Source organism: Muntiacus reevesi, chromosome 3 (assembly GCF_963930625.1).
Source record: "Muntiacus reevesi chromosome 3, mMunRee1.1, whole genome shotgun sequence".
In the NCBI taxonomy this organism is placed as follows: Eukaryota; Metazoa; Chordata; class Mammalia; order Artiodactyla; family Cervidae; genus Muntiacus; species Muntiacus reevesi.
Genome location: NC_089251.1, coordinates 94,614,484 through 94,758,662, shown reverse-complemented (window position 1 = coordinate 94,758,662; position 144,179 = coordinate 94,614,484). Strand labels below are relative to the sequence as shown.

The 144,179-nt window shown below is 42.8% G+C and overlaps 1 protein-coding gene and 1 non-coding gene across 4 annotated transcripts; one reads left to right on the top strand and one right to left on the bottom strand.

Moving 5' to 3' along the window:
• Positions 1-32,198: 32,198 nt before the first annotated feature.
• IL1R1 (interleukin 1 receptor type 1) lies at positions 32,199-114,703 on the top strand. Of its 3 annotated transcripts, none has more exons than XM_065929663.1 (13): positions 32,199-32,599; positions 79,218-79,369; positions 83,037-83,140; positions 87,323-87,389; positions 94,538-94,772; positions 94,876-95,065; positions 95,948-96,116; positions 99,146-99,211; positions 102,057-102,174; positions 103,186-103,337; positions 110,555-110,698; positions 111,635-111,802; positions 112,554-114,703. In XM_065929663.1, the coding sequence occupies exons 4-13, from the start codon at positions 87,329-87,331 to the stop codon at positions 112,970-112,972; spliced, it is 1,722 nt and encodes a 573-aa protein (XP_065785735.1). In that variant the 5' UTR covers positions 32,199-32,599; positions 79,218-79,369; positions 83,037-83,140; positions 87,323-87,328; the 3' UTR covers positions 112,973-114,703. The 3 variants fall into 3 exon arrangements, with proteins under 3 accessions (XP_065785735.1, XP_065785736.1, XP_065785734.1); XM_065929664.1 differs by lacking the exon at positions 32,199-32,599 and adding an exon at positions 67,137-67,285; XM_065929662.1 differs by lacking the exon at positions 32,199-32,599 and adding an exon at positions 67,646-67,784.
• LOC136165860 (small nucleolar RNA SNORD86) lies at positions 33,882-33,963 on the bottom strand. The gene has a single exon (XR_010662825.1). It is a non-coding gene; the product is annotated as a small nucleolar RNA SNORD86 (small nucleolar RNA).
• Positions 114,704-144,179: the final 29,476 nt, after the last annotated feature.

Here is a 144,179-nt window from a genome sequence, read left to right as displayed (position 1 = left end):
ACTATGGGGACTGCAATCACAGGTGTATTTGGTGCTTTAAGTTGTTCCACAATTCATCAATGCTCTGTTCATTTTGTGAAATTTATTTTTAATTGGAGGATAATCACTTTACAATATTGTGTTGGCTTCTGCTATACACCAATGAGAATCAGCTGTAAGTATACATATGTCACCTCCGTCTTGAACCTCCCACCTCCCCCCACCCCCATCCCACCTCTAGGTCGGCACAGAGCCCCAGGTTGAGCTCCCTGTTATACTGTAACTTCCCGCTAGCTATCTATTTTACACATGGTAATGTACAAGTTTCAGTGCTACTCTCTCTTTTTTAAAAAATTTATTTATTTTAATTGGAGGCTAATTACTTTACAGTATTGTAGTGGTTTTGGTCATACATTGACATGAATCCTCCATGGGTGTACATGTGTTCCCCATCCTGAACCCCCCTCCCCATCCCATCCCTCAGGGTCATCCCACTGCACCAGCCCCAAGCACCCTGTCTCATGCATTGAACCTGGACTGGCGATCTGTTTCACATATGATAATATACATGTTTCAGTGCGATTCTCTCAAATCATCCCACCCTCGCCTTCTCCCACAGAGTCCAATAGACTGTTATTTACATCTGTGTCTCTTTTGGTGTCTCGCATATAGGATCATCATTACCATCTTTCTAAATTCCATATATATGTGTTAGTATCCTGTATTGGTGTTTTTCTTTATGACTTACTTCACTCTGTATAATAGTGCTACTCTCTCAATTCATCCTACCCTCTCCTTCCAAAAAGAAAAGATTAGTAAACTTTAAGACACAGCAATAAAGCTATCCAAAATGAAACAGGGACAAGAAGATGGATCCTAATGATGGATTGGATGATAAAATGGATGCTCTCATTTTAATCCATCTTTTCTTCCCTGTTTCATTTTGAATGGTTTCTATTGCTGTGCCTCACAGTTTGCTAGTCTTTTTTTTGTAATGTTGAATCTGCCCTTAATCACATCCATTAGAAAAAAATCTCAACAAACAGTAGTTTTAAATCTCATTAAGTGTGATTTGAATCTTTTAAAAATTGTATTGGAAGGACTGATGTTGAATCTGAAACTCCAATACTTTGGCCACCTGATGCAAAGAGCTGACTCATTAGAAAAGACCCTGATGCTGGGAAAGATTGAGGGCAGGAGGAAAAGGGGACGACAGAGGATGAGATGGTTGGATAGCATCATCAACTCGATGGACATGGGTTTGGGTGGACTCTGGGAGTTGGTGATGGACAGGGAGGCCTGGCGTGCTGCGGTTCATGGGGTCACAAAGAGTCAGACGTGACTGAGCGACTGAACTGAACTGAACTGAACTGAAAAAATGTATTTTATGTCTCTGCTCAAGGTGTCTGATTTCTATCATCTTAAACATATTCAGTACTACAGTCATATTAACTTTTAATGTTCTTAGTTTTTAATTCTATAATCTGTGTTGTTTTGTGGTCGGTTTTGATTGTTTTTTTTTTTTTTTTTTTCTTATCATAAGTTATATTCTCTGCTTCTTTGCTTGTCTGGTTATTTTTGATTGGATGGTAGACATTGTGAATTTTACATTGGCAATTAGGCCTGACAGACACATACAGAATACTGTACCAAACAACAGCAAAATATATATTCTTCTCAATAGCACATGAAACTTCTTCCAGAATAGACCACATGTTTTCCTTGGTTTCTCACCAGGGTCTGACTCTTTGAGACCTCATGGACTGTAACCCACCAGGCTCCTCTGTCCATGGGGTTTCCCAGGCAAGAATACTAGAGTGGGTTGCCATTTCCTTCTCCAGGGGATCTTCCCAACCAAGGGGTCAAACCCAAATCTCCTGCACTGGCAGGTGTATTCTTTACTGCTAGTGCCACCTGGAAAGAAAAATAGTTAATATACCAATCACTTAATGAACTTTTCTTTTCTTTTTTTTTCATTTATTTTTATTAGTTGGAGACTAATTACTTTACAATATTGTAGTGGTTTTTGTCATACATTGACATGAATCAGCCATGGATTTACAAGTATTCCCCATCCCGATCCCCCCTCCCACCTCCCTCTCCACCCAGTTCCTCTGGGTCTTTTCATAAAAGGAACACTTGACAATTCATTCTATGAAGTCAATATTACCCTGATAATAAAACTAGAAAAAGGCTTGATAAGAAAATTAAAATAAAAGCCAATATCCCTTATAAGAAGTACCAGAAAATACCAGAAAGACATAGAAATGGCCAATAAGCCCATAAAAATATACTCAACATTATTAGTCATTAGGGAATGTAAATCAAAATATAGTAAGATATCACCTCACATCCTCTGGGATCACTAAAATAAAAAACACAGGTAATAATAAATGCTGATGAGGATGTGGAGAAATTGGAAAACCCATTCATTGTTAGAAGAAATATAAAATGGTGCAGCCACTTTGCAAAATAGTTTGGCCATTCTTCAAAATGTTCAGCCTACAGTTACCATCTTACTCAGCAATTCCACTTTCAGATATATACCCAGTAAAATGAACAACACAAAAACCTGTACACCAGTGTTCGAGCAACATTATTCGTGATAGCTAAGAAGTGGAAACAGCCCAGTATCTATGAACTGATGCATGGATAGACAAGGTGTGGTGTATCCACACAATGGAGCACTGTTTGACCCCGAACAGGGATGGACTGCTATCAACACACACTGTGGCATGGATGGACTTTGAAATCCTTGGCTAAGTAGAAGAAGTTGGCCACAAAAGGCTGACTATTGCATGGAATTTCTGCATAAGCAAATTCCATAGAAACAGAAAGTAGTTTAGTATTTGCCGGGGCTAGGGGAAGGAGAGAAGCAGTGTGATGATTAATGCACATGAGGTTTCTTTTTGGGGTGATGAAAATGATCTGAAATTAGCAATGATGGATAGCCAACTCTATGCATACATTAAAACTCACCAAATTGTACATTTTTAAAAGCAAAAATTTGATGATGCGTGAGTTATATCTCATGGCAGCTGTGCAGCACTGGAGTGACTGTGAGGAGATACTCCACGTCCAAGGGCAAAGAAGAAGCCCCAGCAAGATGGTAGGAGGGGCAAAATCATGTTTAGAATCAAAACCCAAACCCACAAGAGATGGTCAGAGGGCTTAAACAAACCTTGTGTGCACCGGACCCAGAGGCCCCACAGAGACTGAGATGGAACTGTGTTTGAGTGTTTCATGTGGAGGTACGGGTCAGCAGTGGCCTGCCACAGGGGTGGGGACCCTGGGTGCAGTGGACTTGGGTGTGGCATAAGCCCTCTCGGAGGAGGTCGCCATTAACCCCACCATAGAGCCGCCAGAACTTACACAGGACTGGGAAACAGAATCTGGGAGGCACAGACAGGACCTGTGCACCAGGACCCAGGAGAAAGGAGCAGTCATCCCACAGGAGACTGACCCAGACTCGCCCATGAGTGTCCAGGAGTCTCTGGTGGAGGCGTGGGTCAGCGGTGGCCTGCTGCAGGGTGGGGGGCACTGAGTGTAGCAGTGCATGATGGGCCTTCTGAAGGAGGTTGCCATTAACTTCATTACCTCCACCATAGTTTGGTCCTAGGTAAACAACAGGGAGGGAATACATCTCCACCCATCAACAGAAAATTGGATTAAAGATTTACTGAGCATGGCCCTGCCCAGCAGAACAAGACCCCATTTCCCCCTCAGTCAGTCTCTCCCACAAGGAAGCCTCCATAAGCCTCTGAGCCTTCTCCATCAGAGGGTAAGCCTGATCAGACTGAAAGCCACAATCACAGACAACTAAGCAATCTGATCATATGGACCACAGACTTGTCTAACTCAGTGAAACTATGAACCATGCTGTGTAGGGCCACCCAAGATGGACGGGTCATGGTGGAGAGGTCTGACAAAACCACTGGAGAAGTGAATGACAAACCACTTCAGTATTCTTGCCTTGAGAACCCCATGAACAATGTGAAAAGGCAAAAAGATAAGATCCTGAAAGTTGAACTCCCCAGGTCGGTAGGTGCCCAATATGCTCCTGGAGATCAGTGGAGAAATAACTCCAGAAAGAATGAAGAGATGGAGTCAAAGCAAAAACAACACTCAGTTGTGGATGGGACTAGTGATAGAAGCAAGGTCTGATGCTGTAAAGAGCAATATTGCATAGGAACCTGGAGTGTTAGGTCCAAGAATCAAGGCAAATTGGCAGGTCAAACAGGAGATGGCAAGAGTGAACATCGGCACTCTAGGAATTGGTGAACTAAAATGGACTGGAATGGTTGAATTTAACTCAGATGACCATTATATCTACTACTGTGGACAGGAATCCCTTAGAAGAAGTGAAGTAGCCATCATAGTTAACAAAAGAGTCCGAAATGCAGTACTTGGATGCAATCGCAAAAACAGCAGAATGATCTCTGTTTCCAAGGCAAACCATTCAATATTATGGTAATCCAAGTCTATGCCCTGACCAGTAACACTGAAGAAGCTGAAGTTGAACAGTTCTATGGGGACCCACAAGACCTTCTACAGCTAACACCCAAAAAAGATGTCCTTTTCATTATAGGGGACTGGAATGCAAAAGTAGGAAGTCAAGAAACACCTGGAGTAATGGGCAAATTTGGCCTTGGAGTACAGAATGAAGCAGGGCAAAGGCTAATAGAGTTCTGCCAAGAGAATGCACCGGTCATAGCAAACACCCTCTTCCAACAACACAAGAAAATACTCTACACATGGACATCACCAGATGGTCAACAATGAAATCAGATTGATTATATTCTTTGCAGCCAAAGATGGAGAAGCTCTATATAGTCAGCAAAAACAAAACCAGGAGCTGACTGTGGCTCAGATCATGAACTCCTTATTGCCAAATTCAGACTTAAATTGAAGATAGTGGAGAAAACCACTACACCATTCATGTATGACCTAAATCAAATCCCTTATGACTATACAGTGGAAGTGAAAAATAGATTTAAGGGACTACATCTGACAGACAGAGTGCTTGATGAACTATGGACGGAGGTTCGTGACATTGTACAGGAGACAGGAATCATGACCATCCCCAAGAAAAAGAAATGCAAAAAAGCAAAAATGGCTGTCTGAGGAGGCCTTACAAATAGCTGAGGAAAGAAGAGAAGGTAAAGGCAAAGGAGAAAAGGAAAGATATTACCATTTGAATGCAGAGTTCCAAAGAATAGCAAGGAGAGATAATAAAGCCTTCCTCAGTGATCAATGCAAAGAAATAGAGGAATAGAGGAAAACAATAGGATGGGAGAGACTAGAGATCTCTTCAAGAAAATTAGAGATACCAAGGGAACATTTCATGCAAAGATAGGCACAATAAATGACAGAAATTGTATGGACCTAACAGAAGCAGATGATATTAAGAAGAGGTGGCAAGGATACACAGAAGAACTATACAAAAAGGATCTTCATGACCCAGATAATCATGATGGTGTGATCACTCACCTAGAGCCAGATCCTGGAGTGTGAAGTTGAGTGAGCCTTAGGAAGCATCACTATGAACAAAGCTAGTGGAGGTGATGGAATTCCAGTTGAGCTATTTCAAACCCTGAAAGATGATGCTGTGAAAGTGCTGCACTCAATATGCCAGCAAATTTGGAAGACTCAGCAGTGGCCACAGGACTGGAAAAGGTCAGTTTTCATTGCAATCCCAAAGAAAGGCAATGCCAAAGGATGCTCAAACTACCACACAATTGCACTCATCTCACACGCTAGTAAAGTAAAGCTCAAAATTCTCCAAGCCAGGCTTCAGTAACATGTGAACTGTGAACTTCCAAATGTTCAAGCTGGATTTAGAAAAGGCAGAGGAACCAGAGATCATATTGCCAACATCCATTGGATCATCACAAAAAGCAAGAGAGTTCCAGAAAAACATCTATTTCTGCTTTATTGATTATGCCAAAGCCTTTGACTATGTGGATCACAACAAATTGTGGAAAATTCTGAAGGAGATGGGAATACCAGACCACCTGGCCTGCCTCCTGAGAAACCTGTATGCAGGTCAGGAAGCAACAGTTAGAACTGGACATGGAACAACAGACTGGTTCCAAATAGAGAAAGGAGTATGTCAAGGCTATATATTGTCACCCTGCTTTTTAAACTTATATGCAGAGTACATCATGAGAAACGCTGGGCTGGAGGAAGCACAAGGGGAATCAAGATTGCTGGGAGAAATATCAATAACCTCAGATATGCAGATGACACCACCCTTATGGCAGAAAGTGAAGAAGAACTAAAGAGTGTCTTGATGAAAGTGAAAGAGGAGAGTGAAAAAGTTGGCTTAAAGCTTAACATTCAGAAAACTAAGATCATGGCATCTGGTCCCATCACTTCATGGCAAATAGATGGGCAAACAGTGACAGACTTTAATTTTGGGGGCTCCAAAATCACTGCAGATGGTGACTGATCCATGATTCATGTCAATGTATGGCATAAGCACTACAATATTGTAAAGTAATTAGCCTCCAACTAATAAAAATAAATGAAAAACAAATGAAAACAACTACCAAAAAAAAAAAAAAAAAGAAATTAAAAGACACTTGCTCCTTGAAAGAAAAGTTAGTACCAACCTAGACAGCATATTAAAAAGCAGAGACATTAATTTGCTGACAAAGGTCCATCTAGTCAAAGCTTTGGTTTTTCCAGTAGTCATGTATGGATGTGAGAGTTAGACTATAAAGAAAATTGAGCACTGAAGAATTGATGCTTTTGAACTGTGGTGTTGGAGAGACTCTTGAGAGTCCCTTGGACTGCAAGAAGATCCAACCAGTCCATCCTAAAGGAGATCAGTCCTGGGTGTTCATTGGAAGGACTGATGCTGAAGCTGAAACTCCAATACTTTGACCACCTGATGTGAAGAACTGACTCATTTGAAAAGACTCTGATGCTGGGAAAGATTGAAGGTGGGACAAGAAGGGGATGACAGAGGATGAGATGGCTGGATGGCATCACTGACTCAATGGACATGAGTTTGAGTAAACTCTGGGAGTTGGTGATGGACAGGGAGACCTGCATGTTGCAGTCCATGGGGTTGCAAAGAGTTGGACATGACTGAGCAACTGAATTGAACTGAATTATATCTCAAAGCTTTCTTTTAAAGAAAAAATGTTTTTATTGGAATATAGCTGATTTAGAATGCTGTGATAGTTTCAGGTAAACAGCAAAGGGACTCAGCCATACATACACATGTATCCATTCTTACCCAGGGCTTCCCTGGTTGGCTCAGTGGTCAAGAATCCGCCTGCCAATGCAGGAGATGTGGGTTTGATCCCTGGTTCAGGAAGATTCCTTGGAGAAGGAAATAGCCACTCATCCAAGTATACTTGCCTGGAGAGTCCCATTGACAGAGGAGCCTAGCAAACTGCAGTCCATGGAGTCACAAAAGAGCTGGACACGACTTAGGGACTAAACAAGTTCTTCCCCAAATTCCAGTCCCATCCAAGTTGCCATGTAACCCTGAGCAGAGTTCTATGTGCTATACAGTAGGTCCTTTTTGGTTACCCATTTTAAATATAGCAATGCATACAGGCAACTATAATTTCCTTCTCTAAATCTGTGAGTCTCTTTCTGATTTTGTAAGTTCATTTGTATAATTTCTTTTTAGATTCTACTTTGCAGGGATGTCATACCATATTTCCCCTTCTCTGACTTACTTCACTCAGTATGACAATCTGTAGGTCCATCCATTTGACTTTCTTAAGAATACATGAGAGTACCTATTTCTAAAAGCAGAGGTTTGGAACAGTCATATAGAAAGATGCTGAATTAGCTGAAACTGGCTGAGGCTGGGAAAATTGGAACCACACCCAGTGGGCTATCTGGCACTCTGTCAAGAACTGAAGATAACACCTTTGAACCTGCAACACACCAGAGCATTTATCCGTCTGATTCCACAATGGCTTCAGCCATTTCCCTGCAGATGATCAAGAGATAATAGAATAAAGATGAGGACTAAGTTAGACTAATTGTACCCAGAGACAGGAAATAACAGCTCCTGCCCATTCTTGGGTCAGGGGTTTGGGAAGCACCTCAGCTGCCAGTGAGTAACCCAGTTTCCTGCCCAGGAAGAAAGCCAGAGATCCTGTTGCTGCTGATTAGAAGCCAGGGGATAACTAGATGTATGTGGTAACGCCGAGGTTGCAGTGGCCTCAAGTGCTCATGGAACTGGGCTCACTGGTCAGGGTGGCCCAGAGGCTCCTTCCTCTCTTGGTGATCTCAGTGGCAGTAACATGTCTGCCCATTATTAACTATTCATTATAAAGCAGAGACATCACTTTGCTGACAAAGGTCCATATAGTTAGAGCTATGGTTTTTCCAGTAGAGATGTACAGTGTGAGAATTGGACCATAAAAAAGGCTGAGCACTGAAAAATTGTTGCTTTTGAATTGTGGTGCTGGAAAAGACTTTTGAGAGTCCCTTGAACTGCAAGATCAAACCACCCAATTCAAAAGGAAATCAACCCTGAATATTCACTGGAAGGACTGAAGCTGAAGCTCTGATAGTTTGGTCACCTGATGGGAGTCACTGGTAAAGACCCGGATGTTGGGAATGATTGAGGGCGGAAGGAGAAGTGGGTGGCAGAGGATGAGATGGTTAGATGGCATTGCTGACTCAGTGAACATGAATTTGAGCAACTTCTGGGAGATGGTGAAGGGCAAAGGAGCCTGGCGTGCTGCAGTTCATGGGGTCGCAGAGTTGGACACAGCTTAGCGCCTGAACAACAACAAAGCTGACTCTTCATTATTAATGGCCCACTTTCCTGTGACACTGGGGTGTCTTCCAAACAGAGAAAATGCTGTACCACCTTTCCAGAGGCTGAGATCAGGGTCACAGGGTGCTCCAATTCCGTGTTTCTCAGACTCAGCCTCAGAGTGACTGATGGGCAGATCGCTAGGGTCCCACCTCCGGAGTCTGTGAATCAGTAGATTTGGGCCAGACACCCCACTGCCTTGCCAGCCGCTCACACACTTTCTTCTTTCACCTCTCCTTCCTTTTCTTCTTTAAATTTTCTTCCATTTTTTCTTTGGATTTATGATGGCCTATGTGTCTGTTTCCCCATCCTGCACATTGCCTTCATGACATTTTAAATCTAACCCTTCTATTTAAATGTGTAAATTGAATCCTTTCATTTGAATGTCTTCATGACATTTAAAATCTAATCTTCTCATTTAAACATTCTGGAAAATGTTCTTTTATGTGGTACACTTTGCCCACAAGAGAGGAAGATATTAATCGTGTCTTCTCAAAAATGATGGTCTTGTTTGTCCCGAAGCTAAGGATGCGTCATGCAGCTCACACGTTTTGGATCAAAGAATGTTCTTTCTCCAGATATCATGTATTTACTTTATATAAAAACTTTGGAACCAGAGTAAAGTCAAAGCCATTTCTTGGAAATGACGCCCTGAGTATTCTGCTTACTCAGCTAAAGTTAGGTGATAACAGAGGTGTTGGTTTCCTGCTTTTTCCTGTTGGAACTGCTCTGACAAAAAGAGGCTCCGGGGACTGAGTCCTAGCTTTCCTTGTAAAGTTCTACTGTGCTTTTCCTTTTTAAAATTTTTTATTTATCGATTTAAAAAATTGGACTGTAATTGCTTTACAGTGTTGTATTCAATTCCACTGTGCTACAGCATGAATCAGCTGTAGGTATACACGCATCTGCTCCCCCCTGAGCCTCCCTCCCAGCCCTCTAGATCAGCCCAGAGCGCTGAGCTGAGCTCCCGTGCCATGGCACAGCTTTCCACTAGCTAGTGTATGCACGTGAGTGTGCGTGTCAGTGTTACTCTCCCAGTTCAGCCCACCCTATTTGCAACAGCAGCATCATGGAAGCAAACTAAACGTCCAGCAACAGATGAATGAATGGAGATGTGGGACGTATATTTGTTTCATTGCTGTTGTTGTTCAGTTTCTCGTTCATGTCTGACTCTCGGCGGACCCCATGGACTGCAGCGGGCCAGGCTCCTCTGTCCTCCACTGCCTCCCGGAGTTTGCTCAAATTCATGTTCAGGTACACATATGCATATATAATGGAATGTTATTCAGCCATAAAAAGAAACAAAATCGAGTCATTTGTAGTGGTGTGGATGAACCTAGAATTTATAATACAGAGTGTAGTAAGTTAGAAAGTAAAAACAAATATGGTATGTTAACGTGTATATATGGAATCTAGTTAATGGTACTGATGAGCCTGTGTGCAGGGCAGGACTAGAGATGCAGATGCAGAGAATGGACCTGTGCAACGCCTCCTCTCTTTCTCTCGCTTTAATTCCTTCACGTGAGTGTGCCATCCACGGGGCTGTCTTTGCAGCAACACTTAGTGCTGGGGGATGTGGGGAATAGCTGCCTGGTCAGTGCAAGTGAGAGCTAAGAGTTCAGGCTGTCAGATCGCCTGGGTACCTCCGAGATGGTGAGAGCTTGTCAGTGTTTTCTGAAAACTCGCCCCGTGCTGAAATTGGGGCTTTGCCTGTGAAGACTGACTTCCTCCCAGGAACTGAGGTTGAGGTTGGGGTTTGGACCAGGGCCAGTTTTGTGACGGCACAGGACTGCTGGCAGAGCAGCAGGAGGCTGGTGGGGGCCCTCTCCCGGGACTGTGGGCTTCTGCAGGCCTGGCATATGACAGCCTGGATGACAATCGCCAGCTGGCTTCTGGGGACAGCTCACCCTGCTCTAGACTCCACGAAGTTTGGCTGCCACATCAGGAGAGTGAGGTTCATACGCTGAGTTGTTTCCACACTCTCAAAAACACTTTCTTTGAGTGGGTGTTCAGAAAGAAAATGCACATAGATGTAAGCTTGCTACCCATCAGATGCTGTTGACTTGTACTGACTATACCTAGCAGAGAATCTTTATTAATGTTTTGGGGAGCCACCTTCCCCTCAGATGGACGCTGTGTTCCCCAAAGTGCTGGGGAGCACCTGGATGGTGTGACATCATCACCTTATGTGTCACCCTTCTAGCTCCTTTTTTTTCTTTATAAAATAGCTGGAAGGTCTGAGTGGTCAAGATTAACCCCTGACAGAATCTTGACATCTGTAGACATTGGCTTACCCATCCCAGCCTGCTCTGGTCTGGTGTTTGATGCAAGTATGAGAACAGCTTAGTAGGTCTCAGCACTGCTGAAGATTCGTGTAAGGCTTTCCTCAAGCACCAAAAACGATGCGTGTTAGTCGCTCAGTCATGTCCGACTCTGTGACCCCATGGGCTGTAACTTGCCTAGGCTCCTCTGTCCATGGGATTTCCCAGCCAAGAATAGGGGAGCGGGTAGTCATTCCCTTCTCCAGGGGATCTTTCTAACCCTAACTATAGGTACCAGTTATCTAAAGACAGATACAATGTAGGCCGATGATTTGTAAAAATGAGATTATGAACCTATATTTTAGCTAAACATTAGTATATTAAATTAATGTAATTAATCTTAATTACATACAATTTTATATATATGGTGGTGGTGGTGGTTTAATCACTATGTCGTGTCCAACTCTTGCGACCCCATGGACTGTAGCCTGCCAGGCTCCTCTGTCCATGGGATTCTCCAGGCAAGAATACTGGAGTGGGTTGCCACTTCCTTCTGATATGTGTATGTATATTATATTCCCTTGTAGCTCAGTCGGTAAAGAGTCTGCCTGCAATGCAGGAGATCCAGGTTCAATCCCTGGGTCAGGAAGATCCCTTGGAGAAGGAAATGGCAACCCACTCCAGTATTCTTGCCTGGAGAATCCCATGGACAGAGGAGCCTGGCATGGGGTCACAAAGAGTTGGACATGACTGAACTTCTGTGGCCTTGGTCAAGGTCTCCTTGAGACTCTAATCTGTTTCCTTGTTGGCAAAACTAAGATTTAGCTGTTGTACCATGAGGCTCAAATGAGAAAGGCCATGTAAAAATTTGAGCTGAAAAGGCCATTTAAGTGAAGCCCAATTGAATTAAATACAGCCCTTTGATGTTACAGAAAAATGAGCTTACCACTGACAACTCAATGAGTCTTAACAAAATCAAGTTTTGGAAATAGGCTATAATTTATTTATCCTGTATACTGCAGGTGGACACAGGTAGTTTCTAGTTTTTGGCTGTTACATATAGAACTGCTATGAATATTTTGTCTTTTGATGGACTTTTCTGTTGGTTGTAAGCCCGGGAACAAAATTCCTGGGTTGGAGGATATGTATATGTTTCTGGGTGATTTTTGCTGTTGTTCAGTTGCTAAGTCATGTCCAACTCTTTGTGATCCCAAGGACTGCAGCAAGCCAGGCCTCCCTGTCCCTCACTATCTCCTGGTGTTTGCCCAGGTTCATGTCCATTGAATCAGTGATGCTAGATAATAGTAAATATTGCCCCACAACTTCTTAAATCTATTTTACTCATATGTACTCCCTGCAGGAATGTTGGAGAACCCCATTTATTGAGATTTTTACAGTAATTTTCTCTGTTTTCCTCCATTCTGGTATTTTCTTTCTTTTTCATCATTTCGGTAGGTGTGTCCTGGTATCTCATTCTGACTTAAACTGAGTTTCCCTGATGGCTAATAAAGTTGAGCATTAAAAAAAATATCTATTTGAATATTCTCTTTTGGTAAATATCTCTTCAGACTTTTGTTCATGTTTCTATTTTTAAAAAATTATTTATTTTTGTCTGTGCCCATATTTGGTGCTGTGTGAGCTTTTCTCTAGTTGCAAGAGGGGGCCCCACTCTCTGGTTGCGGCGTGCGGGTGTCTCATTGCAGTGGCTTCTCTTGCTGCGGAGCACGAACTCTAGGGCGTGCGGGCTTCTCATTGTGGTGGCTTCTCTTGTTGCCCAGCATGGACTCTAGGGCATGTGGGCTTCAGCAGTTGTGGTGCACAGGCTCCGCAGCACCTGGGATCTTCCCAGACCAGGGGTGGAACATGTGTCTACTACATTGACAGGTGGATTCTTTACCACTGAGCCACCAAGGAAGCCCTCATATTTCTATTGAGTCATTTGTATTTTTCCTATTGACCGGCAGGTGTTTTTAAATATGTTTTAGATAAGAATACTTTGTCAGATATGTCAATTGCAAATTTCTTCTTCAACTCTGTGGATTGAATTTTTACTCTCCTAATGGTGTCTTTGGATGAACAGTCTTGATTTATCAATATTGCTTCACTTTTCGTTGGAATTATTTTCTGCTTTGTCTACTCCCAAGTCATGAGGTCTTCCTTCTATGTTTTCTTTCAAATTCTTTGTTGTTTTACCTTTCACATTTAGATCAGCAGTTCACCTATTATTGATATTTGCATATGATGTCTGGTGGTGGTTCGAGGTCTGATTTTAATTTTTCCATTTGATTGTTGAAGTGATTCTTTTGTAGAAAAGAACACTGCTTTTCCCCCCTTGACTATTGTTCCTCTTGCCTCCTCAGTAAGTTTTTACTTTTTTTGGCTGTACTGGGTCTTCACTGCAGTGTGTAGGCTTTCTCTGGGTATGGTGCTCAGGGAGGTTCCTCTAGGTGCAGTGCAAGGATTTCTCTAATTGTGGCACATGCATTTAGCTGCCCCGTGGCACATGAGAGCTTCCTGGACCACAGATAGAACCCATGTCCCCTGAATTGACAGGCAGATTCTTAACCACTGGATAACCAGGGAAATCCCAGTAAGTTTTTACTTTGCCAGATAAAGTACAAAAGAGGCTTAGATGATGTTATTACATGTCAAACGTGTCCCATTATTCTTTAGGCACATGAGATGTTTAAACTCAATCTCATCAGATTGGCAGTTTTGAAGGCTAGCTGGACCCTAGGTGTGCCCCTGTGTCATCACTGAGGCTTTTCTCGGCTTTTTGTAGACATCCTTGTTAATCTCTTGTTTCTCTTGTTCTGAAAAATTGTGAGAGATCCAGGCATGCCCCCCAGAGACTCACAACCCTGCTCTCCAGTGTCCAGTCCCCAGAGAAGAAAAATCTGATCTTGAGGGGAAGAAAAGGTTATGGGCATGAGACAAGCCCCATCTGCCGGGGATGTTTTGACTTGTGATTGCTTCAAGACTTCAGGAGATCTGTTTCTGCATTTGAAAAGCTTTTCAGCCTTCTTCACCAGCTACCCACCCTACCCAGGCCTCAGCAAATGTCTTATTTTGCAACCTGTCATATGTATAGGCTTCCCTGGTGGCTCAGCTGGTAAAGAATCCGCCTGCAATATGGGAGACCTGGGTTCGATCCCTGAGTTGGGAAGATCCTCTGGAGAAGGGAATGGCTACCCACTCCAGTATTCTGGCCTGGAGAATTCCATGGTCTGTACAGTTATGGGGTCGCAAAGAGTCGGACACGACTGAGGGGACTTTCACTTTCATGCATTTGAGAGCCCTTGAGTTCCTAAGCTGTCAGAGTTGTCCCACGTGACTATGAAAAACTTTACTGGTTTCTTTGTTTTCAGCCACATCCTACATTTGAGCCAAGCTCTGTTCTCTGTTCTCGGCTTCTTAGGATTGGTTAATATCAGAGAAAAAAATAGCTGATGATTATAAGTTCATGATGTAATTGTTCTCTCTTCTCTAAAAAATATCTTCCTGCTCCTTATTGCTTTCATAGGTCTCTGATGTTTTTTAAAAGTAAGCTTCTTACATTTATTCCTATTTATCCAGTAGTCACGGCGAGACCTAGCTTGTGTTTTGTCTTGTATATCTTCCCCAGAAGAAGCAGTTCTTGTTAGTCTTATCTTGATCTCCATTTCCCAGCTGGTTATATAAACCCATGTTTCTCAGGGTTCCTCAAACCAGTTTTTGTGTTTTTTTTTTGGTCTTCCTTATTCATTTCCTCATTCATGAGATAAATAACACTGTGGCCCATGCCAAAAATAACACTGGAAATTCTACTTTGGACACAACATATGAACTCAGAGAACAGAGTGCAGGGAAGCATGTTTGTAATGCTAGTTCCTCTAGAAGCAGAGCTCTTGTTCATCAGATGTGGGGCTTATCTGTGTATCAGGGTGGATGAGAGGGGAGAAGACCAAATTGAAGTCCAAGTAAAGGATGGAAGTGTCGGGTGCTGAGAGTGGAGGGTCCAAGGCAAGATGGTTTTCACCTCCCCAGTTCCAAGACTATGATTTTTTGCAGGCAAACAGTATCTTGTCAAAAGGGTAAACTTTTGCTAAGACGTGCTTAGAAAAGGAAACCGAGTTCAGAAAAGAAGAAAACTAGATCCTTAAACCAAAGCTCCAAATAGATGTTGCCTAGAAGGAGAGCATTTTAGATGGAGAGAGGTTTTGAAATAAGAGACTGGGTATTAATTGGTTTCCACCTATTTTTACTAAGTGGTTGATGAGAAAGTAATATTTGGTGTGATGGACTTCTTTGTAATTATAATTCGAGATAGAAACTTTGTCTGGATTTAGGGTCCTGTGATTCAAACTGCCCAGCGTGGGTGGTGGTTAAAGGTGGCATAGGAGCCTAGCTCAGTGCTCTGCGGTGACCTAGATGGTTGGATGAAGGGTGGGGGTGGAGGGAGGTCCAAGAGGGAGGGGATATATGTATAAATACAGCTGATTTACTTCGTTGTACAGCAGAAACTAACATAGTATTGTAAAGCAACTATATCCTATTATAAAAAAAGATGCTGAAGGAGGGGAAGCGGTGAGAGGACCAAGTAGAAATGAAAAAGAGCCATCATTTCAAGACAGAAAAGAAAATACCAGCAATCTAACTTCCTTTGTTGAGGAAGCACAAAACTCTGTAAAGGTCTTGTGCAACAAAATGAAAACTGAACAAAATTAACGAACCAGACACCTAATACATGGTCTTGTACGAGATTCATGTGTGTTCTGTGTAGAGCAATTGATAAACTCTAAGTTTGCCACTCAGTTACTTCGAAAAAGCTATTAACTGATTGCTACCAAAATTTTAGAAAATTCTGATGACCAACAAGGACCTAGTGTATAGCACAGAAAACTACTTGTATTTTGTGATGACCTATACTGGAAAAGAATCTGAAAAAGAATACATTAGGGAGCGACAGAGGATGAGAAGCTTCCCTGGTGGCTCAGATGGTAAAGAATCTGCCTGCAATGCAGGAGATGTGAGTTCAATCCCTGGGTTGGGAAGATCCCCTGGAGAAGCGAATGGCAGCCCACTCCAGTATTCTTGCCTGGAGAATCCCATGGACAGAGGAGCCTGGCGGGCGACAGTCCATGGAGTCGCGAAGAGTCAGACACAATTGAGTACCTGAGAACAGCACATAGAGGATGAGATGGTTAGGTAGCATCACCGACTCAGTGGACATGAATCTGAACAAACTCCAGGACATAATGAAAAGACAGGGAAGCATGATGTGCTGCGATCCAAGGGGTCACAAAGAGTCAGACACAACTCAGTGGCTGAACAACAGCAAAACTATATATGTATATATTAATAATTGAACACTTTGCTATACACCTGAAACCAATACAACACTGTACATCAACCTTCCTTTAAAACAAAAAATAAAATAACTTTTCAAAAAGTGAAAAAGAGAAAGCTCTGTGTTGCCAGATATTGAATTCAGGAAATGGTAGTGTGCATTACTATTTCAGTGTGTGTGCATGTGTGTGTGCAGGCACTCAATCGTGTCTGATTCTTTGCAACCCCATGGACTGTAGCCCACCAAGTTCCTCTGTCCATGGGATTCTCCAGACCAGAATACTGGAGTGAGTTGCTATTTCCATGTCAGAGCTGAGAATATATGACTTGGCCCATGAGTATGGGTCGTTGTGTCTCTGTGTGAGGGGATGCTACATTTATGCTTAGAATGGTAAAGATGACATTTTTATACTTGATTGATTTCCTAAAAAATTAACCTACAAGCCCAGCAGCGGAGCTATGTAGAAGTCTATTTCCTAGGATAAATATTTTATCTTGTGAAGTGACAACAGACAGTTCTCTGATTCACACACAGTAGCATACACACTGACACATATACTTTTCTTTCTTTTTTTTTTTTAATTTTTGTTTATTTTTCAGTGGGTTTTGTCATACACTGATATGAATCAGCCATAGAGTTACACGTATTCCCCATCCCGATCCCCCCTCCCACCTCCCTCTCCACCCGATTCCTCTGGATCTTCCCAGCCCACCAGGCCCGAGCACTTGACTCATGCATCCAACCTGGGCTGGTGATCTGTTTCACCATAGATAATATACATGCTGTTCATTCGAAACATCCCACCCTCGCCTTCTCCCACAGAGTTCATAAGTCTGTTCTGTACATCTGTGTCTCTTTTTCTGTTTTGCATATAGGGCCATCGTTACCATCTTTCTAAAATCCATATATATGTGTCAGTATACTGTAATGTTCTTTATCTTTCTGGCTTACTTCACTCTGTATAATGGGCTCCAGTTTCATCCATCTCATTAGAACTGATTCAAATGAATTCTTTTTAACGGCTGAGTAATATTCCATGGTGTATATGTACCACAGCTTCCTTATCCATTCGTCTGCTGATGGGCATCTAGGTTGCTTCCATGTCCTGGCTATTATAAACAGTGCTGCGATGAACACTGGGGTGCACGTGTCTCTTTCAGATCTGGTTTCCTCGGTGTGTATGCCCAGCAGTGGGATTACTGGGTCATATGGCAGTTCTATTTCCAGTTTTTTAAGAAATCCCCACACTGTTTTCCATAGTGGCTGTACTAGTTTGCATTCCCACCAACAGTGTAAGAGGGTTCCCTTTTCTCCACACCCTGTCCAGCATTTATTGCTTGTAGACTTTTGGATAGCAGCCATCCTGACTGGCGTGACACATATACTTTCATCAGGAGGCTCTTTAGTTCTTCTTCGGTTTCTGCCATGAGATGGTGTCATCTGCATATCTGAGGTTATTGATATTTCTCCCAGCAATCTTGATTCCAGCTTGTGCTTCATTCAGTCCAGCATTTCTCATGATGTACTCTGCATATAAGTTAAATAAGCAGGGTAATGATATACAGCCTTATTTCAGAAAACTAAGATCATGGCATCTGGTCCCATCACTTCATGGAAAATAGATGGGGAAACAATGGAAACAGTGAGAGACTTTATTTTTGGGGGGCTCCAAAATCACTGCAGATGGTGACTGCAGCCATGAAATTGAAAGACTCTTGTTCCTTGGAAGAAAAGTTATGACCAACCTAGACAGCATATTAAAAAGAAGAGACATTACTTTGCCAACAAAAGTCCTTCTAGTCAAAGCTGTGGTTTCTCCAGGAGTCATGTATGAATGTGGGAGTTGGACCATAAAGAAAGCTGAGCACCGAAAAATTGATGCTTTTGAACTGTGGTGTTGGAGAAGACTCTTGAGAGTCCCTTGGGCTGCAAGGAGATCCAACCAGTCCATCCTAAAGGAAATCAGTCCTGAATATTCATTGGAAGGACTGATGCTGAAGCTGAAACTCCAGTACTTTGGCCACCTGATGTGAAGAACTGACTTATTTGAAAAGACCCTGATGCTGGGAAAGACTGAGGGCAGGAGGAGAAGGGGATGACAGAGGATGAGATGGCTGGATGGCATCAATGGACATGAGTTTGAGTAAACTCCAGGAGTTGGTGATGGACAGGGAGGCCTGGTGTGCTACAGTCCATGGGGTCACAGAGAGTCAGACACGACTGAGCAACTGAACTGAACACATACACAAATAGGTTAGTGGAATAGAATAGAATGTTAAAAATAAAGGTCCATATGCATGAACAATGGGGGGATAAATTACAAAAGGGTGTGGAAAAATCTTAGAGGTGATGTATATATTTATTTTCTTGATTGTGGTGATGGTCTTACAGGCTTATATATATATGTCAAAACTTAAAGAATTTTCTGCTCCAAATTTTCTCAAGAGTTTAACCTTTGAACTTTACACTCTCCCTCCACTGCAGTACCTCTATGTATTGTTGCCTCATGAACTAAGCACTTTTTCTGATAGTCACCTACATACGATTCTTGCACAGTGGTAGTGATGATGTCATTTTTTATAGTGATCATGGGGGAAAAACACCCAACCTGACCTCTGTTATAAAAAGAGGTTACAGTGATGATAATGGAAGAGGGAATTTCCTTGTGGTCCCTTGGTTAAGAATCCACCTTGCAATGGATGGGATGGGGTTTGATCCCTGGTCAGGAAAATAAGATCCTTCATGCCTTGGAGAAACTGAACCCAGGAGCCACAGCTAGAGAGTCCTTGGGCCAAAACAAAGATCCTACATGAAGTAACTAAGACCTGACACAGCCAAATAAATAAATATTAAAAAAAAAAACAAGATTAAAGGAAAGGAAGCCAACTTCTCCATTAGGGGGAAAAATTCCACTTTTTTTTTTTTTATAAATCCTGTTTTATCTGATGATGTTTCACTACAACATAGTTTTCTTTTTCTTTGAAAGCAAGAAAATCCTATGGACAGAGGAGCCTGGAAGGCTACAGTCCATGGGGCTGCAAAGAGTCAGACATGACTTAGCGACTGAGCACAAAAGCAAGAAGACAAGAGAGGGACACTGATTAGTTTCCATTTTTAAATTACAAAATACTTGAAGTTTATAATGGAATAAAGATAATTGTATAAAGGACTTAAGCTAAAAAGCCTGCACTCTTCAACAGGTCAGTTGTGCTCATAGCTACTTGTCCAGAGCTAGTTAGTTGGCCCCGCCATACCATAAGGGAGGTCGTGAAACTGGGGAGCGTGTGCGTATTTAATGAGCATGAACTGTCTCTGCCTTGTCCTTCCAGTGTGGGCCTCCTTTTGGGCCCTTTATTCTGTTTCTGGTTTGTGTACCCTCATACCAACTCTTTAATTACAGGGGCTTTAGAATAAGTTTAGGTGTCTTCTTTATTCAAGTGCCCTGATCTGATTTTCTTTTTCAATATTCTTTAAAAGATATTTTGGGGCTTCCTTGGTGGCTCAGATGGGAAAGAATCTGGCTGCAATGCAGGAGACCCAGGTTTGATCTCTGGGTCAAGAAGATCCCCTGAAGAGGGGAATGGCTACACATTCCAGTATTTTTGCCTGGAGAATTCCATGCACAAAGAAGCCTGGCAGCTTGAGTTTACTAATTTTAACCTTTTTTTCAAATATATAATCTTAAAGTTAAAAATTGATGCTTTATACTGTTAGTTTTGATGCAAAACTGTTAGTTTTGATATGTAGTTTTTTAAAAGTGTGATTTAATTTTAAGTATATTATAATTTCTGCTATTACCATAAGTTAGGTAGAAGTGTGTGTTTACATTTCCAACTATGTGTGTCTTTGTTATTCTAACTTAATTGCATTGTAGTAAGAAAATAGGGTCTGTGTCTGATACCAATAATTTGAAATTTGTTCAAAACTTATAGCATCATTTCAGAGTCAATTCTGTTAAATAGTACATGTATGTGTCTTTTAGTCTGCCTACTTTTTATATTCTTTTGCCCCTTACTATGTTTTGATTCTCTTTCAATTTTTAAACACACACACATATACACACATACATATATATGAAAGTGAAAGTGTTAGTTGCTTAGTCATGTCTGACTCTTTGTGACCCCATGGACTGTAGCCCACCAGGCTCCTCTGTTCATGGGATTCTCCAGGCAAGAATACTGGAATGGGTTGCCATTTCCTCCTCCAGAGGATCTTTTCAACCCAGAGACTGAACCTGCATCTTCTGCATTGCAGGCAGATTCCTTACCATCTGAAACACCAGGGAAGGCCACATATAAATATATTTGTTTTCTATTCCATGTCTGATCATTCAATAGTTAAAGGTTTTTTTTTTTTTTTTTTTCCTTTTGTCAGTCTGGTTCTTCTTCTTCTTTTTTTTCTGTCTGTGCTTAATAGCTTATGCACTTGTATGTTTAGATTTTCAGTTAAAGTCATGTTTGTTTGACATCCATCAGTGAAAGTTTTTTGAGGCTTGTTTCTAGTCTCTTCCTCCAGGGGTTATTTCATTTCCTCAGCCAAGAGACTTAGGGCTACTAAAATTGCCTTGTGCCTTTTCAGAGCATATAAAAGTGTGTAAAACCAGGCTCTAACCCACTACAAAGTTGTGTCAGAGGGCATATATTTTCATGGGAGATGCCAATTCTTTGTTAGCCATCACCTAGAGGCAAGACTGAGACAACAGTTTTCTCTGCTCTTTGCCTCTAGGGTTATCTTTCATGAGTCCATACTTTTAGAAAGTTTTAATCCTTTGTGAGTTCTACCTTTTTGTGTGAGATGCTATGCTTTTCATCTTACTCTTCATCCCGTGTGGTTGAAATCTTTCTCCTCAGTCTTTTGGCAGAAAGGGTCCTAAGTCAATTTGGTGGGAATCTCTGGTCATTGGCTTTTCATATAAGCCATTCAACACATCAACATTTGGATGTGTGCTAAGTCACTTCAGTTGTGTTTGACTTTATATGTGTGTATAATTTATATGATGATTATATATAGATATATATGTCTACCTTCTGTCATATAAAATGTTAATGATGACTGAACATATAGTCTCTTTTCCCCCCACCTCCGACTTTTAAGGTAAAATCAAGCCAATATTTGGGCTTCCCAGGTGTCATTAGTGGTAAAGAACCCACTTGTCAATGCAGGAGACATAATGAGATGCAGGCTCCATCCCTGGGTTGGGAAGATCCCCTGGAGAAGGAAATGGCAACCCGCTCCAGTGTTCTTGCCTGGAGAATCCCATGGCCAGAGGAGCCTGGTGGGCTGCAGTCCATCGGGTCACTAAAGAGCCGGATTTGACTGAAGAAACTTAGCAGCAAGTCAACATTCACTGGTCATTTAAAGAATAAAATGTGAAGGAACAATGACAGTAGAAGAATTATGATGCCTGTATGGATGGGCTGAGGCCTCGTGGTGAGAGTTAGGGGGACACATGGGTGTGGGGTGAGCCTGTGGGGTCCCGGAAGCCTGTGGGGTTGGAGAGCCAAGCTGACTTTGTGCTGATTGCCCCCCGCCCCGCTCACATTGGACTTACCCCTCCCACATCCTCAGGACAGCCCTCTGGCCCACAACCTACGGTCTTTGACCGTAGGGTTCCTGAAAGTGCAGTTTTCAGATCTGTATTCTCAGGCCAGTTCAGCACATGACACACGTTTGCAATAGGGAAGTGTTGAACAACCACAGGGGGAGTGCCCGGTGGGTGGGTGAACTCGTCCGAGCTAGGACAGAGCTCAGCTGGTCACCCAGTCACACTGATCCTCCCAGAGCGGGAGGCAAAGAGGAAGACGAAGAGCCTGACTCGGCTTGGCAGCTGTGATTCCTGGGAGTCTTGGTAGCTAGAAGCTAGAAAGAGACTGAGGATTCAGAATCCAGAAGGGCTCAGAGAGACAGAAAGAAAACCAGAGTAGATGGAGATGGTTCACTGAGTCAGATGCTCCCAAAGGAAAATTTTGCTTTCATTTTATTTCTGTGGCATATTGTTTTGTAAAGTAAAAGAACAAAGAAAATTACAGATAACTAAATAATTGCATATACCAGGTACTATTCTAAGTGCTTTACATGTATTATCTCACATTTTTGGGATATTTTATTTTTAACACCAAAAATACTTTGTATTGGGGTATAGCCGTAACAATGTTGTGGTAGTTTCAGGTGCCAGGAAAGGGACTCAGCCATACACATACATTCATGAAAGTAAAAGACGCTTGCTCCTTGGAAGAAAAGCTATGACCAACCTAGACAGGGTATTAAAAAGCAGAGACATCACTTTGCCAACAAAAGTCCATCTACTCAAGGCTATGGTTTTTCCAGTAGTCGTGTATGGATATGAGAGTTGGACCATAAGGAAGGCTGATAATAAGGAAGGATTGATCCTTTTGAACTGTGGTGTTGGAGAAGACTCTTGAGATTTCCTTGGACAGCAAGGAGATCAAACCAGTCCATCCTAAAGGAGATCAATCCTGAGTATTCATTGGAAGGACTGATGCTGAAACTGAAACTAAAATACTATGGCAACCTGATGTGAAGGACTGACTCATTGGGAAAGACCCTGATGCTGGGAAAGATTGAAGGCAGAAGGAGAAGGGGACAACAGAGGAGGAGATGGTTGGATGGCATCACCGACTTGATGGACATGAGTTTGAGCAGGCTCTGGGGATTGGTGACAGACACGGAAGCCTGGTGTGCTGCAGTCCATGGGGTTGCAAAGAGTCGGACACGACTGAGCAACTGAACTAAACTGATCCTCCCCTAAACCCCCCTCCCATCCAGACTGGTGCATAATATTGAGCAGAGTTCCATGTCCATATTATATAGTAGGTCCTTGTTGGCTATCTATCCTAAATATAGCAGTGTGTACATGACTCTGCTTTAAATGCTCTATAGTCCAATGAAGAACATACAAATACTGTTGCTGTTTTATAAATAAAACAAGAAACAGAGAGGTTAGAAAACTTGCTCAGGGCCACACAGCTGGTCAAAGATAGAGCTAAGCCTCAGCAGTGAGCTCACATCCTAAGCGTAGAATGAGAAGAAAATGAATCATAGTCTCTGGATTTCACAGAACCTCTTATGGGTCATTTCACCCCGTACTTGCCTTAAAACAGGGCAGTAGCTGTGGGGAGAAGAGGCCTGTGGGCAGCACATGGCTATTGGTGTCAGACTCAGATCCCAGATTCTTCTCTCCAGGTAACGGCCTTTCCTGTCCTCTCTTGGTGATAGAAAGGGGAGAATATGGTGAGTGGTTGTGCAGAACCATCCCTTAGACAACAAGTGCTTGGATTTCCTAGAGAAGCTGATGCAAGGGTGTCCGAAAGAAAAACTGGAAAGGAAGCATCGCTTTCGGGAACATGATTATTAATAGTAAGGATTCCTTAACAGTGAGGGGGCTGGGGATAGTTAGGAGATTGAACTGACTTTGTTTTTCCCAAAAACCAAATTTGAATTTGCTGCATACTGGAAACTATTTACATAGCATTTATATTGTTTACAGCTGTTCTCATGTCATTTACATTGTTTAAGGTATTTTTTTTAGTTGTCTTTTTTTAAAATGGAGGGTAATTGCTTTACAATGTTGTGTTAATTTCCGCTGTACAATAGCAATTATGAATTGATGTAGTGTAGCAATATATAACCTTGTTCTATATTTCCTAAGTCTCCTGTAAATGTTATCATACTTTCATAACTTAAAAAAGAAAAAAAGATAATTATGAGCTGACTTCTAAGGAGAACTGCTTCTAGAAGAACAGGGTTTGGCACTGAGTTAAAAGCTGAGCAGACTCACAAGCTTTTTTGTTTGCTTGCAGCGATGTTTAGAACTTTTTCCTTTTATGATTTCTGTAATTGAAACCATATGTGCAGTAAGTGGGAAAACTAATGTTTCCTGCTCATGAAATCTTCTCCTAGGAGGATATAGGTCTAATAAGCTTGGAAAGGGCTTCCCTAGTGGCTCAGCGGTAAAGGATCTGCCCTCAGTGCAGGAGGCCTGGGTTCCAGCCCTGAGTTGGGAAGATCCCTTGGGGTAGGAAATAGCAACCCACTCCAGGACTCTTGCCTGGTCAATTCCATGGACAGAGGAGCCTGGCAGGCTACAGTCCATGGGTTGCCAAGAGTCAGACACGACTAAACAGGCACAGGCAAGCAAGCTCGGAAAATGATGCTTTCTGGCCTCACACACGCACGCACACCTCCTCATGCGTTTGATGATGATGGCTGTTAATGTTTCAAGCAGTCAACGTGTTCTGTTGATTTCCGTGCACTGTATGCATGCTGCTCGTGGACATTGTGAGTGGCAGCTACAGAAGGGTTAGGAATGCGCAAGTGTTCCATTTGCAGTCACTGGGTCTGTAACGTCATAGTCTATAGATTTTTAAAGTTTCTACAAGGAAATATGCAGACTTCTAGTAAAATATCTATAGCACACAGGAAAAACATAAATATAAAATCAACCCTGTGCTTCCTTTCCAAATAGTCACTGTGAGTGCCATGGAGATGCTACCTGGACTTTTATTTTTTAATTTTCTCTCTTTTTATTGAAGTATAGTTAATTTACAATGTTATGTTTGTTTCAAATGTATAGCTAAATGATTCAATTAATATGTGTATGTGTATACATATATACATGTGTGTATATATATTCTTTTTCAGATTCTTTTCCCTTACAGATTATTACAAGATATCAAGTTCCATGTGCTTATATAGTAGGTCCTTTTTAAATCTATTTTTCAAATGATTTTTTTTACTAAAGTATAATTGATTTACAAAGTTGTGTTAATTTCAAGTGTACAGCAAAATGATGCATTTATACATATATATTCCTTTTCAGAGTCTTTTTCTCTTATAGGTTATCACAAAATATTGAATAGAACTCCCTTTGCTATATAGTAGGTCCTTTTGATGATCTATTTTACATATGAGTGTGTGTATGTTAATCCCAAATTCCTAATTTATCCCTCCCCTCTTACCCCCTCATCCAGACTTTTAAAACAATGTGTGGATAAAATCTTCTTTCTTCTTAAATGTAAAGTGAAAACCATAGAGACCATCAAGATTGTGGAAAAGGGGTAAAGTATCAGAATAAGAGGTGACATGTAGTATGTGGCACTAAAAATGATAGTTATGAAAGTCAGGTAATAACATAAAAAACCACTTGTGATGTAATATTAAAAGAGATTACAAAGATATATGTGCCTAGGAAAAAAAAAGGAGTAGATGGAAATATTCCAAAATGCTAACTAATAGTGAAGAGAGTTTGGTAGCAAGATCAGGAAGAATGTTCAAGTCTTCACTTTTTTCCTTCCTATCCTCTGCATCATGGTTATATTTTTCTATAACAAAATATTTGTTCTATAACAAAAAATCTGTACTAACTGGAATGACTGAACCTTCCTACAAACTTATGACACTAGTTAACTTGTGTCAAAGAACAACTGAAGCCAGTGTTTTCTCATAAAATTTAATGGTACGATTAGTTGGGCACATTTGCTGGGCTGTGACTCATATTTAGAACTTGACACATGGTAAATATTTCATCTTACCTTATTAAAAGCAGCGACATCCTCATTCACTGGAAGAACTGAAAACTGCGCCCCAAAAAGCACAGAAATTACATCCAGGCACTGGGAGAGAGAAACCAGGCAAGGTTTTAAGGTCTCCAGATCTGAATTCTAGTTTGAGATTTGTCTCTACTGGCCCTGGTTTCCTATTTCAACATGTGAATGATAAGAAAATGCCCGGCTCAGCACATCGATTTGCCACAAAAGCAAAACAAAACCACAGAGAACAACCCACAAGATGAATGTAAAATCAGACGGCCAAGTAGAGATGGCAGAGTGGCTCCTGTGAGATGCTCCTGACCACGCAGCTGGCCTCAGCTTGAGCACTTCTGGGATGCGGCAGCACACCCTCTGTGAATTGACTCATTTCATTGCAGAGAGTTCTATCGTTACAAAGTAGATGGTCCACTGCAGCAGGTCTTAGATGGGCCTCCAGAAAGTTCTGTTCCATTGTCTTAGTTCCATCTCTGAGTTAGGGTCTGGGGTACAAAGAGTGACCACCCTCCCTTGTATTAGAAGTTAAGCTTTCACCAAGGCAGCTGAGCTTGTTTCTCCCATCACACGAAGGGTTCAAAGAGGTTCTAAAGGTTCAGTCAACCAAGGGTTAACTGAACTTAAAAAAAATAAGGTCCACTGAACTAAGGGTTCAGTCAACCAAGACCCCAACATTTGTCTGGTTTTGTCTGCCACCCATGCTTTTGCTTTTTGTGTGTCTTGTACTTACAAAATTAGGTTTGGGAAGTGAGAACAGGACATTAGATTTGTCTCTATTACCTTTTATATTGTTAGATTTGGACTCTGGTTCCATCTTCATGGGGTCTTTGGGGTCCTGATTCACTCACTCCATGAATTCAGATTTTAAGTCTGCATCTCCCATCACGTGGTGAGAGTGCGTTTATGTTGTGAGAAGTTGCTCTGCACCTCCCAGTTCCCTTCCCAAACTCTGGCTCGGGTCTGTGGCTCCCTCTCTCTCTAATTTTGTTTTAATATTTATTTATTTGGCTGCATTGGATCTTAGTTGTGGCATGCGAGATCTTCGTTGTAGAGCACAGACTCTCTGGTTGTGGTACATGGGCTCAGCATGTGGGCTCTAAAGCACATGGGCTTCCGTAGTTACAACTTGCAGGTTTAGATGCTGGCAGTCTGTGGCTTCTTAGTTCCCTGACCAGGAATCAAACCCATGTTCCCTGCATTGCAAGGCAGGTTCTTAACCACTGAACCACCGGGGAGGTCCCTGTAGCCCTCTCTTCTCTGCATTCGTGCCCCCCAGGAACGTTTTCAGCATCCACTTCCACACGCTCTGATTCTTTTGGCCAGTGCTCACTTGGTAATTTTTTTTTTTTCTGTTTTGATTTCAGATTTCAGCTTTGCTTTTTAATCTTGAATTTGCTATTTGTGTGTGTGTGGGGGGGGGGAAATGTATTCCTTCCAACCACCCCTGCCTCCTCTATTCTTGACTTTTTGCATCTGGAGAGTGACCACACCCAGCTTGGCAGCCGCTTTCATGGGAAGAACCAAATGCAGTGCCCGAGGTTTTCCATTGGTGACCCCTCTTCAAATTAATCCATGTGTCATGGAGTGTGGGTGTTGAGGAAAGAATTCAACTCTGCTAACGGCATTCTTCATCTTGCTCAAAAGAAAAAGGTTTGAAATATTTTCATGAAGTCCTGCTACATTAAATTTGCAGTATTCTGCCTAATGGAACTTCCCTGGTAGCTCAGACATAAAGAATCTGCTTGCAATGCAGGAGACCCAGGTTGGATCCCTGATTGGGGAAGATCGCCTGGACCAGGAAATGGCTACCCACTCCAGTATCCTTGCCTGGAGAAACCCATGGACAGAGGGGCCTGGCGGACTGCAGTTCATGGGATCTCAAAGAGGTGGACAAGATTGAGCAACTAACACACACATTCACACTTTGCCTAATCGCCTCATCATAGCCCCATGAAACATCAAATAGGAGGTGAGCTTCTTCAAACTTGGCTCATTTTTCATCTTAGTGATCATGGCTCCATTAAGTGCTGAAGACAATTGCTGTAATAATCCATCTGGCATTTTTTCTGTTCACTAATCTTTGCTTGCACACCCCCTGAGACCCAATGATGGCTGTTGGAGCCGTCTTGAGGTGGGAAGTACTAAGGGGTGGCCTTCTCCTAAGAGGCTTGGAGGAAGCTGGAGGACAGAGTGTGACTTAGTGGTCTGGGACAGTCCTGGAGACGATCTGACTTTTTGTGTGTCATTGCCTGGAATGGGAGTGACGTCAGCCCACAGGGTTCTGACCAGATCCTCCCAGGGCCTGACCACAAAGGTCATGGGCAGCCTTTGGCCATGGCATGTCAGTGCTCTAGCTGAAAGGGACAAAGTTTAAACTAACAAAATGTGGCCCTGGAAGGCACTTCAGCGAACGTTTGGACCAGTGCTGCTCAAACTTTACCATGCACCCAAGTCACGTGGGAATCTTATTAAAATGCTAATTCTGAGTCAGTTGTTCTGGGGCAAATGCGAATCTGCATTTCTAGCATATTTCCTGATGATGCCCCCGCTGGCCGGTGGCCACACTTTGTGTAGCATGGATTTAGATTACTCTGTATTTTTTTTCCAGAGGTAGAAACTGAAGTCCAGGGAAGTGAAATTGACTCCTCAAAGCCACCTTCATGAAATTAAAAGTGTCAGTCACTCAGTTGTGTCTGACTCTTTACGACCCCATGGACTGTAGCCCGCCAGACTCCTCTGTCTGTGGAATTCGCAAGAATCCTGGAGTAGGTTGCCATTTTCTTCTCCAGGGGATCTTCCCTATCCAGGGACTGAACCTAGGTCTCCTGCACTGTGGGGAGATTCTTTACCATCTGAGCCATCTTAAGCTCCCCATGAAGTTAAAGCAGGCCCTTTTATCCAGGTCTGCTGGGGCCCAGGGAGGTGTCTGTTTAATTACCAAATTAACTACAAAATTGCTGAACCTAGTGAAACAGGGTTCCCACCCTTTTTTAAGGACCTGTAGTACGTGGCAGGAGGGGCGAGGTCAGATTCTAGGAATGGACATGCTTGCACAGGCACACACACGTGTGCAGGCATGCACACGCACATTCCCATGCTTTTTTGCATTCTCCGTTCTCATCAGTTTTGATGTGTAGGGAACATGTGGATGACACATGGATTAAGGAAACATGTGAAGCACATGGATTGTAGCCACATTCAAGGTATTCTTAAATGCAGATTCATTCTGAATGTGTCAGCTTTTCCATAAAACTATTATGGGGAAAGATATGAGTTATTTCTGACCTATTAAGTATAAATATGGGTGTTCCAGAGTTCTGCAAAGGCCATGTTGCTGATAAAATTGTGTCCTAGTGACAGCTTCTGAGAGTGTTCGTGGTAAAACTCCAGGTTTTGCTCAGTGAGTTCTGAGCTCCAGTGTTTATAAAGGACCCTGGAGTTTGGGGATTTTCCATAAACTTCTGGTATTGGATTGTTATTGCCTGGTATGACTATTTTCTCCCCCTGAACTCTGTCGGGGGGCGGGGGACTAAGCAACTTACCAAACCCAGTCGGGAGTGTGTATGCATATGTCTGTGTATGTGTGTGTGTGTGTGTCTCCTTGCTGAGAAGTGTGCAGGAGGAAGGGAGATGTTGTCTGGTTGGAAAAGAGGATCAGAAGCATCCTGGAAACAAAAATCTTTCCTCTCCACTAAGTGCTGAATAAAGAAAAACTGATTAGGGAAAAATTGGGAAAACAAACTCCTATTTTGGGAGGCAAATATCAATACCTCCAGTGGGTTAAGCCTGTTAGTGTCTCGTCCATGGCCTCCCCATCAGCTGGATAGTAAGTTTCTTAGGGACAAGAGCTGGGTCTTCCTGATTTTGTTGCTGTTGTTCTACCAAAGAGCATAGGGAGGGTCTTGCCCCTAGTGGGAGCCAGAAACATCTCTTCAGTAAAATATCATTCACCTCCAGCGTTTATAGGGCCTGGCCAGCAGTCTAGAAGGTACTAGAGTATTTCTGAAGGTCTAATGGCTCAGATCAGTGGGGCTACCTCTGGAGCTGGGGGTGGATTAGGTCCCTGAAACCTCAGCTACTCCACATTGGAGGAAGGGTGGGGACTTCTCCCTGCCCCTCATCACCCTGGACCTTTGAGAGTTATTGCTGTTCAGTCGTTCAGTTGTGTCCGACTCTTTGCCACCCCATAGACTGCAGCACACCAGGCTTGCCTTTCCTCTGCTGTCTCTCAGAATTTGCTCAGATTCATGTCCATTGAGTCAAAGATGCCATCCACCCATCTCATCCTCTGTTGTCCCCTTCCCCTCCTGCCCTCAATCTTTCCCAGCATCAGGGTCTTTTCCAATGAGTCAGCTCTTCTCATCAGGGCATCTCAGCTCTTTCAGTGAGGTTATGTCTTTAGCAGTCTGTTGATACACCAGATATCCAGGGCCTGGACACACTGATTAAGATAGGTTAAAAATGTCAGTGAAACTTCTACAGGAGTGGTCCCCAACCTTTTGGGCATCAGGGTAGGGACTGGTTTTGCGGAAGACAATTTTTCCACCAACTGTGGGCTGTAGGGGATGGTTTCAGGATGATTCAAGCATATTATATTTCTTGTGCATTCTATATCTATTATTCTTACATCAGCTCCACCTCAGATCATCAGGCATTAGATTCCAGAGGTTAGGGACCCCTGGACTACAAGAATGTTGCCTTAACTTCAAGACTATTCTGTTTATTTCCTAATGTTGAAAGCCCAGTCCACTGCAGTTCAGGTGGACCATTTGGTCTCTCAATTAAAGCTCATTAGACTACCAATTAATCACAGCTACTTGTAATTACCTAGCCTGGGAAAGCATTCTGGGAAGCCCTTCTGGAACAGCTACCGAGAAGGGTGAGGAAATTGCACCCTCCCTGAGTACATACTCCCTGTTCCCAAATAAACAGCACAGGTGCCTGGAAAGAAAGAGCGAGGCCAGATTGGACTCCACCCAGGTTCCACCCTACCTGGCTGAGGGATCTCAGGGAAGGTATTTGCCTTTTCTGTGCCTCAGTTTCCTGATCTGTAAAATGGGCTGAAAGAATCGAAAGTTCCTAGAAATGAGTCTGATGCATAATAAGTGCCCACTCTTGCTGTCTCTGTTCTTTTTAGGGAGTGAAAACAAGGGTCATCACCCCAAGGTGGGGAATGGGGTACTGCTGCATGAACCTTGGTGAAGACTGGAAATGTGGGGAGAGGGGGTCAAGGAGGAGGGGCAGTGTTGTGCCGGGCAGGGCATCACGTTCAAGAGAAGGGGAGTCGGGTCAGGAGGGTGGCCTGCACAACCCCGGCCGTTTGAATGTTGCCTTTTTTTAAGTTTTGTTTATATTGTGGACCATTTTTACAGTCTTTATTGAATTTGTTACAATATTGCTTCTGTTGCTTGTGTGTTGGTTTTTTGGCTGCAGGCATATAGGGTCTTATTTCCCTGACCAGGGATCAAACCCACACTCCTGCTTTGCGAGGCAGAGCCTTTAACCCCTGGACCACCAGGGAGGTCCCTAAACATTGTCTTCTAGAGTCAGTGGTGGCCCATTCAAGCGGGCACAGAGAATTCTTTTGAAGGGCAGTGGGGGCAAGGTGGAGAGGTGTGTAGAGCCTGCCGGGGGTAGGCCTTGGGTACCAGGATATAAGCTCTGGCCAGTTTGGTCCTTGTGTTTCAGATCTGAGTAGGGCTCTGATAGGTGGGACCTGGGTTGTGTTGAGAACATGAAACTGGGTGTGGGGTGCAGGGGGGGGCCCCTGAGAGACAGTCAGAGGAGGGGTTCGACAGCCCTCTCTCTCATGCATGGGATCAGGCTGCTGTGAGTGGGATCCAGAGGCTCGGGTTGGGACCCCATCTGCCCGAATCCTTCTGAGGCCAGGGATGACCAGTGGGTCTCCTCACCTCCTGGATGCTGCAAGAGATCCCTGCAGGGTCCCCAGCGCACGTGGCAGGGGCAGTGGGTGCATTAGGAAGAGACCCTGCATCTGAAACATACAAACACTTGAAGGAAGGGTCCTTCGGTATCGCTGGGAGCTCACACCTGTGGATGTCATTAGAAGGGTCTGGAGGTGGGAGAAGAGGGAGGAGGTGGGAGACTCCAGGCCTGGCTTTGACTGGTCCAGACTCTGATGACGGGAACTGTGACAGACTGGATGTTGGCGGGCCAGCCCGGCCCGGGTCTGTGGCTCCGTCATTAGAAGAGAGACACAGCCTGTGAACTGTTGCAGTGAGTGTTCAGCGGAGAGTGTGGTATTTCGAAAGGGCTTGGCACGTTTTCTGAATGTTTCTGGCTGCCTGCCCAGCTCTGAGTTTCCTGCTCATAGCTCCCTACATGTGTCACAGCTGAGGATTAAAGCCCTAACAGGCGTCACTGGAGCCCACTTTCTCCTTTCGCCCGGCCTCTGCACAGCTGGGGCTTCTGACAAGCTGTGGGGCCTCGCCCTCCTGTGTGCTGAGCAGCCCTGGAGCTCTCGAGAAAAAGAAAACCACCATCGGCAACGCCATTCAGGGCTGATTTTCAAGATGCACTTTTGTTTTTAATAACCACCGTCAGTTCAGCGGGCTTCACACGTGGGAAAAGAAACGCCGCAGGCTGAGCCTGAGTTACCACCTCTGGTGGGGCCAGCCGTTCCCGCAGCCTCCAGTAACGAGGAAAGGAGTGGGTAAGATGATGGATTTGCACTTTAGCTTTTGTTTCTGCATTTTTCCCCCCTCCTTTTTCCTTTGTTTACTTATGCGCTGAAGTATTTAGGAAGGAGGAACGTAGTCTGATAAAACTGACAATGTTGTGCTGTTTTTTAAAACAAGATTTGAAGGATTTCTTAGTGTTATGTGGCTTTGTAGGCACATTTAAAACGCTGCGTGTGCCTGTGAGCCCTACTAATAGATCACCTGTGATTGTTGCTGCTGTTACAGTTGCTCAGATATGTTTAACTGTTTGCAACCCCGCAGGTTGTAGCCTGCCGGGCTCCTCTGTCCATGGGATTTCCCAGGCAAGAATACTGGAGTGGGTTCCTATTTCCTTCTCCAGGGGATCTTCCTTACCTGGGGATCAAGCGTGCATCTCCTGCATTAGCAGGCAGGTTCTTGACCCCTGAGCCACCTGGGAAGCCCCATCTATGATTACATATGTTTTATTCTATGAAGATTAGCTAAGAAATATGTGGGAGATATATGGCTATATACTTCCTCTTAGCCATCAAAGGCTTCTCTGGTGGCTCAGAGGGTAAAGAGGCTGCTTGTAATGCAGCAGACCTGGGTTCGATCCCTGGGTGGGGAATATCTCCTGGAGAAGGAGATGGCAACCCACTCCAGTATTTTTGCCTGGGGAATTCCATGGACAGAGGAGCCTGGCGGGCTACAGTCCGTGGGGTTGCAAAGAGTTGGACATAACTAAGCAACTAACACACACAGCCATATACATCATGAGGTTTAAGTGAAGGATGCTGTAATGTCCTTTTAAAAAAAAAGTCCTTTTAAAATTTGTTACAATATTGTTTCTGTTTAATACTTTGGTTTTTCACCTGGAAAGCATGCAGGATCCTAGCTCCCTGACCAGGGATCAAACACACACCTCCTGTATGGGAAGGTGAAATCTTAACCACTCAACCACAAGAGAAGTTCCTGTAAAGTCCTTTTAAAAATGCTGTAGCTGATGGCAGAATTAAGACTTACTTTATGACTTTCCTTTATGCTTCTACAGTTCTAGAGTGGCATCATCTCAGCCTGTGTTTGGTTGAAGGCATTGCATTATTATAAACTGACATCACTGATTGCATTTAAGATTATAATATATTGTTTTATCAAGACTTGTGCATGCTTCCTTCCATAAAGACTTACAATGGAATCTTGAAAACTTGAGCGTGGTTTTTTGTTGTTGTTGCTGTTTATTGGTTTTTATTTTTATTGGGCTCTGGAAACTGGGTCCATTTGCTGGGCCCAGGGAATCACTCAGAGACCAGGACTGGCTGTTACCCCCTGATCAGAGGCCTGTGTAGGTCATCGAGTCCTAGGGCATCACTGTATTGAGCATGCTTTTCCAGAGGCATTGCAAATGTTGCACTTGAAGTTGTAAGGAGACTGTAGGCTCTGAGGGGATGGTCCGTATTGTCTTATTGAGTCAGTGAGTGGAAGTCACTCAGTCATGTCCGACTGTTTGCGACCCCATGGACTATGAATCCATGGAATTCTCTAGGCCAGAATACTGGAGTGGGTAACCTTTCCCTTCTCCAGATCTTCCCAACCCAGGGATTGAACCCAGATCTCATGCATTACAAGTGGGTTCTTTACCAGACGAGTCACAAGGGAAGCCCGAGAATACTGGAGTGGGTAGCCTATCCCTTCTCCAGGGAATCTTCCCAACTCAGGAGTTGAAATGGGGTCTTCTGCATTGCAGGCAAATTCTTTACCAACTGAGCGATCAGGGAAGCCTTACTGGACACCCTTGATCTCCATATACCCTATAATAGTGTTACTGTGTGAAAGAATAAGGAAATGGGTCACTCAGAATTCGAGATGTTTAAGGAAAGAAGAAAACAAGATGAGGTCAACCATTCAATTCAATTTAAATCTCCCTCTTGCTCTTTTGCCAAATGTGACTTTGCATGTGGCTGTGAGCAGATAAAGGGCTAGATGGTGGAAAGGACACTTCACGAGGTTCAGTGAGTGACTGGATGGCCTGGTGAATCACTGTGTCCACCTCCAGGAGCCTGGGGGCCACCGTGTGTGTGCTGGGGGCGGGGGAAGTCTGTGTTCCACTGGAGGTGGGCGGATTGCTGGGGAAAGTGGAATGTGCTGTCTGGAAGGACTGGGGACATTTCTCGACATTTCTGAATTTGATCTTCCTGATCGCAGTGATGAATTTTCTTTATCTGTAAATGCATTTGTTTTAGAGTTTCTTCAGTATTTGTTCTAATTTACTTTATATTATTATACTTTTAATACTTTCCACATTTTTAAAACCGAAAAGTTAACTTAGATATTAGTACATTTTATTTTTATTTAAAACTTTTTTTTAGTGTATAGCTGATTGACAATGTTGTGTTAATTTCAGCTGTACAGTAAAGTGAATCAATTATATATAGAGCTGCTCTTTTTCAGATTTTTTTCCCCTTAGAGGTCATTACAGAATGTTGAGTAGAGTTCTCTGCGCTATACGGCCGGCCCTTGGCGGTTATTTTATATATAGCAGTATGTATATGTTAATCCCAGATTCCCAATTCATCCTTTGCCTCTTCTCCCTTTGGTAATCATGTTTGTTTTCTGTGTAAGTGACTCTGTTTTGTTCCATAAATAAGTTCACTTGTATAATTTTTATATTCCACATCAGTAATATCAAACGGTATTTGTCTTTCTCTGACTTCACTTAGTATGATCTCTAGATCCATCCACATTGCTACAAATGGCATCATTTCATTCTTTTTATGGCTAAGTAGAATTCTATTCTGTGTGTGTGTGTACTCATATATATGCCACAGCTTCTTTATCTGTTCATCTGTTGACAAGCTGTGAGGAATTTTAAAGTAAGCCTATGGACTGTCTCTACTCAACAGTTTTTATTTTTTATTATTCTTTATTATTCAGCTTTTACTCTTTAACACACAAACTTTGGGGGCACTGTTAAGTTGCTGGGGAATGAAACTCTCAGGCAAGCTCACGGAGTGGCTAAGATCCACTTCTTAAGTATTGTCTTTAAAAACGTATACAGACTACAGACACCCACGAACAAAAGTACATTTGAAAAAGAATATGTAGAGATAAATTAAAAAGGTAAAACATAAAAACCTAACATTGTGAGATGAATACTATCAGTGTTTGGCTGGGTGTGGTTTTCTCAAAACACACATTTTGGAAAAAGCATGCTTGGACATACATGCTGTTTTATCACCTGCTTTTGGCTTTCAGGGGAGAAGGCAATGGCACCCCACTCCAGTACTCTTGCCTGGAAAATCCCATGGATGGAGGAGCCTGGTAGGCTGCAGTCCATGGGCTCTTGAAAAGTCAGACATGACTGAGCGACTTCACGTTCACTTTTCACTTTTATGCATTGGAGAAGGAAATGGCAACCCACTCCAGTGTTCTTGCCTGGAGAATCCCAGGGATGGGGTCGCACAGAGTCGGACACGACTGAAGTGACTTAGCAGTTTGCCTTTCAGGAGTATGTTGTGAGGGTCTTGTCCTGCTAATGAACTTCTTCCTACAAAAGCTTTTTAGTCACATGACACAGATGACTTATTAAATCATGTCAGTATATTTGATTTTTTTCTTTTCTGTTATTAACATCCCCCCAACTAACATGCTTGTAGGGGATCCTATGCATCTCTTCCTTATTCTTTCCTTGGAATAATTCCTGGAGGTCAAAGGGCATCAGCATATTTGAAGTTTTTGATTCTGTTACTCAATTAATCTAGGAAAGTGCTAGTCATGTACGCTCTCTCCAGCACTGTATGAACACCTGCTTCTCACACTTTCACCAGCATTGGGTTTTTTACTTTTTTTTTTTTTTTTAAGTATTCTAATCTGATAACTGGAAAGGAGTTTTCTCTTGTCTTAATTTGCTTTAAGGACACTTCTTGTGAAACCTCTGGCTTCCTATTCTGCCCCTTTGGGTTCAGCTTCTTGTCTTTTTTCGGTTAGTCATCATCAAACCAATCCTTCCTCACAGTAACTTTTGCCAACCTAATTTCTGTGGTCTTTGACCTCATTTGATGTCTCTCAGCAAGCCTGCTGAGTGTGTGGGGGAGTTGAATGCTTTTGCCGACTTTTTACCATGTCAACAACCCAGAGCAAAGTCAATCTTTAGATTTTATCTCTTTTTTATCTATTAAATTTAGAGATAAGGACTGGCTGTCCACCCCACCACATGATTGAACTGGGGACATAAAGGGAAGGGCTAGAGGAATGTTCTTTAAATAGAAAAAAAGTAAAAACACTGAATGGTACTATTACTGTTGTTATTAATATGAAGTTTATATATAGCCTCACCTTATAAAGCATCTAGTTTTCAGATTGCTGCCTGTTGAAATTTTGACGATGTCGTCGAAATAATTCTAAACTTGAAAATATGTATGCATTTCAACATATTTCTTTGTTCTTAGATTCAGTAGCACAGGGATACAGTTTAAAGATGGATTTATTTTATTGCTTGCTTATCTGCGTGTGGGGTCACATGCCAGTCTTCTCACATCGCATGGTCGCATGCCCTTGCTGCTCTGATGCCGAGTCAGAACTTCTCAAAAGCAGAGGCTGGTTTCACGTGTTCCTCTCTTTCCAGGACCTGGTTTGGGGTCTGACACCCTTGGGGTGGGGGGCGTAAACGTTTCTTGAATGAGTCAGCGGAAGTGAGCTAGAACATTTTAACCCACCTCCCCAGGGAAATTAATATTTCCGCCCCCCCCAAAAGAGGAATGATGGAAGATTCAAAAACGGAGCTTTTTTCCTGGGGCACATTGACTGTTTTCTTTGTTTAGTTTAGTGTGGGTTGGTTTCTGTTTCTACTGAGGACAACTTTAAAGCTCCGAATGTGTGTGAAGCAGATGAATACCCACCAGGGGTAGAAGCAGGAAAATGGAGCTGGCACCTGTAGTGAGTGCAAGTCCCCTGACTTGCCACAGGTGTGGAAGGCTTTACAAGGGGTACCAGGTTTCACTCTGACCTCAGTGGTCAGCTGTTAAAATCAGGGTCAAGTACACGTCCAGCAACGGTGTGACACTCATAGTGGATAAGCAATAATGATGCCAAATAAGCAGTAGAGCACTCCCTCAATGTGGGACCCCCGGTTCTGAGTGCCCGTGGATGAGGGAGTCTTTATTAGCGTCTTACTTTGCAGATTCAGAAATGGGAGCACAGAGATGTGATTTGCCTGAAGTCACATCAGCAGTTAATGCACATCTGGGGTTCATGACACAGCCTCGCTCTAGAGTTCACGGGTTGCTGGACTTGAGGGATGATGAATAAAAACACACAGTTCCTGTGCTTTTGAACAAATAGCACACAATTCAAAAGGCTTTAAAAAGGTTCTTCAACCAAGTCTTTCCCTCTTTCTCATCAATAGGTGACTGTTACTAGTGCCTTCCACCTCATTCTCACTGTATCTGACAGAGTTCTCTCTTTGGAGAACCAATGGGGGATTGATTTGTATGTAGATGTATTAATATATAGATATTGATATAGCTGTTTCAGTCTCCTTTTGGTTATATATGTGTCTGTCTATATCTGTCTATCTAGGAAGAGTCTTGTTTTTTTAACTTTTTATTTTATATTTGAATATACGTGATTCATGGGCTTCCCCACTGGCTCAGTGGTAAGGAATCCTCCTGCCAATGCAGGAGATGTGGGTTCCTTCTCTGGTTTGGGACGATCCCCTGGAGAAGGAAATGGCAACCCACTCCAGTATCTTTGCCTAGGAAAACCTATGGAGCTTGGTGGGGTACTGTCCATGGCGTCGCAAAAGAGTTGGACATGACGAAACAACAAATAGCCAGTAGCTACTTTGTGATAGTTTCAAGTGAACAGCTAAGGGACTCAGCCATACATATATATGGATCCATTCTCCCCCAAACTTTCCTCCCATCCAGGCTGCCACGTAACACTAAGCAAAGTTCCCTGTGCTATACAGTAGGTCCTTGTTGGTTATCCATTTTAAATACAGCAGTGTGTGCACATCCATCTCAAGCTCCCTAACTATCCCTTTCCCCCAGCTAGGAAGAGTCTTATAATAAGGTATGGATTGGCTCATGCCATTAAGGAGGCTTGAGGAGTCCCAGGAGCTACCATCTATAAGCTGTAGACCCAGGAGGGCAGACAGTATAGTTAGAAGGCCAGAGAGCCAGAGAGCAATGGTGTACACTCCTGTCCAGTCTGAAGGCTTAAGAATCAGAATTGCCAAGTGCAGGAGAAGATGGACGTCCTTGATCAAGTTTCCAGGCAGAGTTAATTCAATTAATTAAATTCCTCTGCCTCTTTGCTCTATTTAGGTCCCCAAGGGATTGGAGGAAGCCCACCCACACTGGAAAGGGGGCTATTTGCTTTACTCAGGTCACCAATTCAGGTGCTAATCTCTTTCAGAAACACTCTTACAGATATACCAGCTATCTGGGCATCCCATGGCCCGCCCGTTTCAGTCGACACAGAAAACTAGCCATCACACACTAAGGACATACACTCTGTGCGTGGGTGCATGCTAAGTTGCTTTAGTCATGTCTGACTCTTTTCGATCCTATGAGCCCACCAGGTTCATTTGTCTATGAGATTCTCCAGGAAAGAATACCGGAGTGGGTTGCCATGCCCTCCTCCAGGGGATCATCCTGACCCAGGTCTCCATCATTGGCAGGCGGATTCTTTACCACTGAGCCATCAGGAAAACCCACGCTTTTCTGTACTTGGTTCTAAATCTGCATCAAAAAAAGCTTCCTTTTAACCTTTTGCTGATTCAAGTTGTTTGCAGTCTTTTGCTATTACAACCAATGTTGCAATGAGTAACAAATAGCTGTGCCTGGGACCTTTTGCAGAAGTACTAGCAAGGGTATTTGTTGGCTGAATTCCTAGAAGTGACAGTGACAGGTCAAAGGCTGTGTGCCTTTGTGATCTGATGTATATTTCAAGATTTCCCACCTGTTACAACAGGTTGTAACAATTAACACCCCTGCCAGGAATGTTTGAGAGAGTATTTCCCCATGTGCCTACCAAAATAGGTATACTAGCAAACTGTTGGGCGTTTTTGTTGTTCTTTGTTTTTTTTTTTAGCTTTGGTGATCTTAGGGGGGAAGCAGTTAACTCAGTGTTTTTAAATTTTTCATATCTTATATAACTGAGGGGTTTTAGACTTTATTTCTTTTTAAGATTTTTTTTTTTTTGATGTGATCCGTTTTTAAAGTCTTTATTGAATTTGTTACAATGTTGCTTCTGTTTTATGTTTTGGGTTTTTGGCCACAAGGCTTATGGGATCTTAACTCCCTGGCCAGGGATCAAACCCATACACCCCGCATTGGAAGGTGAAGTCTTAACCGCTAGACTGCCAGGGAAATCCCTAGACTTTACTTTTTGAGAACACTTTTAAGTTCACAGAAAAATTGAGGGGAAGGTAAAGAGATTTCCCATATAAACCCTTCCCCACATGTGTATAACCTTCTCCATTGTCCATATGCCCGCTTCCCAGAGTGGTGCATTCCTTACAACTGGTGAACCTACCCTAACACATCGTTATCACCCAAAGGCCAGTCTGCCTTAAGATTCACTCTTGGTGTTGTATATTCTATGTGTTTAGACAAACATAGAATGACATGTACCCATCATTATAGCATCACACAGGGCATTTCACTGTGCTTTACCTGTTCATCTCTCCTTCCAACCCCTGGCAGCCACTTAAGTTTTTACTGCCTCCATAGTTCTGGGCTTCCATGGTGGCTCAGAAGGTTGAGAACCTGCCTGCAATGCAGGAGACCCGGGTTTGATTCCTGGGTCGGAAAGATCTCCTGGAGAAGGCCATGGCAACCCACTCCAGTTTTCTTGTCTGGTGAATTTCATGGAGAGAGGAGACTGTTGAGTCAAAGCCCATGGGGTCGCAGAGAGTCAGACACGATTGAGTGACCCACACTGCTTCTATGCTTTTACCTCTTCAGAAGGTAAAGGTTATGCAGCCTTTTCAGACTGACTTCTTTCACTTAGGATTTTGCATTGAAGATTTCTTCATGTCTCTTCATAGCTTGAGAGCTCATTTCTCTTCAGCACTGGATAACATTCCATCGTCTAAACGGGCCACACGTAGTTTATCCACTCACCCCCTGAAGGGTATCTTGGCTGCTAGCAAGTTTTGGCAGTTATTAATAAAGCATTGAACACCCACCTGCAGGTGTTTGTGTGGATGTAAGTTTTCAGCTCCTTTGAGAGACTGCAGGATCCTGCAGTAAGAGTTTGTTTAGTTTTTAAGAATCTGTCAGACTGTCTTCCGAAGTGGTGGCACCTTTTTGCCTTCTCCCCAGCTGTGATTGAGAATTTCTGTTGCTTCACATCCCTGATGACACCTGCTGCCAGTGTTGTGGATTTTGGTGGCTCTGTTGTTGTTTAGCTGATAGGTCATGTCTGACCCTTTTGTGACCCCATGGACTGTAGCCCACCAGGCTCCTCTGTCCACGGGATTTCCCAGGCAAGAATGCTGGAGCAAGTTGCCACTGGTCATTCTAGTGTGTGTGTAGTGGCATTGAGATTGCTTTAAAACCAGCTGTGATCACAGCAGTTGTTTTTTATGCCTTGGGGGGTGTCCAGCCATGGGACAGTGCGGTAGGGCAGAGCAATCTGGTTGCAGCCTTCGAGGATCACGCCAAGGGGCCGGGCAGTAGCCTGAGTTGAGGGTGTGATAAACATCGTGAAGGACACAGACGGCTGCTGAGACAGTGGCGAAGGGATGGGTGTGGGTCACCTGCTGATGGGGAGTCCTTGTGAGCAGGTGAGGTCCGAGGCAGAAGGGCAGTGGGATTTGAGCCCCTTGGAGGGGAGAAGAAGCTCAGTCTGTGGGGGCTGAGTGGGTGGGAAGGAGCTTAGAGACGGAGGCAGGGGCCAGATCACGGTGGTGCAGCCAGTGCTGGGGCCATGATGAGGAGTCTGGATTTCATTCTGAACTTGCCAGTCACAGGCTGGGGAGATGGTGCCCGCGTGTGCCCAGCCTTACCTCCCAGGCCACAGGTGGCCACCTGTGTGACATCAGGGAGATCCAGTCCCCCTGTGCGAGCGCTGGGGGACGTTGTTGTATTCACGAGAGAGTGGCAGGCTGGCACCCAGGACATGGCACTCTCTCGCCCAGCCCTGAATTCCTGGGTGTGTGACAAGCGACAGTTGCTCTGCCTGAACCTGGCGGCACAGACATTCCACAGAAGCACCCTCTACCCTCCAGAAACGAAACTCGTGCACACGGGACTTGCGTGGCATCTCAGCTTTTACTAAACTAACCAAGGGTTTTAAGAAGGGGTTCTTGAGTGTTCAGTCCAGGCTGAGCCTTGTGCTCAGTGCTTCTAGGGATGAGAGGAGGAGGAAGGGAAAACCCAGAGAGGAAGATGGTGAGCAGTGCCTTCCAGTGCAGTTTCAAGACAGAGTCGAGTGTCAACGTCAGGAGGAAGGCAGGAGGGGGAGGTGAAGAGGCCCAGCCGCTTCTGGCTCCAGATGAGATCGGAGGCCTTGCAGAGCACGTGGGAGCTGCTTGAAGGGCTTGGCTTCTCTTCCGTCCTGCTATGGAGGAGCAGGTAATGTGTTCCTTCTGTCTTTACAGGTGAAGAAAGGCCTCTTTCCTCAAGGCCACGGGGTAGGCCAAGGATGGAGCTGGGACTGGCCCCTGACTCTGAGCTCCCTGGGTGCCCAAACAGATCAAAATCCCTCAGCCTCATCACTGGAGAAGGGCTCTCTCTCTGTAGCTCGCATCGTCTTTCAGTCTGGCCTCTTTGGTTCCATTGTTATGGGGCTGCTCCGTTTCTGAACCTGGAGTGTTGACAGGACCCTGCAGAAGGGCTGGACCACACACTCAAATGCCTGATGGTAGGGCTCGAAGCTCAGAGATGCTTCCATCTTGTGGAGAAACACAAGGAACTGAGGCCAGGTGTTTTTGGGTGAGCTCTCGGGGTCCTCCCTAGGGCACACTGGTTCTTTGTGGCCAGAGCAGAGTGGGAATTAGTATATGTACACGATGTGTCTGGAATGAAGGCTTTAGGAACTGCTGATCAAGAAGATGTGTTCAGGGGTGCAGGTTTCCATGGAGATAGGACTACCTGGGCGGGAAGTCAGACAGCTGAGAGATCAGTTAACAGCTCAGAGAGCTTTGCCTCCTGGTCCAGAGAGGGGAGGACAGGGTTTGTTCCTGAGGAGAAGGGACTTTGCAGGTGAATTCCAGGTGCTCGACCCAGACAGTATGGCCCAAACAAACACAACACAGGGCAGAGGTTGGGACTGTCTAGTAATAAAGTGTTAAATAGTCATTCAATCGTATCTGACTCTTTACAACCCATGGACTGTAGCCTGTCAGGCTCCTCTGTCCATAGAATTCTTCAGGCAGGAATACTGGAGTGGGTTGCCATTTCCTTCTCCAGGAGATCTTTCTGACCCAGGGATAGAACTCAAGTCTCCCACATTGCAGGCAGATTCTTTACCATCTGAGCCACCAGGTAAAAGATGGTGGCAGTCAAAGCAATGTGTACAAAGGACAAGTCCAGAAGCATATTTATAAAGCTGGAACTGCATCTGTACTAACTGTAACTGAAATCACTATTTTAGGATTCATAGACTTTTAAGCTTTTTCTGATATGTGTTCAATCTGTCTATGACAATGATATGACCAGCTTTAAAGACTAAAATTTCAGTGAGAATATTAGCAAGTTGGATGTCTGAAGGCTTCAGACATTTTCCAGAATCAAAGAAAAAATGAATGGTGATACTGCTGTTGAACTAGGTGATTGTGTGATTATGTCTTTTGTGAAAGTTTGCCTTTTTTTTTATCCTTTGAGGGAAAATGATTGGAAATGGATAGACACACTTGTACATTATCCTCTTTTTTTTTTTAAAGATGCTGAGTCTCCTGACAATGGTTGAGGTTGGCAGCGTTGCTTTTCTGACTGTATCCACTCTGTTATGCCAGCAACATATTCCAGTGTGGTCACAGAGCCAACACATTCCACAGCCATGAATCTGACCCCAGAGGTTGTTGTGGTTTCCCTCGTTTCATTCCTGGAGTTAGTGAGAGGGCAGACTTGACCGGAAATCTGGGACAACTTTTCTCAGGCCTTTTATTACCTGGCTTTCACTCGCTGGCCCTTTGATCTCTTTGCTGATTTTTCATCATCCTGTCCTGGAGGGGCCAACAGAGCCTCCAACTCCTGAATGAACCAGGATCAGCCATCATCCTGCTCCTCCTGGCAATATCTGGGTGCTTTATGGACATCTCCTGTGCTCTGTACATGGGCTTTACTATTTTCAATGTGTCCAAAGGGAGACGGGGCTCGGAGCTGGCAGGGACAGGCAGCTGCTACCTCCCAACGATGGAGGATGAAAGGCAGAGTCATCACTTGGGCTCCCAGGTGAGCCTCATGCGTCACTGTGCTGACATGATAATGAGACTCCAAGAGGCAAAGTGCTAGTCAGCGAGTGGCTCTTTTTGCGAAGTATTTGAACTCTTATTTGTAGAAGTGCTGAAGCTTTCAGAATTTGTTCACATGAGAAATATAATTAAGGCTCCTGTCTACCATTTCTGGTGAGAATTTATCATCTAAGTTGGCACATGTTATCTGTAAACTAGTTTTTTAAAAAGGCATTATGTGCAGGGTTATTTTCTAGCCTCTGAAATGACCCGTTGATAATTTTTAAGCTGAAATCAATACAACACATGCAATAAAGTAAAAATTCAACTATAGTAGGAATTCAATAGATATTTCTCTGGAAGGTTTAAACATCCCCTGCCTGAAATAGGTGAGAGAAACCTGGTTTCACAGATTGTACCATCTCTCTGTTAATGAATAATCTGTACACCAATAAGATAATAGAGGACAAATGTTAATGAGTATGTGGAGAAAAGGGAACATTTGTACACTGTTGGTTGGAAGGTAAATGGGTGCAGCCACTTTGGAAAACAGTATGGAGGTTCCTCAAAAAGTTAAAAAGTTAAAAGTTAAAAATGGAATATGATCCAGCAATTCCACTTCTGGGTACATATCCAAAGGAATTGAAATTGGTGTCTCAAAGAGATACCTATATTCCCATGTTCATTGCCACATTATTCATAATAGCCACGATATGGAAACTATCTAAGTGTTGTCAGTAGATGAATGGATAAAGAAGGTGTGGTATATACTGGACATACAATATTATTCAGCCATGAGAAAGGAAATCCTGTCTTTTGTAAGAACATAGCTTGAGGACATTAAGCTAAATGAGATAAGCCAGACAGAAAGACAAATACTGTGTGATATCACTTACATGTGGAATCCAAAAACCCTGAACTCAGAGAAATGGAGTAGAGCCCAGTAGGGGCTGGGCAGTAAGGGAATTGCGGAGGTGTTGGTCAAAAGGTACAGACTTCCAGTTATAGGATGAATAAGTCTGGGGAATGTCCCTGGTGGCCCAGTGGTGAAGATTTTGCCTTCCAATGCAGGAGCTGTGGGTTTGACTCCAGTTGGGAAGCTAAGATCCCACATGCCTTGGGGCCACAATACCAAAACTTGAAACAGAAGTAACATTGTAACAAATTCAGTAAAGACTCTTAAAAAGTGCTCTCCATCAAAAAAAAAAAAAAAAAAAAAATCTTTAAAAAAGAAACACATTTGGGGATCCAACATGCGGCATTGGAAAAGACCCTGATGCTGGGAAAGATTGCAGGCAGGAGGAGGAGATGAGCAAACTCTGGAAAACAGTGAAGGACATGGAAACATGGCATGCTGCAGTCCGTGGGGTCTCAGAGAGTTAGAAATGACTTGGCCACTGACCAACAGCAAATGGACAGCATGATGATTGTAGCTAATGTATTGCATACTTAAAAATTGCTAAGAGAGGAAACTTTGAAGGTTCCCACTGCAAAAAAAGAAGTGGTAATTATGTGATGAGGTGGAGGTATTAGCTGACAGTATGGTGGTCATATTTGTCAGTATTAAAATGTATCAGCACATTGTACAGTCTTAAATTTATACAATGTTTTTGTAAATTGTATTTTGATTAAGCTGGAAAACAAGCAACATAATAAACTGTAAAATTATGTACAAAAAATTACAGCATTTCTTTCCTGGAGAGAAAATATATGATTCTTGTCAGAGGTGACGGAATGGGTATCTATTTGACTTGTTGATTTAAAAAAATTATGTGATACTTGCCATGACAACCTCTTTTGAAAACATTTCTCTCAAGGTTTAAGCACTTCTCTAGATGAACACAGTGGGTTACTGAGCTGACTCATAGGGAGGAGAGGTTACATTTTTGCTATTGTAATTATGTGGGAAATCGCACCCCACACCACTCACCAGGCTTACATATTTCTCATCAACCTCAAATTCTGAGATTTACTTAACTGCGAGATCAGAGTTCTAAGATTTTTCCCCCCAGTTATGCTACTGAAGAAATTTAGGTAATGGGGACATGGTGGATAGAAACCAGGTTCATAGGAAAGTGAAAAATGCTGGGGTGGGGTGGAGGAGGGGTGATGGAGACAGACACTTCCTTTAGTCTGGAACTGATGTCTGGATCATGAACTGTTGTTCTAGGGAAGCTTCTGGGTGTGAATAAGCCCCTGGAGCGGGACTCTCTTCCTCTGCGTGGCCCCTGTCTGCCCAGTCAGTGTAGAAAATGGTGTGACTGCATTAGGGGACCCACTCAGCTACATATAGACAGAACAAACATCACCCTCTATGATACAGGTCAGTGTTTGTCCCTCGTGATTGCCTGTTGGAATCTCCTGGGAGGCGTAAGAACTATCGGTGCCTAAGCCCCACTCCAAGAGGTTCTGATGGAATAACACTGAGACAGCCTGGGAAGAGTGATTTAAAAAAAATCAAAAAAACTCTCTGGGGGTAGATGTTCTAATGCAGACTGAGAACCACTGACCCGGGAAATAGACAGCTGTAATTTCTGTAAATTGCCCGAGTCAACAAGAAGCTGGCTAGCATAAGAGTTGTCCTGAGTGATTGCTAAATCTCTCTGCTGGGGGAATTTAGTTCCATTTCCCAGAAAGCTTATCCCTGGGCATGATCACGGGCTCTCTGTCCTGTCCATGTGGTTTGAGTTTTCTAAGGGACTGTGGGTATCAGCAGTGTGAATGGACTGCTTTCATCCATCAGGCAAAATGTAGACGTCTGCTCTGCTCCAGCGATGGCCAGGCAGGGGAAGCGCTTACCTTTACGCATCTGATGAGCGGCAGGGAGAGGAGAGCTCAGCCACACAGAATCTGGGGTGCTGGTGCTCCACGGGAGGCCGAGGTGAAGCCAAGGGCTCGGAGGAGGTGGAGGTGGTCACCCTGGCATCCCCTGGCTGGAGGGGTGGGAACTACCGTAGAATGCCCTCTGAAAGGGGCATACCGTATAGCTGATGGGCCTGGAAGGAGGAGGAAGGGGAGGAGAAAAAGGAGGAGGAGAAGGAGGGAGTCTTGAGCTGGAGGAGGAAGAAGGATGACATTCTGGGTAGAAGGAATGAGGGAGAAACGGGGAAACTGCCAAGGAAACTGGTATGCGATTTGACCTCAGCCTGGAAGCATCCAGTCAACAGGAGACTTTGCCAGAAAGATGGAGTCGAGGGAGGCATGGCAGGTCTGGAACAAGAGCAAGGGTTCTGGGCTTTATCCAGAGGAGTGGGGTGCCCTGCGGGGGTGGGGTTTGACTGCCAAGACCGAAGCAACAGGCAAGTCGGGGCTTGCCTAGCATTGTTTATCCAGCTAATCTGGATGCTCTAGAAGAGAAGTCTGTCTCGGTATAAACATCTCATTTGACAAAGTGAGGAAAAAGCCTGTTTAGGTCCCGCACGTCTGTTCTGCAGCCACAAGGTGGGTGGGTTTTGCATCAGGTTGGGTCAGACTTCTTGTCACTACCTTGTCCACCTCTCCTTCTCTCTACTTTTTCCTTCCCCCGTCCTCCTCCTGAGGGAGAAATTGAAGAGCTTTCCACACACTTAATCTTGCCTCAAATAGTAACAGTGAAACTCTGAAAATAAAAAGATTTTCTGGTCATTAAGAGGTTTGATGGTTTGCACAGTATTTATTTCATTTTTGGTCACGTTGACTCTTACGTAAATATGGTAACTGCCTGTTTAAAGTTTCTTTTCATAATACAATAATCACATTGAAAGGTCACTCAGGTTTTCGCACAAATGGTCAACATGCTTCTGCCAGTGATGGTTCTGGATTAAATGTATTGCCTCTAAAAGTTCATCAATGTATTTTGAGAAGATTTTTCATAAGAAAGTGTTGGTAGTGATTCTGTCTAAAAGGGGAGGAAAGAGAGGGAGTGATTTCCCTATAATTTAAATAACTTTGTCTAAGTCTGATTTTAAATTATCTCATAGGTAGAACAGATTGATTGTTACCAGAGGCAGGGGGTGGGGAGGAGAAAAATGGGTGAAGGGGTCAAAATGTACAGAGTTCCAGTTATAAAATAAACAAGTTCTGGGATGTCACGTACAGCATAATGACCATAGTTAAGAATATTACATGCTTGAAAATTGCTAAGAGATTAGATCTTTTCACAGGAAAAGAAATTTGTAGCTGTGGGTAGCAATGGTTATTCACTAGACTTGTGATCATGTAATATATACAAATATTCAGTCATTTTGTTGTAGACCTGAAACTAACATAGGATGTCAATCATATTTCAATTTAAGAATATTTATTTGCATTATATTCGAGACATTGGAGAATTCCTCCCTCCCCCCCCCAACCCCCCCACACAATCACTCTGAAAACTCTTGGGTCCACTTTTTCTCTTAGCAGAAGAAAGGGGTAAAATCACATTAACCGACTTTCTATGCTTGTTCCTACTGTTTTCTCTATTACGAGGCTGACATTTTTCTAGATAAATTTGCATATCTATAGTTGATCAGTTTTGCTTCTACTGTTCTCATGTATAATCTATATACATATATGTATATAGTATAATTCATAATCCCATGGCAATAGGTGTTTGACCTAGTTTGAAAGAATCTGATCACAAAGGAGGGAGGAAAAAAATTACTTTTTAAGGTAAGGCTTATTTGCATATGAATCATAGGTATGTAACAAAGTCAGGAGGTAAAATATTGAAAGGTCTTAGTTTTAAATATTTGGGCAATGTTTTCCATATCTCCCTGTTTTCTCATCAAACCACATGTCCAGTTGAGGACTGGAAAGGCATCTATTCTATGCTTGAAATCATAACACCTGTCCCACTTGTCTTTTGGGACCAAAAATAACTGCACAAAGCACCTACTGTGTGAAAGCTGCAGCAGTAAGCACTTTACTTCATGTCCATCATCCTGGCCAGGTGGGCGCTGTTATCCCCCTGTGACTGACGGACAACTGAGGCTGACATAGCCCTGCTGGAGAGAGGAGAGCTGGAGGCACCTTGAGCCTCCCCTGTTTATGACTTCACACTGCTCATGGCATCCCCACCACGCACATTTGTGGCTTCGTTCTCCTGTTGACATGGCAACAGGATGCTTGCACATGTTACTGTTGGTTACCTCCGACATCTCACATCTTTAAACAGTTGCCACTGTCTTACTTCAGTCACTTCCGCACTTACAGAGCTGTCTTCCAGTCTCCATCCTGATATTCTTCTCGTGTGTTCCCTGCTTCTTTATTTCTTTAGGTGAATCTTGCTGTGTTCCACAAAGGACTTGAAGCAGCTTGTTGCTTGTTGAGATGTTTGTCCAAGTCTGTATGGCCCCTTGGGGATGTGTGATGTGGGTTTCTCAGAAACACCACTGTGTGCTGGGGCAGGTGGGCACAGCTGAGCAGAAAGCACCCTGAGCACTTGAGTTTCCAGAGTTACTCTCATTTATTAAGACCTTGAAAAGGCGCTAAAACTGTTTCCTCCTGGGAGTTTTTCATGACAGTCATGGTAAAGAATGTGTTTGGGAAATATTAATATCATGAAAAGAAATACAGACACAATTCTTTTAAATTGTTCCCAGGAAGTATACAGCTCAGTACCAAGGAAATGTTTATAAGAAGGTAATGGTAAAAGCTGTAATTTGGTGCTGCAGTTAGATTAGAACTTTCTTTCGGTAATTTAAGCATACCTAGCTAAAACAGAAGCTCTTTATGGCACTTCAAAGCTATGCCTTTAACCACAGAGGCCTCTCAACCACTTCGTGTTGTCATGCCAAGCTGGGATATTCACTATGGAAACCAAGTTGCACTTTCTTTTTTTGTGTGGTACTTCTTTTTTTTTTTTTTTTTAAATGGGTTATAGTTGCCTTACAATGTTGTGTTGGTTTCTGCCGCACAACGAAGTGAATCAGTTATATATATATGCCTTCCCTCTTGGACCTCCCTCCCAGTCCTCGAGGTCATCCCAGAGCACCAGGCTAAGCTCCCTGTGCAAGCTTCCCACTGGCTGACTATTTTATACATGGTAGTGTGCACATGTCAAGGCTCCTCTCCCAGTTCATCCCCCAGCTGTGTCCATGTGTCTGTTCTCTACATCTCCATTTCTATTTCCATCCTGCAGATGGGTTCATCTGTATCGTTTTTCTAGATTCCATGTATATGCATTGATATATGTCATCAAGGTTTCTTCCCAGAAGCTAGTCTGATGTAGAGAAATTTAAAACAATAACCTCACAATAGCAAAAAAAAATTTTTTTTTCTAATTCTCAACAGATTAAAGAATAGGCAACATAAGAGAAAAAGGAATATTGCACTTCCTCTGATCTGCTGAAAATTGGAAAATAAATTTCATGTAGTCAGCGGATTAATGTTTTACATCACTGCATCAGACTAACTTCTGAAAAGGAGACCCAATGACACAGTTGCACGATGTGATTGTGACTTACTGAAGTGCCAGGTGTTGAGAGACACGGGTGCACCTCGTACCAGGTGGCCCTCTCGGCCTTGGCATGGACAGAATCTGGAACATCTTAGCAGAAATTACATAATGAGAGCAGACCCAGAAATCTTGGCGGTAAACCACCCTCATGGTCGTGAACCATGCATAAGCCCCCTGTGGGGGCTCCTGTGGGAATGCGGGACCCAAAGCGTAGTCCCGAGGTGGCTCGATTGGGACACCCCTGCCCCAGGTCGCCGGGTTCTCATTTCATTCACCTTCACCTGCTTGGTTGGCCTCGTTCGCATGCATCTCTGTCCGCAGGATTTAACGTGAAGACAGTTTAGCATGGAGACTTGGACGTGTGTGTTGTGTGAGTGTGTATGTTGTGTGTGTGTGTGGGGAGGGGTAGTGTTTGCTGTATGTTTTGTGTGTGTTGTGTGAGTGTGTGACTGTTATGTGTGTATTGTATGTTGTGACTATTTTGTATATGTTGTGTAAATGTGTGTTTTATGCGTATGTGGTATGTTGTGTGGCTGTTTTCTGTGTGTTTTGTCTGAGGGTGTATTGTTTGTCTGTTGTGTTGTATATTTTGTGTGTGTTGTCCTTGTGGATATTGTGAGTATGTAGGTATTTGTTGCATGATGTTTGGTGTATGTGTGTGTGTGCGTTGTGTATATTGTGTGAGTATGTCGGTATTTGTTGCATGATGTTTGGTGTATGTGTGTGTTGTGTATATTGTGTGAGTATGTAGGTATTTGTTGCATGATGTTTGGGGAGTGTGTGTGTGTGTTGTGTATATTGCATGAGTATGTAGGTATTGTTGCATGATGTTTGGTGTATGTTATGAAAGTGTGTGTATATTCTGTGTGTAATTGCATGTTGTGTGACTGTGTGCCGTGTGACTGCTCTGTATGTTGTGCACGTGTGTATATTTTCTGTGGCTTGTGGGGCCTTTGCGAGTGTTTTCCATGTTGTGGGTGTGAGCGTGCTGTGTGCACGCCCTGAGCCCGGCGCCCCTTCCCTGAGCGCTAGGTGCACAACAACACCGCTAGGTGCGGTGGGGGAAAAGCCCAGCTCCCGCCCTGCGAGGCCGGGGGCCCAGCTCCCGGCTGACCCATCAGCCGCTGAGGACGTGACCTGCGCTGTGCTGCCCTTTCTGTCCTCGCGTTCTTCCCAGGGAGGCAGCGCAGCGGTGAGCCGGTGCAGGGGCGCAGCGGGGTGAGCGCTGCAGAGCTGGACACGCTTCGCTCTCAGGCCGACTCCTCGAGGCAGACACTAGTTCCAATTTCACACCTCCCAGTCTGTGTGAGCCCCTTCCTTCGCACGCTCACAGTTTACCGTCTGTCCACGCCCTGCAGGATGTGGGCTCCACGGTGGGGGGTTTTCTGATTTGTTCTCGGATACTCCCTAGATCCCGAGCACACGGCGGGTGGCATGAGCCCCAGGAACATTTACTGAATGAGTACGGGTCAGGATCGATAATTTCCAGCATGTGAGTCCAGGTTTTCAGTCCGGTGCGGGAGGCGTTGCCATGGCTGCCACCGAGCCTGTTTGTATTCTCAGTAACTGCTGGGAAATGGCCTTTCAGAGCACCCCCGCAGGTTCCCTCTGGTCCTCTCAGGTGGGTGCACATCTGCAGGGGTTGTGGAGGGGGACCCCCGCTCACACACCCTGCAGGGATATCCCATTCTTCTGGGTCCGGTGGCAGCCTGTCCTGGGGTCCTTGTGGTCTCCGGTGCCCGGGTGCCTGCCGTGGTGTGACAGGTCTCATCAGGTGCGGGGCAAGAAGCCACTTGGTGCCAACAGCGGTGGGCCTTCCTGTTGCCCCCCAGAGGTGAGGCCCCTGGACCCCAGCCTCCTGTCCCAGAAATCTTTGGTGGCTTCTTCCACTCTGCTGGTGGGGGCTCCCTGGCTCTGTGACTGCCCTCCACACCCAAGTGCCCAGCTAGAAGCCAGGCCTCACTCTGAGCCCACCTCTCTGGGGGAACATCCATCTCCCAGACCACCCCAGGGGCAGAGATCACCAGCCCAGTGACCACAGCTTTGCAACCCCACTTCCAGATTTAACCGTCAGAGCTGGGCTCTCGCTTCCTCCCCTTCCCCTTTCTGCAGGCTCTTCCCACAACCACTGGCTGTGTCCACTCCACCCTCGTCCAGCCCTGCTCACTCTCTGGTGTGTGGGTCCCACTCTTCCCTGATTCTTGAGAAGTGAAGACCAGTTTGAAGAGTTGCAAATAATTCCTTTTTGCCTCTTGAGAAAGTCTGGAGTATTTCCCACCACATTTGAAGATACATCTTGCAATAGATGATGTCATAGTTACTTGTCAGCATTTTTTTTCCCCCTTTCCTATTGAACATATCACAATTAGGGACATTTTAGCCTAGGCTATAGCCTGGCCATGGCCTTAAACTCTACTGCGGAGTTCAAAGACAAGCAATACCTTCTTTGTTCCAGCCTTTGTCTTCCTTTCCTTAAGGTAATGGGTGCCTCTCATTCAAAGGTAGGAAGCTGCCAGGCCACCAGAAACAATGAAAGAGTGACCTAGAAAGAATATAGTTGTTTAATACAACCCTACCTCAGGTATAGCCCCACTATTGAGGCAGGGGAAGGTTAGCTGAGGATGCAGAGGAACACGGCAGAGTGGCCATCCTCATAGCTTTGGAGGATGACGACTAGGAGCATCCCCTGGAGGATCTTTCTTAGCTACTCCCCGGCTATCTGGAAGGATCAATGCATGTTATTTAGCAGGTGCTGTCTTCTGTCTGCCAAACAACTTGGTAGGAAAACCATACTAGAGCATTTTCTCTCACAACTTCCTGTATCATATCTTCATGAAGGATAATTTTTTTTTTAATGTGTACCATTTTTAAAATCTTTAAAAAATTATTTTTATCTTTTTTTAAACACTAAAAGCATTTTGTATTAGGATATAGCCTATTAACAATATTGTGATAGTTTCAGGTGAGCAGTGAAGGGACTCAGCCATGCACTCAGCCATGTATCCGTTCTCCCCCAAACCCTCCTCCCATCCAGGCTGGAGCATAACATTGAGCAGAGTTCCATGCGCTATACAATAGGTTTTTGTTGGTTATCCATTTTAAATATAGCAGTGTGTACATGACCTTCCCAAAGTCCTTAACTATCCTGGCAACCATGAGCTCATTTTCTATCTGTGAGTCTCTTTATTTTGTAAGTAAGTTCATTTATATCATTTCTTTTTAGATTCTGCATATAAGGGATGTCATATATTTCTCCTTCTCTGGCTTACTTCACTCAGTATGACTCTCTCTAGCTCCATCCATGTGGCTGCAAATGGCCTTACTTCATTGCTTTAAAGGGCTGAGTAATATTCCATTGTATACATGTACCATGATGTGGACCATTTTAAAAAAGTGCCTCTGTTTTATGTTTTGGCTTTTTGGCCTCGAGGCATGTGGGATCTTAGCGTCCCAACCAGGGATCTTTGCCTGCCTTGGAAGGCAAAGTCTCAACGCCTTGACCACCAGGGAGGTCCCCACTGAAGAATAATTCTTAAGTGGGGTTTTGTCTGGCACAAACAGTGTCTCCATCCTCCTTGGTCATAGGGCTTGGTAACCTTATTTTTGTTTCTTGGAGTGAGAACTTCCCCAGGAAGTAAAGGGAAGGATTATCTGATGTGCGTTAAGAGCAGTCACAAAAATGGGCTCAGAATTAAGTCACATTTTGCCGCCAGAGTGTACACTGGTATACCGGTGAGGGGCGGGAGTCAGGAAGATGTTTACAGAGGAGAACTGAATATGAAGTGCTTCCAGCCCCACTGTGGAACTTATTGCTCAGCCAAGTCAGCCAGTGTGGTTGTGTCAAGCCCTTTTTGTGGTCTTGACTGTAAAATATCAAGGCAGAATTCACACGCATAAAAACAAGTTCTAAAAAGAATGCTCACTTTCTCTGTGCTTTAAAAGGAAAGCTGAGCAAAGCTGAGAGGGTCTCCTGGGGGCCCGGCCATGAAAGAAAAAAAGAGAAAAACCTGTGATGCTTGAGATGCTCTAAGACTTGGCATTTGAAGTAGTTCTGCTGGAAGATTTATTACTGGATAAGTCACAAATTTTGAATGAGAAATGGAATCAAGTCAAGGGTTGAACAAGCAGACAAGGACAAGCCAAAGAAAACAGTGCTTTCTTCTCCAACTAACAGGTTTGTTCTAAGGGACGAGTTAAAAGTTTTATAACCATTTTTAAAATTGAAGTATAGTTAATTTACCATGTGTGAGTTTCTGCTGGACAGCACAATGATTCAGTGGTGCATTTTGTTGTTCAGTCGCTAAGTCCTGCCTGACTCTTTGCAACCCATGGACTGCAGCACACCAGGCTTCCCTGGCCCTCAGCATCTCCAGGTGTCTGCCCAAGTTCATGTCCGCTGAGTAGGTGATGCCACGTTAGAAGAAAAAAGAAAAAGATCCTGCAGGATGCAATGAAGTTCCGCTGCGCTGCGACAAAGACCCAACACAGCCACATAAACAACAACAAAAACAACCCCCCCCAAAAACCCTTATAAAAAAGCATCCAGATTCCCAGGCACTCCCTGTAGAGTCTGCTCAGGAGACAGGACTATGGGAGGTCCAGGAGACTCTGGCGCACAGCCAGGCATGGGGCCCTCTGGGTCTACGCTGGGTTTGAAGGCGCTGCCTTCAGTAAATAGCGTCAACAGTGTCAGTTCTCTTTTCAGCCCACTTGTGAGCCCAGGAGGCAAAGCCAGTGTTGGGAGAGCTGGTCTGAGCTCCTGCACACACCCTTCCTCTGGGCCTTTGCCTGCAGCAGCCCTGGAAATGGCTGACTGCTGATTCAAACATCAAGTTTCTGTCCTCTTCTCACTTCCCCACTGGGTCAAGGCCGAGACACACTGTGCTCCATCCTGTGAGTCCCATTGGCCGAGTCAGGTCTCCATCTGCCTTCAGAAGGATCGAGTGTAGGAAAGTGTTAGTCGCTCAGTCATGTCTGACTCTTTGCAACCCCATGGACTGTAGTGTCCATGGAATTCTCCAGACAATAATACTGAAGTGCCATTTCCTTCCCTAGGGGGTCTTCCCAACCCAGGGATGGAACCCAGTTCTCTCACATTGCAGGCAGATCCTTTACCCTCTGAGACATCAGGGAAGCCCTCCCAGTATAGGAAAGTTATTCTCAAACTTTTTTCATCTTGAGATGAAACCAAGACAGCTGACGATTCCTCTCAAGGGCTGTGACAAAGAGTTGGGTAAGAAGTAAAAGTATTATCCAACAAGGACCCACTGCACAGCACGGGAACCTGCTGAGTGTCATGTGGCAGCCTGGCTGGGAGGGGAGTTGGGGGAGAATGGATGCATGTGTATGTGTGGCTGAGTCCCTCTGTTGTTCACCTGAAACCATCACAATATTGTTAATCGGCTATACTCCAATACGAAATAAAAAGTTAGATAAAAGGATGTTAGTCGCTCAGTCATGTCTGACTCTCCATGACTCCATGGGCTGTAGCCAGCCAGGCTCCTCTGTCCATGGGATTCTCCAGGCAAGAATACTGGAGCGGGCTGCCATTCCCTTCTCCAGGGGATCTTCCTGACCCAGGGATCAAACCCAAGTCTCCCGCATGGCAGGCACATTCTTTGACACCTGAGCCACCAGGAAAGCCCCTGAAAGAAGATAAAGTATTATTCAATGGAAAGGGGGAAAAAAAAAAAAAACAAGCCCTGAAATCAAGTAAAAGAACTTTCAGTGTACAGAATTCAGTGATATTCATTTTTCATGATGTACACCTACCACATATCAGGCTTTCTTCTAGATAATGATAATGTGATGGTGAATAAGACAAACCACAATCTTACCCTCCTGGGGCACACATGCTAGTAGAAACAGATGGTGAATAGACAAGATCGTGAAGGACTGTGTGCGGCGCCAGGAGAGACTTCAGTAGAGTGGGAGCGTGTGCACCTGACGTCTCATAGCTTGAGATGCTTATCTGGCAACGAGGAGGGAATTTCTTTGGCAGAGGTGATTGGGAGTTTAGTTGTGTAGGAAGGACGGGAAAGAGAGATTGCAGTTGTTCAGACAGGAAATGATTCAAATTTGGCTAAAGCTTTTTAACAATGAAAAATGAAGAGAAACAGAACCACTTCAGCGTGGCAGTACTTACATTTCAGAGTTTGCGTAAGGAAGGTTGAGAAACTTCTGGTTGCCAACCATCCTTTTGTTTCCTTGAAGCCCTTCACGGTCTTGAGTACTGTTTAGATTTTGGTTCCTGAGAGGCCTTTGTGGTGTTGACTATATTTAGTGTCCTATCACCTGAGGCCAAGCGATTTGTGCCTCTCATCCCTGATTACTTTAGACTGGAGTATTTGTGCAGATAATCCCTGCTTTTTTAGCTGCGGTTTTGGTTGGTGTTTTGGAACGAGAAGCTTATTGGCTGTTGTATGTACTAGTGTAGCTACTCTTTTAGTCAGAAATACTGATCCACTCATTGCCTGAAACATCCCTATTTCAAAATGAGATCACATTAGGAGTTTATGACTCATAGAGCTTCAGTAATATTTGCTTCTCTGTGTAGTATTATTCAGAGAAGGCAATGGCAACTCACTCCAGTACTATTCAGTTAAAAATATTCTCAGGTACATCCATTATCTGTAAGTTTCTCAGTTACCCTGTGAAGTTTCTCTGTTAACAGGGCAGGAATGTTATACTCTTCCATAGATTCACAGAGCCTGAGTGGGTTGTAGTTTCATCACTAAGACATGCCTGACTCTTTCCGACCCCATGTAGTCCTCCAGGCTCCTCTGTCCATGGGATTCTCCAGGCAAGAATACTGGAGTAAGTAGTCATTCCCTTCCCAGGGGATCTTCCCAATGCAGGGATTGAATTCGGGTCTTTGGCATTGCAGGCAGATTCTTTACCGGCTGAGCCACCAGAGAAGCATCTTTATTCCCGCCACGCAAATAGGCTCATGTGGACCATTTTTCTAGATTCTCCATACACGTGTTAATCTGTGATGTTTGTTTTTCTCTTTCTGACTTCCTTCCTTCCCTCTGTATGACAGACTCTGAAGGGATGTTCTGTGAAAGCATCTAACTCATTGTCAGACACATGTATATCTGGATGTTTGTGTGTCCTTCCTGAATCGTCAGTTACTAGGTTTGGGTCGGATGAACAGTTAGGGACCCAGTGGTGAGCTAAGCTGTAAATGACACTGACGGTCTTGCACGTCCTTTGAGAAACTCAGGCTGGGCTTGTGTGACCGAGAGAGCAGTTAAGATCACACTGGTGAGCTAGGCCACGGTTTCTTATGAGGGAGGCTCGGAGGGGCTGCTGTTTAGTGTAGTTCCGTCACAAAGTCTGGGTAACAGGTGAAGCAGCCGTTGTTGGGGTGGTTCTCGCTTCTCACCCCTTGATCTTCCCTTGATCCTTGCTTCTGGGAAGATGCTTCCTTGAACTTCATGGTGGTCTCTGTAGAGCTGCCCAGGCTTTTTAAAAATTAATTTCTGGCTGTGCTGGGTCTTCACGGCTGCACAGGCTCTTCTGTAGCTGCAGTGTGCAGGCTTCCCATTGTGGTGGCTTCTGTGTCGAGGTTCCTGGGTTCTAGAACACAGGCTTAGGAGTTGTGGCACATGGGCTTAGTTGCTGCACAGAAGTGGGATCTTCCCGGACTAGGGATCAAACCCATGTCTTCTGCACTGGCAGGTGGGTTCTTTACCACTGAGCCACCAGAGAAGCCCTGCTCAAGCTTTTTGCAGAACAGAAGTTCTCAAACTTGTGATTTAAAGACCTCCTTTCATTCTTAAAAATTACTGCAAACTTTAAACAGATCTGTTTACATGCATTAACTATTGATATTGATCTAGAAATGAAACTAAATATAAAATGAATTTTTATTAATCATTGAAAATAGTAACTTCATTACCTGTTACCATAAGTCACATCTCCTTTATAAAAATTATTAGATTTTTAAAACAAAGTTTAAAAACAGAATTTTTTTCTGGCATTGTTTTACACTGTTTCCATTGTTCTGGAAATCTCACTAATATTTGGCTCAGCAGAAGACAAATTCTTGTATCTTGACCTAGTCTTTGAGATATTATAGGTCATGTAGTTTCCTGTGATATTCAACCCTGAGTATTCATTGGAAGGACTGTTCTGAAGCTGAAGTTCCAATACTTTGGCCACTGCATGTGATGAGCTGACTCACTGGAAAAAAAACTCTGATGCTGGGAAAGATTGAGGGCAGGAAGAGAAGGGGATGGGGCGTGCAGAAGATGAGATGGTTAGATAGCATCACCGACTCAATGGACATGAATTTGAGCAAACTCCAGGAGATAGTGAAGCACAGGGAAGCCTATAGTACTGCAGTCCATGTGGTCTCAAAGAGTCAGACATGACTGGATGACTGAACAACAATAATAAAAGCTTCTTGTGGGAAGACATGTGTAGAAAAAGAACAGGCTATCTTTGAATTAGTATCAAAGTAGTTTTGACTTTCTAGACCTCCTGGGTGGGTCTCAGGGACCTTTGAGAATCACTGTGCTTCACTGTAGCCCACCAGGCTCATCTGTCCATGGGGATTCTGCAGGCAAAAATACTGGAGTAGGTGTGGGTTCCCATTTCCTCCTCCAGGGGATCTTCCCAACCCAGGGATCGAACCCAGGTCTCTTGCATTGCAGGTGGATTATTTACCATCTGAGCCACCAGGAAGCCCCTTGAGAACCACTAATGTATAATATCTTTTACTCTTTAACAATCTTTTGTCAACATTTGTACAATTTCCTCTAAACATCTTCCTCTTGATGTTTGTGTTCAAGCGATCGTGATGGCTAATAAGTCTTTCTTCATTATTCTTGGGCTCGGCAAGACTGGAGACAGTGGGTTCATAGGCCTCCCCCTCTCTCTCCCCCTTCACTTTCCTTCCTACCTTCACAACCTATGGAGGTTTTCTTTTGCCTTAAGACTGGTCTCTCTGTTTCTAGAACCTGGCAATCGCCAGGCAGTTTTTCACTTGACATCATTCACAATCTACATGTTTCCTTAAAAGTCTTGATCCTGGCTAATATTTATTATTTCTGGTTTATGTTTTATAAATATTCTCAAAGCATTTCCATCCAAAATTGAGAGAAAGTGTTCTGAGATGTGTAAGGAATTTGAGGCATGTTCATGGCTGACTGTCATATCTGTGAATGTCCAGAAACTGTAGCAGAATTCTGCTGCCAGCCAAGAATGAGTCAATGGGCCTGAACTGCAGGCAGATTCTTTACCATCTCAGCCACCAGGGAAGCCCTTCCTTAGCTGATACATTGACTAATTCTGACATCCAGGGTAGTGATATGGTTGATATGAGTGTTTTGAGACAGAGAGCAGAGAGATTCCCCATCCTCCCCCCAAAATACATGGTTCTAACCCCTGAAGATATTATATTTATCAGAAATATAATATTTCTGGTAATAAAATATAAAAATATATTTATTTTATAAAAATAAATAAAAATAAAAATACAGATATGAAATAGTTATGGACAAAGCATTATATTTATGAATGTAAAGTAATTATGTTGTTGTCATTCAGTTGTTCAGTCATGTCTGAGTCTTTGTGACCCCATGGACTGCAGCATGCCAGGCTCCTCTCGCCTCCACTATCTCCTGGAGTTTGCTCAAACTCCTGTCAATTACTAACGTTTAAAATAGCTTCATGCTTCTAGAGGCTACATGTATTGGGTAGCACAGATCTAGGGGAATACAAGAAGGCATCTTCAGTGCCCATACAGAAGTCACACTCAGGGAATCTTCTGTGTCTCCTGCCCAAAACTGGCCCCAAGTCTGGATCCTGAATCTTTTACGCAGTTATTGAGGAGTTAAGATCATAGGCTTCTACTATGGTCACTCTCGGGATGACTCAGGGCCCCGTGGCATTGGCCTTCTCTGAGGCCAATACCAGCTATATTCTTGACCACAGGCTGAGCTCATAAGTAGGTCTAATCATCCTAGAGTTGGGATGGCTCAGCATCGTCTATCAAAGCTCTTAATTTAGAGACTTACTAGCAAGAAAGCAAGAGGCAAAGAAGGCATCTGTGGTCCTATGGTCTCATCTCCCAACCCTTGGACCCAGCTCCATCCTCCCTGGGGGCAAAGTGAATAGGGGTGACTGTTGGAAGTAGTTCACCAGCTGCCAAGTTTTTGCCAAACTGTTTGTTTTGAGAAAAGACAAGAGAAAGGAATAGGTGAATATTCATATAACCTTTGGAAATTAAGGAAATGATTAAACAACTAGGCATTCTTGAGTCTGCCCAGATTTTCCTTCTGCTTCTGTTGTCAAGTCATGGCCTCGTCTTACTCTTTTAAGTATCTTCGCTGACAGAGGCTTACTTCTCATGGGTTGTACTATTTCTTGGAAAATCGTGGAATAACAACACTAGAAACTAAATCATTCTTGCAGTTCGCATTTGCTGAAAAGTACATGATTATAAGCTACTTCTCTTACTCTAAACAGTGTATTTAAAGCTAAACCTATTTGACCACCTCATACCTCTCATTTTCCCTTTATTTGCTGGTGAGATAGATATTAAGGAACTCTGTGACTAGGCAGTGTTCAGAGGTGACGATGGAGAAAAGAGATCAGTGTCATTTTAATTCTGGGAGATGTCGCAGGCTGGGCTGACTCGACATGGTTCAGGACGGGCCATGGATAATCATGGCACATTCCTGAGTGTGGCCATTGCTTTGCTTGTCTCTTACTGTGCTACAAACTCAGTGACTTAAAACAACAGTGTATTATCATCATTCATGCTTCTGTGGGTTGAGGGGACTCAGCTGGGAGGTTTTCCTTTGGCGCCCCTCCTGTGTATGTAGTCAGATAGCAGCTGGCTAGAGTTGACTGGCTTAACACCCAAGGTGGCTCTCCCATGGCTGGGGTAGGTCCTGGCTGTCAGCTGGGGCTGTGGACTGGGGTACATCCATGTGGTCTTTACGGGGTTTAGGGTTTCTAATAGTGTGGCAGTCTCCGGAGAGTGGGCACCAAGAGAGCCCTCCAAGAGACTCAGGAAGAAGCTGAAAGGTTTCTAATGATTTTGCCTCAGAAGTCCCAGAAATTCCATTCTACCTCATTTTATTGGTTGGAATTGGTTGAGTAAGTCACTGATTTAGGGGGATGCCAGATTCAAGGGAAAGGAAATCAGACTTTGCCTCTAAATTAAAGGAGGAGTAGAGAATTTTCATCCACCTTTAATATATTTGTTTAGTCGCTCAGTCATTTCCGACTCTTTGGGACCCCATGGACTGTAGCCCGCCAGGCTCCTCTGTCCATGGGATTCTCCAGGCAAGCATATCGGAGTAGGTTGCCATGCCCTCCTTCTGGGGATCTTCCCATGCCAAGGACTGAACGCGCCTCTCCTCTGTTGTTAGGTGGATTCTTTACCACTGAGCCCCTGGGAAATCCCTTTAATGTACTACAGTGATCATGTTGAAAGGAAGGGAACCACTTAAAGAAATTAAATTGGCAATTGTATTCCAAAAGGATCAAAGGGTTGAGAGATTGAAACATCTGGATTTTGGAAGGTGCTTGGGGTGCTCAGGGAAAAGGGAAAGTGACCAATTCCAGAATCTTGTAAAAAACCAATGATGCTGGGGGACATGTAGAGTTACAAGGAAAGAATATTAGATTTAGAACTGTGTTTAAGGAAAGCAGTACTCCTGTTACATATTTTGTGTATGGCTGAGCACAAAAGGTTCGCTCAACCCTTTGTGTTAATGACGTGGGGAAGCTGGTAACGGCTGCCTTTTGGATGGTGATAGATGACGTGGTCATATGTGCTTTTGTATTATGTGTTGAAGCAGTCACCAAGTCAAAGACAGCCTGGTATAAAAGAGAAGGTCTGCCAGTCCAGTTCTGCTGGGTTACTAACCATTCTTGGAAGTTACTAAGGCAGTCGGCCTCTGGAACTTGCTGTATGCTTTCTGTGCTACCATGGCAAAAACCAGATACTAGGAGCCTCTGTGGCCATTTACCTTCATTGAACAAGTTGAAAGCTGCAGTTAGAGCCACAGGTGGCAGCGCTGCCTGCCGTGTGTGTCTTTTCTTCTCCACAAAGGAGGTTATATGCATGTGTGTGCGTGCTCAGTCGTGTCTGACTCTTTGAGACCCCATGGATTGTAGCCCCCCAGGCTCCTCTGTCCGTGGGATTTTCCAGGCAAGAATACTGGAGTACACGTCCATTTCCTCTTCCAGGGGATCTTCCAAACCCAGGGATTGAACCTGTATCTCTTGCATCTCCTGTGTTGGCAGTGGATCCTTTTAACACTGTGCCACCTGGGAAGCACACAGAGGAGGTTAAGAAGTAGTTTATTGTCCATGGAAGTTTTCTGATATTTTATGCTTTCTCCCCAGCTCTCCTCTTCTAGTTCACATATAGCTGTTTGATTGGTAAATGCCTTAAAAACCAGAGGAACTGGAGTAGAAGGATGATCACAGAAATTTCCAGGTCAGGAGGAAGTTTTCCATTCTAACAATCTTTAAATTAAAAAAGTAAAAGAAGGAATGCCCTAAAGAAATGGGTTCACGTTCATCCCCTGGGCACTTGGCAGTGAGTCCAGCATGACGAATGTCCATATGCTGGCTGTTTGTACTGTGCTGTGATTGACATCAGTCATTGGTCTCCGCTGGCTTCTTGCCCAGGTTCACGAGGGCGCTGAGATGTCCGTAGTCCACCTGAACTCGTGGGACTTGTGCTCATTGTGGAGTGACGGTGCCGAGATGCATCGTTGATATGCAGCTTCTTCCCTGAAGAGTCGGAACTGGAGGAAATGCCATCACTGCTCAGGCCCTCAGGAAGCCTCAGAACAGCGGGTGGTAGCTCATCGGCGCTGTGAGGCCGCTCTGTGAGGGGGAATGCCTTCACTGCTGGGGTGGTAGCGGTTGGAAGGACATTCCTCGTGCTTCTCTGCAGGGTCCCTGCTGATACTGTGGGCCTGAATGCTTGCTCATCCCACTGCCTTCATCAGAAGAGCTGTGTCCCTCTGAAGAAGAACCTTTTACACTTACGTGTAAACTTTACACGTAACTACTTAGGTAGAGAAAGGGAGCCTCCAGCCCATTAAAGCTACTAAGCTGCAGTGACAGGACGTAGAAAGAGACATAGATTTAAAAAGTCATTCTTTGGAGGTCAGTGGATGGAAAATGTGTGAACGGAGCAAAAAAACTAGACCGTAGAAGGAAGTCCATCTAGGACAGTGGTTTCTAAACCTCTGTCAGGGAACACTGTGGTTCTGTGAACACTTACTGGCAGTTCCATAAATAACAACAAAAAGAAAACAGGCGTAGCCAGAGTCACAGAGGCCCCTTGTGCGAATATGTAATTTTTGAAAAACTTTTCCACGACTGAAGTCAGTTTAGCGCTTGAAGCCTCATTTCCATCTGATGCCAGGAAAAAAAAAAAAAACCTTGGCGATGCAGAGTTGTTTAGTCTGCACTGGGTTATGGCTCAGTTTGTGTAAACTAACAGAATCTGTTCAGAACTCTTCCCTCTTCAAGCAGCTCGTTTTCCTCTGGATGGTAACTGGGATTCTTCAGACGTGATGGAGGTGGAGGTAGGGAAAGCTTTCAGCTTGTCCTGGGGTCCGGATAAGGGTTCTGCCTGAAGGTCATTCTCTGGATTTACATCCCCCAGTGGAGACTGAGCTTGCCCTGATGGTCCCCACCTGTGCCAGCTAATCTCAGCCCCCCTGATGTCCCTTTAGAGGGTCTGGTACTCTGAATACTGGACCTAGCGAGGCAGCCTGGCCCAGGCCCGGCATTTCTGTTGTCCAGCTGTCCCTTGGCTATGCTGGACCCCAGACTTTGCTACAACATGGGTGGTATCCAGGGCTAAACCTCAGGGAGCCCAGGGATTCTGGTCTCCTCCAGGGCCCCCTCAATCCTCCTCTCTCGGGAGGAGGCCAGGGTCTCTCTCTTGTTTGGTGGCAGAGGAGAATGGGTGCTGGGTCACCTCTCAGCGACCATCCAGGTCAGTAAACACCAGGCATCTCCTCTGCTTTCCTTCTCGCCTCCTGCTTAACCCTGCTCCTCTGGGTGGGAAAAATACCTTGCGCCCTTTACATGAATGTACATCCTTCTGAACTTGATGGTTTATGATATAATGAGAGGTTCAGAGTTCACCAACACTTTAGCTCTGGGGAGTCAAGAAAACAGGCATATAAACGCTCCCTCTTTAGAGCTGTCAAGTCTGTCCAGTGTTCACAATGGACAATCCTTCAAAGTGTCATGCCTCATTGGCCATGGGCAGTGTCCTGTGTTCAGACCACGAGAGCATGCTGTACCAGTTGACCAGGTGTTGTTTCTTTCCTGCATTGTAAGACATTCCTCCTGAAGAGGGTCACGTGATCTGAAGAGCTTGATGGGTAGGAGAGAGGCTGAAAATTCTCAGGGAATACAGTCTCTCTTAGACTTTCCTGTAGCTCAAACAGTAAAGAATCTGCCTGTGATGCAGGAGACCAGGGTTTGATCCCTGGGTTAGGAAGTACCTCTGGAGAAGGGAATGGCAATCCACTCCAGTATTTTTGCCTGGAGAATTGCATTGACAGAGAAGCCTGCTGGGCTACAGTCCATGGGGTCGCAAAGAGTCTGGACACGACTGAGCGACTAACACACAGTCTCTCTAAGGGAAGGTGGTCCAGGGGGTAGCAGACAGTCAAGTCTCCCAGGTGAGAGTTTCAGGGATGGGAGGGTAGTGAGGGACACACACTCCAGAAGTGTTCCGTTTTTTTTTTGTTTCCTACACACTTTTGTCACTCTACATGTGTCATTATTTTCATGAAAGTTCTCTGACCTAAAGTATACGCTGCATCTACAGCATTTGTGTGATGCTGAGACCAGAGTGGACAGTGGCTTAGGTGACAGTCTCCACTTGCTGAAGCCTCCAACCCAGGGTGGAGCAGGGCAGGTGGACACACCTGTTACCTAGGAAACAGAGGGAGGAGGAGCCAGGGAAGGCATTCAGCACAGCTGAGTGTGGGAGATGATGAATTCAGGATCCCAACAGAATAGTGGTCACAGGTGAGAAGGGCAGGCCTTCAGGTCTCATCCTGACAATGGGGGGCTTTTTGAGGGTCCCGCATGGGTGTAGGGGCCCAGGCATCTAGCAGAACAGCTGGGGTAGGGGTTTGTGGGAGGCATCAGAACATAAAGAAAAATGAAAATGTAATTGTTATTTCTACATGATTGCGCAAATCAATTTTACTTTCTACTTGTAAATGACTTTAAAAACTTCCATTGCATAAACAGTAAGACAGTTGTATCACTTCTGGGCTAGTTCTGCAGTGTTGAGCTGGTTCCCCCCATGTCAGTTTCATTAACTGACACATGCAATGAAGCAGTTTCACGTGGAAGAAGCAGAGAATCGGCAGCAGTGTAGAAGTCTGGACACACACTTGTTTGCAATCCTGCACACGTTGCAATCACCTGGATCTATGGTGACACATGTTGTTGTTCAGTCTCGAAGTAGTTCTGACTCTTTGCAACCCCATGGACTGCAGCATGCCAGACTTTGAGTTTGCTCAAACTCAAGTCCACTGAGTCGGTGATGCCATCCAACCATCTCATCCTCTGTTGTTCCCTTCTCCTCCTGCCTTCAATCTTTCCCAGCACATCAGGGTCTTTTCGAATGAGTTGGCTCTTTGCATCAGGTGGCCAAAGTGTTGGGAGCTTCAGCATCAGTCAGGAAATCAGGGTTGATTTCCTTTAGGATTTACTGGTTTTATCTCCTTGTAATCCAAGGGACTGCAGTGGCACTAGTGGTAAAGAAATCGCCTGCCAAGGCAGGAGGCCTAAGAGACAAGGGTTTGATCCCTGGATCAGGAAGATCTCTTGGAGGAGGGCATGGCTACCCACTCCAGTATTCTTGCCTGGAAAATTCCATGGACAGAGGAGCCTGGCGGGCTACAGTCCATGGCGTTGCAAAGAGTCAGACATGAATGAAGTGACTTAGCACACAAGCACGGGAGCTTTCAAAACTCTGATATTTGGGTCTCAGCCGCAGAGACTCTGATGACACCGATCTGAGCATCAGCGGTCCAGATCCTCTCTGTGATTCTAACATGCAAGTTGGGTTTTGAGAACCATCATCTAAATAGGAATTCACTACGAGATGGGACAAGAGATGAGTTCTCATAATGCTTGATCACCAGCCCTAGACTGAAGCTTGTTCCTCCGAGAAAGAGGAAGCATATGAACTCTGGAACCTGATAAAAGAAAAAGAAAAAAAAAAAAGAGAAAATATCATCATTTGTGGTCACAAGGCAGGCATTAGGGCAGAAGAACTGTGGCTGCTGGATGGTTTATGCTTTCTTCCATCTCAGAATTATCTGGGGCAGTTGAGGTTACCTCAGTTCCTGCGTTTCTGATGTGAATATCAAGAGAGGGGTGAAGGACACCAGCGTCTGCCCAGGCTGGAAGGGATATAGGAACGGGTGGTGTGTTCTGTTAGGAAGGAAACAATCATCGTTGACTCCGTGTCTCCTGGGAGGTCGGTCTGTGAAGTCCTCAAAACAAGGTGGGGGCCAGTCACTCGCTGGAGGCACAGATTGGAACGGGAACCAAGGGGCGCACTGGGACCTCAGCATCCTCCCTCCGCCCACCCTCCCCACGGAGGTGTAGGTGTGACCCATTCATTGCATTCCACTGAGTTCAAAACGAACTTAAGTGAGTTTTAAGCTCAAAAGCCCACGAGGTCTGGCCAAGAAGTCTGATATGAAGATTGGACCACATGCACTGCTGTTCTCTCTCCCGGGCGCATAACAATAGCAATAAAAGCAGCAGGTGATTTGTGGAGCTTCGGCTCTGCCCCAGGCCCCAGGTTGACAGCATTAGCGCCTTGAACCCCGCCAACTGCTCCACGAGGTGGGTGCTGTTATGATCCCTCTTCTGGAAGAGGAAACGGAGGTTCAGAGAAGTTCAACAAAGCGCCTGAGGCTGGCTGAAAGTCAGGCTTGGGACAGGAGTGTGAGCGTCCCTGGGGTCGAGAACTCCGCTGGAAGTCGTGCCCAGGGGCCCCGCCGTGGCGGTGGGGGACATCCACGGGGCCGAGGTCACAGTGAGTCGTCCCCTCTCTGTCCCGAGGGGCGCGCCCGCGGCCCGCCGTCCAGGGTGCTGCGCTGGGATGCCAAGGGGAGGGCGGCGCCGGAAGGGGCCGGCGGTCTCCCGGCTCCCTGGTGGGGCGGAGTGGGAGCCGTCCCCGCCCCGGCGGAGCCCGAGCTGAAGCCGCGCCCGCACTTCCCCGGGCGCGAGGCGGAGCCGGCGGGGAGCGCGGGTCCGGCTCCCGACCGCGGGGATGTGATGCGCCGGCTCCCAGGGCGCCTCCGCCCGCCCGGCCTCCCCGCACGCGACCGCCGGGCGCCAGGTAGGGGGACTGGGGGCGAGGTTGGGGGTGGTGGGGGGCGACCGTCGCTTTGGCACCTTCGTCCCTTTTCCCCGCGCAGAAAGCAAGCGTCCTTTCTCTTACTCTTGGTTGTCATTTTGTCTTGTAAGGAGGTGATGGCGGTTTAATCTGTGTTTTGTTGATGGTGGTCTTTTTGGGGGGAGGGTGGTTGTTTTTGTTCCCCTGTGAACCAGGAGTAAAAGCTGTTCAAATCTGTCTTTGGGGAACTTGGCAGTCTTTCTGGAGGTTTATTCTAGGGTGTGTCTGTAAATTGCTTGCAGGCGTTTTAATCCGGCCAAGTTGAACTGGTTTGGGAGTGGCCCTCCTAGGGATTTGGGCTCGAAAGGGTTGTCTCCTGGAGGAGATAGTTATGAATGCCCTAAACACCGTGGGGAAGGGTAACTTGTGGCTCCTGCAGATGAAGGTTGACACTGAGTGGTGTGGCTGCGGACACTAGGATGACACTCATTCACAACAGGCATGCGCGGCACTTTACATTTTATAAGCCCCTTTATAGTGATTGCTCTTATCCTCCCAGCAGTCTCCCGAGAGACACGCAATTATCACCCTCCTGTTACAGCGGAGGAAACAGAAGCTTAGATGGGGTGATTAACTTGGTGGAGGGCTGGCACCCAGAAGGAGACAGAGACCTCTGGACTCCGGGCTGTGTGCTAAGGCACTCAGTCCTGTCTGACTCTCTGTGACCCCATGGACTGTAGCTGGCTGGGCTCCTCTGTCCATGGGATTCTCCAAGCAAGAATACTGGAGTGGGTTGTCATTCCCTTCTCCAGCGGATCTTCCTGACCCAGGGATCAAACCCATGTCTCTTGTGTCTCCTGCATCGGCAGGTGGGTTCTTTCTTACCTATTTTATATCCTATTCAGTACTTCCTTTAGTATTTTATAGTCATTCCCCCTGGTGCTCAGATGGTAAAGAGTCTCCCCATGATGCAGGAGACCTGGGTTCTATCTCTGGGTGGGGAAGATACCCTGGAGAAGGGAATGACAACCCACTCCAGTATTCTGCCTAGAGAGTTCCATGGACAGGGAGCCTGGCAGGCTACAGTCCATGGGTTCGCAGAGTCAGACGTGACTGAATGACTAAGCAACAGTTTACTTAACAAATGTTTATCGACTGTCTACTGTGTGCCGGGCACTCTTCTATGATAAGTACTGAGGACAGAGTAGTGAACAAGATGGATGCTAATCGCTGTCCTTGATTGGACAGGAGTCTGCTTGGTGAAGTAGAGGACATTGGAGGTCTCTCTGCCTAGTGGGATTCTTGGAGATTTGTCCCTGTGGACAAGGTGTGGTTGTCCCGGGCATCACTCGATACACTCTGGCTCAGCCATGCTCCTGGACAGGGACGGATGAAGAGCCTGTTGCTGGGCTGCATCTGTGGCAGGTGTGTCCATCTGGAAGTAGGCAGAGAGCTTGTGGAGAGCATCTCACTGATCAAAGTGGCAAAGCTGGACAATTGCAGTGAAGCTCCCATAGCACTGGGGTTAGGGAAGCACAGGGGTTATTTTTATGCTACTAACACGTGACAAACTCAATGTGAGCACACCGCTTTGAAGGACAGGAGTCGTCAGGGACTCTGCCTCTGTTGCTCCCCATCTGCTGCTGTCAGCCAGCAGTTGCCTGTGTTTTCCTGTCTTCCGGGATGTCAGGTGGGCTGACAGGATGTGCAGTGTGAGCAGCTTTGCCCCCCTTGAACCCCAGTACGTGCTGGGGCCCCAGGCAGCGCTGTTGCAGCCAGGAGGCTGTGGCACGTGGGAACTTGCAGAGTGATCTCACTGAGTGTGGGAAGGGGCCGGCTTCCCCTGGGTTGTGGGTCACTAGCATACTTTGGAGTTCAGCACCATGAATTAAAAGTGGAAAGAAAGCAAAACAACAGTGGAGACAAGGACGTCCCTGGTGGTCCCATGGTTAAGACGTCACCTTCCAAGGCAGGAGGTGCGGGTTCAATCCCTGGTCTGGGGAGCTAACATCCCACATGCCACAGGGCCAAAAAACCGAAACATAAAACAGAAGCAATGTTGTAATAAATTCAATAAAGATGGTATACATCAAAAAAATTTATTTTAAAGTGGAGACAAAGTGAAATCTAGAAATGTATAAAAGGTAAAGCTTGGTGAACTATGTACTTTTAAAAATTGAAGTATAGTTGATTCACAGTAATTCAGGTATACAGCAAAGTGATTCAGTTATTCAACTATTCAGTTTCCAGATTCTTTCCCATTATGTTTTTTTAAATTTATTTTTAACTGGAGGATAATTGCTTTATAGTGTTGTGCTGTCTTCTGCGATACAACAGCATGAATCAGCCGTAAGTATATATATGTCCTGTCCTTCTTGAATCTTCCCCCCTGTCCTGCACTCATTATGGTTTATCACAGGATACTGAATAAAGTTTGCTGTGGGTATAAGTAGGTCATTGTTGTTTATTTTATAGGTACTAGTGTGTACCTTAGGGGCTTCCCTGGTAGCTCAGACAGTGAAGAATGGGCCTGCAATGCAGGAGATCTGGGTTCAGGCCCTGGGTTGGGAAGATCCCCTGGGAGAAGGGAAGGGGAACCCACTCCAGTCTTCTCACCTGGGAAATCCCATGCACAGAGGAGCCTGGTGGGCTACAGTCCGTGGGGTCACAAGGAGTTGGACCCAACTGAGTGACTGACACTTTGACTTCTTTCAGCGCGCACCTTATTGGGTGACCCCAGTGGGGCTACAGGAACAAAAGAAAGCACAGTGCTCCCTCCTGCTGGCCTCTCAGCACCGCCCAGGGCACTCTCAGCACTGCTGGAGGGAACCGCAGAGCAAACTAACATGCACTTCGGAGTGTGCCCGGGGCACTGGTGTTCCTAGAGTCCCCAACGTGGTTCAAACGAGTAGCTGAGGCCGACAACACCAACACATTTTTCTGCAGCCAGTGGAAAAGAGGACGCCTGGCATAGCACAGCCTCCCGTGTCTTCAAGATGAGAAAGAAGCACTCAGGAGATGCAAAAGCATTCCTGGTGGAAGCAGGCACTCGCTCGTGACAGTCCCCATTTAAGAGGTACAAAGAGCAAGTTTCAGGCCATCTCTCAAATGACCCCCACTACAGTGCAGTTTGGTAGCTGGGTTTCACTGGGACTCAGGGTGCTGTTGATGGAGGAGCAGTTTGGCATTCAGGCTCCGCACAGCTGGCTTTCCAAACCAGAGAACTCATGAGGTGGAAGTGTCAGTCAATGGTGTCTGGCTCTTGCAACCCCATGGACTGTAGCCCACCAGGCTCCTCTGTCCATGGGATTCTCCAGGCAAGAATACTGGAGTGCATTGTCATGCCCTAGTCCAAGAGATCTTCCCAACCCAGAGATCGAACCCAGGTTTCGTGCACTGCAGGCAGATTCTTTACCATCTGAGCCCCTAGGGAATTCATGGACCCCTGAAAATACAGCCAATGGCTCCTGACCAAGAATCAAATTGAATCAGATGCTATCACTTTAGACTAGTGCTTCTCATCTCACTCAAAACCCAATATCCCCCCCCACCTTTTTTCTTTCTTTTTTAAATTATGAAAGTATGATAACACAGTGACAGGAGACTTGGAAAATACAGAACAGAATTACATGTAGTTGCACTATAAATTACAGTTATTTTTAAGTAGATAAATTAATATTTTTAGTTGGAGTTTCAATATCAAATTCTCAAAAATTAATAGAATGAATAGAAAATTAGAAGGAAAAGCAGGCTTGTCAAATACTAGGAACCAATTTAACAAATTAAGATTTGTACAGTTTTCACACAACAGCAGCATACAAATTCTATTCAAGTTTCCATAGACAGGAGACACTGGAACATGTCCAGGGATATAAAACAAGGTGTGAAAATTTCATGGTCTAAACGAATACTCCCTTTTCATGAAAATATTTAAACCCCCCCCCTTTACAATTCTGAGTTGATATAATACAACTTAATTGCAACATAATTCCCAAATAATATAGTAGTATATGTAAGAAATAAGTAATTTGGGTTAGAATGATGTATTTCGGTGTGTGGATGCTTGGGTAGGGCCCAGCCGGTCTGATGAAGTCAACGGTGCTTTATGCAGACTGATTGCAGGGTTACGGGATGCCTGCCCATGTAGCCTGGAGCAGACAGTGTGGCAGAGATCCATGCACCCCTAGGTGAGGACTGACCCGTGATCAAGGTCTGAGTGGTGATGCAAGGCCTGTCTTCCCTCCATTTTCACAGTGATTGCATCTCAGGAAAATTCAGTATCTATGAAATTGTGCCAGCAAAATGTATTTTATCCCAATGGAGGATGGAGTAGGGGTGCCAGGCTCCCAAAGTGGTAAATGATGCCTCTGTCAGCATGAAGGTCTGTGGGAGCCTGGGATTTAAGCAGGATGAGGGCCAGGTCTTCACAGTTGGGTGGGAGGGTGCTATTCCAGACGTGTGGCAACCGTGGTCTCTGCTACTAAGAGCCCCCTTCGTCACAGTTTCCAGAATGCTCCTTGAGGGGCGTGCTGGCCCCACTGAGAACCACCGCTTTCGCTGCATCGGGTGGTAGCAAGTAATGAAACCACTAGCGCAGGTGTGCGCCCTGAAAGAGCAAGGCACCGACGGCAGCAGGGGCTTCCCAGGTGACTCAGTGGTAGAGAACCTGCCTGCCAGTGCAGGAGGCAAGGGTTCCATCCCTGGGCCGGGAAGGTCCCCTGGAGAAGGACTTGGCAACCCACTGCAGTATTCTTGCTTGGAGAATGCCATGGACAGAGGAGCCTGGCAGGCTACTCTACGTGGGGTTGCAGAAGAGTTGGACACAATCTAGTGACTAAACAAGAAGAGCAGCAGGTGTGAGCTGGCCATCGGGGTGCGCACGCACTGACTGCCAGGAGGTTGTAGAGGAGACGACAGAAATCAGCCTGGTGGGGCCACATGCATTCCCGGGAGGTGACTGCTCAGAGGCTCACAGGAACTGCAGAGGAGATGGAATGGGAATGTCTGCATCCTGATGGGGGTGATTTTGGTGTCTGCAGTTGTCCTGGTTCATGGGATTGTAGACTTAAGATCTGTTGTGTGTTTCACTATGTGCATGTTTTACTTCAGTAAGAAAAAAGCCCCAGGAGTGAAAACACTGAAAGATTCTTGCAGAGACTGTCTGGTCCTCTGAGACTCATCTGTGGACCCCACTCTGGGAAGCGGAGCTGTTCTCACCTGAGCAGGAGCCAGTGCTCCAGGCATCTTCTCTCTCTCTGTCAGCTATGCAAGTCTTGTCTTGGCCACAATCCGTCTCAGAGCCTTTGGCAAGATTCTGGGTTGGGGTTGTGCTGGAGGATAAGATGCTGGAAGGGGCGAGGCAGTGTGCTTAACACATTATTGACCAGAGACACAGCGAAACGCCTTTTGTTACCCAGATGTTATTGACTGGAGACCTTTCAATATTCACTTACATAACAATCTGCTGGCCACAGGCATTAGTTTCTGCAGAAGTCCCCAGTCAATAGATTAAAAAGGCACCAGGGATGGAGACCAGGGTCACTTCCATCACTCAGTCTGGCTTCTCTCGTCCAGGAGCCCGAGGAAGGCAGAGTGGAGACCATGCCAAATGCCAGCCTGGCGGTCAAGGGCGTTCCTGTCTGTAGCCCGCTTGTGACAGGAATCACTCTCCTCCATGCCTCATTTCACCTCTTCCCTGAAAATCCATGTGACACCACCAATATGGTGCTGTGTAAGAGCTGAAAGCTTAGAATTCCTAGCAACTTTTTACTTTATCTGTGGCTATTTTTACTTTATCTTCATGTCCTGTTTGTGATATCCTTACGATAAAAACCAAAAACTTTCCTTTCCCCGTTTGTTTGGGTAACTGAGTCAGTTCTGTGAGCTACATTTTTGGATCTGCCTGCTGATAGGAAGCTTGCCAGTGTCTCGGGGGGGTTTGGACTTTGGGGTTTTGGGGGAGGATGTATATTCCTGCCGCCTCTGGTGGGATGGTTTTGCTTGGTCCCAATCGTGGAAGGCTCTTTCTCACGTGGTCATGTGGTCAAGGTTTAGGATGTGTTGTTCATCTCTGCAGAGCGGGAGCAGTCGTGTCACTCGGGAGCACACTGTGGTCACCCCCAGGCTGACACGTCCAAGTTCTCCTTCCTGGTGCAGAGCCTGGCGTCCTCTCTGTCCTTGGAGTTAGCCTCCAGCCTTGTGGGGTGTCAGGGGGACTCAGTAGAGGTGACTGTGGTGCTCACCCAGGACACTGCCTCTCAGATCCTACCTCCAAAACGTTCCTCTTGGGAAGTCAGGAGTGGATGCTTGACTGAGCATGCCATGGTGTCACCTTAAGGGACAGTTTTTTGTCTCGTGTTTTATCTCTTGGAGACTTTTCTTTCTGCTTCATGACATAGTCCTGTATCCTCTAATATAAAAAATTACTAATATAAAATAATTTGTAATTAATTTTATATTAATATAAATGTTTATATTAATATAAGATATTGATACATATTAATATAAAAAATTTTAGTATATTTAAATAAATGAATCACATTTAATTTATTATTTTACATTAATATAAAATTTTGTATTAATGTAAATATGCATTAAATATACAATTTTATATTAATATAAAATAATAAATGTAATTCATTTTATGTTAATATAAAAGCTCCCCCCAGAAAATCCTCATGGAGAATTATTGCTGCAGGAAGATAGACACTGAGCTCCCTGGCAGTTGGCAGTTTCTCTCTGGGGTTTTGTGGCTCTAGTTTAAGAAACAAAGACTTGTGTAAACATAGAATTCTAAAGTATTTTCCACCATCATGTAGTTCTCTGGATTTATAAGTTCTTTTATTGCCTTGTCTTTAAAACTGACATTTTTAGTCTGAATATTGACTGTTTAATGGCTGGCTGAATGCTTGTCAGAGGTGAAGGTCCTCATTATGGGCTTTGTTTTAATACCATAATCCATTCCCCATGCATGTTTCCACTAATTTTCCATAGAGCATGTGGGTGGTGACATTTCAGAAGCTAAAGAATCTGCTTTATAGTCTTTGCTTTCCCTGGGGACTCATACACTCTCTCTTTTTGTTATAGGTGAGTTAGTTAGAGCGTCATTCTCTGAGTATTTCTCCAGTATGTCAGCCATACATGTAGGCTGTGTCTGTTAATGTTTGGGGTGAGAAGTCATATTAAATGATTCCATCTATGTCTGTGCAGGGAGACGCTCAGTGTGGAGAGTGAGTTGGCATGAAGTGGAAACCTGGGAAGTACCATCAGGATTTCCTTCTTATGGCTCAGCTGGTAAAGAATCCGTCTGCAATGTGGGAGATCTGGGTTCAATTTAGGTTGGGAGGATCCCCTGGAGAAAGGAATGACAACCCACTCCAGTATTCTGGCCTGGGGAATTTCATGGACTGTATAGTGCATGGGGTCACAAAGAGTCAGACACGACTGAGCGACTTTCACTTCACTTCCCTTCTGTATTGAGAGGCGGGGCTCTGCTACTTCAGGTCCCTGGAAGAGGGAGGGGCACCTTAGGGCCACAGTATGTCTCCTTGGGTTTCTGCAGAAACTTCCCTTAAACTCGGATAGGACAGATCCCACCCAGGCCCTATATTTTCTGTTTGGTTTTGGTTGTGTGGTATGTGGGATCTTAGTTCCCCAACCAGGAATTGAAACCGTGCCCCACCGCAGTGGGAGCACAGAGTCTTAACCACTGGTGTGGTGTGAGTGCTTGGGCATGTCTGACTCTTTGTGATTCCAAGGACTGTAGCCCACCAGGCTGCTCTGTCCTTGGGATTCTCCAGGCAAGAATACTGGAGTGGGTTGCCATTTCCTTCTCCAGGAGATCTTCCCATCTAGGGATTAAACCTGTATCTCCCGCATCTTCTGCATTAGCTGGCGTATTCTTTACCGCTGAACCACTTGGGAAGCCCCTCAACCCCTGGACCACCAGGGAAGTCCCCCAGACCCCGTACTTTGGAGGCTTCTGCCCTGCTTATCAGCTGGCCACAGGACTCAGCATGGCCGGGAGTCTTGGAGCTTAGAGGATGGTCCAGAACCCAGGAGCCCTGGAGCTCCCTGCCCAGATAGCCTGCCCTCGGAGTCCAGGGTGGACGCAGGCCTCTTTCCTGGTGGTCCTCTGCGTACTCCACTCCTGAGGGCCTGCCTGGTCTGCAGAGTGGCCAGGGCTGTATGCGGGGACTGGAGGGGTGGGGATGTCTGCCTGTGGGCACGCTAAGGGCCCCCACGGTATGGGATGGGGCTGGGGGCGGGCCGGGGAGTCAGGCTTGGAGCTTACTGTGGCCAGAAACCCCCTGAACCCCACACAGCAAGGCCCCCGTAGGCCCTGTATGGAGAGTGCAGCCCAGACACTCGTGTGTCTTCCTGCATCTTCTGTGTGTGCCTGCCGTGTGTGTGTCCGCTGTGTGCCACCTCAGCCCCTGCATGCCTGGCTTCTTTCCTGGAATACAGGCTTCACAATGAGGGGGAATTCCTCAGAAACAAGAAGGAAATTCCTCAAGAATAAGAGGGCCGTAATAGTAAAGGTGGAAGCAAATGTCCCCTCCCCCTGCGCGGGGACTCTGGGCCTTGAGGACACCCCTCTGGTTCTTATGACAGCACCCTACCCCCACCATGTCTGTTCCGTTGTCCGCACTGGGATTGCAGTTTCTCATGGTGACAGGAAGGCGCCATGGATGAAGTCCGTCCTTCCCGGAAGTGGGGCTTTCCTTGGGGCCAGGACGTTCATGGTAAACTCTGATACTTCGTCTCTGTTCTTAATTTAGCTCACGGTGAAGTTTGTCTTTCTGGATCTAGTAGGAAATTGCTCTATGCCTCAGATTTGCATTTTTACCCTATCTTTAATGAGCCTGCAGCTGTGGTCCGTGGGCCACCCAGTGGCGCTGTGACGCGCTCGTTCCCGGATGTTACCCCCGAGAAGCAATGGCGGCTCTGCTTGGGGCGTTCATGATGGCTCGCTGTTTCGGGGAGCGTCGTAGAAAGCGATGCCCTGTTTTCACTCTCGCTGCACCTGTCCTGGAGTGATGGAGGGGGTGACTGGCTGCGGCTTCCGGTCACCCCACCCCTCCGTGGCTGCCCTGGGTCAGGCAGTACCCTGGGCACCTCAGTGCACCGCTGCGCCTTTGCACATCAGCTGGGAGCTGCTATGGAGACGATGCCAGCAAGTCTGGGAAATTTCAGACATAGTAAAGGCGGGGGGCGGGCGCGCTTCTTCATCTCCTGGGGAAGTTAATCATCTTATTTTACGTGGAAAATTCACCTGAGAAATAGCATGGTGGAATAAATCAGTGACTGTAGATATTTTCTAAGAGGATAATTTTTCTTTATTGATGTTTTGTTGCTTCACTATGCTGTTAGTTTCTGCAGCACAGCAAAGTGAGTCAGCTGTACGGAGTCTTTTTCAGATTTCCTTCCCATTTACATCACCGCAGAGAATTAGTAGAGTTCCCTGTCTGTACAGCAGGTGCTCATTAGTCATCTATTTTACACATAGTACTGATAGTATGTCTATGTCAATCCCAATTTCCCAGTTCCTCCCACCCCATTTCTTCCCTTGGTGCCATACATTTGTTCTCTGTGTCTGCATCTGTATTTCTGGTTTGCAGATAAGTTCATCTGTATCATTTTGCTAGGCTCCACATATATGTGTCAGTATATTAAAAGCAGCAAGGAAAAAGCAACAAATAACAAAAGGATATATTGAATTTTATTACAAATCAATTTCAAAATAAAAACCATCTTTGAAATCTTTGCTGTTTCCTCTGGATAAGGGGGGTGCTGCTGACTCAGAATTCCTTGTGGCGTTGAAGTGCTCCATCTCCAGTCCAGCTCCTGCTCCCCACTCCCTCGGACCTCCTGCCCCCTCCAGCTGTGAGCCTTTGTCCCACGCCTTAAGCACTGGTCCACCTTCTCCCGGGCAAGTCTCAGCCATCTCCAGCCCCAGGGATGGCTCCCCTCTGCCTGTTTTCTAACTCATGGGCAGCACATGCTTCCCCAGCGTCATTCCAGGTGGGTGTTGCTCCCTTTTTGGTCTAGTGCAAAGATGGTGGGTGGGTTCCTTCTTGCTCCCTCCCTCCCTCTCTTCTTCCTTCCACCCTGACTTCTACACATGTTATTGAGCTCTTAGCACATGCAGATGTGTAAGGGTGGGTCCTCCTCCCAGGAGTGCAGGAGACACAGTGGGTCTGCCCTGTATCCTTCTTCCTTGGCCAGGCAGGGAGTTCCAGTGATGGGGGGAGCCACCCAGTGTGGCCAGAGCCCTGTATCCCTGAGGCAGCCAGTGCAGGGTGTCAAGGAGAGCCTGTGTAACTCGGCACTCTTAACTGTGGAGGAAGGGGGTAAGCAGGAGCCTGTGGAAGAGGCTGTTGATCAGAGAATCCACTCAGAGCTGATCAGAAGTCGCAGGAAAAGAAAGGATTGGATTGAATGACAGTCGTGGGAAGCACTGTAGAGGTAGCATGGAGGCAGAAGGACGCAGGGCTTACAGATGAGCCGGGAGCAGAGACGGCCCAGTGCTGGTGGAGGAGAAGGGCTGGGCCCTCATTCCAGGGAGATGGTCAGAGCAGGGGCGGGTGGGGGCCATGTGCTGTAGAACTGTCCAGTAAGATGGGGACTGGGGGGGGGGGGGTCCCTTCACGTGGAGCGACTAAGAGCCTGTGGTACCTCAGACTGTAAGGCGATCAAACTAGTCAGTCCTAAAGGAAATCAACTCTGAATATTCATTGGAAGGACTGATGATGCTGAAGCTGAAGTTCCCATACTTTTGACTACCTGATGCAAAGAGCCAATTAGCTGGGAAAGACTGAGGGCAGGAGGAGAAGAGGGCAACAGAGGATGAGATGGTTAGATAGTATCACTGACTCAGTGGACATGGATTTGAGCAAACTCCAAGAGATAGTGGAGGATAGAAGAGCCTGGAATGCTGCAGACCATGGGGTCAAAAAGAGTTGGACATGACTGAGCAACTGAACAATACAACCTCAGTAGCAAATTATGTAATTTGGAACGCAGGTGTTAAAGAAGAGCAGAAAGGAAGAGTGACGATTCGTAGAGGAAGCCTGTTTTTAAACAGGGCCTGGAAGTTTCTCCTGGCACCTGGAGAGTTTCTAAGAGCACTATTCTCAAGGTGCCTTAAGGTATGGGCTCCTTGAGGTGGTTTGACTTGTCCCTGCACCCCAGTGTGCAGCAAAGTTCCAGGTGTGTGTGTGTTTAGTTAAAACAAACTAGGGGTTGTCAACCTCTTGCTCCTCACCCCAACTTGATTTCCTGAATCTGTTTTCTCAAACGACGTGCACTTGAAACACGTGACTCAGCTTTGCAAGCTTGTTTTGTTAGTTTGGACACCTTGAGACCTGTGCAGTGGTGGATGACTTAACCGTCTCCATGCAAGTTCACGCTCATGTGTGCTCTTCCTTTGCCCAGGCAGCTGTGGCCACTGAAGATGCTGACTCCCTCCTAAGAAGCGGGCCCGCCTCCTACAGGAAAAGACCTTCTCCACAGTGACCAGGCTGGTTCACCCCAGGGCTTCACCTGCCTTCTCTCATCGACAGAGGAAGCGTCCCACTGTGTTTAAGGTAGTTCTGGACTATCTCCCACGATATACAAAATATTTCATTTTTGTTGGTGTGTTTTTCTTTGGGACAGCTCCATGGTTTTATCTGACTTCTGAAGGGGTCTGTGACCCTAGTAAGAATCACTGCCCACCCACTTTCCCAGGGTCACCCCACTTTAGCTCCAGCCGTGATCTTGTGATGATGTTCCCAAGGGCAGGTCTGAGCTGTCTCAACTCCAGGTTGTCCCGGATCCCTTGTGGATTTCACTTAACTTTCACCTAAGTCTCAGGGTCTCAGGGTCTGTCATGTGGTTTCAGGAGACCCAAGCTGGTAGTGCAGTGAGTGACAGCCCCGTGGGCATCTCCTTGGCTCTGTGGATGCTGGAACCCACCCTCCTCACCCTGCCCTGCCCCTTGCTGGCACCACATGCGTGACTCAGGGCCAGTGGGTCCCAGACCCACTCAGTCACCGCTTCTCTGACTCACCTCCGAGTGAGTCTCAGATATCAGATATGCCCTCCTCTGTCCGTCTGTCTCTGCTGGCTGCTCATGCCTGCATCCCTGCTCAACCTGGACGGCCCCTCCCTGGCTGCCTGCTCTCCCTGCCTCCTCACCCATCTCCTGTTTACATTCCACGTGGGTGCCAAAATTTCCATTAAAAAAAAAAAAAGAAAATCTGACCACACACCACTCTGTGGCTTAAAACCTTTCAGTGATTGTTTTGCCACCTACAGATTTCAGTCCCCACTCCTCAGCAAGGATCTGCGTGTTCTGGGCACTTTCTGCCTCCCTAAGCTTTGCCGCCTTGCACCTCAACTCTGACTTATGGTCAGGAACGTGATGACTCTCCCCTGTGCTCAACCTCCATGAGGCTCACCACATGCCCCGGGCAACTGTCCGCATCATGGTGTGACTCCGTGGACATGCCCACTCTCCTTGCTGGCTGGTGAGCTCCTTAAGCCTCTGGGTCAGTATTTCTAGTCTTGTTTCCAGGACCAAGCATAGACATAGGCACGCAGTTGTTGTTTGATTATGTCTGACTTTTTGCGACCCCATGGACTGTAGCACGCCAGGCTCCCCTGTCCTCCAGTGTCCTCTGGAGTTTGCATAAACTCATTGTCCATTGAGTCAGTGATGCTATCTAACCCTCTCATCTTCCGCTTCCCCCTTTTCCTCCTGCCCTCAGTCTTCCCCAGCTTCAGGATCTTTTTTAATGAATCGGCTCTTCACATAGGTGGCCAAAGTATTGGCACTTCAAATTTAGCATCAGTTCAGTTCAGTTCAGTTGCTCAGTCGTGTTCGATTCTTTGCGACCCCATGAACCGCAGCATGCCAGGCCTCCCTGTCCATCACCAACTCCTGGAGTCCACCCAAACCCATGTCCATTGAGTCGGTGATGCCATCCAATCATCTCATCCTCTGTTGTCCCCTTCTCCTCCTGCCCTCAATCTTTCCCAGCATCATGGTCTTTTCAAATGAGTCAGCTCTTTGCATCAGGTGGCCAAAATATTGGAGTTTCAGCTTCAACATCCGTCCCTCCAATGAACACCCAGGACTGATCTCCTTTAGGATGGACTAGTTGGATCTCCTTGCAGTCCAAGGGACTCTGAAGAGTCTTTTCCAACACCACAGTTCAAAAGCATCAATTCTTCTGCACTCACCTTTCTTTATAGCCCAACTCTCCTTCCAACGAATATTCAGGGTCGATTTCCTTCATGATTGACTGGCTGGATCTCCTTGCAGTCCAAGGGACTCTCAAGAGTCTTTTCCAGGACCACAGTTCAAAAGTATCAATTCTTTGGTGCTCAGACTTCTTTATGGCCCAACTCTCACATCTGTACATGACTATTGGAAAAATGATAGCTTTGACTATACAAACGTTTGTTGGCAAGTGATATCTCTGCTTTTTATTAAGCTGTCTAGATTGGTCATAGTTTTCCTTCCAAGGCATGTGGTAGATCTTCAATATATAGTCATTGATTCAGCAGTGAATGAGTAAACAAATGAATGGATACCTCAAAATAATTTTACCAGACCTTATATCTGTCATCAGAACATGAGATGACTGATAACAGTTAACTCAGAGTGACCATTTGCGAGACAGTGTTCCAAGCCCTTCACATGTGGTAGCTCATTTAATCCCCACAATAGTCCTTTAAGGACAAATACTGTTAGCATGGTTCCAATTTTATCCAAAGGGGGAACTGAGACACAGAGGCTGAGCTTCTATCCAGTGTGGGTATGTGGGATGTATCTTGTGATCACATGTGAAAGTGAAGGGGAAGTGTTAGTACTTAGTCATGTCTGACTCTTTGTGACCCCATGGACTGTAGCCCTCCAGGCTCCTCTGTCCATGGGACTCTGCAGGCAAGAATACTGGAATGGGCTGCCATTTCCTTCTCCAGGGGATCTTCCTGCACATGTGGCTGATGCCTAAATTGTGAAGAGCAGGTTCTCATTTTATATTTCACTTGATTTATTTTGAATTTTTAAGTTATATTTTATTTATTTTTGCCCACGCTGAGAGGCATGTGAGGTCCCTGGTTCCCCAACCAAGGATTGAACCTGCGCTTCTTGTGTTGGAAGCACAGTCTTCACCACTGGACAACCAGGGAAGTCCCTATTTTGAATTTTTAAAATTATTTTGCCTCTGGCATCCCATTCTGCCTGTCAGACCACAGAACACGAATGTCGCTGAGGGATTTTCTGACTTTGCCTGCCTTTCACGGACTCTCAGTGTGAAAGGTAGTCTGGTTTGGTTTTGCTCTTGGAATTTTTGTGTCACTTTGGGGCATCAGGGGGATTTTGTTAATTTTGGTTGGGAGCATGTTTAGTGTGGCCTTGGATGGTGCATCTTTACCTGCTTCTTCTCCACTGTGCTTGCTTCCTGGGTTCTATGACTCAACCCCATCCCATGGTCTGGAGCTGATCCCCTGGCCCTAGGGTCCTGGGGATGGCAGGGATTCATCAGGGGACAGAAAGTCCCCTGCGGAGGAGAAGGGGTGTCTCCCACCTCCGTCTTTTTCCCAGAACAGTTCCAGGACAGGTGAAGTAAACCCTGGACCCCTGGGGCTGGTCTCCTGTGTTTTATGTATGTGCAGCTGTGCATTCTCAGTTGCTAAGTCTTGTCTGACTCTTCTGCCATCCCAGGCACTGTACCCTCTAGGTTCCTCTGTCTATGGAATTTCCCAGGCAAGAATATAGGAATGAGTTGCCAGTTCCTTCTCCAGGGATCTTGTTGACCTAGGGATAGAACCCATGTCTCTTGCATCTCCTGCACTGGCAGGCAGATTCTTTACCACTGAGCCACTTGGGAAGTGCTTTATGTATCTGATAGGATACAAAGGGCTCTGAAGTCATCATCACCTGTATAGATGAGGAAACTGAATGAGGAGGAGTTGTGTCCAAGATCACACTGGTCTTGGACTTGTTATGAAACGTTGCTTGCCCACAGTTCATTTGGAGATGTATCTTCAGACACACACACTATGAATTCAGCTTGGTACCTTCCTTGTCTTCTATGCCTACTCATCGAGCAAGCCAGAGCTTGTAACTAACAGCTAGCAGAATTCAGTTGATTTTGTGATGTCTTTATCTCATTTTTAATAAACAAATGTGGGTTATGGATTGGCCTGGAACAGGTAATTGGGAAATGTATTAACCCTTTATTTTCTTCCTCTGTATTGTAGAGATTTAAAACACACTTCCTCGGGGTGACAGAAAGAGTTAATAAGCCAGACGGCAGGACGTCAAAGCCTCCTATCTCATTTGATAATCTGAGTACTGTTTAAAGGTAAATATGATGACAATATTGTTAATCTCGATTGTTTTGGGAGAAGGCTTGTTTATGTGAATAAAATGTCAGAATTACAGGATATTTAAGGAATGTGGCCTTACTGCTCTGAGGTAGGTTTCAAGGCTTGAACCAGGTACAGAAATCATTTTCCTCATGCTGAGGGTAAGTGGAGGAGAATGGGAATGGAGGTGTTTCTCAGGCTTGGACGTGTGCGTGTGTGTGTGTGTTCAGTTACTCAGTTGCATCTGACTTAGTGACCCTGAGCACTGTACCCCGCCAGGCTCCTCTGTCCATGGGATTTTCCAAGGCAAGAATACTGGAGTGCGTTGCCATTTCTTACTCCAAGGGATCTTCCCAACCCAGGGATTAAACCCAAATCCTGCGTTGGCAGGCAGACTCTTCACCGCTATGCCACCTGAGACAAGGCTGGTCTCTTATGCCTAGAATGCCTTTTATTCCCTGCGTTTGCAGGCACACCTCAGAGATGCTGCATTTGGGTTCTAGGTCACCACAATAAAGCAAGTCACACAAATTTTTTGTTTCATAGCACATGTAAAAGTTTACACTATACTGCAGTCTGTTAAATGAGCAATAAAAAGGCGATGTACGTACCTTGACTAGAAAATACTTTATTGCTCAGAAAGTGCTGACCATCATTGAGCCTTCAGTGAGTTACAGCCCTTTTGCTGGTGGAGGGTCTGATCTGCTCTCAATGTTGATGGCTACTGACTGATCACAGGAGTGGTTGTTGAAGACTGGGATGGCCGTGGCAATTTTTTAAAATAAGGCAACAGTGACGTTTGCCACATTGATTCTTCCTCTCACTTGAACACTTAGAGTCCATTGTAGGGTTATTAGTTGGCCTGATTTCAATATTGTTGTGTCTCCGGGAACAGGGAGGCCCAAGGAGAGCATTGAGGGACTGACAGTTGATGGAGATGTCAGAACACACAGAATATTTGTCAGTTAAGTTTGCTGTCTTTTATGGACATGGTTCGTGGTAACCCCCAAGCCAATTACCGTAGTAACATCAAAGGTCACTGATGCGCATAAACATAATAGAAATGAAAAGGTTTGAAATGTTGTGAGAATCGCCAAAGTGTGAGACAGACATGAAAGGAGCAAATGGTGTTGGAAAAGTGGTGCCAAGAGATGGGACCAACGAGGGGTTGCCACAAACCTTGAATTTGTTTTAAAAAAATGAAACACAACATTTGTGAAGCGCAGTAAAGCGAAGTGCGATAAAATAAGGTGTGCCTGTATTTTAAAAGCACATTGTAACATTTTTATACATTTTAATACCACTTTTAAAAATTCATTTTTAATTGGAGGATAATTGCGTTTTAATGTTGTGTTGGATTCTGCCATGCATCAACATGAATCAGTCATAAGTGCACATATGTCCCCTCCCTATGGGGCCTCCTCCCACCTCTCACCCCATCCCAACCTGCTAGGCTGTCTCAGAGCTCCAGTTTGAGTTCCCTGTGTCATACACCAAATTCCCACTAGCTATCTGTTTTACATACAGTAATGTGTATATTTCCCTGCTACTCTCTCAATTTGTCTCACCCTCCCTTCCCCCTTTCAAATAGAATATTTTTCAGCTAATATTTTAATGATTTTGTGTTATTAGAATCTGGATTTGTGATGTCTTAGTTAAAATATTTTGTGTTACTTGCAGTTTGCAAGTAACTTATGGCTACAGAAAAAAATGTAGGCAAGTCTCATCTTCTGTAATACTAAAAGGACAGATTCTTCTCCAAAGCATGATATTATATGGTCTGCCCTGGACACTGCCCCCAGGGTTGGGTATAGAGGACAGCTATTTCTTTAGTCCATTTTCTCACTCATTCTGTGAGCACTTACCGTGGGCTTCTGAATTCCCAGCTCAGCTCAGTGCTGGATGCAGTGATAGGGAAGCTGTGGTTCCTGTCCCCATGGGGCTTCCTGTCCTGGGGTAACGGCCGTGACATGTGTTATTACATTCATGCTGGTGGCTGTGGGGGCCCAGGGGAGGAAGGAATAGCCAGGCAAGTGTTCTGGGGTCTCCCTGGGGTGGTGGGAGGAGGGTGACCCTGGCTGAGACCAGATGGATTGGGAGGCACCTTGGGAGGTGCAGGGCAGAGCCAAGGGCTCCGGGGCTGGAGCACAGGGCAAGGTGAAGGCTGACAGCGGATGGGTGGGGGGACAGGGAGGCAGAGGCTTGAGTCTGCAGAGAGCAGTCAGAGCCTCCGCACGGAGGAGCTGTGCTCAGGGCTGCGGACTGTTTGGGGTGCACTGGGGAGCCGGCGCAGGTGTTTTGACTTGATCATTTGGTAATGTCTGGTTCAACCAGTTTGGTAATCCCTGGAGATCGACTGGTTAGTGCTGGCGAGAGCAGCTCTGGGGTGGCAGGCGTCAGGGTCACTGAGCCGGCATCTCTCATTGGGAGGTGTGTGTGTGTGTGTGTGTGTGTGTGTGTGTGTGTGTGTGCGCGCGCGCATGCACGCGCATGCATGTAGAGTGTGTGTGTGTGTGCATGCGTGCATGCAGAGTGTGTGTGTGTGTGCACACACATGTGACAGAGTTGTCCCTATCACTGAGGTGGGGAGCACGGTTGGTGGGGAGAATAAATCTGGTCTGAGGCCTGTGGAATATGAGGAATTCATAGGTTGTCAGATAAATTTGTACATTAGGGGCCTCCTTAGTGGCTCAGATGGTAAAGAATCTGCAATGCAGGAGACCCAGGTTCAATCCCTGGGTCAGGAAGATCCCCTGGAAAAGGATATGGCAACCCACTCCAGGATTCTTGCCTGGGAAATCCCATGGACAAAGGAGTCTGGTGGGCTATAGTCCTTGGGGTCACGAAGAGTCAGATATGACTGAGTGAATTAACACTTTTCTCACTTTCATAAATTCATTGGAAGCATGAGATTGGAGTTTGGTGCACATAATTGCAGCCCCACCCCCACCCCCTGCCGCCGCCTCAGGAGTATGGAACAGGAACATTCCAAAAGGAAAGGGGCCATACTGAACATTACTTCATGTGGGCTTGAGTAGTTTAGAAAGGTAGGCAAAAGGAGCATTTTTTTTCCTTTTTCAATTCCAATTGATATTATTTTAGTGATGTTTAATGGATAAAGCCCTGGGCATGCCTTCCTCCTGGCATCAGTCAAATGCTTGACCTGATTATGCCCCCTGCCATGTGTATGGATAAAATGTTATGAAATTAAAACCACAGGTTACCAGGGCTTCCCTGGTGGCTCAGTCTGTAGAGAATCTGCCTGCAGTGCAGGAAACCTGGGTTCTGTCCCTGGGTCAGGAAGATCCCTTGGAGGAAGAAATGACAACCCACTCCAGTACTGTTGCCCGACAAATTCCATGGACAGAGGAGCCTAGTGGGCTACAGTCCACAAGGTCGCAAGAGTTGCACATGACTTAGTGACTAAACCACCACCAGGACCTCAGTTTAATACATAGCCCAATGGCTGATCAACACCTGTTGTAGCTGCTGCTCTGTTGGTATGGCTTCTAAACTATGCAGAGGGGCTGTGGAGGTTTTATTTTTTTTGTGGTAATATTAATACATGTTTAGTGTAGAAATTTTAAATTGAAAGCTCTAGCAAACCCCAGAAAAGGAGAAGACAACGAATCATAAGGACCAACCCAATTGTAATATATTGTTATTATTTCTCTTGGTCTTTCTGGTTCATTTCTATGCAGCTGTGCCATTTCATCCAAAGGGTTTAATGTCATACATTATAAAGGGAAGGTGTGACCTTTTGCAGGATATGGAAGTTTGGGGCTTTGCACATGGGTCCTGACAGTGACTATGTTCTAGGTGGGGAACAGTTCCATATAAGTAGAGGTAGGATGCTTTATGGTCTAGTGAGTAGTCTACTTGGGGTGTAGCATAGGTTGGATTTGGGGGAAATTTAAATGGAAATGAATGATGGCACAGATGATGGAAGTTCTGGTCATCTTTAATTGTGTCAGCTTGTCCCCAATTCTGTTAAAAGTCTTCATCCTCCTTTTACCCATCTTGCATCACAAGGCATGATCACATAAACGATGTAGGGAGACTAGCCCATCAGTGTGACTTGGGGGTGAGGGTGAAGCCAGGTGGGGAGTCAATGTATGTAGCTTTAGAGATTTGGGGGGAATAGTTACTTTAAAATTTTTGTTTGTTTGTTTCTCCAGGAGAATATGAAAGTATTACTCAGGCTTCTTTGTGTCATCACTTTACTGATTCCTTCTCTGGAGGCCGGTGAGTAAAGCATTTCCTTGTGTTCCTGTCCGCTAAGAAAATCTGTTACGTAGAATACCTGTGGTACCTTCCTTAACAGCATCATTTTTCTTACCTGTGTCTGTGGATTTCCAGGTCACAGAACTGTATCATTGGACGCCCTTTCAACATCTTTGTTTTTCATTCTCTCATTTGTCCATTGGGAAGCTGAAGCCCAGGGAGGTTAGGAGCCCACGGTCATGAGGCTACTTCAGAGCAAGAGCTGTAATCCATGCCACAAATGTCTAGTCCAGGTCTCTCCCCACTTTGTTGCTGCTTAAAGAGTATAATCTGGGGACTCCTGGTTTTCATTTGGAAGAGGTATAAAATGCAGTCTTTGTGAACCCACAGCTGACAGTTCTTTATTGTCTCCATTTATTCGTCTTCACTCTTCCCCCCTCCCTCTCTCACTGCAAATGCATTTAGCCCTACTGTGTGCCAGGCACTGCTACTGGGGCTACAACCATGAATGATCCAGACAGAAATATCTGTCTGCATGGGGTTTACATTCCAGTAATGGACAGAGACAATACCTTAGATAAGTAAATATATATTATGTTATATGTTGGTAAGTGTAGAGAGAAAAAAAAGCAGGAAAAGGAAGGTATAAAGTTTTGGGGTTGGGGTGGGCAGAAGGTTACATTTTTTTTTGATAGTGTGGCCAGAAAAGATCTCATCAAGAAGTTGACTTGACCCTGAAGGAAGGGGTGGAGGGAGCCATATAGACCAGGTTAGGGTGGAGAAATATTCTTGGCAGCCTGTGCCAAGGTCCTGAGGCCAGGAGTACTGACATGCTCCAGGAAGTGAAATCTGCTGTGGCTGGAACAGAGTGAAAGGTGGGGGGTCTGATTTGAGTGATGGGGGTTGAGGGAGGGTTGGCCATGTGGAGAATTTAGTGACCTTTCTAAGGATCTTGGCTTGTACTTTGAAATGGGAAGACTGTGTAGGTTTCCTGTTTAAACCTAGAGAGGTGATTTTTTTTTTTTTTTCTTTTTGGTTGCACTCTGTGGCTTGTGGGAACTTAGTTCCCCAACCAGGGATCGAACCTAGGCCCTCCACAGTGAAAGCGTGGAGCCCTAACCACTGGACTGCCAGGAAATTTCTATATTTTACAGGCTCATGCTGGTTCTTATACTGTGAACAGGCCATTGGGAGGCAAAGGAAGAAATAGGCCAGTTAGGAGGTGGTTACAGTGGTTCAGGCAAGCTATGAAGGTAAGCTATTCAAGGGTGACAAGGAGAATTGAGTTGTCAGAGTCTGGATATGCTTTGATGACAGAGCCAAGAGGATTTTCAGACAGAGTGGATGTGGATGTGAGGGACAGAGGGTTTTAGCCTGAGCACATGCAAAGTGGAGTTGCTGTTGATGAGATGGGGGAAGGTCACGTGTTCAGACTGGACATGTTAAGGCTGTTGTTCTTGTTCAGTTGCTAAGTTCTGTCTGACTCTTTGTGACCCCATGGACTGCAGCATGCCGGGCTTCCCTGTTCCTTCATCATCTCCCAGAATTTGCTCAAACTTATGTCCATTGAGTCGGTGATGCTATCTAACCATTTCATTCTCTGCCACCCTCTTCTCCCCTTGTCCTCAATCTTTCCCAGCATCAGGGGCTTTTCCCATGAGTTGGCTCTTCACATCATGAGGCTGAAGTATTGATCTTCAGCTTCAGCATCAGTCCTTCCAATGAATATTCAGGGTTGGTTTCCTTTAGGACTGGCTGTGTTTTATCTCCTTGCTGTCCAAGAGACTCTCAAGAATCTTCTCCAGCACCACAATAGCTGTCCATTAGATGTCTACATAGTGATTTGATTAAGCAGTCTGGAGCTAGAGATTGGAGGGATAAAGTTGAAGGCCTTGGCAAGCAAGTGGTATTAGAACTCTGAGACTTGATGGGGAGTGAGGGTGGTTAGAAAAGAACAGAGCATCAAGGAGTGAACCCCACAGCTCTCCAAGAATGGGTGGTCAGGCTCCCACTCATCCAAGAGCCAGTGACGGACTGGCCCGAAGTGTAGGAGGAGAACCAAATGCAGGAGCCTTCCTGGAAGCCAAGTGAAGAACCTGTTATGGATGAGGATAGCACGTGTCCAGTGCAATGGATGGCATCACTGACTCAATGGACATGAATCTGAGCAAACTCTGGGAGGTAGTGAAGGACAGAGAGGCCTGGCGTGCTGCAGTCCGTGGGGGTGCAAAGAGTCAGACACGACTGGGTGACTGAGCAACAGCAGCAGTGCAGATGTGTTAAGTAAGCGGATATTTGAAAGCCATTGATTTAGCAGCTTAAAAGCCATAGGTGACCTTGGTCAGAACAGTTTTGGTGGAGCCGTGGGGCAAACCCCAGATAAACAGGAGATTGTGTTGAACTGAGTTCTTCAGGCTTACTCTTTTATCACTGTTAATTGTTGTTGCTACTGCTATTCCTAGGAGTGAAATACTTAGCATTGGCTCAATGCAGGTATCATGCTGAGCGCCTTAGCCACTTTTGTTTCAATACTGTTTTTAAGCAGCTTTAAAGTAGGTTATAATAGACTCACAATAAACCACACGTTAAGGTATACAATTTGATGTGTTGGCATACATATCCACCCGTGAAACCATCACAATCCCAGATAATATTGAAATGAGTATAAATTGGTTTAGAGAGATTGGACTACTTAGCAATATTGAGTCTTCTGATCAAAGAATGAAGTATAGACATCTTCATTGTCTTTGATCTCTTAAAATTTATTTAATAAATTTAATCTTTATAAATTTATTTTGTAATTTTCATTGGATTGGTCTGATGCTTCTTTTGTCAGATTTATCCTTAATTACTCATATCTATTTGAGGCTATTATAAAAGGTATTTTCAAAAATTCAGTTTCTAATTGTTTTTGATAATATACACTCTTTAATATGCAAAGAAATCTATAAAAGATCTAGAGGGGTTCCTCACTTGTAGGATATAATATGAATATGCAAATAAGAATGATTTCATAGCATATTTTACATAGATAATCACATCATGTGCAAATAGACTTTTTATTTTCTCCTTCAATCTTAATGCCATTTCTTTTTCTTGCCCTAATACACTAATTAGGTCTTCCAACACAATGTTGAATAAAAGTGGTTAGAGTGGACATTCTTACCTTCTTGCTCATCTTATATATGATAGCTATAAGTGTTTTATAGCTGTCCTCTATTAGGTTTAGGAAGTTCCCACCTATTTCTAGTTTTGTTTGTTGCTGTTTTTCTTGCATTCCTAGCATGTTATGTACCTCACTATGTACTGTCGGTTTTTAATATACTGTAGGATTTGATTTGCTAAGATGTTTAAAAAAATTTTGAATCATATTCTATGATGAAGACTAGTTTATGGTTTTCCTGTAATGTCTTCGGTTTGGGAATTAGAATAATACTTATTTCATAGAGTGAATTGGGAAGTGTTTCTGGCTCTTCAATTTTCTGAAAGAGTTTGTGTAAAATTGGTGTTTTCGTTCTATGAATATACCAGTGAAACCATCTAAGCTTGAACTTTTGTTGTTCTTGTTGTTGGGTTTTTTCCTTAAAAAAAATTTTTTTTTAATTGAAATATAGTTGATTTACAATATTCTGAAAGAACTAGCTTTTGATATCTTTGATTTTTCTTGTTTTTGTTTTCTATTTCATTGATTTTTCTCTTGGAGCCATATCATTTACTGTCTTATGCTTACTTAGGTTTTAATTTTTCCTGATTTATTAAGTGGAAACTGAAGTTATTAATTTGAGATCTGTTTTCTTACAGAGGTATTTAATGCTATTGACTTCCTAGGTATTTTTTCCTTTGCATGACACAAGTGTTGATATGTTGTATTTTATCATTCAGATCAAAATATTTTCTAATTTCCTCTTGTTTCTTCTTTGATGCATGAATTATTTAGAATTTTTAAGTTTTTTTTTTAAGTTTTTAAACACATCAGTGAATTCCTAGATATTTTTCTGTTATTGAATTCTAATTTAATTCAGCTGTCACCAGAGAACATACTTTGAACCCTTTTAAGTTTGTTAACTGTTGGGTTTGAACAAGAATATGGTTTATCTTGATAAGTTGTCTTGTGTGCAATTAAAAAGAATGTGTATTTGGTTGTTGGGTAAGATTTTCTGTAAATACTAATTATGCCAAATTGGTTGATAGTATGGTTCAAATCTACATCATTGCTGATCTTCTGTCTAATTGTTCTACCCGTTCTGTCAGTTATTGTGAGTAGTGCTGAAATCTCTTTACTCTAATTGTAGGTTTCTGTATTTCTTTTTGCAGTTCTATCAGTCTTTGCCTTATGTATTTTGAAATACTGTCAGTAGGTGAATAAATGTCTGAGATTACCATATACCTCTGGGCAAATGACTCCTTTGTCATAATTAAATGACTTTTTACCCCTGGAAATATGCTTTAGTGTAAAATCTACTCTGACAATAATGTAATAACCATTCAAATCTTCTTTTAATTAACATAATATTTCCCCTCTCCACTTTTACTTTTAAGGTGTTTTTACACTTAAAGTGTGTATATGTGTGGGTTTGTGTGTATCTTAGCATATAGTAGGATCCTTTTTTAAAATCAAATCTGACTATCTCTGCCTTTCAATTGGGTTACTTAGACCATGAAAAAAAATGTAATATGATTATTAGTATATTTGGATTTTATTTTAGGAGTTTGTGATTTTATTTTCTCCTTGTACTATTAATTCTTTGTTATCTTTCTTCTCTCTCTCTTTTTTTTTTGCTGCCTTTTGGATAAATGGAGAATTTTCATGATTTATTTTATCTTCTGTGTGGGCTTATCATAACTTTAAAAAAATAGCTGCCCTAGTGCTTATGGTATCCATCTTTAACATCACTATATACCTTCAAGTGATTGTACCAGTTCACAAGTAGTATAAAAACCTAGAACACATCCACTTCTCCCTTCTCGAACTTGCCCCACTGTTTGTATGCACGTTACTCTTTCAGATGTTATACGTCTCACAATCATGGTTTTTGCTTTAAACATTTAATTATCTTTCAGTTCAGTTCAGTTGCTCAGTAGTGTCTGACTCTTTGCGACCCCATGGACTGACTGCAGCATGCCAGGCCTCCCTGTCCATCACCAGCTCCTGGAACTTGCTCAAACTCATGTCCATCGAGTCGGTGATGCCATCCAACCGTCTCACCCTCTATCATCCCCTTCTCCTCCTGCCTTCAATCTTTCCCAGCATCAGAGTCTTTTCCAATGAGTCAGTTCCTTGTATCAGGTGGCCAAAGTATTGGAGCTTCAGTTTCAGCATCAGTCCTTCCAATGAATATTCAGGACTGATTTCCTTTTGGATTGACAAGTTTGATCTTGCAGTCCCAGGGACTCTCAAGGGTCTTCTCTAACAGCACAGTTCAAAAGCATCAGTTTTTCAGTGCTCAACTTTCTTTATGGTCCATCTCTCATACCCATACGTGACTACCAGAAAAACCATAGCTTTGACTATATTGACCTTTGTTGGCAAACAAATGTCTCTGCTTTTTAATATGCTGTCTAGGTTTGCCATAGCTTTTCTTCCAAGGAGCAAGCATCTTTTAATTTCATGACTGCAAAAATAAAAAGTCAATCACTGTTTCCATTGTTTCCCCGTCTATTTGACATGAAGTGATCTTTAGTTAACTTTAAAGAGATTTAAATAAAATGAAACACTCTTTATGATTACCCATGTAGTAAACATTTCTGGAGCTATTTATTCCTTTATGTAGATTCATTTTTGTTTTCATCTGATACTATTTTTCTTTCTTTCTAAAGGACCTCCTTATATTTTTGGTAGTACAAGTGTGCTGGTAATAGTTTATATATATACATGAAAATAAATATAAAAAAATAATATTTTAAAAGTATGAAAAAGTACTTTGCCTCTATTTCTTTATTTTGCCTCTATTTCTGCCTCTATAATTTATTCCAGCAAGATAATCAGTGAATACAAAAATAATTGAGTGAAAAATATTTATAGACTATGCACATAATCTCAAAGTACCACCTTCCAAATTGCTTATTAATTGAAAAGAGACACTATAGTTGGAAGACCTGGAGGATAAAATGTAGCTGGATGATCCAGTTTTGCGTCGCTGAAAATGGAGCATACTGATATTATGTGTTTTCTGTGATGATTGAATAGGGATGAATATTATTAACTAGGTATTATCAATTGTCTGACTTGAGTTTTACAGTGTTGCCTCTATTTCTGAAAGGTACTTTCCCTGGATGTAGAATTCTAGGTAGATGATTTTTTTTTTTTTTCCATTTAGTACTTATCTTTATTCTTCTCTCTTCTGGCTTGTATTGTTTCTGGTAAGAAGGCTGCATCATTTTTGTCTTCCTTGGTGTGGTTTTCTTCATGTTTCTTTAGCTTGGGGATCATTGTGACTTTGGGGTCTGTGGGTATGTCATTTTCATAAAATCCTGAAAATTTTCAACTTGTATTTCTTCGAAGAGTTTTCCTATTCCAGGAAGACAGGCCCTCTCCTGTCCTTCAGGGATTCATATTACATGAATGGAGGAATGCTCAATTCTGTAGTGCTCCAGAACTCACTCATTCTCTGAGTGCAGCTGTAATCTCTTTGGTTTCCTGCCCTCTGGTCTCTTGATTTGCCTGGATGCCCAGTTCCATCTCCTCAATTCAAGAAAGAACACTGGGTTTTGCCTGCTCTCCTCCCTGCAGGGCCATGGTTTAGAATCTCCCTCTACATAGTAATTTGGGAAGACTCTGGGGTTCCCCTCCTTTTGTGTCCCGACTTTCTGGTATTTTGGTCCTTTTCCCCCTGACATTCAATGTCTTGAACATTGTTGTTTCATATACTTTGTCCATTTTTTTTTAGCTGTTCAGGTGGAAGGGCAAATTACAGTTATTCCATCTTTTTACTGAAACAGCTACACAGAGGGGATGAGAGAGGTTAAATAACTTGCTCAAGAACACAGGTAGTAAGTGACTAGAAATCTTTCAGATTTCCAAGATAATTCTCTTAACTGTCAGGTTCTTAACACTCTCCTGTATAGCACAAATTAATATATTTAATAGCTGGTATTTTTATTTGGATATTCCATGAAGAAACACTGACGAATTTCGTACAGAAATGACTTTCCCTTTCTCCTTTTTAAAGATAAATGTGAGGAACATGAAGAGAAAATTACATTAGTTTCATCCGCACATGAAATTGATGCTCGTTCGTGTCCTCTTATCACAAGTGTGCACAGAGAGCCTATAACCTGGTATAGAAATGACAGCACGACACCTGTGTCTACAGAAAGAGAATCTAGGATTCATCAGCACAAAGACAAGCTCTGGTTTGTTCCTGCTGAAGTGGGGGATTCGGGAGCTTACTATTGCTCAGTGAGGTAAGCAAGCGATAAACACCTTACAAACGTGTGGTGTCTGTACCTGCAATACTTCAGGACAGAAAACAAATATTTTTAATGAACCTATTTTGATTTATTTTAGAAATTCAACTTACTGCCTCAAAATTAAAATAGTGGCGGAGTTTGTGCAGCATGAACCTAACTTGTGTTACAATGAAAGAACTGTGTTTACCCAGAGACTCCTGACTGCGGGAGATGGACAACTTGTATGTCCTTACTTGGACTTTTTAAAAGATGAAAATAATGAGTTACCCCAAGTACAGTGGTATAAGGTAATTTTGTATTACATATGGCCTTTTACTTCTCTAGCAAATAAAACAGTTTCTCTCATAGACAATAGGATGAATCCGCAAAGTACTTTTTCATTTGGCTGATTATTTGCTTTTGAGTGGTGAAACTTAATAGAACATTTTTAAAGTTTTGTGATTGTATGCATTTAATTTGCAGCTTAACTAAAAATTTACTTTCTGTCATTTTTGTTTAATAGGGTACAGCTGAGAAAAGTATAGTGGGCATATAAGATGTTTAAGGATGATTCTAAATTTAGGGTTTTTTAAAGTGACTATTTGTTATAAAGTATATTATTTCATGTTTTATTATAAATATTAAGTGGTCCTTAGATAACTTTAGTGGTTTTTGTAACTGAAAAGTGATCAGCTAGCACTGCATGGAATACATCATATTCTGGTATCTTTGATCTACCTGACTTGTTTGAGCTTACATGGATAATCATTTTTTAGAGGTTTAAAAATACAAAATATCAGTGCAGAATGAAAGTATATCATTACTAAGAAACTGTAGTTAGCATTCTGTCCTCAAACATTTTTTTCTTAAAAAGTAGATTGGTCTCCAGTTGTCTTCAAAGTGCAAGACTCATAGGCATAAAAATGTAATATCCTGGGAATATAATTATGACTTTGCCAAAAAAAACCCGCAAAATTAAAACTTCTGTGCAAGCACCTTTCTATTCACATATACATGAATGTGTGCTCTAGTCGGTTAGTCGTGTCTAGCTCTTTGTGACCCCATGGACTGTAGCCCACCAGGCTCCTCTGTTCATAGTGTTTCTCAGGCAAGGATATTGGGGTGGGTTGCCCTTACGTGAATATAAATATGAATAATTGGTTTTCAATGATTCCTTTCCCCCTGTCTAGGATTGCAAGCCTCTACTTCTTGACAACGTAAACTTTGCTGGAGTAACAAATAAGCTGATCATCACGAATGTGAACACAGCCCATGGTGGGCACTATATGTGCCATGCATCGTACACACACTTGGGAAAGCAGTATCGTGTCACCCGGGCAATAAAGCTGATTACTCTGGGTGAGTCATCGCTGAAGTCCTAGGAGTTTAAATCCGGGAAGGTCCAGAGACTGTGAGTAATATCACCTTCACTGTCTACAGAGGGACTAAGTCCAAGGGAAGCTTGATGACTTGCTGGAGGACACCTGGCTTTAGCTTTTGTTGCAATATGCTCTGTAAGTGTTTTCATTCCTGCTTCAGATGCAGTGCTGATTCAGCAGATGGGATGAGCTGAGTTTTCCAGCTGAACTAGGAGTCTTGTTTTTGGGCATGGCTAGAGATGCTTCTCTAGAGGCTTCAGGGACTCCTCTGGCTGGTACTGGGGAAAGGACAGTTCTGAGACCCCTTACCTGGGGAGTCTGGGTGTCTAGCAGTTGTTGGAATGATGGGCCTTGAAATAAGTTACACTTTTTCAAAAAAAAACTTTTTATTTTGTGTTGGAGTACAGCTAATTAACAGTGTTGTGATAGTCTCTGGTGCACAGCAAAGGGGCTCAGCCATACATGTTCATGGATTCATCGTCCCTCAGACCCCCATCCAGGCTGCCGCATAACACTGAGCAGAGTTCCCTGTGCTATACAGTAGGTCCTGTCAGTTATCCCCTTTAAACATAGCGGTGTGTACATGTCCCTCCCAAACCCCTTAGCTATCCCTTCCCTGCACCCTTCCCCCCTGGTAACCATAAGTGGATTCTAAGTCACCACAGGGCATCTTTGATTTCCTCACTCTGCATAAGCCACTCTAAAATCAGTAAATGGCTAGTCATAGTTATAAATCAGTCAATCCACAGTATGGTGAGTACTCTGCTAGGATCAGTGAGGGAAGACCACAGTGATGACAGCAAATATATATTTTATATATATTGTTGGTTGTCCATTTTAAATATAGCAGTGTGTGCATACTTAGGGATGGACATATCCATCCCTAACTATCCGTTCCCCCCATCCTTCCCCTTGGTGACCATAAGTTCACTTTGTAAGTCTGTGAGTCTCTTTCTGTTTTGTAAATTCCTCTGTATCATTTCTTTTAGCTTGATGGGGGGATGTCATATGATATTTCTCCTTTTCCGTCTGACCGACTTCACTCAGTATGACAATCTCTAGGTACATCCCTGTTGCTGAAAATGGCATTATTTCATTCTTTTTAATGGTGTGTAATATTCCATTGAATACATGTACCATAGGTTCTTTATCCATGGAATACGCTCCACTCTTGTCAAATCTTTGTGAATGCAGTTGCATAACTTCTCTAAGCCCGTTTCCTCCTCTGTAAGCAGATTCAAGCTTCCAAGGTTGCTGTGAACTGTGTTGTTGATCAAGCGTGCTCAGCTTGTAGTCATGTGCCAGGTGCCCAGCAGCTGAGAAATGAATAGGTGCAAGATAATTTTTCTTGTTAGTTATCCTGAGGCTGCTATTCACCATATTTCATATTAAAAACCATTTTAAAACAAAATAGAACAAATTCACCCTTATAAGTTACCCGGGGATGGACAGAATGCTCAACCTTTCTCTTAATACTGGGATTTCCTAAGCTTTCAGTAATGTATGAAGAGAGTTATTCCCATGAATTCATGTTTACCACGGGGGAGAGGATGGGAAGAGGGGAGGGCTAATTAGGAAGTTTGGGAAGGATATGTACACACTGCTATGTTTTAAATGGATAACCAGCAAGAATCTACTGCATAGCACAGGGAACGCTGCTCAATGTCACGTGGCAGCCTGGATGGGAGGGGAGTTTGGGGGAGAATGGATCCATGTGTATGCACGGCTGCGTCCCTTTGCTGTCCGCCTGAAACCATCACAACATGGTTAATTGGCTTTACTCTAATATGAAATAAAAAGTTAAATTCATCAAGCTGTTTACAAAAAAAAAAAGAAGAAGAAGAAGAGTAAAGTTACTCTAACTAGGACTTTGAAAAGTTAAAGCAGTCTCTATTAGTAATTATTCTGGGACAACAGGCCTAAATAGGGGCTATCCCAGGTAAACCCAGATGATCCCCTTTCAGATAGCCATGTTTTCTCAGTTCTACAATTACTTATTTTTTCCAAAGCTTAATTGTGTTGCCACAAAATTGATTCCTTGCCTACATCCTACAAGCATCAGTGACTCCTAAATTTCAGGGGTCCTGAGTCACAGCCATCCTTAGCAGCACTCCCCTGGGCGTTGTGTATCTCCAGTTTGTGTTTCTTGGGGTACTGCAGCCAGACCAGCAGACTAGATTTGAGGGAAAACAGGGTGCTACAGAATTTTAAGAATTCAAATGGGTTTTAACTACTTTCTGACACCTTTTCTGATCCCTTATGTAGAAATAATATAATCAGGGGTGGGGTTGTATTTTGTTTCTCTTCTAAAGGTGGATTTATAAATATTTATTGGGCATTTCCTATCTTCCAGGCACTTTCTAGGTATACATTAGGGAACAAGAGAGACAATATCCTGCACTGATGGAGCTAACAATTTTTTTTAAGTGGCAGAATGAATACTAGGCATTCAAATTTGGAGTTTCTCAGGTTTGGTCCCAGATCAACTCTTGAAGCCTATTTTCTTGAAAATAAAAGACAGATTATTTTCTGGAGACTCTTAGTATTTTTCTGCCTACTTTAACAAAGTATGCCAAAATGTGTGGCATTCTTTGATAACTCACTCTTGGGTTATTGTGAAAATTACTAAATAGACTCAAATCTAGCACTAGGTGACTTTCTGGTTAATAAAGCTCCATCCAGGGAAGCCACTTTGTTTTTCCTGATGTGCATGAATAGATGCACTTGTCCGAAGACCCAGGGCCTGGTGATATTTGTGGTCTTTTTAATTTTTTTGTAGCACCAAACTCTATGGGTTCAGAAGGGCCGAGGTGTTATGGTTTTGCTGTGACCTCTGAGTCAACCTCCTGCCTTCACAAAAATCCTGGTCTTCTGTCTCCTGCCGGGTATACTTTGGCCCCTAGAGGCAGATGCTGTGTTGTATATATTAGTATTTGGTATATTTTGCCAAGTGTTGTCATCATTGGAGATTCAAATCTACAAGAGACCTTGTGGGTGTTTTTCTTTCAGAGAAATCCAGGAACACAAAACCCGAGATTGTGAGTCCAGCTAATGAGACAATGGAAGTGGTCCTGGGTAAGTGGGCTACAATTAGGATGTGCTGAAATCAATATTTTTTTGAACTAGAGAGTAAGAGAAACTGTACCTTTACTGCATACAAGCCAAGCTGGTTCCTGCATGTAGCTAAAATTAGAAAGTGGCACAATTTGCGTCTTGTTTCTTTGGATTTCTTGCCTCTTATGGCAAACACCTAGCCACGTCTCATTGACTCAGCGTTAGTTTTCTATGGACAGTTACTGTTCATGAAGACATCAGCCGAAAAACAAGTTCAGGGACTTCCTGGTGGTGCAGTAATTAAGACTTCCCCTGACGACACAAGGGGTGTGGGTTCGATCCCTGGGAGGGGAGCTAAGATCTCACCTGCCTCGTGGCCAAAGAACCAGAACATAATACAGAAGCAATATTATAACAAATTCAATAAAGACTTTAAAAATGCTCTACATCAAAAGAAAAAAAAATCTTAAAAAACAAACCAAGTTCAATAGGCCTAGGAATAAGAAATGGAATATATTTGGTACAGGATGGATTTCTTTTCCTGAGAGAGTTAAGCTTTTAGGTAGAAGAGTAAGACCCAGAAAATAAATTACTCTAGAGAATTATTTTTCCAAGATAATGATAATGTTTTATTTCAAGAATAAAGACATAATACTATAGGCATTCACATCTAAGCTGTGCAATACAGTAGCAACTAGGCATGTGTGGTTATGTACATAGCCACACTAAATTTAAATTAAGTAAATTTAGTTTAATTAAATATCAGTCCCTCAGTCAAGGGCTGACTATTTAGATGTGACTAGTGACTACGTATTAGACAGCACAACTAGAGAACGTTTTTGCCAACACTGAATGTTATTGGAAACCACTGGTCCCAACATAAAAACAGACTTTTCTTTTGTATCAGAGGATCAAAATTCAGGCTGGCATATAGAATTCTCTTCTGTAATGGTAACTGCATGAAGACAAAGAACAATTGTACAGAGATTGAAAGCTAAAATGTATGACCTCTGAATTCTATACTTGGCCAAGTTGTTCTTCATGTTGGAAGGTAATATACAGATATTCATAGATGTAAACAAAGATATGAAGACTTTAAATATTGGCCAGTAGACTTCAGAGCAGTGTTTTCAACCTTTTATTTCCCCCCTTTTCCTTCCCCTGTAGCACCTAACAGGACATTTTTTCCCAATCCTCTTTACTTTCTCAGATATTTAATGCCCAGATATGTACTCTGGCGCTTTAGAAGACTGCAGACCATTGCAATAGATAAGTTTTTTTGCTCTCCTTGCTAAGAAGCACATTTTTCCCTGTTGAGAAGGCATGCTCTGGGAATGTGTGTTTAAGAGCTCTCTCTAAAACCTATCTACAGATCTAAAAATAATAACTACATTCAGTTCAGTCTCAGTCATGTCCAACTCTTTGCGACCCCATGGATTGCAGCATGCCAGGCTTCACTGTTCATCACCAACTCCTAGAGCTTGCTCAAACTCATGTACATCGAATTGGTGATGCCATCCAACCATCTCATCCTCTGACTCCCTTTCTCCTCCCACCTACATTTGAAATAATTTAATACATCACATTGAGCAGAGGCCTGTTCACCATAGCATAAGGTTATGCTATAGTCAAGCTTTTATTTGATAAAATTTCACATTAATTACCAATAAAATGACTTAGAAAATTAGGAACTGAGGGACATTTTCTGCACTTGATGATGATGTCATTTACTGACTCAGTCATGTCCAACTCCTTTGGACCCCATGTCCATGGGATTTCCCAGTCAAGAATACTTGAGTGGGTTGCCATTTCCTTCTCCAGAGGATCTTCCTGACCCAGGGATCAAACCTGTGTCTCCTATTTGGCAGGCAGCTCCTTTACCACTGAGCCACCTAGGAAGCCCTCTGCACTTGATAAAGAACATGATTTCAAACCGGTCATCACCAGCATTTTTAAATGTGAAACACTGTAGTGTTAAGCCTTATACAGGTCTCGACCTTCTTATTGAAGTCAAGAGTGAGACTAAGATGCCCGTATGAACAGTTAACTGTTACTTGTAACAGTTACTATAACAGTTAACAATTACTTAACTTGTTACAGAAGTGCCCACTAAACGATCCAAGGCTTGCTGACTGTAGGGGAGAAAAGAACTTTCTGGTTTTCCGATTGTATAATTACATATCTATAAATTTCAAGAGAATTACTGTGGAAAGTTAGAATAATTATTGTATTAACTGGCCAGATATAAAATTAATATACTATAGTATATTAGACTTGCTTAGCAAAGACCAGCAAGTGAACATAACAGGAAAAGAGATCCTATTGCAACAGAGCTGTCTATAAAGTATCTTAGCAAAATCTTTAAAAAATATATTGGATTTATAAGGGAGAAAAAAGCCATCCAAACAAAAAAATCCCTCCAATCTCTGACTTATAAACCTCAAAAAATGGAGGGTAATATTTCAGAATATGTACAATGTTGATGAACAGGCATGTTCATTGGTATATCAATCATAATTAAAAATTAGGAAAGTATGTTTGCAATAGGAAAGGAGCTTGTCATAATGTGTCTCTATGATGGAATACTAAACCACTATGAAATAGCCTGTTTTGAAAGGCTGATCATGTGAGCCGAAATTCTCAATAATCAGAGTAGGTGATAATGCCCCATTTTAAAAGCTGCATAGTGCACAGAAAGGTAAGGAATAAGATACATGAAGTTACTAATCGTGGTAATCAGTGGTAGATGTAAGGGCAATTTCTTTTTCCTTGCTTATACTTTAAAATTTTTATTCAACAGTCATTTGTTAATCTAGATAGACCAGACTCCATTAATGTTATGATTTAAAAATACATTGCTTTGCAGGATCCTGGCTTCAATTGATCTGCAATGTTACTGGGCGGATAAGTAACTACGTCTACTGGAAGTGGAATGGGTCAATGATTAGTACATATACTCCTGTGCTAGAGGAAGACTTTATAATGTAAGTATGCCGAGAGTCAGTCATGCCCTAGACAAACTGTGGTATTAAATTCCAAGGGTAGCAAGGGTTGGCTTCTCTGGTGGCTTACTTATAAAGAATCTGCCTACAATGCAGAAGATGCAGGTTCAATCCTTGGGCTGAGAAGATATCCTGGAGGGGGAAGTAGCATCTCACTCCACTGTTCTTGCCTGGGAAGACGGGGAGCCTGGGGGGCTACAGTCCATGGGATCGTAAAGAGTTGGCTAAATAACAAAGCAAGAGTTAGTACCAAGGATTAGTGGTCATTGTGCTTAGTTGTTGTGACCCTGTGGACTGCACCCCACCAGGCTCCTCTGTTCATGGGATTTTCCAGGCAAAAATACTGGAGTGGTTTGCCATTTCCTTCTCCAAGTGGGTCTTTGATTGACCTTTGAGTTTTGCTAAGCTAAGTAAGATTCATAAGATCTTGTACAATACAGGTGGACTGCATGTTATTGTGGTACCAATTCCAGACCACTTGGAAGGCTTTCTCTTAAATTCAGTTAAAAATTGCAACATTCCAATGATGCAATCGTCCTGAATTTCCCTTCATGTCATTTCAAAGTAGTTTACAAAAGACTCGTGAAATGCAACCAAGAATTAAAGCACGCCCCTGCTCAAGTCTCTGATGGCTCCCTATTACTTCTCCAGGGAGAAACTCCCAACCCTTAGCATCACCTAGGAACCTTGCCCATCTGTCTCGATCTACTCTTGTTTCATATATTCTCTGTGCCCCATGTAGCCCAGAATGCCTGCACCCCCATTTTTCTTTTTGGAATCTGGTAATTTTAATTTGATTTCTTTCTGCTAGTAAGTGGTCCCAGAGCTATCAAATATCAGATCAATGTGCTGCTTACAGTCCTATTCTTACACGTATGCTTTAGGCTGGTGATTCTTACTGCTGCAGTTTATGCGACAAACAGACAAAACAGGTATATGTATTGTTTCTATAATTGATGCCATCTATACAATTTTACTTACTCTTTTGAACAGAGTGGAGAATCCTTTAAACAGAAGAAGGAGTACAGTCCTCGCACGGCTTAATATTTCAACAGTGGAAAGCAAATTTTTCCTGCATCCATTTACCTGTTTAGCCAAGAATACAGAAGGAATAAGCACAGCATATATACAACTAATACATCCAGGTAAACAACAGAGTCGTTTATTTGAAATGCAGTTTTGTTTTCCCATGGTGAGATATCATGACCCTCAGGTTTGCAATGCTATTTCCTCGGCCTACAATGCTTAGGTTCCTTTTAACCTGGGGACTTCCATTCCCTTTACGTCTCAGGTGAACTGTATCTTCTGTGAAGTCTTTCTGTCCTACTTTCCTTCCCTTAACGCATCTCTCTGTCCCAAAAGATAAGGTATTAGGTCCTCAGCTATGTATTTCCATATCTATCTTACTTAGTTTTCTTTACTTGATTGTAAGTTCTATGATAATGCAGACAATTGCTAATCATTCTATTTCCAGAGCTAGTTAGCAACTTAAGTCTGATTATCGGTTCAGTTCAGTCTCTCAGTTGTGTCCGACTCTTTTCGACCCCATGGACTGCAGCACGCCAGGCTTCGCTGTCCATCACCAACTCCCAAAGCTTACTCAAACTCATGTCCATACAGTCGGTGATGCCATTCAACCATCTCATCCTCTGTTGTCCCCTTCTCCTCCTGCCTTCAATCTTTCCCAGCATCAGGGTCTTTTCAAATGAGTCAGTTCTTTGCATCAGGTGGCCAAAGTACTGGAGTTTCAGCTTCAGCATCAGTCCTTCCAATGAATATTGAGGACTGATTTCCTTTAGGATTGACTGGTTGGATCTCCTTGCAGTCCAAGGGACTCTCAAGAATCTTCTCCAACACCACAGTTCAAAAGCATCAATTCTTTGGCACTCAGCTTTCTTTATAGTCCAACTCTCACATCCATACATGACCACTGGAAGAATCATAGCTTTGACTAGATGGACCTTTGTTGGCAAACAAATGTCTCTGCTTTTTAATATGCTGTCTAGGTTGGCCATAACTTTTTTTCCAAGGAGCGTCTTTTAATTTCATGGCTGCAGTCACCATCTGCCATGATTTTGGAGTCCAAAAAATTAAAGTCTCTCACTTTTTCCATTTTTTTCTGCATCTGTTTGCCAGGAAGTAATGGGACAGATGCCATGATCTTAGTTTTTTGAATGTTGAGTTTTAAGCCAACCTTTTCACTCTCCTCTTTCACTTTCATCAAGTGGCTCTTTAGTTCTTCACTTTCTGCCATAAGGGTGGTGTCATCTGCATATCTGAGGTTATTGATATTTCTCCCAGCAATCTTGATTCCAGCTTGTGCTTTATCCAGCCCGGCATTTTGCATGATGTACTCTGCATAGAAGTTGAATAAGCAGGGTGACAATATACAGCCTTGACATACTCCTTTCCTGATTTGGAACTAGTGTGTTGTTCTCTATCCTGTTCTAACTGTTGCTTCTTGACCTGCATCCTAATCATCCTAGGCGCCTAATGAATATTTTTAGGTAAACAACTCCATGATGGATGCACAGGGGAAGCTGAAATATCTACTTTCCAGAAAGGATGTCGGAAGTTAGTGGTTTTCATACATTGTATAATCAAACACAATATTGACAGTTTTTGTGTTCCATCTCATGGATTCATTTTTCTGTCTCATTTATTCTACTATTTACTCCTTCTAGTGTATTTTTCTTTGCAGTTATGGTATCCTTCTGCTCTGTTGGGTTGTTCTTTGTTAAAACTTCTTATAACTTCTCACTCTGTGCATCCACCCTTTTCCTGAGTAGAACTTTATGATCTTTATGATCAGTATACTGAACTCTTTCTCGGGTAGACTGCCTATCTCCACCTCAGTTAGTTGTTTTTCTAAGTGAAGGGTTTTATCTTGCCCCTTTGTCTGGAATGTACTCCTTTGCTGTTTCATTTTGTGTAGATTTCTATTGAATTTTTGTGTATATGGAAGGTTAGTTATGTTTCTTGACCTTGGAGAAGTGGCGTCTCTGGGGAACATTCTATTGTCCCATCAGTTCACCTCCCTGTCATCACCCGGGGGCCAGGGGCCATGGTTCCAGGGTAGGTCCTGACCTGCTTGTGTACTCCGCTCCACAGGCTGTGAGATGTGTCTGCCCTCTGGTGGGTGAGGCTGGTTTAGAGGCTTGTTCAGGCCTCCTGGTGTGTGGAGCTATGTCTTGGCCCTCCTGCAGGAAAACAGGGGCAGAACACTCTGACATCCATCACGGCAATATTGGACTTTCTTGGTGGCTCAGTAGTAAAGAATATGCCTGCAGTGCAGGAAAAGTGAATTTGATCCCTGGGTGGGGATGATCCCCCGGGGAAGGAAATGGCAACCCACTGCAGTATTCTTGCCTGGAGAATCCCATGGACAGAGGAACCTGGCAGACTACATAAAGTCCATGGGGTCACAGGAGTTGGACATGACTGAGAAATATTATTTCCACCACCACAGCAATATTATTTCTGATCCATCTTCTAGATAATGCAAATAAAAACAAAACCAAATGGGACCTAATTAAACTTAAAAGCTTTTGTACAACAAATGAAACTATAAACAAAATGAAAAGACAACGTATAGAATTAGAGCAAATATTTGTAAACAGTGTGACTGGAAAGGGATTAATCTCCAGTTATACAATTCAGTAACAACAAAAATCCAGTCAAAAAATGGGCAGAAGACCTAAGTAGGACATTTTTTTCAAAGAAGACATATAGATGGCCAACAGGCATATGGAAGAATGCTCAACATCAATAATTAATAGAGAAATGCAGATCAGAACTACAATAAAGTATCACTTCCCTCTGGTCAGAATGAAAGTGAAAGCCACTCAGTCGTGTCCAACTCTTTGCGACCCCCTGGACTATACATTCCGTGGAATTCTCCAGGCCAGAACCCTGGAGTGGGTAGCCATTCCCTCCTCCAGGGGATCTCAACTCCAGGGGATCTTCTTAACCCAGTGATCGTACCCAGGTCTCCTGCATTGCAGGCAGATTCTTTACCAACTGGTCCACAACGGAAGCCCAAGAATACTGGGGTGGGTAGCCTATCCCTTCTCCAGGGGATCTTCCTGACCCAGCAATCGAACCAGGGTCTCCTGCATTGCAAGTGGATTCTTTACCAGCTGAGCTATCAGGAAAGCCCCTGGTCAGAATGATCACCATCAAAACATCTACAAATAATAGATGCTAGAGGGGGTGTGGAGAGAGGAACGCTCCTATACTGTTGGTGAGAATGCAAGTTGGTACAGTCTCTATAATAGAGAACAATAGAGCAGTTCCTTGAAAAACTAAAAGTAGAGTTACTATATGATCCTACAATCCTGCTCCTGGGCCTATATTCAGAGAAAACTATACATGAAATGCAGAGTTCATAGAAGCATAATGGAAGCAACCTAAATGTCCATGGACAGATGAATGGATAAAGAGGATGTGGTATATATTTGTAATGAAATGTTACTCAGCCATAAAAAGAATTCCATTTGCAGCAATATGGACAGATCTAGAGATTTATCATACTAAATGAAGTAAGCCAGATAGAGAAAGGTATATATGATATCGCTTATATATGAAATCTAAAGAAAAAAAGATACAAATGAACTTGTTTACAAAACAGAAGCAGATTTACAGATATAGAAAACCTATAGTTACCAAAGGGCAGTGAAGTGAAAGTCGTTCAGTTGTATTTGACTCTTTGTGACTGCGTGGACTATACAGGCCATTGACTTCTCCTGGCCAGAATACTGGAGTGGGTAGCCTTTCCCTTCTCCATTGGCTCTTCCCAACCCAGGGATCGAACCAGGTCTCCCGCATTGCAGGCAGATTCTTTACCAACTGAGCTATCAGGGAAGCTCTACCAAAGGTGGGGGGGGGGGGGGGGGGACGGAAATTAGGTTAACATGTACACACTAATATATATAAAATAGATAACCAACAAGAACCTGCTGTATATAGTAAATACTATATGCTCAGTGTTTTGTAATAACCTATAAGGGAAAGAAAATCTGAAAAAGTGTATATGTTGTTTAGTTTCTAAATTGTATCCAGCTCTTTTGTGACCTCGTGGACTGTAGCCAGCGAGGCTCCTCTGGCTGTGGGGTCTTCCGAACTCAGGGATCAAACCTGCGTCTCCTACAGTGGCAGGCAAATTCTTTACCTCTGAGCCACCAGGGAAGCCTGGAAAAGTGTGTACATACACACATACATATAACTTAATCACTTTGCTGTACACCCAAAACAACATTATAAACCAATTATACTTCAATAAATAAAAATTTTAAAGTATGTGAAACATTTTAAGATAATTTATAGTTGAATTAAAATATTTATGAATGTGTACATGGAAAAAAAATCTAGAAGAACCTATGGACAAACTATTAGTAAATGAATTTAGCAAGATCACTAGTGAAAGTCACTCACTCATGTCTGACTCTTTGTGACCCCATGGACTGCAGCCAGCCAGGCTCCTCTACTACCTCTGGAATTCTCCAGGCAAGAATACTGGAGTGGGTTGCTATATATGTGTATATATAGTATTTCTATGTATATCTTTAAATACCAACAATGAAGAAATAGAACTTAAGTTTAAAAAAAAAGCATTTATAATAGCATCAAAACTATACTAAGTACATCAAATAAAGTACTAAGTACGTCAAACTAAGTACATCAAATACTTAGGAATAAATGCAGCAACAATTGATGCAAACTAAAAATAATTACTAAGATAAAGACCTAATAGATGGAGGGATAAATAATCATAGATTGAAAGACTCAGTATTATAAATATGCTGCTGCTGCTGCTAAGTCACTTCAGTTGTGTCTGATTCTGTGTGACCCCATAGACGGCAGCCCACCAGGCTCCCCCATCCCTGGGATTCTCCAGGCAAGATTCTCCCAGGTGGGATTCTCCACCCCACTGGAATGGGGTGCCATTGCCTTCTCCAGGGATAAATACGCTCAGTTCAGTTCAGTTCAGTTCAGTCACTCAGTCATGTCTGACTCTTTGTGACCCCATGAATCGCAGCACACAAGGCCTCCCTGTCCATCACCAACTCCCAGAGTTTACCCAAATTCATGCCCATCGAGTCAGTGATGCCATCCAGCCATCTCATCCTCTGTTGCCCCCTTCTCCTCCTGCCCCCAATCCCTCCCAGCATCAGGGTCTTTTCCAATGAGTCAACTCTTCGCATGAGGTGGCCAAAGTACTGGAGTTTCAGCTTCAGCATCAGTCCTTCCAATGAACACCCAGGACTGATCTCCTTTAGGATGGGCTGGTTGGATCTCCTTGTAGTCCAAGGGACTCTCAAGAGTCTTCTCCAACACCATAGTTCATAAACATCAATTTTTCGGCACTCAGCTTTCTTCACAATCCAACTCTCACATCCATACATGACCACTGGAAAAACCATAGCCTTGACCAGACGGACCTTTGTTGGCAAAGTAATGTCTCTGCTTTTTAATATGCTATCTAGGTTCGTCATAACTTTCCTTCCAAGGAGTAAGCGTCTTTTAATTTCATGGCTGCAGTCACCATCTGCAGTGATTTTGGAGCCCAAAAAGATAAAGTCTGACACTGTTTCCACTGTCTCCCCATCTATTTCCCATGAGGTGATGGGACCGGATGCCATGATCTTAGTTTTCTGAATGTTAAGCTTTAAGCCAACTTTTTCACTGTCCTCTTTCACTTTCATCAAGAGGCTTTTTAGTTCCTCTTCACTCTCTGCCATAAGGGTGGTGTCATCTGCATATCTGAGGTTATTTATATTTCTCCCGGCAGTCTTGACTTCAGCTTGTGCTTCTTCCAGCCCAGCGTTTCTCATGATGTACTCTGCATATAAGTTAAATAAGCAGGGTGACAACATACAGCCTTGATGTACTCCTTTTCCTATTTGGAACCAGTCTGTTGTTCCATGTCCAGTTCTAACTGTTGTTTCCTGACCTGCATAGAGGTTTCTCAAGAGGCAGGTCAGGTGGTCTGGTATTCCCATCTCTTTCAGAATAAATATGCTAGTTCCCCTCAAATTAATCTGTACATCGAAACCAGTTCCAATCAAAATCTCAGCAGTATTTGTGCAGGTGTGGGTGTGTGTTTGTGTGGGCATGTTCTTGTGGGTGTGTTTATTCTAAAAGTCATATTAGAAATGTCAAGGGCCCAGAATAGTTAAGGTGGTCTTGAATAAAAACAGTCTGGAAGATTTACACTTCAGATAAGATGATCTTGTACAAAGCTACAGCTGGGGACTTCCCTGGTGGTCCAGTGGTTAAGAATCAGCCTTGCAATGCAGGGGACATGGGTTGGATCATGGTTGGGGAACCAAGATCCCACATGCTGTGGAGCAACCAAACCCGAGCACCGCAACTAGAGAGCCTGTGTGCTGCAACTCAGACCCGACACAGCCCGATAAATAAATAAATACTTTAAAAAGCTACAGTAATTGAGTATAAATGTGAACTATCAGTTGGGTATCGGACATTAGTCTACCTTGATTTCCACTTCATACCCAGTTCAACTGCAGGTGGGTCAGTGACCTAAGCTGGAAAATCAAAATAACCAAGCTTTAGATTCTCATTCCTGGTGGTCTCTTTGGCCCCTGATGTTGAGAAGGCTCTTTCTTCTTTCTCCGCCCTCCTCCCCCGTGCCTCTCCACCAGACTCCTCCACGGCCATCAGCTGACCGACTAGCCTGTGGAGCTGGGAGAATGTGGAGTGTGAAACACTGTCAGGTGGTCCTAACCTCTTCTTTCCTTTCCGCTACTCTGCCGCTTTCTCCACCCGCCTCTTCTTCTGTAGAACGTTTGTAGGCTTCTGAGTGACTTTGACTTTACTCATATTCCTATGAAGTGCTCTATCTTATGGTCTTTGGTGTTTTTTCTATGTTATTGAATACTACGTAAGTGGAAATTAAATACAGTGCACCTTAGTTTTATACAGTCTACGTCCTCAGTGCCTTTGTAGATTAGTATCCATTAATAGGGGCTTCGCTGGTGGCTCAGTGGTAAAAAATCCGCCTGTAAATGTAACAGGCGCAGATTCATTCCCTGGGTTGGGAAGATCCCCTGGAGAAGGAAATGGTAACCCACTCCAGTGTTCTTACCTGGGAAATCCCATGGACAGAGGAGACTACCAGGCTATAGTCCATGGGGTTGCAAAGGAGTCAGACATGACTTAGCGACTAAACAACAACAGTGACCCATTAATAAGATATGGTAATGAATGAGTTAATACTGTCTGGAATTTGGGCTTACAGGCGATCCCAAATATGGTTTCCTGTGATGGTGATGGTTAATTTGCTGTGCTCAGTTTTAAGTCCTTTGAGTTCTAATGTGTTTTTTCCTCTTCTCTGCTGTAGTTCCTGATTTCCAGAAGCCCACAGTTGGTATATTCGTCATGTTAACATTGGTAATTACATGCTCTCTCTGCATCTACAAAGTCTTCAAGGTTGACATCGTGCTTTGGTACAGAGATTCCTTCTATGATTTCCTCCCCAAAAAAGGTACAATTTTGTATTCTATGCAGTATTTTCCTGAGAGAGTGGGGATAGTTAAGAGGGTTTTTATTCAAATTTTAAAATGAAATGTGGTCCATACAAAATAATGTAATTATACATAATTATAGTTTCATGACTGAATAGACTGAATAGTATTAATATTTTCTAACTTACTGCTCTGGTGTTCATAATGGTGGGATAGCCTGGCATTTAGAGCATCTGCTTGTAAATCCAGTTATTCAGAAGCCATGGTGAAGACTTGCTCTGTGCTAGGTAGCACAGCGATCACCCCATTATCTGCCATAAAATGAAAGAAATGACTCAGTTTCCATGCACCAGGGAAGCATTCTCTATTTTGTTTAAACCTCAGAGAAAACTACTACTCCACTAATATATGGGCTTTGCTGGTGACTGAGTGGTATAGAATCTGCCTGCCAATGCAGGAGAAATGGGTTCGATACTTGGGTTCGGAAAATCCCCTGGAGAAGAAAATGGCAACCCACTCTTGTGTTCTTGCCTGGAGAATTCCAAGGACAAAGGAGTCTGGTGGGCTACAGTCCATGGGGTCACAAAAAGAGTCAGACACAACTTAGTGACTAAACAACAACACTAATACGTAAAAGGAAGAGCGGATAGAATTCAGGACTGAGACATTTGAGTAGGATGAGAACAAGGGAATGAAGATAGTTTCATACTAGGCAGGTAAAGAATCTTTCCTTATGGGGGACCATTGAATAATATAAGAACTTTGTAGTGAAACACAATAAAAAGAAACTTGTCAGAGATGAACACTTTAAAAAGACATGATACTCTTTGGTATTGTTGCTGCGAACCATTGCACACAAAGTTAGCAATTCACTATGAAATGCATGTTTGTGATATTGACTTTACCAAATCTCATTTTTTCTTTTGGTTCTAAATCTATTGCATTTTCTCTTTTAGTTTCAGATGGAAAGACGTATGATGCGTACATACTATGTCCAAAGACCCCTGGGGAAGGGCCCGCCTGTAACACAGATATTTTTGTGTTTAAAGTCATGCCTGAGGTCTTGGAAAAACAGTGTGGCTATAAGCTGTTCATCTGTGGCCGGGATGACTACGTTGGGGAAAGTATGTATGCAGTGGAAAGAAGCAACATCTTGTATAACTAATTGAATTAGTAAAGTTGGGTTTCCTGTTTCTGGAAGACTGCAGCCTGGGTGTACATACTTTACAACTTGAAGAGCCTCTTAAGTGGGACTTCCCTGCTGGCTCAGCGTTAAAGAACCTGCCTGCCAATGCAGGAGATGCGCGTTCAATCACTGGGTCAGGAAGATCCCCTGGAGGAGAAAATGGCAAGCCTTTCTAGTATTCTTACCTGGGGAATCCCATGGACAGAGGAGCCTGGTGGGCTTCAGTCCAAAGGGTCAAAAAGAGTCAGATACGACCGAGAGACCAAACAAGAACACACAGTGGCACATGATGATTTCATACTAAATGCAAAGTGTTTACTTTTCTCATACTCTATTGGGGCAAAAATTAACTAGATTTTATTTCGTTTTGCAGAACTTAACTAGTTAGGTCTAGTAGTTACTTTACAGCTGATGGTAAAATAGAAGTGATATAGATCCAGTGGTTTAACAAGGAAGTTTATAACATTTATTCTTAGAGTACTCCTACGCCTACAGGAAATACTCACCTTTTGTGGGTCAGTGTTTGAGCTCTTCAGTAAAATGAGAAACTCCTTCAATTTTAAGGCAAGAAGAAACAGTATTGGGAGATATAGGTGATGGGGTGGGAAGAGCCTCGAGGGGTCTTGGTTCTCGGGGGAAGGATTATAAATTGAAAGTTTACTTACTATGCTGTGTCTCATGTTTTTCAGGCATTGTTGAGGTTGTTAATGAAAATGTAAAGAAAAGCAGAAGACTGATAATCATTTTGGTCCCAGAAACATCAGGATTCAGCTGGCTGGGGAATTCATCTGAAGAGCAGGTGGCCATGTACAATGCTCTCATTCAGGAAGGAATTAAAGTCGTCCTACTGGAGTTGGAGAAAATCCCAGACTATGAGAAAATGCCAGAATCCATTAAATTCATTAAGCAGAAACAGGGGGTCATACGCTGGTCAGGGGACTTTAGAGAGGGGTCGCAGTCCATGAACTCGAGATTCTGGAAGAAGGTCAGGTACCATATGCCAGTCCAGCGGCAGCGGCCTTTCTCCAAGCACCAGCTGCCGTCCCCGGCCACTCTGCTGGACTCTAAGGAGAAACGACCCATGGCGGTCCACGTGCCTCTCGGGTAGTGGAGAAGCTTGGCCACGAGTTCCTTGGTGACTCCTGTCTTCGGGCACTGCAGGCTGGGCCTCACTGAGTTGCAGTCATCCTACACACCTGTTTAGTCCCTTATCCCCGAGGTCACCTGGGACCGGATTAAGGGAGCAGGATGTGGCGACAGTTGCTCTGTGGCCAGGGCAACTCCAGGCAGAGGGCTTGGGAAGTCCTTTTTAACAAGGCGCTGGATGCCCTGTCTGAATGTTTGAACTGCTGAGAAAAGGCGCTGGGCAGCAAACCAGAGGAATGAACATGCAGGTAATATTCACCATCTATAGACAGATTTAGGATGTCTCCCAGGGTCCGAGGGCAGGGCTGTGGCCCAGTCTGGGGACAGCAGGCCCTCGAGAGGTTCTCCTGGGCACTGCTACAGGCAGACCGAGACCTGTACTTCCCAGAGGATGTAGAAGCATTCTTGGAGAACTTTCCATCTGCCTTGCATTTCCCATACCTCTCGACAGACAGCTGACAGTCACTTTCCAAAGATGGAATTTCATTTCATGGAACCTTTAAAACTGTCATTTCAATGAGCAAAGGAGTTCCCCCGACTCTTAAGGGTTTGAAATAACCTTGACTTTCTGCAGGAGAGAGAGAATTTTGAGAGGAAGAATAGCAGAGAATGGATCCACCTCTTAAATGCCTTCCCCCTGCAGTCACCACTTGGTTCCACCTTATTCTTCTGCCTTTTCCTGAACTCATCACTTCTCTGGAAGGTCCACTTCCAAGTCACCTCCTCCTTACACTCTGTCACACACATGACCTACAGATGAAACATCTTTCTACGATGCCCAGATCTTAAAATGCTCTTACTAGACTGCCTCCATGGGCTCCTCCTGGGTCAGGAGCGAAAGCCCACTTCCTCCCACAAGCATCTTCGCACTGCCCTACGCAGCTCGACACCCCTCAGCCCTGCTCTGCACACCCCAAGATTTTTCACCTTCACACCTGTCCCCAGCCTTCCTCCTCCATCTCCGCCTCTCCTTCCCGTCTCCTCTGACCAGAAATGCTCTCCACATTTTCTCTAGCTGACCCAGATTTTACTAATACTCAAGATTTACTCCAAGTCCCTTGCCCCAAGAAACTGCCCTCAGCAGTTGTTCTGTTTCTGTCAGTCTGATTGTACTTAGGCTGTCTCTTTGCGGGAAGTTGCTTCTGTCTCCAGCTCCCAGCCTTGTTCTCTGCAGAAAAGGCAAGGGTGTCTCTTTGTTGGCAATGCCTTAAGAAGAAGTTTGCACACATTGTGTAGACTGGTGTAGTGCTTTCCTGTTTAAAAATGTTCACAGGTTATCTTATTTTTTGAAAACCTCTGTTAAATTTCCCTTTAACCTCTTCCTTTGAAGTCTTTCCCATTAATTAGATTTTACTGCATAATCTGATGGGAATTTTTCTTCTTGGTCAGTGTGAGTGTTTAAGGAAAGTTTGCAAGTATAGTGAAGTATTCCATTTCCAGTTGTTAAAACTGGTTTAGCGGAATTTTTATTTTCACCCTTCTGCCTCTATTTGTAGTAAAAGAGGGTATTGAGCCATTTTTTAATGAGTTTTTTGATAAATTATATTTGTACTGGTTAATGATTTAAAAAAAAACTTGTTTGTATAATTCTGCAGCAGATACCAAATATTTTTATATAGAAAGACACCAGATTCATGTACAGCATGTATCATTGATCAATGGACTGTACTTATTTTCCAATAAAATTGTCAAAACCTGGTATTGATTGTTCTCCTTCAAATCTGTTTCTTGACCAGCTCTCTTCCGAGTTTACCTGCGTGCTTCCAGGTTGGGTGGAGAGTGAGGACACCTTCTTCCTAGGGAGGTCAGAGGTCATTAGTTGAGGGCTGACTCCCCTTTGTAGCCTCAGCTGCACTCTGTCTGTTTGCTTGCTCCTAAAATAGAAATATGAGTCTTATTAACTTATTACCAGTCCAACAACTCATAAGGGCAACATCTGTATAGACTTTTACATCTTTTTTTGCTTTCTACAAAAAACTATATTGGAGCATAACCAATTAACAATGTTATAGTTTCAAGTGGACAGCAAAGGGACTCAGCCGCACACACATGTATCCATCTCCCCCAAACCCCCTCCCACCCAGGCTGCCACACGACATTGAGCAGAGTGCCCCATGTTCTGCAGTAGGTCCTTGCTGGTGACCCATCTTAAACATAGCGGTGTGTACCTGTCCATCCCAAACTCCCTAACTTCCCCCACCATACATTTGTTCTGTAAGTCTGAGTCTGTTTCTGTTCTGTAATTAACTTCATTTGTATCATTTCTTTTTAGGCTCCACATGTAAGGTATGTCATAACATATCTGTCTTTGTCTGACTTACTTCACACGGTATGACACTCTCTAGGTGCATCCACGTTACTACAAACGGCATTATTTCATTCTTTTTAATGACTGAGTACTAGTCCATTGTATATATGGACCACATTTTTTTTATCCATTTCTCTTAGACTTTTACATCTCACAAAAGTTTTATTTTTCTCCTTTGACCCAGGAGCCTAACAAAACCAACAGATTGCATATCCAAATGCGAGCTCTAACGTTCGCAAACTCTCAGGATCAGGGCGCCCTTCTCAGCTGGTCGGTGCCTCTTTCTTCTTACCTTGTAGCTGCTCTAACAAGCAGATGGTGCTGTGAGTACCCGAGAAGGGCAGAGGTGGCCGGTCACCTTAAAGTCCATAGGGTCAAGCAGATGGTGTCCTCAGAGGATGTCTTTAGTAATTCTGTGAATCAACTTGGTTTCTCCAGTCATATTGAAATCTGCAGATAGAACGGATAGAGAACCATACAACTGGTGATTGAACCTAAGGGAGGAGGCAAAGCGACGTAAAAGTAAGGACAGAGTAGAGAAAGTCAGGTGAAGCCGTGATGTATGCAGACCAGAAACCTGGCTCACCCCCGTCCCAGGTGTTTCTGAGTGGCTCAGGGTCAATGACTGTGTCCCTAGGACCCTCTGCCAGCCCCAAAATTTATAGGATGTTTAGTGTTCTAAAGAAAGAAGGGGATTAGTTTAACACATTCCTGAGGGATTTTTCAACAAAAATTAAAAATACAAGAACTTAGGAAAATCGGGTAGTCAGCTATCCAGAAAACTTGCCTAAACAGACTATCTCAGTGGAAGGATTCAGAGAGATTTCACCATATTTTGGTGATTTTTTTTTTTTTTTTACCAGTTAATATATTTTTAGCAAACAGAATAAAACAATCAGTGCTAAGAGCAATTGTCTTTTATTTTTTGTCATGAGAATTTATATTCTTCTCTTTACCAGGTAAACTTTCCTCAGAATAGCCTTTTCTTTCTTTTTTTTTTTTTTTGTCTCTGGAATTATTTCTCACTAGTGGTGCTACCTAGTTGGAAAGAGACCTGAGTATAAGTTTCTGCACTGTCACAGTTTTGAAACTTGTACACAGCACAAGGTTGTTTTGACCTTTCATGCCAAGAAGAAAGTGATATGATGTATTTAAAGTGTGCAGTGCAGTGCATGCACACTCAGTTGTGTTCAACTCTTTGTGACCCCATGGACTATAGCCCACCAGGTTCATCTGTCCATGGGATTTTCCCAGCAAGACTACTGGAGTGGGTTGCCATTTCTTTCTCCAGGGCATCTTCCCAACCCAGGGATCGAGCCCTTGTCTCCTGCCTCAGCAAGCAGATTCTTTACCACTGAGCTACCTGGGAAGTCCATATTTAAAGTAATAAAAGGGAAAAACCTACAACCAAGAATACTCAACCCAGTCAAGTTCTCCTGACTTAAAGGAGAAATCAAAAGCTTTACAGAGAAGCAAAAGCTAAAGGATTCAGCACCACCACAACAAATGCTAAAGGAATTTCTGTAGGAGGAATAGAAAAGGCACAACTAGAAATAAGACAGGAAAGTGGAAGCTCATAGGTCAAGGCAAACAGTAAAGGTAGAAAATCATCCACACCACATATGATCTCAAAGCTAGCAATCCTGAGAAGAGGAGATCACAAATGTAGGATAGTGGAAACACAGACCGGCAACTTAAAAAATCTTATCTATATAGACTGCTACATAAAAACCACAAGTTAACCAAAACCCCCAAATCTACAGTAGATAAGTGCATAAAAAGGAAGCCAATGTAACATCAAAGAAAGTCATCAAATTACAAGAGAACAGAGGAGGAAGGTGAATTCTACCAAATGTGTGTGTGTGTGCTCAGTTGTGTCTGACTCTTTTGCAATCCCATGCACTGTAGCCCGCCAAGCTCCTCTGTTCATGGAACTCTCCAGGTAAGAATACTGGAGTGGACTGCCATTGCCTCTTCCAGGGGATCCTCCTGACCATGGATCAAACCCATGTCTCGGCTCCCGCATTAGCAGGTGGATTCTTTACCACTAGCGCCACCTGGAAAACCCCCTATCCTTCCGAAACTTTTCCAAAATATTGCAGAGGAAGAACACATTCAAACACATTCTATGAGGTCACCATCACCCTGATACCAAAACAAGACAGAGATACCAAAAGAAAAGAAAATTACAGGCCAATACTACAAAATTACAGGCCAGCATCATTAATGAATGTAGACGGGAACATTGTCAACAAAATACAAGCAAAATGAATCTAACAGTCCATTAAAAGTCCATCCACCATGATTTAGTGGCATTTATCACAGGAATGTGAGGATTTTTTAATATCTGCAAATCAACCAGTGATACACCACATTAACAAACTGCAGAATAAAAAATATATGATTATCTCATAGATGTCGAAGAAGTTTCTGACAAAACTTAACTTCTATTTTTGATAAAAATTCTCCAGAGAGTGGGCATAGAGGAAACCTTCCTCAACATAGTAAACGTCATATATGACAAACAGACAGCAAACGTCATACTCAATGATGAAAAGCCAAAAGCACTTCTTCCAAGATCAGGAACAAGACAAGGATGCCCATTCTCTCCACTTTCATTCAACAAACTTTAGGAAGCTTTAGCCATGGCAAGCAGAAGAAAATGAAATAAAAGGAATCCAAATTGGAAAACAAGCAGCAAAAATCTCAGTTTTCACATGACATGATACTATACATAGAAAATCTTAACAATGCTACCAGAAAACCACTAGAGCTCATTAATGAATTTTTTATGGTTACAGAAGGCAAAACAGAGAAAATGTGTTATATTTCTACACACTAACACTGAAAAATCAGAAACAGAAATTAAAGACATTATCCCATTTAGCATCACATCAAAAAGAATAAAATACTTAGGAATAGTATACCTAACAAGGCAAAAGACATGTATTACAAAAACTAAAACATGCAAATAAAAGAAATGGAAGATGATACAAATAGTTGTGTTTAGTTGCTCAGTCATGTCCGACTCTTTGAGACCCCATGGACTACAGCCCACCAGGCTCCTCTGTCCACGAGGATTCTCTAGGCAAGAATACTGGAGTGGGTTGCCATGCCCTCCTCATGGAAAGGTAAGTCATGTTATTGGATAGGAAGAATACAAGCTGTCAAAATGACTACATTAGCCAAGGCAGTCAAAGGACTCAATGCAATCTTTATCAAATCACCAAGGCTTTTTTTTTTTTTTTTTTTTGGCAGATCAAGAACAAAAAAACTTTAAAATTTGTATGGAGACCTAAAAGAACTTAAATAGCTAAAGCAATCTTGAAGAAAAAACCATAGAGCTGAAGGAATCAAGCTCTCTGATTTCAGACTATACTATAAAGTTAGTCAAAACAGTATGGTACTGGCACAAAACAGAATTAGAGATCAGTGGAGTGGAAGAGAAAGTCAGGAAATTAATGCGTGAAACGATGGTTAGTAAATCTGCTCAAAGTAGGCAAGAATAAACAATGGAGAAAATGAAGTCTCTTCAGTAAGTTGTGCTGGGACAACTACATGCAAAAAAAAAAAAAATGAAATGAGAACATTCTTTACCCTAAAAATAAGTAAACATAAAATGGATTGAAAAACTATGTATGCTCAAGTACAATAAAAACTTCTAGAGGAAAATATAGGCAGGATATTCTCTAACATAAATTGTACTAATACCATTATTTTCTTAGTTCAGTCTCTCAGGCAATAGGAAAAAAAGCAAAAATAAACAAGACCTAACCAAACTTATGAAATTTTGCACAGCAAAGCATTAAAAAAATGAAAAGTTAAAGATTGAGAGAGGATATTAATATTTGAAAATGATGTAACCAAAAAGCAAATAATCTGCAAAATATGAAATTTTGCAGCCATGAAATTACAAGACACTTGCTCCTTGGAAGAGAAGCTATGGCCGACCTAGACAGCACATTAAAAAACAGAGACATTTCTTTGCCGACAAAGGTCCGTCTAGTCAAAGCTGTGGTTTTTCCAGTGGTCATGTATGGATGTGAGAGTTGGACCATAAGGAAAGCTGAGCACCAAAGAATTGATGCTTTTGAACTGTGGTGCTGGAGAAGATTCTTGAGAGTCCCTTGGACAGCTAGGAGATCAAACCAGTCAATCCTAAAGGAGATCAGTCCTGAACATTCACTGGAAGGACTGATGCTGAAGCTCAAGCTCCAATACTTTGGCCATGTAATGTAAAGTGCTGACTCACTGGAGAAGACCCTGAGGTTGGTAAAGATTGAAGAAAGGAGGAGAAGGGGACAACAGAGGGTGAGATGGTTGGATGGCATCACCAACTCGATGGACATGAGTTTGAGCAAGCTCTGGGAGTTGGTGATAGACAGGGAAGCCTGGCCTGCTGCACTCCATGGAGTTGCAAAGAATCAGACACGAATGAGTGACTGAACTGAACTGCAAAATATATGAACTTCTCATTCACCTCAATATCAAAAACACTAAGTCAAAAAATGGGCAGAAAATCTAAACAGACATTTGTAAAAAGAAGACATAGAGATGGCCAAAGAGCACATGAAAACATGTTTAATGTAGATAATTATTAGAGAAATGGAAATCATAACTACACTGAAGTATCACCTCACACTGATGAAAATTTCTATAATTAAATTATCTACAAATAACAAAGTCTGAAGAGAAAAAAAAATCCCTCCAACACTGTCATAGGGAATGTAACTGGAAAATGCTAATATGGGCAATACTATGGAGACTCCTTAAAAATTATGTGAAACTTTATTGTTAAAAAAAAGAAACACACTCACAGACTCACAAACTAGGAAAAATTAGCTTTGCCACTTGAGAAAGGTGGCAGGATAATTTTAAAAGTTAAGATTAATATACGTACACTATTATATACACAAAAGATAATTCATAAGCACATGCTGTATAACACTGTACTAAATACTCTTTATTAATTTATATGTAAGAAGAACATGAAAAAGCATGATATCTGAATAAGGAAATAATTTTGCTGTACAACTGAAAATAAAATAACACAGCATATCAATACTCCACCAATATACAAAAAAAATTTAAAAAGGGGAAAATGTTATGCATATCTTACAAGAATACAGAAGTCTGATAGGGGAAAAATATAATAAATAAAATATTTAAAAATAAATATTATGTAGGAGAAAGTCACATCGAATAAAATATTTAAAAATAAACAAACTCATAGGTGAAAGACCTATGCTGAGATCTATAAAATAAAAATAAAGGAAACTGAAGATGATTCAAAGAAATCGAAACATATCATACTCTATGATTAGAAGCATTAATATTTTTACAAAGGCCATAGTTCACAAAGCAATCTAAAGATTGAAGGGAATCCCTGTCAAATTACCCATGATATTTTTCACAGAATTAGAACCAGTAATTCTAAATTTATAGGGAACCATAACCCCCAAACTGCCAAAGCAATTCTGAGGACCAGCAACAAAGCAGGAGGCATAACCCTCCCAGACGCTGCACAACACTACAGAGCTACAGCATTCAAAACAAGGAGGTCCTGACAGAGAAACAGACCTGTGGGGCGATGGGAAAGAATGGAAACCCCAGGCACAAACCCACAGACGCATGGTCAATCTTTGACAGAGGAAGTAAGAACATACAACGGGGAAAGACAGTCTCTACAGCGAGTGGAGGTGGGGAAGTTGAACAGGCACAAATAATCACTCAAATTAGAAACCACCCACACACCTACCTACCCCTCCCCAAAAAAGGAACTCAAAATGGCTAGAGGACTTAAACAGGAAGACACCACACCACAAACTCCTAGAGAAAAACAAAGGGAAATCACACTGTTAGAAATCATCCCATTGTTTTCTGACTTCTAGCTCCCAAGGTAATACAAAAATAAAAAATGAGACTTAGTCAAATTAATGGCTTTTGAACAATAAAAAATAGCAGAGTATAGGAGAAAATAGTTGCAAACAATATGATCCACAAGACGCTCACTCACCTCAATATCAAAACACTAGCAACTATACAAAAAACCAGACTGAAGAGCTACACAGACATCTCTCCAGAAAAGACCTTCAGATGGCCAGGCAGCATAGCAAAAAGATGCTCAACATTGGTAATTTTTTAAAAAATGCAAATCAAACCAAATTGAGGCATCATAATAACATTCAAAATTTTCATGATTAAAACATCTACAAATAAGAAATGTTTGAGTAGGTGTGAAGAAAAAAAAACCTCTTCTACACTGTTGCTGGGAAGATAAAAGTGGTACCACCATTATGGAGAAGAGTAAGGAAGTTCTTTAAAAACTAAATGAATTTACTTCAGTCATTCATTCGGCTCAGTCACTCTGTCATGTCTGACTCTTTGTGACTCCAAGAAGTGCAGCACACCAGGCTTCCCTGTCCATCACCAACTTCCAGAGTTTGCTCAAACTGATGTCCATCGCGTCGGTGATGCCATCCAACCATCTCATCTTCTGTCATCCCCTTCTCCTCCTGCCTTCAATCTTTCCCAGCATCAGTCTTTTCCAATGAGTCAATTCTTTGTATCAGGTAACCAAAGTATTGGAGCTTTAGCATCAGTCCTTCCAATGAATACTCAGGATTGATTTTCTTTAGGATTGACTGGTTTGATTTCCTTGTAGTTCAAGGGACTCTCAAGAGTCTTCTCCAACACCACAGTTCAAAAACATTAGTTCTTCGGTGCTCAGCTTTCTTTATGGTCCAACTTTCACATCCATACCTGACTATTGGGAAAAAATAGCTTTAACTAGATGGACCTTTGTCCATAATGTCTCTGCTTTTTAATATGCTGTCTAGGTTGGGTCATAGCTTTTCTCCCAAGGAGCAGGCATCTTTTAATTTCATGGCTGCATGCTACGAAGCATAAAACACTAAAAATAAAGTTGAAGATGACTCATAAAAATGGAAAGATATCCCATACTTTTGGTTTGATACCAGTACTATTTTTAAAATGCCCATATAACCCAAAACAATATACAGATTTAGTGCTATCCCTATCATATTCCTTGTGATATTTCACAGAACTAGAACCAATGATTCTAAATTTTACTTGGAACTATACATGACCCAGAATTGCCAAAGCAATCCTGAGGACCAAAGACACAGCAGGAGGTGTAACCCTCCTAGTAGCCACATATAAATAATCACTGAAATTAGAACCTATGCACACCATTCAACAAATAGGAACTCAAAAAGCTTGAGGAGTTAATAATGGACATCACCCCATAAACTCCCAGAGAAAAAGCTAGGCAAAACGTTCTCTCACAAATGGTACCATTTTATTTTGTCTCCCAAGGCAATGGAAAATGAATGAAAGATAAACAAATGGGACCTAATCAAACTTATGATCATTAGCACAACAAAGGAAATCCATTTTAAAAATGAAAAAAAAAAAACCCAACCCACCCAATGGGAAAAAATTTGTTTCCAACTTTGAGATCAAGACTGATCTCCAAAATACAGAAACAGCTCATTCAGCTCAGTAACAAAAACATTAACAAGCCAATCAAAAACAGGCAGAAGATCTACATACACATTTCCCTAGAGAAGACATCCAGATGGCCAAAAAGCATAGGAATAGATGCTCAATGTCATTTATTATTAATGAAATGCAAATTAAAACCACAATGAGGTACCACAATGATCGGAATTTCCATAATTAAAATGTCTACAGATGAGAAACGTTGCCCGGAATGTGGAGAACTGTTGCACTGCTGTTGTGTTGGGTCGCACTGTTGTTGAGAACAGAAAGTGGGACTGCCACTGTGGAGAACAGTAAGGAGGTCCTTAAAAATTAAGTGAGCTTACTTGAACAGAGAAACACACAAACTCACAGAGTGAGTAAAGAGACTTATGGATACCAAAGGCAAAAGAGATGGGTAAGTATGATTTAGGAGTTTTGGTATAATTTAGATACACCATTCTTTACAAAATAAAAAATATATCATCAACAACAACCACAGGGAACTTTACTCTCTATGTCATATTTGAAAAAAGAAAAATAAAAAATATAAATAAATCAATAGGCTCTACAAGTGAAAGCAGTACAACATTGTAATTCAATGCTACTTTATCATCAATGTAAATCTTAAATAATTAAGACGTTAAAATGTTATACATATTGTACCACAATAAAAAAAGTGAATAAAATTGAAATGAAATAAAATGGTAGCAAAGTACTAAATAAAATACTTAAAAACTAACCTGACAAAAGAAGTGAAATACTTATGTCCTGAAAACTATGAAATATTAATAAAGAAATTTGAAAATGTTTCAAATAAATGGAAGAATATCACATAATCTTTTATTGGAGGCATTAAATTATTAAGTGGTCACATTACCCCAAGAAATCTACATATTTAGTTGCAAACTCTATCAAAATACCCATGGACTTTATTTTTCAGAGCTAGAACCAATAATACTGAATTTTATATGGAACCATAAATGACCTAGTATTGCCAAAGAAATCCTGAGCACAGAATAAATCAGGAGGCATAACCCTCCCCAGAATTCAGGCAATACTACAGAGCAACTGTCATCAAAACAACAGTGGTACTGGCAGAAAAACAGACCTCTGGATCAATGGAACAGAAGAGAAAGCCCAGTAGCAAACCCACACACCCACAGTCAATTAATCTTGCATAAAGGAAACAAGAATATACAATGGAGAAAAGACAGTCTCCTCAGCAAGTGGTGTTCGGAAAGTTGGACAGTTCCATGGAAATCAGTGAAATTAGAACACAACCTCACATCACACACAACAATGAACTCAAAATGCTCAAGACTTAATATCCAGACATCACACTATGTAAGTTTTGGAGGACATCATACACAAAACGTTCTCTGACATTAATTGTACCAGTGTTTCGTTAGGCCAGCTTCCCAAGACAATACAAATAAAAGTAAGAAGAAATAGGGTTTCCCTGGTAGCTCAACAGTAAAGAATTCCCCTTTACTTTGAATTTAAAGAATTCAAGAGATAAGTGTTCAGTCCTTGATCTAGGAAGATCCTAAGTGCCGCAGAACAAATAAACCTGTGCACCACAACTATTGAGCCTGTGCTCTAAAGTCCAGGAACGACAACTTCTGAAGCCTAGAGCACGTGTTCTGCAACAAGAGAAGTCACCACAATGAGAAACCCTTGCACTGCAACTAGAGAGTAGCCCTCCCTCTTCACAACTAGAGATAAGCCCGCACAGAAACAAAGACCCAGCACAGCCAGTAAGAAATCATATATTAAAAGAAGCAGCAAACTAATCTAACTCATGAGCTATTGCACATCAAGGTAGCCACAAACAATAAAAAATGCCAACCCATGGAATGGAAGTAAATATTTGCAAATGATGGGACAGACTAGGACTAATCTCCAAAATACACAAACAGCTCATTCACCTCAATATTAAAAAAAAAAAAAAAGAATCTATTGAAAAAATGAGCAGAAGATCTACATTGACATTTCCCCAAAGACATACTAATGACCCAAAGCCCATATAAGTATGCTCAACATCAACAAATATTAGAGAGCTGTGAACCACATCTACAGTCAGTGATCGCCACGCCAAGCATCAGAAATTCCATAATTAAAATGCCTACAAATAACAAATTCTGGGGAGGTTGTAGATACAAAGGGGCCCTTTTACTCTTCTGGTCAAAATGTATATTGGTTCAGTCAGTATGGAGAATTGTATGGAGTTTTAAAATGTAAAGATTTAAAGATTTAAAATTTAAAGATTTAAAGATTTGAAGACTGAGAAAACACACCCATTCTTACCAAAGGGGAAAGGTAATGGGGATGGATGAATTAGGAGTTTGGGATTAATTTATACACACTACTATACACATAATAGATAATTAACAAGGACTGACTGGCTGACAGTCGTGACTGACATTGCGACCCCATGGATTATACAGTCCACAGAATTCTTCAGGCCAGAATACTGGAGTGGGTAGCCGTTCCCTTCTCCAAGGGATCTTCCCAACCCAGGGATCAAACCCAGGTCTCCTGCACTGCAAGTGGATTCTTTACCAGCTGAGCCACCAGGGAAGCCCAAGAATACTGGAGTGGGTAGCCTATGCCTTCTCCAGTGGATTTTCTTGACCCAGGAATCGAACTGGGGTCTCCTGCACTGCAGGCGGATTCTGAGCCACTGGGGTTCCCTGGTGGCTCAGCTGGTAAGGAATCTGCCTGCACTGTGGGAGACCTGGGTTCGATCCCTAGGTTGGGAAGATTCCTCTGGAGGAGGGCAAGGCAACCCACTCCAGTATTATTGCCTGGAGAATTCCCATGAACAGAGGAGCTTGGCAGGCTACAGTCCATGGGGTTGCAAAGATTCGGAAATGACTGAGTGACTAAGCATAGTACAGACGGACTGCATTGCACAGGGATCTCTAATTAATACTCTGTATGACTAGATGGGAAAAGAATTTAAAAAATTAATTTCTGTATAAGCACATTACTAGGCTGTACAAATGAAATTAACACAATATTGTAAATTAACTCTATTTAAATATAAAAGAAAAATTCTTTAAATGATTTAGATAATAAATGTTATGCATACTGTATCACAATAAAGAAATGTTTACAAATATAAAATAAAACACATCAAGATAAATAAAACACTTAGGATTAAACCTAAGGAGATGAGAGATTTATATGCTGAAAACCATAAAACACTGAAAATAAAATGAAAGATGACTCAAAGAAATATAAAGATATCCCATACTTTTGGATTGATAGCAGTAGTATTTTTAAATGGCCATACTACCCGAAGCAGTCTACAGATTAAATGCAATCCATGTCAAATTCCCTAAGACATTTTTCACAGAAGTAGAACCCAAGATCCTAAAATTTACTCAGAATCATATATGATGCAGAATTGTCAAAGCAATCCTGAGGACCAAGAACAAAGAAGGAAGCAGAACCCTCCCAGACTGCACACAACACTACAGTTACAGAACTCAAAACAGGGAGTCCTGGCACAGAAACAGTCCTGTGGGACAATGGAAAAGAGCAGAGAGCCTAGGATCAAACCAACACACTATGTTCCATTTATCTTCCACAATGGAAGCAAGAACATATTCGGTTGGCTACAAATTGCATTCAGATTTTTCTGTAGATGTTATGAAAAAACTTTTAAGGAAACTTTTGGCCAGCCCAATAAAAAGGGAGGGCTTCCAACATGGCTCAGTGGTAAAGAAACTGCCTGTCAGTGGAGAAAAGACCTGGGTTTGATTCCCCAGGCTGGGAAGATTCCCCAGAGAAGGCAATGGCAACCCACTCCAGTATTCCTACCTGGGGAATCCCATGGACAGAGGAGCCTTGTGGGCCACAGTCCATGGGGTCGCCAAGAGTCTGACACAACTGAGTGACTAAATAACAACAACAGTCCAAGGGTAAGAAGACAGTCTCACAGCAAGAGGTACTGGGAAAGTCATAGAGCCACATGCCAATCACTGCAATTAGAACCCACATGCACACCATTAGGCAAAAAGTAACTCAAAATGGCCTGAAGATTTAACACCACAGTATGAACTCCTAGAGAAAAATTAGGCAGTGTTCTCTGACAGAAACCATACTGTTTTTTCCCTTGGGTAAGTCTCCCAAGATGACAGAAAATGAGCCATACACACACATGGGACCTAATCAAGTTTATGACTCCTGGCACAGCCAAGGAAACCATGTACAAAACAAGACAGCCCACTGGATGGGAGGAAGCAGAGGCAAATATGGTGATCCACAGAATACTGATCTCAAAAATGTACTAACCACTCGCTCAATCCAGTGTCGCAGCCCTAGCAACCCAATCAAACACTGGGCAGAAGATCTGCATTGATATTTCTCCAGAGCAGACCTACAGGTGACCAAACAGCACAGGAAGAGATGCTCAACAGCGATAATTTTTTTAACAAAATGCAAATGAAAACCACAATGAGGTAGCTCGACAATGATCAGAATTTCCATAATTAAAATGTCTACTAGTAAGAAATGCTGGACAGGGTGGGAGAAAAAGGCACACTCCTATACTCTTGGGTGTGAATATAAGTGGCACCGCCACTGTGGAGAATGGTAAGGAGGTTCCTTAAAAATTAAATGGTCTTATTTACAAAACAAAAAGAGATTTACAGACTCAGAGAAAACAAACTTACACTTAAGAAGGGAAACTAGTGATGGGCAGGTTAAAATAGGAGTTGAGATTAACATATACACATTACTTACACCCAATATGTATTCAACAAATAATTAATGTGTACAACAGGGAACACAAATATCCCAGACAGACTATGTGGAGAAGAATCTGAAAAATGATAGATACAAGTAAATTTTATGCATTAAAATGGAATCTAACACAGCACTGTAAATCAACACTTTTCCAATATGAAATAAAACTTTATAAAAATTAAGATCATAAAGGTAATGTTATGCATATTTATCCACAATATGGAAACTTGAAAAAGGACAGTATAGTAAAAACAAAAATATCCCATCAGAATGAATATAGTACTGAGGAATTAACTGGGCTAAAGCTGTCAAAGATTTATACACTTGAGAACCATAAAATACTACAAATAAAATGGAAGATGATCAAATAAATGGGAAGATTTCACATGCTTTTGGATTGAGAGCAGTAATATTTTTAAATGGTCATACTACCCAAAACAATCTATAGATTACATGCAATCTCTATCAAATTCCCTCACAGAGCTAGAACCTGATCCTGAAATTTATGTGGACGCATACATGACACACAATTCCCTAACCAATCCTGAGGACCAAAAACAAAGCAGGAGGCAGAACTCTCCCAGACTTGACACAACACTACAGAGCTCCTGTACTCAAAACGAGGGGGTCCTGGCACCAAACAGACCTGTGGGATGACGGACAAGGGGAGAGACCCCAGGCACAAATCCACACGCCTAGGGTCAATTAATATTTCACAGTGCAATCAAGAATATACGGGGCTGGCCAAAAATTTCACTTGGATTTTTCTGTACAATGCTATGGAAAAACTTGAAGGAACCTTTTGTCCAACCCAGGACAAGCAGAAGAAGACAATCGCCTCAGCAAGCAGTGCTAGGAAAATTATAGAGTTGCGTCCCAATCACTGAAATTAAAACCCATATGCACACCATTCAACAAAAACTAATTCAATGTGGCTTGAAGACTCACATAAGAGACATCACACCACAAACTCCTAAAGAAAAAAGTAGGCAAAGGTTCTCAAGAGAGAAATTGCACAGTTCTTGCCTCAGGGTTAGTCTCCCAAAGCAAGAGAAAATGAACCAAAGATATAATATAAATGGGACCTAAGATATTATATGGGATCCAATTAAATGGGAACAAAGATACAAAAATGGGACCTAATCAAGCTAATATTATTTTGCACAGCAAAGGAACCATAAACAAAAGGAAAAGACAACCCACTGGGATGGGAAAAAATAATTACAAATGATGTGATCCACAAGACCCTGATCTGGAAATTACAGAGCAGTTTGTTTACATCAGTATCAAAACACTAGAAATGCAATTAGAAAGCCACCAGCCAGGAGATCTACATAGACATTTCTCCAGAGTAGACATACAGATGGCCAAAAATAACAGGAATGATGATTTGTGTTATTGAATCAACATCAATAATTTTTAACAAAATGCAAATGAAAACCACAATGAAGCATCACCTCTATAATCAGAATTTCCAGAATTAAAATGTCTACTAATGAAAATATTGGACAGGATGTGGAGAAAAAGGAACTCTCCTACACTTCTGGTGGGAATGTAAATTGGTACAGCAGTATAGATAATAGTAAGGAGGCTCTGTAAAAATTAAATGATCTTATTTACAAAACAAAAAGAGACTTAACAAACACAGAGACTGACAAAACAAACTTATGCTTAAGAAGGGAACTGGTGGTGGGCAGGGTAAATTAGGAGCTTGAGATTAACATATACACAGTACAAAATATACAATACATATTCAACTAGTACCTAATGTATGGAAGAGGAAACTCAACTAAATATACTGCATGGCCTCTATGGGAAAAGAATCTGAAAAAGGATAGATGTAAGAAATCACTGTGCTGTTACAACTGAATCTAACACAGCACGTGTAAATAACTTGATTCCAATATAAAATAAAAGTTCATAAAAATTAAGATCATAAAATTGTTGTGAATACTATATCACAATACAGAAATTCAAAAAGTAAATACAATAAAAAACCAAAAAGTCACATCAATATGAGTACAGTACTGAGTACTGACCTGACTAAGGAGGTCAAAAACTTACATGCTGAGAACCATAAAACAATAAAAATAAAATTGAAGATGACTCAAAGAAATGGAAAAATAACCCATGCCTTTACATCAATGACAGTAATTTTTAAAAATGGCCATACTGATCAAAACTATAGATTTAATGCAATCACTAATAAGTTCCCTGTGACATTTTCACAAAACTAGAACCACTGTTCCTAAAATTTACTTGGAACCACTCCTGACACAGAATTGCCAAGGCAATCCTGAGGACCAAGAACAAAGCAGGAGGCAGAACCCTCCCAGACTCCACACAACCCTGCAAAGCTACAGCATTCAAAACAATGAGGTCCTGGCACAGAATCAGGCCCGTGGGACAAGGGAACAGAGCAGAGACCCCAGGCACAAACCCACACATCTGTGGACAATTAATCTTTGACATAAGAGTATACAATGGGGAGAAGTCTCCACAGCAACTGGGGATGAGGAAGTTGGACAGTCACAAATATCACTGAAATTAGAATCCACTCACACACCTACCAAAAAGAGGAACTGAAGATGGCTAGCGGGCTTAAATAGGAGACATCACACCACAAACTCAGAGAGAAAAATGAAGGGAAACATACTGTGTCAGAAGTTCTCCCTCTGTTTTCTTATATCAGGCTCCCAAGGCAATAGAAAAATAAACAAATTGGACCTAATCAAATTAATGGGTTTTTGCACAACAAAAAGGAAATAAGTAAAATAACAGAGAATGGGAGAAAATAATTGTAAACAATGTGATCCACAAAACACTGATCTCCAAAATATACAAAAAGTCCCCTCACCTTAATATCAAAGCACTAGCAACCCAATAAAAAAGCAGATGGAAGACCTATATAGACCGTCTCTGGAGAGGACCTTCAGGTGGCCAGGAAGCACCAGAAAAGATGCTAAACATTGATGATTTTTAAGGAAATGCAAATCAAAATCAAACTGAGATGTCACAACAATCAGAATTTCCCTAATTAAAACATCTACAAATAAGAAATGTTTGAGTGGTTGTGAAGAAAAAGAAACTCTCCTACACTGTTGATGGGAAGACAAAGTGGAGAAGAGTAAGGAAGTTCTGGAAAAATTAAATGAATTTACTTACAAAACCAAAAGGGACTCACAGACTCAGAGACTGAGAAAACAAACTCAAGCTTAAGAAAGGAGGCAGGTGGCAGGCAGGCAGGAAATAGGACTTGGGTTTAAAATATACACACTACTATATGCATAATACATGCTCAACAAATACCTAATGTATAGAATAGTGAACTCACTAAATATACTGTATAACCTATATCTGGGGAAAGAATCTCATAAAGGACAGATAAAAGAATATGTAAATTACTGTGCTGTTACAATTGAATCTAAGACAACATTGTAAATCAACTCAACTCTAAAACAAGCTAAACTTGTAAAAATTAAGATCATACAAGTTATGTTGTGCATATTAGATCACAATAAAGAAATCTGAAAAAGTACAGTACAATAAAAAGCAAAAAAAAGTTGCATCAAAATGTATACATTAGTGAGGAATAACCTCACTAATAATGTCAAGGCTGTATATTGTTGCCCTGCTCATTTAACTTCTATGCAGAGTACATCATGAGAAATGCTGGGCTGGATGAAGCATAAGCTGGAATCAAGTTTGCTGAGAGAAATATCAATAACCTCAGATATGCAGATGACACCACCCTTACGGCAGAAAGTGAAGAAGAACTAAAGAGCCTCTTGATGAAAGTGAAAGAGGAGAGTGAAAAAGTTGGCTTAAAACTAAACTTTCAGAAAACTAAGATCAAGGCATATGGTCCCATCACTTCTTGGCAAATAGATGGGGAAACAATGGAAACAATGACAGACTTTATTTTTCTGGGCTCCAAAATCACTGCAGATGGTGACTGCAGCCATGAAATTAAAATATGTTTGCTCCTTGGAAAAAAAGTTATGATCAACCTAGACAGCATATTAAAAAGCAGAGACATTATTTTGCCGACAAAAGTCCATCTAGTCAAGGCTATGGTTTTTCCAGTGGTCATGTATGGATGTGAGAGTTGGACTATAAAGAAAGCTGAGTGCCGAAGAATTGATGCTTTTGTACTGTGGTGTTGGAGAAGACTCTTGAGAGTCCTTCATTGGGAGGACTGATGCTGAAGCTGAAACTTCAATACTTTGGCCACCTGATGTGAAGAACTGACTCATTTGAAAAGACTCTGGTGCTTGGTAAGATTGAAGGCAGGAGGAGAAGGGGACAACAGAAGATGAGATGATTGGATGGCATCACCAACTCAATGGACATGAGTTTGAGTAAACTCTGGGAGTTGGTGATGGACAGTGAGGCCTGCATGCTGCAGTCCATGGGGTCACAAAGAGTTCGACATGACTGAGTGACTGAACTGAACTGAACCTAAGGAGGTGAAAGTCTTTATGCTGAGAATATAAAAGATTAAAAAAGAAAATTGAGATGATTCAAAGAAATGGAAAGATCTCCCATGCTTTTGGATTGATAGCAGTATTATTTTAAAGATGGTTATACTACCCATAGCCATCTACAGATTTAATGCAATCCCTATCAAATTACTCATGACTTTTTTCATAGAACTAGAACCAACAGTCCTAAATTAAGACAAAACCATGCATGACCCAAAATTGCCAAAGCAATCCTGAGGACCAAGAACAAAGCAGGAGGCATAAACCTCCCAGAATGCACACAAGACTACCAAGCAAATATTCAAAATGAGGGAGCTCTGGAACAAAAACAGACCACGGGAGGGGACAGTGAAAAAGAACAGAGACCCCAGGAACAAACCCACTCACCTACGGTCAACTCATCTTCCACAGTGGAAGCAAGAATATATTGGATTGACCACAAATTTCATTCGGATTTTTCTATAAGACATTAAGGAAAAATTTGAAGAAACCTTTGACTAACCCAATACAAAGGGAAAATGACAGTTTCCTCGGAGTACTGTTGGTAAAGTCATACTGCCACGGGCCAATCACTGAGATTAGAACCCACATGCACACCATTCAACAAAATGGAACTCAAAATGGCCTAAAGTCTTAAGTAAGAAACACCACGCCATGGACTCCTAGAGAAAAAAGTAGATAAAACAATCTCTGAAAGAAATCAAACTCTTCTCTTCTTAAGCCAGTCTCCCAAGCCAATAGAAAATGAAACTAAGGTATACAAATATCAAGCTTATTATTTGAAAATAAATGAAATAATATATATATGTATAAATAAATCTTTAGGCTTTACAAGTGAAAGAAGCATAGCATTGTAAATCAACACTAATTTATTATCATACAAATCTTAATTAAGATGGCAAATATGTTATCTATACTGTACCACAATAAAGAAATTTTAATAAAATTGAAATAAAAAGTTAGCAAAATATTAAATAAAATAGTTAAAATGAGCCTGACAAAAGTGTAATACTTATATCCTGAGTACTACAAAATATTAATAAAGGAATTTGAAAAAAGTTCAAACAAATGGAAGAATATAACATGCTTTTTTTATTGGAACCATTAAATTGTTAAAATAACCATACTACCCCCATGAAAACTACATATTTAATGCAATCTCTATCAAAATACCCGTGAACATGTTTTTATAGAGCTTGAACCAGTAATAATGAAATTTATAAGGAACCATAAATGGCCCAGTATTGCCAAAGAAATCTATAGGACAGAGAGTAAATAAGGAGGCATAACCCTTTCCAGACTTCAGGCAATACTACAGAACAACAGTCATCAGACAATGTGGTACTGGCACAAAAACAGACCTATGGATCAATAGAACAGAAGAGAGTCCAGTAGCAAACCCACACACCTACAGTCAATTAATTTTGCACAAAGGAAACGAATATACAATGGGAGAAAGACAGTCTCCTCTGCAAGTGGTGCTGGGAAAGTTGGACCACCACATGGAAATCAACGAAATTAGAACACACTCTCATATCATACACAACAATGAACTCAAAATACTTAAGGACTTAAATCCAAACATCACACTGTATAAGTTTTAGAGGAAATCATAGGCAAACCATTCTGGGCCATAAATCATACCAGTGTTCCCTCAGGCCAATTTCCCAAAACAATAGAAAGAAACAGGGTTTCCCTGGTGGTTCAGTGGTAAAGAATACACCTACCAATATAGTAGACACAGGTTCAATCCTTGGTTCAGGAAGATCCCACATGGGGCAGAGCAACAAAGCCCCTGTGCCAAAACTACTAAGCCTGTGCTCCAGAGCCCAGTAACCAAACCCCTGATGAGCTCGAGCCCTAGAGCCTATGCTCTGCAAAGAGAGAAGCCTCTGCAATGAGAAGCCCATGCTCTGCAACTAGAGAAAGCCCACTCAGCCAGAAGACCCAATACAGCCGTAAATAAAGAAAGAAAACTATATAAGAAAAAAACAAATGTAACTCATGAGCTTTTGCACAGCAAGGTACCATAAACAACAAGACAACACATGGAATGGAAGAAAATATTTGCAAACAGTGGGACAGACTAGGGACTAATCTCCAAAATACACAAACAGCTCATTCAACTCAATATTAAGAAAAGAAAGAACCCACTGAAAAAATGGGCAGATCTACATAGACATTTCTCCAAAGACACACAGATGACCCAAAACACATATACATATGCTCAACATTGACAATTATTGGAGAAATGCAAATCAAATCTACAATCAGTGATCAGCACGCCAAGCATCAGGATTTCTATAATGAAAATGTCTACAAATAACAAATTCTGGGGAGACGGTGGAGAAAAAGGAACCCTTCTACCCTACTGTTTAGAATGTATATTGGTTCAGCCAGTATGGAGAACAGAATGGAGTTTCCTTACAAATTAAAGATTCAGAGACTGAGAAAACTTATCCTTAACAAGAGGAAAGAGATTGGGGAGGGATGGATTAGCAGTTTGGGATTAACATATACACATTAATACATACAAAACAGATAATCAACAGGACTGACTGCATAGCACAGGGACTGCTAGTCAATACCCTGTATAACTTATATGGGAAAATAATCTAAAAAAAAAATAAGATTTCTATGTGAGCACATCACTAGGTTGTACAAATGAAATTAACACAATGTTGAACAGCAAAGTGAATCAGGCATATGTATACATACACCCTCTTTTTTAGGAATTTCTGTCCCAGTTAGATCACTTGCTTCTCAGTTTATTACCAAGATCATTGCATGTCAAACACAGCCCTGATTCCTCTCTAAAACCAGCTGCAAAATGGGAGGTGACTTTGTAAGTTAACTGTATTCCAACATGGGGCTTTCCTCATAGCTCAGTTGGTAAAGAAGCCACCTGCAATGCAGGAGACCCTTGTTTGATTCCTGGGTTGGGAAGATCCCCTGGAGAAGGGAAAGGGTACCTACCCACTCCAGTATTCTGGCCTGGAGAATTCCATGGACTGTATAGAGAATTCCATGGGGTCGCAAAGAGTCAGACACAACTGAGCGACTTTCACTTTCACTTCAACATAAAAGAAAAATTTTTTCCATGATTAATATAATAAATGTTATGCATATATCATCACAATAAAGAAATTTATTAAGATAGAAAAATAAAATCAGATCAAAATAAGCAAAATACTTAGAAATAAACCTGACTAAGGAGATGAAAATATTTATGTGCTGAGAACGATAAAACACTAATAGAAAACTGAAGATGACCCAAAGAAATGGCAAGATATCCCATGGTTTTGGACTGATAGGAGTAATAGTTTTGAAACAGCCATACTACCTAAAGAAATCTACATATTTCATGCAATCCCTATCAAATTCCCCTGGACAGTTTTCACAGAACTAGGACCAGTAACCCTAAAATTTATATGGAACCATACATGACCCAGAATTGCCAAAACAATCCTGAGGACCAAGGAGTCATAACCCTCCCATACTTCACACAACACTACAGAGCTATAAACTCAAAATAAGGAGGTCCTGGCCCAAAGCAGGCCTGTGGGACAATGGAAAAGAACAGACACCCCTGGAACAAATCCACACACCCATGGCCAACTAATCTTCCACATGGAAACAAGAATGTATTGAGTTGTCCACAAATTCCATTTGGAGTTTTCTGTATGATGCTGTGGAATAACTTCAAGTAAGCATTTGGCCAATACAAGGGGAAGAAGACAGTCTTCTCAGCAAGGGCTGTTGGGAATGCGGTATAGCCATAGGACCGTCACTGAAATTAAAACCCACATGCACACTATCCACCAAAAAGGAACTCAAAATGGCTTGGAGACTTAAAGAGACATCACACCATGAACTCCTAGAGAAAAAAGTAAGCCAAGCATTTTCTGACAGAAATCATTACTGTTCTTTTTGTAGGTTAGTCTCCCAAGGCAATAGAAAATGAACCCAAGATATAAAAATGGCACTTAATCAAGCTTATGATCTTTCGTGCAGCAAAGGAAATCCAGAAAGAAAATGATAAAAACAACCCATGGGAGAAATAGTTGCAAACTTTGAGATCAAGACTCTGATCTCCAAAATATAGAAACAGCTCATTCAGCTCAATATCAAAACCACTACAAGCCAGTGAGAAAATGGGCAGAAGATCTACACAGACATTTCCTCAAAGAAGACATACAGATGGCCAAAAAGTATATGACAAGATGCTCAATATTCTTTATTACTAATGAAGTGGAAATCAAAACCACAATGAGGTACCACCATAATAATTAAAATTTCCTTAATTAAAATGTTTACAAATAAGAAATGTTGCACTGAGTGTGGAGAAAAAGGAACCCTTCTACACTGTTGGTGAAAATGTGAAGTGGTATCAACCACTATGGAGAACAGTAAGGAGGCGCCTTAAAAATTAAGTGAACTTACTTCAAAAAAGAAGAGAGAAAGAAAAAATAAAAGAGAGAAACAAGCACACAGACTCACAGAGTGAGTACAGAGACTTATGGTTACCAAAAGCAAAACAAATGGATAGGAATGATTTAGAAGTTTTGGTATAACTGGTCCCTTCATTTCATGGCAAATAGATGGGGGTGAAATAGAAACAGTGACAGACATTTTCTTGGGCTCCAAAATCACCGTGGATGGTGACTGCAGCCCTTAAATTAAAAGACACTGGCTTCTTGGAAGAAAAGCTGTGACACACTTAGAGTATTAAAAAGCAGAGAGAGCACTTTGCTGACAAAGGTCCATGCAGTCAAAGTTATGGTTTTCCCCGTGGTCATGTATGGATGCGAGAGCTAGACCATAAAGAAGGCTGAGTACCAAAGAATTGATCCTTTTCAATTGTGGTGCTGGAGAAGACTCTTGAAAGTCCCTTGGACTGCAAGGAGATCAAAGAAGTCAATCCTAAAGGAAATCAACCCTGAAAATTCATTGGAAGGACTGATGCTGAAGCTGAAGTTCCAATATTTTGGCCACCTGCCACAAAGAGCCGACTCTTTGGAAAAGACCCTGATGCCGGGAAAGACTGAGGACAGGAGGAGAAAAAGATGATGGAGGATGAGATGTTTGGATGGCATCACTGACTCAATGGACATGAGTTTTGAGTGAACTCTGGGAAATAGTGAAGGATAAGGAAGCCTGGTGTGCTGTAGTCCATGGGGTCACAGAGCTGGACACAACTAACATACATACCACTATACAAAATATATAATCAACATGACCATAGGGAACTTTACTGAATACTCTCTATATGGTATTTTTAAAACTAGGAAAAATAATAGATATATATATATAAATAAATCCCTAGGCTCTATAAGTGAAACCAATAGGGCATTGTAAGTTAGCACTATTATCAATGCAAACCTTAAAAACAATTAAGATGGGAAATTTTATATTATGCATATTGTACCACAATAAATTTGAGTAAATGGTGGCAAAATATTAAATAAAATACTTAGAAATCAACCTGACAAAAGAAGTGAAATACTTCATATCATGAGAACTATAAAATACTTAAACTATAAAATAAAGGAATTTGAAAAAGGTTTAAATAAATGTAAGAATATCACATGCCCTTTTAGTGGAATCATTAAACTGTTAAAATACCTATATGACCCCAAGCAATTTAGATTTAATGCAATCTCTATCAAAATATCCAGGGACATTTTATTTTTATAGAACTAGAACCAATAATGCTGAAATTTATATGAAATCATAAATGACCTAGTATAGCCAAAGCAATCCTGAGGACAAGGAACAAAGCAGGAGGCATAACCTTCCTGAGACCTTAAACAGTACTACAGAGCAACAGTCATCAAGACCATGTGGTACTGGCACAAAAACAGACGTATGGATCAGTGGAACAGAAGAGAGTCCAGTAGTAAATCACAGACTTACAGTCAGTCAATCTGGCATAAAGGAAACAAGAATATATAATGGGAAAAGACAGTCTCCTCGGGAAGTGGCTTTGGGAAAGCTGGACTGCTCCATGGAAATCAATGAAATTAGAACACACCCTCACGCCATACACAACAATGAACTCAAAATGCTTAAGGACTTATTCCAGGCATCACACCATATAAGTTTGAGAAGAAATCATCAACAAAACATTCTCTGATATAAGTGTTTCCTTAGGCCAGTCTCCCAAAACAATAACAATAAAATAAAAAAGAAATGAATGCTACCTAATCTAATTCATGAGCTTTTGTGCTGCAGGGTAACCATAAACAAAATGAAAAGACCACCTACAGAATGGGAGAAAATATCTGCAAACAATGGAGCAGCCTAGGAACTAATCTGCAAAATATACAAACAGCTCATCCTTCTCAATATTAAAAAAAAATTAAAAATAAAGGCAGATCTACATAGACATTTCTCCAAAAACATATATGGCCAAAAGGCACGTACAAATCTGCTCAACACTGATAATTATTAGAGAAATGTTAACAAAATCTACAATCAGTGATCAGCACACAAGTACCAGAATTTCCATAATTAAAATGTCTACAAATGACGAATTCTAAGAAGATTGTGGAGAAAAAGGAGTCCTTCTACACAGTGTGTTGGAATGAATATTTGAGCTACTATGGAAACAGTATGGAGGTTCCTTAAAAATTAATTTATTTAGGCTTCCCTGGTGACTCAGAGATAAAAATCACCTGCCAATGCAGGAGACATGGGTTCAATCCTTGGTCCTGGAAGATACCACATGCCAAGGTACAGCAAAGCCCGTGAGCCACAACTATTGAGCCTGTGCTCTGGTGCCCAGGAACCGCAAGACTGAGCGCACGTTCTGCAGCTGCTGGAGCCCACATGCCCCACAGCCCGAGCTCAGCCACAAGAGAGATCACAGAGATGAGAAGCCTGCATATGCAGCTAGAGAGCAGTCTCTGCTCGCTGCAACTAGACAAAGGCTCGCGCAGCAACGGAGACCCAGTGTAGCAAAGAATATACACGGTTATATATTTAAAAATTAATACAAAACAGAAGCACACACGGACTCAGAGACTGAGGAAACAAACTTATCCTTACCAAAGGGGAAAGGCGGTGGGGAGGGGTGAATTAGGAGTTTGGCATATGCCAAATTAGGGATTTGCCATAATTAGGGATTAGCATATGCACACTGACAGGGAAAGTGAAATCGCTCAGTGGTGTCCAACTCTGTGACCCCATGGACTGCAGCCTACCAGGCTCCTCTGTCCATGGGAGTTTCCATGCAAGAGTACTGAAGTGGGTCACCATTTCATTCTCCAGGGGATCTTCCCAACCTAGGGATACAAACCCAGGTTTCCTGCATTGAAGGCAGATGCTTTACTGTCTGAGCTACCAGGGAAGTCCATATGCACACTACTTTATACAAAATAGATGATCACAAGGACCTAATGCATAGCATAGCACAGGGTAATCTGCTGAATAATCTGTTTAACCTATATGGGAAAAGAATGTGAAAAAAATAGATTTAGGTATAAGCACACAGTAGGCTATACAAATAAACCTAACACAACACTGTAAATTAACTCTACTCCAATATAAAAGAAAAGCTTAGAAAATAAATAAGATGATAAATGTTCTGTTATGCATATTTTACCACATAAGAAATTTGGAAAATATATGAAATAAAATCACATCAAAATGAATAAAATACTTAGGAATAAAGCTGATCAAAGAGGTGAAAGACTTCTATGCTAAGAAGCATAAAATGTTAAGATAGGAAACTGCAGATGATTCAAAAAATTTGGAAAGATATCCCATGCTCTTAAATTGGAAACATTAATGTTGTTAAAATGGTCAGACTACAAAAGCCGTCTACACATTTAATGCAATCCCTATCAACTACTCATGATTCTTGCACAGAATTCAAACCAGTAATTCTAAAATTTACATGAAACCATACATGACTCAGAATTGCTGAAGCAACAGTGAGGACCAAGGACAAAGCAGGAGGCATAACCCTCCCAGACTTTACGCCACACCACAGAGCTATGGTATTCAATACAAGGAGGTCCTGGTATAAAAAGAGACCTGGGGGACATTGCAAAAGACCAGAGACCCCAGGAACAAACCCACAGTCCTACTGCAATTAATCTTCCACACTGGGAGCGAGAATATATTGAGTTTGCCACAAATTTCATTTGGATTTTTCTGTACAATGCTATGGAAAAACTTGAAGGAACCTTTTGGCCAACCCAATATAAGGGGACGAAGATAATCTCCTCATCAAGTCGTGCTGGGAAAGTCATAGAGCCACATTTGAATCACTGCAGTTAGAACCCACATGTGCAACATTCAACAAAAAAGAACTCAAAATGGCTTGAGGTCTTAAACAAGAGACAACACACCATGGGCTTCTAGAGAAAAAAGTAGGGAAATCATTCTCTGACAGAAGTCATACTGCTCTTGTCTTAGGTTCGTCTCCCAAGGCAATGGAGAAAGAATCAAAGGTATACAAATGGGACCTAATCACGCTTATGATCTTTTGCACAGCAAAGGAAGTCATAATGAAAAGACAATCCACTGAATGGGAGAAAATAGTTGCTAACATTGTGATCCACACAACACTGATCTCAAAAATATACAAGCAGCTCATTTCCTCAGCATCAAAACACTAGCAACCCAGTCAAAAAATGGGCAGAAGAGCTACATAGATCTACAAAGATCTATTTGCTCTACAAAGATAGATGGCCAGAAAGCACAGGAATAAATGCTCAACATCAACAATATTTTAATGAAATGCAAATTAAAACCAAAATGTGGTATCACCACAACTACCAGCGTTTCCATAATTAAAATGTCTTAATAAGAAATGCTGGACAGGGTGAGGAGAAAAATGAACTCTCCCACACTGTTGGTGGTAACGTAAAGTGGTATAGCATCTATGGAGAGCAGAAAGGAGGTTCTTTAACAATTAAGTGATCTCGTTTACAAAACAGAAAAAGACGTACAAATTCAGAGACTGAGAAAACAAAGCTATGCAGGAAGGGAACTGGTGGTGGGCAGGTTAAATTAGGAGTTTGAGATTAGCATATACACATTACTATATACACAATACATATTCAACAAACACCTAATGTGTACGCTAGGGAACTCAAACAAATATACTGTACAAACTGTATGGGAAAAGAAAATTTTGTGCATTAAAGCTGAATCCAACACAGCACTGTAAATCAACACTTTCTCAATAAGAAATAAAAGTTTGTAAAAATTAAGATCAAAAAGGTGATGTTATGTATATTTTACCACTATATAGAAACTTGAAAAAGTACAGTAAAGACAAAAAAGTTGCATCAAAATGAATGCAGTAATGAGGAATTAACCAGAGTAAGGAGATCAAAGATTTATATGCTGAGAATCATAAAATACTACAAATAAAATTGAAGATGACTCAAATAAATGGAAAGATATCACATACCTTTGGATTGAGAGCAGTAATATTTTTTAAATGGCCAAAGGACCCAAAGCAATCTACAGATTCATCACGTCCCAAGTGGTGCTAGTGGTAAAGAACTTGCCTGCCAATGCAGGAGACACAAGAGACAGTTTCAACTCCTGGGCTGGGAAGATCCCCTGGAGTAGGAAATGGCAACCCACTCCAGTATGCTTGCCTGGGAAATCACATGGACAGAGGAGCCTGGCAAGCTACAGTCCACAGGGTCTCAAAGAGTTGGATATGACTGAGTGTAAAAAAGGCAATAAATATCAGATTCCCTATGACATTATTCACAGAATTATAACCACCGATCCTTATATTATGTGGAGGCATATATGACTCAGAATTCCCTAACCAATCCTGAGAACCAAGGACAAAGCAGGAGACATAGCCCTCCCAGACTGCACACAAAACTACAGAGAAACAGTATTCTAAACAAGGGGGTGCTGGCCCCAAAACAGACCTCTGGGACAACGAGAAAGCACAGGCGCCCCAGGAACAGACCCAGACACCTGCAGTCAATTCATCTTCCACAGTGGAAGCAAGAAGATATTGGGCTAGCTACAAATTTCACTCTGATTTTTCTATGAGATGTTATGGAAAAACTTCAAGGAACATTTTAGGCAACCCAATGAAAGGGGAAGAAGACAATTTCCTCAGCAAGCAGTGTTGGGAAAGTTATAGGGCCACATCCCAATCATTGAAATTAAAACCCACCAGTACACCATTCAGCAGAAAGTGACTCGAAATGACCTGAAGCCTTAAATAAGAGACATCACACCATAAACCCCTAGAGAAAAAAGTAGGCAAAGATCAGCAGACAGAAACCGTACAGTTGTTGCCTTAGGTTACTCTCCCAAGGCAATAGAAAAGGATTCGATGATATAAAAATGAGACCTAATCAAACTAATGACCTTTTGCACAGCAAGGAAACCAGTAACAAAATAAAATGACAAGGCACTGAATGAGACAAAGTAGTTGCAAATGATGTGATCTACAAGACACTGATTTGGAAAAGATAAAAACAGCTTGTTCACGTCAATATCAAAACACCAACAACTCAAAAAAACTAAGATTTACAATGGCATTTCTCCAGAGTAGACCTACTGACAGCTAAAAGCAAAGGAATAGATGTTCAACACGAATAATTCTTTAATGAAATGCACATGAAAACCACAATGAGGTATCACCTCTATGATCAGAATTTCCAGAATTAAAATATGTACAAATGAAAATACTGGATAGGGTGTGAAAGAAAAAAGGAACTCTCCTATATTATTGGTGGGAATTTAAACTGGTACAGCTACTATGGAGAACAGTGCATGCAAAGTCGTTTCAGTTGTGTATGACACTTTGCAACCCTATGGACTGTAGCCCACCAGGCTCTTCTGTCCAAGGGATTCTCCAGCAAGAATACTGGAGTATGTTGCCATTTATGTTTCCAGGGGGTCTTCCTGACCCAGGGATCAAATCTGAATCTCCTGTATCTCCTGCATTGCAGGTGGATTCTTTACCATCAAGCCACCTGGGCAGCCCCATGGAGAACAGTAAGGACGTTCCTTAACAATCAAATGATCTTCTTTATAACACTGAAAGAGACAAACTCAGAGACTGAGGAAAAACTTGTGCTTGGGAAGAGGGACTTGTGGGGGCAGGGATAACTTAGGAGTTTGAGGTTAACATATACACAGTATGCACAAAATACATATTTGTGTATTAATGTACAAAGAGGGAACTCAACTAAATGTACTGTACAGCATATAGGGGAGAATATCTGAAAAGAAGACAGATATAAATAAATCACTGTGCTGTTACAACTAAATCTAACATAGCATTGTCAATCAACTTGATTCCAATATAAAGTGGAAGTTTCTAAAATTAAGATCATAACATAAAATTATGTTATACATATTATACCACAATTCAGAAATTTGAAAAGGAACAGTTGAGGTCAGTTCAGTTCAGTCATTCAGTTGTGTCCGACTCTTTGCGACCCCATGGAACACAGCATGCCAGGCCTCCCTGTCCATCACCAACTCCCAGACTTTACTCAGACTCATGTCCATTGAGTCGGTGATACCACCCAACCATCTCATCTTCTGTCATCCCCTTCTCCTCCTGTCTTCAATCTCTCCCAGCATCAGGGTCTTTTCCAATAAATCAGTTCTTTGCATCAGGTGGCCGAAGTATTGGAGTTTCAGCTTCAGCATCAGTCCTTTCAATGAACACTCAGGACTGATCTCCTCTAGGATGGACTGGTTGGATCTCCTTGGAGTTCAAGGGACTCTCAAGAGTCTTCTCCAACACCACAGTTCAAAAGCATCAATTCTTTGGCACTGAGCTTTCTTTATAGTCAACTCTCACATGCATACATTACCACTGGAAAAACCAAAGCCTAGACGAGATGGACTTTTGTTGGCAAACTAATGTCTCTGCTTTTTAATATGCTGTCTAGGTTGGTCATAACTTTCCTTCCAAGGAGTAAGCTTCTTTTAATTTCATGGCTGCAGTCACCATCTGCAGTGATTTTGGAGCCCCCAAAAATAAAGTTTGCCACTGTTTCCACTGTTTCCCCATCTATTTCCCATGAAGTGATAGGACCAGATGCCATGATCTTAGTTTTCTGAATGTTGAGTTTTTTTTTTTTCATTTATTTTTATTAGTTGGAGGC

Excerpts from the sequence above, each read along its gene's own strand:
- IL1R1 (XM_065929663.1), top strand. The coding sequence starts at position 87,329 with ATGAAAGTATTACTCAGGCTTCTTTGTGTCATCACTTTACTGATTCCT. Across the intron at positions 99,212-102,056 it reads GACAATGGAAGTGGTCCTGG|GATCCTGGCTTCAATTGATC; the intron begins GTAAGTGGGCTA and ends ATTGCTTTGCAG. Across the intron at positions 103,338-110,554 it reads TATACAACTAATACATCCAG|TTCCTGATTTCCAGAAGCCC; the intron begins GTAAACAACAGA and ends TCTCTGCTGTAG.